A 144,179-nucleotide genomic window follows, 5' to 3' on the forward strand; every position below is an offset into this window, starting at 1 on the left:
TGACCGCAGACGGAGTGACATCTTCAACTGTGAAAGGTCTGTTGAACCTTGGCTTGTCCCACTTTTTTCTTGTGTGATTCTTCACCAGGATCGTGTCTCCAGGGAAAATTGATGGTACACATAAACTCTGAACAGAGTTTGTAGCAGTATCTCCTTCTGTGTTCTGTGCTGCCCTACACCCTTTTTGTCATCGCTGCAGCTGTCCTGAAATTACAGTAAAACAAGATGTCATGCAATTCAAGTAATATAGCATTTTAGACCCGAAGATTTCTCTTGTTAGCTGGGCATCATATCTAGCTCTGTCTCGGGGTGTCAGTGGAGTATGCATCCTTCTGCCTGTTGCTATCTTGTGCGGCGTAAGATGATGGTTAGAACCTGGCTGGTTTCTGAGTGCATACAGTGCCAATGGAAGGCAGTGTAACCATCCCTTCTCTAGAGTAAGTTTCAACTTGGCTATCCTTTCCTTTAACAAGCTGTTGAGCTTCTTACATATCCTATTACCTTGCAGATGATACGCCGACGAGAACTTGTGCTTCATACTAAGCAGCAAGCTAATCTGTTCGAAGATTGCATTAACAAAGTGAGGCCCATTATCTGACCTCATGACCTCACATACTCCCCACCTGGGAAATACTTCTCTCACCAGAAATTTGGCCACACAGGTAGAGTCTGGGTGTTTACATTGACCTTCTTCTATCCATCTAGGCAGTGGACACAACACAACAATTATATACCTGTACCCGTTAAATACTTGAAGAATATAAACATAATTGACATGCAAGTGCTGAAAAGGTCCATTTGGCCTTGGGATGACGCCTCTAATTACTTTTAGTGTATGCCCAGCCGTGAACTGTTGTCAGATCATACAGTTCATCATAAAAAATGCAACGTGTTCCGCTAAATTCGGTTCAAACCAGTCTTCAGCAATCATTGCTGCTAGATTCTCTTTTGACATGTTTGCTGGATAATGCAATTGTTCCAATGATAATTTTAACAGGGCTATAGGCATTACTGGTTTACCAGTGTTGTCTTGTCATCACAAGCTTTCAGAGGGGTTTAAAGAACATCCTCGCTGCTTTCAGAGATTCATTTCCTCCTGTGGTGCTTCCCCTTGGACTTCCATTAACTGGGTTTGCCCCATGTTACTATAATTCAACAAAGGTAGCAGGCGCCCCTCTCTCGGAAGAACAAGGCATGATAACCTGTTAAGTGGTTGTTAACCACATTGAGAGTTTGCCGCCATCTGCTTTTTGCTCACTGTACCTTTCACAGATGGGAAATATACATTTGCATATCAGTCTTTGTCCCACCCACATTGGCAGTCCAGCACCGAAATGCTATGGCAATTCCTCTCTGAACAAGAGTACCAACAGCAACCCCATACACGCGTTTCAGCCTTGTTGGGCATCATCAGTGAGGTGAAGCTGAGCCTCTCTAAGCACAGTGAGCAGGGCGTCCACATCTGGTTGCCCCCAGGTAACCTACGGTCACCAACCCCAAGTTCCTTCAAAGAATTCAACAAAGGTAGCAGGCACCACTCTCTCGGAAGAACAAGGCATAACCTGTTCAGTGGTTGTTAACCACATTGAGAGTTCACAGCCATCTGCTTTTTGCTCACTGTATTTTTCACAGAAGGGAAATATCCATTTGTATATCAGTCTTTGTCTTGCCCAAATGGGCAGTCCAGCAACGAAATGCTATGGCAATTCCTCTCTGAACAAGAGTACCAACAGCAACCCCATACACGTGTTTCAGCCTTGTTGGGCATCATCAGTGAGGTGAAGCTGAGCCTCTCTAAGCACATTGAGCAGGGAGTCCACGTCTGGTTGCCCCAGGTAATATGTTACTATAACCCTCAGGCTCACTTCGTGCAATGATCATTTTTTCATTTACATCAGTTATTTCCACATCAATTATGGGTTCGCCCTTGGATGCCATATGCTTGGCCTCTGTGTCTGCTGCTTGATTTCCTCATGAGATCAAATCTGTTACCTTCATGTGGGCGGCGCATTTCACGACCGCTATGCCCACTGGGAGCTGTAGTGCCTTAATGAGTCTGTCCAATAGGGCTGCGTGCTGCACTGGCGTGCCGTCCGCTCGGCGGTAGCCCCTCCTTTTCCAGTGCGCTAGGCCTGCGTGCACTGTTGATGTCACATAGGCAGAGGCACTGTACACCGTCACTTTCTGGCCTGTGTGAATCTCAATGGTGATTATCAACACCAATAATTCTGCAGGCTGTGCTGAATAATGAGATGGTAATCGTGCACTAATAAGTACACAAAATTCTCTGTTTGCTGTGTGTTTACCATAGCAGTGCCTGTGTACCTCTGCCCATCATTTTGATTGATTCTTGAAGAACCATCAACAAAGACAGTTTCTCCTTCTGCTAATGTGTTTTCTATCACTCTGGGAATCTCATCATATAATTCTTCATAATTTACGCATTCATGGATCGGCTCTCCTTCAGGGACTGGCTCTGCTATGAACATAGCTGGGTTCACTATTTTGCATTGAATTATCTTAATCGATGGATTTGATATGATCACTTCGTATGCAGAAGCTCTCTGAGATGTCAATGTGCCTTTTGGTTCCTGCAAACAGTGCATGCTCGACGAACAACGTCATTGAGCATCCCATCACAATGGTTGTACCTTTCTCTATGGCGAATGATGCGGCAGCTGAACTTTGTTCGCAAGGGAAGTGGCCTCTCATCACTGGGTCCAAATTCCCACTGTAGTATGCCAGGGGCTTGTTCCCTAAGGTGGTTCTCTGTGTGAGTACTGTCGTCATAAAGCTGCCATTCATGTGTGAGAACAGGTACAATTCCTCTGCATAAATGGGAATCCCTAAAACAGGTGCTGTACAAATGGCTTTCTTGCGTTCAGTAAACCCTTCTTCCATGGTCTTAGACCATTCATTTTTTTCTTTCATCACCTGTGCCTTCTTTAGGGCCTGTAACAAGGGCTTGGTATATGAGCTGTAGCCCATGCCCTGACATAATTGCAAAGACCTAGAAAACTCTGCATCTATTTTATCGTGTGTGGCTTGGCTGTGTTCAGTATGGCTTCAGCCATTTAAGGGGCAATCCTTTTCCCCTCATGCGAGGTCAGCTGGCCTATATACAGCACTTCTTGCTGACAATATTGTAACTTTTCTTTGTCAACTTTATATCCTTTCTCAGCTAATATAATCAATAGCTGAATAGAATCGTGTTTGCATCTTTCGTCTGTCGTGCTGCAAATTAAAATGTCATCCACATATTGCAAGACAACACTCTCTAATGGAATGTTGCTTAAGCCCATTTGCAGGACGCTGTTGAAAATTGAAGGAGACTCACAGTACCCCTGGGGTACTCTTGTGCTCTTCAGATGCATCTGTCTGAATGTAAATGACATCATCTTTTGTGAGTCTTTGTGTAATGTGATTGAGAAAAACAAATTTTTCAAGCAAATCACTGTGAAATATTTTGCCTCAACGGGTATATTACATAGGATTGTGGCCGGGTTTGGGACTAGAGGGAACTCAGCCATCAACATCATCGTCGGGTGTAAATCTTGAATTAGTCTCCAAGACCCTCCCTTTGATTTTTTGAGAGGGTACACCGCAATTTTGCATGACGACTCTGACGTCACTAAGATGCCCTGCTCCATTATGTAGAAATTGTCTTGAAAATCCTTTCATCTACTTCCCTAGACATGTGATACTGTGGTGCTCTTGGCAACATTGCTCCTGGCTTCAGTTTAATCCTTACTTATCCGACTCCTTTCAATAAGCCTACATCATAGGGGCCTGTGGTCCATACTGAGACAGGCACCTGGGCCATGTCGTCATCAAAATATACAGGACGTTTTTTCGCTTACATCATTCTCTGGGGCACTTCTCTTTTGATCATCCTCACCCAAAAAATAAGATTTACCTCAACTGTTGTTTCCACAGCGTCTGTTCGTTCATCGAACAGATTGTCATCAGTGACGTCAGTCAGTCTGTACCCTTCTTCAATGGTGATTACTGTGCACCATTGTCTGCCTTTCTCATCATAACCATCGATCAGTGCCTACTATGGCTGTGTGTGTTGCCAAGGGAAATACTTGCCCCTTTTCCTTGTGCATAGGTATTCTTGGCCTAAATAGAAATTCATCTGGGGTTCTCATGGTTTTGTCTGCAAGGCTTGGTAGCCCTGCCATTAGTATGTGCATCCCATACGCAAATATTTCTGGTTCCAATGGAACAGCTCTCATAGCTGATTGTCCTGCATATGATCTAGTAATTTCGCATATGTTCAAATAATGCATTCCTGGAGTCGAACATACTATGCCCTTCTCCGTGAACGAGATTGTCATGTTTAACTTTGTCATTAGGTCTTGTCCCAATATATTTGCTGGGATTTGCCTTGAATATAACAGTGGCATATTCATGTCACATTCTCCTATTTAGACTGGAAGCTCTTTTGTAAAAGTAACACGACTTTTTGCTCCTGTGAAGCCCTGAGTATTAATACTCAGGACTTCACAGGACAAGGAAAACGTGCCTTCTCGTATACACAAACGTGTTGCAACCGTGTCAACTAAGAAGGAATATTCTTTATCCCCAATAAGGACATCACTGATAGGATAGAACACATCAGGTTCCCAGTGAGCTGTCCTAGTCCATATATAACTTTGTCCCATGGTGCGAGAATGGATTGCCTCCATCACCAGTGTTAGGTCTCATTTCTGAGTTCGATGCCTGTCCTAGACTTGTTGTCTGTGACAGTTGCATCGGGGAATGTTGAGACTGTCCTTGTGGATAACTTATCAAGTTCTGAGGTTGCGAGCTTTGCTGTGCTCCTGGCGCTTATTGTTGCACCGTGTGATTCTGTGCAACTCCATTTCCACCCTGCTTTAAAACACAGATGGATTCACCATTCCTAATCTTGTCGCTTGGTCGCTTTGCACCATGCCTTGACTTGAGCATGCTAGATGCCCTGACATCCCTCACGTCCAACATATCAGCGGTGGTCTGATTATTTGCCCATTTGGCATATCCTGATATAATACATTGTGATACAGACTTTTCTAGATTACCAAGCTGTACGTGTTTCTAATGTAGCATACTTCGTACTAAGGGGCCACGTCGGCATATATGGTTGACAAGGGTGCACATTCTAGCAATTAAGACTAGAATTCATATTACACACCTATTTAGGAGAGTGTTTGGAGGGTTTGGTTACATAGTGAGACAGGATGCAGCTAATTGGTTTGACTGTTATACCTTAAATCCTTTTCCTGTTGGGACACACACCTTTATTTACCTTTTGTTCTACGGCATTCAACTTTTTGCCAAAGCATTCAGTCTTGTTCACTCACCATTCGATATGTTTTCCTCTCTGGATCCTCGGGATCACCGCCTTCGGTACCGCCTCTCCTGCTGTTCACTCGATCGGCTTTCCATAGAAGTGGGAAGGGGTTTGTGGATGAAACACAGATTCCTTCAGACCTCACCCTGCAGGTTTTGTAATTTAATCTAGCAACTATCTACGTGTAGCTTCTCGGTCTACTTGTCACGCTCACCTGATTCCCACGGAGGCGCAGGTCTGGCTTCGAGTGCTGATGCTTCTTCAATGGTGAAGTGTAGGACTCTGATGATGGACAGGAAGGGCCCCTCTACTCTGACTTTTCTGGCTCGCAGGAATATTCCCCTTAGGGTCTGGAAGGATGAGTTCTCCATCCTGCTTCTGATGCAGGGGCGCGTTGAAACCCAGTTACTTCACTGGATTGAAGTTTGATGGGAGTTCAAAATAAGCTTGACTATTCAGGTGAGGCGCTGTAAGAGTTCTGTTGCAAGTTCAAAAGTTCAAGCTTAATAATAATGTTCATTTGTCTTATTGCAGCAAGCGCTAATGCTTATGTCTTTTTCCCCTTAGGGGCCGGGGTTCGGAATGCCGGAGATATGGCGCCGACCCGAAGGGAAACGTGCAGTTCCAGTAAATAACAGGTAAGTTCTGGATGAGCGTTCAGGTAATGTCTTTGCATTCGCTCATTCAATGTCTTTGTCTTTTTTCCCCATAGGGGCCGGGGTCCGTAATGCCAGAAAGCGGCAGGACCCGAAATGAAATGGGAATGACCCAACAGGTAAGTCTTAGAAGGAAACTGAGTTTTTCCTATTTCCCTTCCTTCTCTCACCTTGTTTTTCTTGTCTTTTCTCTCTAGTCTCTGGGAAGTGGGTGCGGATCCGGATGATCGCTGCTGAAGATGGAGGTGCCAGGGAAAGGTGAGTGAAATGCAGTGCTGCAGCGATCGAAGCGAAATGCTTTTAAAATGATGTCTTCCCTTTCAGGATCGTCGGTGTGATGTCTCTGTGATGCAGCTTTAGCAGGTAAGGTCTTCTTTCTCCCCAATTCTCTCTTATCTCCCTTTGCAGGCGACCCAGGATGCTGACAGGCGTGGCTGAAGTCCAGATGCAGTAGCTGACACGGTGAGCGTCCAGCTGCGAGGAGCAGAACAACGCGAAGCGTGAGTTGCTGATCGGGCGTGGTTTAAATAGCTTTGGAAGAAGTTCCAGGTATGTATCCTTCCACCGATCAGGTATGTATCCTTCCCCGACCACACCCAGGTGGAAAGTAGTCCCACAGGTAAAGTAGTTCCATTCAGGCCTCAAGAGGGCCTGGATGTAGCAGCATGGTCTGCATCAGGTAAGTGCACATTAAAACACTTGAACACATGTCTAGCTTTATGAGCCTGGTGCCTAAGGCGCCAGGACAGGGGTCCAACATGAGCCTGGCACCTAAGGCGCCAGGACTGTGTCCAAAGGGCCCCAGCTTGGGCCCGCTGGCACTTCCGTGGGGGGAATGATGCCTGCCTCTGGGGTTGCTGGGTCGGACCTGGCTCCTTGGAGGTAGGCATCATGGCATTACTTAGCTGGATGGCAAAGGACTTGTGATATTGCTGAGGACCCAGAGTTACTTTATGTCGACGGCCAATGGGTGTCTTTGTCTAATCGATTAACCATCCTCTCTCTGCTACCAAGTGTGCACTAGGACCCCAACCGGCCCATAAAGCTGGGGGTTGCCTAATAGCACTTTAAGATGAGGCAGCAGCACCTGTGAGATAGATGGGGATGCAGATTAGTACTCTAGCATCGAATCAATAATGACAACTCAATGGTTTGGCGAAGGGAGTCCATTTAATGACAAGTACAAAAAACGGGGAGTTCTTGAACATCAGCTGTTGCTTGTTCCTCCTTCTCGCTTCGACAACTCCAACAAACTTCATAAAAAACACATCTTTTATACTAAAAACTCGTCATCACTGACGTGTAACTCTTAAAATGTTGCATGCAATTCTATTGGTTATAGGAAGGTAACTTTACTATAAGTACTATATCTGTATATGATAGCAGAGTGAAAGGAATGGATAATTAGTGTCGGGTGGGGCATCTTAGCCCTTCCTTCAGAATGGCTATTGTAAACGTCACTAAAAGTAAGATATCCCATTGGTTCTACAAACTATAGGATCCTAGATTACCTGGTCCATTATGATTGGGTTTGCACCAACCTCCCTCATACTTTTTCCACTGGCATAGCACTGTGCAGAACGGTCGGCCGGGGGCAGGGTGCTCGCCCGCTCTCCCAGCCTCCCCCAACCATCACCACCATCAATCACTGCACCAATGGCCATGTGGCAATTATTTCTTGTTGGTTGGCCTCGAGACTGCATCTCTGTCTGGAAGAGTTCAGATATATGTGCCTGGCACAAGGCCGTGCGTAGGTGTGAAGGCCCCAACTCTTCTTGCTTGGCAGGTCACATGTTTCAGACACCATGAAATCGTCTCATTGTCCATGCAAGTCGTGTATTTGATTTAGCTTTCTGCCCACCACCTGCCTTCTGCTGCTTATCTTGTCGTCATTGAACAGGATACTCTGCTCTTTGCTTCATTAATTGTATCTACTGTTCGTCTATGTCAGCCAATATGATCCTGGCTTCTTTGCACGGGTTGCATGCATCTGAGTTTCTTTTTCTGTCCTTAGCTTTTGATTCACGTTTTGAGGGGCTCCTCTCCTGCGGCCTTTAATAACTTTCGGTTGATTCTGCTCTTGTGCCTAGTGGAAGTATACTTATATAAAATGCTCCTTTTTGAGGTAGATATGTATAGGTGGTGCTTGCCGCAATCTATCTTACTACTAAGCATAGCAAGCCGCACGATTTTCTCAGCTTTCTTGCGGTTCCAAGCATATGTACATGTGTAAACTGGTTGCATGTCTTCATCAAGCTTCCTACACTTGACATTATTCATTTCACTTTCAACTAGAGATGTCACTAATCCATGGTGTTTCGTCTCTTTTCGTCATTCGCAGGTCGTCATATTTTCTATACGTGAGTCCGTCCGGATTCTTGTGACGTCAAAATTCGTCTTCCTTTAGGACTTTCTTGGCTTCTTCAGTCATTGTGTTTTGGCAATCGTCAGTTTGTCTCACTTGTCGATATGGTTTTCTCAATGGGTACCTTACTGTCCAAGGTTCTTATGTGCAGGTACGTCAATAGGTGCTGTCAGTCTGATAGGTACCGGGCAGAGCCCCATTGCGGCTCTCTGTTGGTTTATTTGCTCATCATACGTCCCATATTTCGGCGTGTAAGTTCCTGCTACTTCAAGATGGGTGATTGGAGTGCGAATCTTGTTTGTGACCTCCTCTACAACGTGACCAGGGAAAGCTTTGAAAACAGGGAGGTGGACAGAGACCTGCCGAGAATGGCAAGGATACAGAGAGAACTGGCCAGAACATAACTAGGGACACTCCTGAGAGGACATCGGCTAGTAGCCCCCAAGAGTCTCAGGAAAGCCCGGGTCATTATTGTGCATGAAGGACACAGGGGTATATCCAATTTGAAGATGATCCTATGCAACCAGGTGTGGTTCTCGTATATGGACACTATAGTCGAGGACACACTGAGACATTGCCCACCAGGTCAGGTGACAGCAGCGAGAATGCCCCCATGTCCACTCCAAACAGTTCCACTACCCAAAGGACCCTGGCAAAGAGAGGCAATAGACTTTTACGGGCCACTCGAAGAAGGAGGCTATATACTGGTGGCCATCAATGAATATTCTAGGTTTCCCCTGGTGCAGCACATCCCGTCCACAGCATTCTATCAGGTAGTGGCCGTAGCGGATGAACTATGCAGTGAGTGGGGTGTCCCCATCTTCGTGAAGATGGACAACGGTCCACCATTCCGGATCTACATGATTTTTCCAGCGTTGGAAAAGTTTGCATGAGAAATGTATGCATCACAAAAGTTTTGTACATTTCCCATGCAAACATACATTTAAAAACCCTACAAACCCACACCCCCAACACGCCCCCACCCACACCCCCAACACACCCCCACCCACACCCCCAACATATCCCCATGCACACCTTAATTACCTTGTCAGATGCACTTTGTCCCTGCAGCACCAGTTCCCTTTGACTGCCGTGATCAGGAACCGGTGCCACAGTTCCTTTCCGTTTTTTAAATATTGTTTTTCAGGCAACTGCAGGGGTTTCCACCCGCATCCCCTGCTCACTATACTGTGTAATATAGTGAGCAGGGTGTTGCCGGGGAAACCCCCACAGTCCCCATTTTTGTTTCTCAGGTGTGCTGCGGGGGTGTCCCCCGCAACCACCACTCACTAAACTGTGTAGTATATGAGCGGGGTGTTGCGGTGGACAACCCTGCAGCCCCTGCAGTCTTTTTCTTTACCTATCTAAAATGTATGCCACCAAAGGTTCGAACTTTTGGTGTTCAAACCTTTGGTGGCATGCCATTACAAACTTTTTGTATAGGTCGGACCTTTTTTTCGGTCATTTCTACCTATTCCCACCATTCCAGGGACAAGAGTTCAGGAAATTTGCAGCACACTTAGGATTCTACCATCAAAGGATCATCCCACTGTGGCTGCAGTCTAATGACATGGTGGTGCGATTCATGGCAATCATAAAGAGGACACGGCAGAAAGCTGCTGCAGACCTGGCATCCATGCCCCAAGCCATATACCAGATGCTGAGGATCTACAGAAATACCCCGAATGACACCACTGGCCGAACCCCGGCAGAACTCATGATAAAATATAAGCCACGCACACGGCTACCGCAATTGGAAGACTATACCCTGGTCGAAGACACCGAGATCAGGGAACGGGAGGCCAAGAAGAGGAGGAAGGGCAAAAAATGGACGGATCAAAAGCGGAAGGCCAAAGAACACCAAATCCTGGTAGGCGAGGTCGTACTGGTCAGACAGGCGCAACAATAGAAAACCGACTCTCAATACAGATCTGAAACCCTCGTGGTCTCTGAAGTCAAAGGGCCAATGATCACAGCCACCGAAGAGAGCGGAGAGATAACAAGAAACACATCATTCTTCCGCAAGTTATTCCAAGAGGACCCCGATGAAGAGACGCCCGTAATGGAAGAGGAATCATGTGAAGAGGAACCCCAGACGGAACCGCCTGAGGGTCCCCCAACAAAGGCGCCAGATGAGGATGCCGGAGATCTGTGCGGCCGGCTCCAGCGAACCATACGCAGACCCCCGCCTCATCAAACAGATGTAGGCCCACAAACTCCTGTGATAAGTAAGGGGGATGTTACGGGCTAATTGGACACAGTCCCCTTTAAGGGAGGCAGAACAAGAGACTGAGGGAGGGACCTGGGGAGGGAAAGGGAAGGGGAGGGAACGCACGTGGGGAAGGAGTTAGTGTATTGGAAACAAAGGAGATAGACGTGAAGCCCTGTGTCTGTGCCTTGTTGGTTGCATGCCCTGTGCAGAGAATGCAACACGGGGAGAAAGGATGCAGGGCCATCTCCGCCGCCGCAGTGCTCTGATTCGATCCCGCCTGGAGGGAGCGCTGATGTGGCACGGCATGGACTTCCACCTGCAGCCCCCCAAGACCGATGGATCATGCAACGCGGCTCCAAACACCGCTTGACGCTCCATGCCCCGACCTGCTGGAGGAAGAGAAAGTGTTCTGCATTACTGGTCTGGAGCCAGAGACCCCCAAACACTACCTATGAAACCCCCGGCTAAAGACCGAGAGACAATATCCCCACCTGTCATGGGGGAGGGACAGCTACGCTGCAACCATCCAGCAACAACAATATATTTTTGGGGGCCATGACCAGCGCCGTTATTAACTCCCGCCTGGGTGAGAGAAAAGGAAGCGTGGCGCTAAAGCATTGAAGGGGAGGAACTTCCGCCTGCTGGGGGAGCCTGAATTGGGTGTGGACTGAGTCGCTGCCTGCTGCCCTGTTCCTGTTAAGTGTAACCTAGCCACGGCTGACCGACAGCAGAGTGAGAAGGTGTCACAAAGACAGAGCTTTGCGTGAGAGCGCAATGGTGAGTGATGGGCACTTGAACATGCTGTCCTGCGTCTTTTCTGATGCTTAAAGTGGACCCTACGAGAGTCCCTGAATCACTGCCTGCCCACTGCCACCAAGTACTTCAGAAGATGTGGCCCCTGGTGTACCTGGGTTTGGCTTTTTCTGCCAGTGGAAGGCATACCCCCAACCCTCATGAATGGACTAATAAAGTTTTCCTCAGGTGCATTTGTCCACCTGCACCAGTGCTTACCGTGGACTGGTGATTAAATTGTCTGTGCATTATTACAATGCTCCCCATGTGTATTAACTATGATAACGGTGACTCTTGCTTTGCCCACTGCAACAAATGTAGCACTTGCGCAGTGTGAAAGTTAGTGTTGCGCTTTCAGTTAATGGATATTGTCGTTGTTTAATTTTATACCCTTAGCATGGGATGTTTTGACTTCAGCACTTTCCCAAAAGGCGTATGGTGAGTCAAGTGTTTAGGTCATGTTGTGTGCTCAATAAAAGGGGCATCACGGCGGCGAAGACCCTGTGAAACCAGCCCTACTGTGACAAGTCCACACAGACCAAGAAGAATCCTAACCCACAACTACATACTCAACCCGAGAAGAAGGAGTAATGAGGCTCAAGCCTCGGTATCCAAAAATCACACCTGATGGATAAAATCGCGAGAAGAAGACAGGCAGCCGCTCGCCAGTCTACACCTCCAGACTCTGCCTGACGTGTGTTGTGTGTGCGCTGTGCAGGCACCGTCATGCAGCCAAAGGGCCTGCCTGCTACCGCCCTTAGGAACGTGGGCCCGGACTGGCCAGCCCCATAACAGCACGCAGCGCACTGCACAACCAAGGAACGTGTCTGGATGAGCCTGAATTTTAAAGTTATACTAAAGCGCTTGCCACTGACTGTGGTAGACTTTGCGATGGTAAACAACGTCCTTTGTAAGTAAATGCTGAACAAAATTTGCAAAATTCCCGCTGTGAAAACTGCAAGAGGCAAAGATAGCTGCAGAATGCCAGCTATGTGATTGTAAGCGGTCTGACAAGCCTTCTGAGATCATCAAATGCAGGAATCCTTTCCTTCGCTGTGCCTTGTTGATGCGACAGAACCCTTTGGAATGTTGCAGCGTCCATGTGCTTCAAGGTGCATCCGTTGTCCTTTCTTAATACCCATTTGTATTGAATGTTTTGCGACATTGGTGTTTTTAATCTGCATTTCTTAGAATGAGTGAGGTTCTGCATATACGTTTTTGGGTTGCAATCGATTGCCTTAATCGCACCATGGTCAATATTTGTTCTTTGAAGAAATATGGTACTTGTTATAGGATAAACCTCCTGCAAACTGTAGTCAGAATTAGAGCTCACTGAGACTCAATATGGCACAGCCCCATGGGGCATCCTTTCTGGTCAACCATTGAGCAATTGTTCTCCAGGCAGGGATGAATTTAGACATAGCTCTCAACCTTTCATGGCCCATGGGTGGGTGAAAACACCCAAATTTGTATTTGGCAGGTGAAAGCCCATTGATTTATATGTGTATGTAAGGGGATTGGCGGGTGACAGAGCTGGCGATGTGACGGGTGACACCCACCAAAAATGTATGAGTTGAGAGGTATGGCTTAGATAATGCACTCTCCCATTTTGACACAACGCCATCTGTGAGGGTGGGAGGCCTGAGCATTTCTTTTATTTTTTATTATGAAAAAATTTGGGTAATTCTGTTTCTGAAAGTGAAATATGCTAATGGAAACCCGCTTTAATAATTTTCTGTGCCAGAAATCCTTATGCCCAAATGTACCTCTTACTGTGACTGTCTACTGACATCTCCAGCATCAGCCCTGCAGTTGCGACTAAAGCAAAACGAAAAGGTGATGCCTGGAAGGTTTAGAATTAAACTAAATCACGGGCACAGCTCTGGGCAACACTGCAGACCATCATTTTCCAGCCTGCCAAGCAACCACAAAAGGGGAAAGACCATGTGCAAATTAGGCATGGTCCCAGCCCAAAAGCAGCAGTCCAGTCCGAACTGCTAGGTCACATCCCTTGTGCATGAGACCACAGGCAACCCCTGACATGTTTCAGCGTCATCAGTGAGTAGGTACTTGGGTCTTTATGAGCAGACATGGTTCCTGAGCCTGCTGGGCTTACAGCCCGATTTTATGATTCATTTATAAGATTCAGTTCAGGTACCATACATCTAATCACATCCAGAGGTCTGTCTCTTTTGTTATTGAGTTTCTGTACTGCCCTATGTTTCTATTGTGCTAAGCACTGGTTTGGGTATTTTAGGCCATTTCTCCTGGGGTTTGGAACTGTTTGTGTTCATTTGTACATTTTGTGACCCTTTCTGTGAAATATACTTTAAAAAAGTTTACTTTGCCAGTGAAAGCGTGTGCATAAATATCACGTATCTTAACCAGAGCCCCTAATTATTACTCTGCTTCTGCACAGTATTGTGGGTCGATTTGTCCCAGTGGTTTTGGGAGGTGGGAGGCCAGAGCAGGAGTCCTGTAAATTGCACATAAAGTGCCATTTTGGCGGAAAACATCACCCTCGGTTTGTCGCTGCCTTGTATTCCCGGATGATTCAGTGTGCTTGAGTGCTTTCTAAAGCGCCGGGAGTGGGTTTCACTAGCTCCAGGCTTGTCTGGAGCACATAGAGAGCCCAAACAGCAACCGCAGGAGCTAAATGTGTTTGGAAAAAAAGGCAAAAATGTGTGGAAAAAGATAACATTTTTTATTTGTAGGCATACCTATAAAAAGTGCTCATAGTTGAAGACAGAAAGGCAAATATGTTGAACATCTCCCATGCTACCTGGGTACGAAAAAAGAAACCTGAACATTCATTTTTGTTGATATAAAACACAGTAAAAGCGAGAAAACCGCTTGCTGTTTTGTTGCCCTACTGTATACATAGATACAAACCAGTCCAACCTGTTTCAGTGTTGTGCCTGTGCAGTTTTATGCAAATCTGTCACTAAGGTTGTACTGTTTTCTATTTAAGTACCACATTTGTACTTTCTGGAGTCCAGTGGTTATTTTAGTGTTCACATTGATTTTCATGGATGGTGCATTCTGGCCATGTTCCTGCCATTCGGTATCTGCTTCCCCATTCTCCCTGTCTGTCTATGCCAGGCTGGCCTTACCCTATCTTGGCACAAAGTCAGGTAAGGGATCGCATGTATCCCATATACCACTTTCTCCAACAATAAGTTTGTGAAGGCACGTCATCATCATTATACCCAAGACCTTTAGCTCTTAAACCAAGATGGTGGGATCTCTCTGTGGACTGAAACACTCTCCTGGACTACTTTAGCTCCACCTCTACCTCTGTCTGCTTAGATCAAACCACTCCAGTAAACAGCACCCTGCTGAGAGGTGGCCATTGTAATGCCAGGACTGTTGTTGAACACCAGTTCCTAGCTGAAATCCCAGGGCGCATTCCTGTTCCCTAGAGAATGTAACAGGCCTTCTCAGGGGTGTATCGACGAGAGGGCTTCATGCATGGAACCCATGTGGTTGTTGCGAGTACAGTCACTACAGACAGCTTAATAGACACCAGACTGTTATGAATGAGTCACTGTCCATCAAGCTGACAATACAATGACATTAATTGCTTATCGCTGTATGATTATGTAATCCTAATAGCCACCATGTCAAAACCAGGCATGGCTTATATTTAACCATGTGGCTTCTAGGATGCACAATTATTATATTTTGAACCAACGGAGCTTACAGTTAACAATCTACCACTGTCTGCTGAAACTTTGTGTCTCAAAATGTGTGTTCAGGAATGCATGTTACCTTTGTATCTGTCCTGTTGCACTTTCAAGGCAGCTGTTGAGGCATATTAGTCGAACGACCCAGTAAGGTACATGTGTGCACTATGCTTTTTGGCATGGAGCATTCTGACCATGGGGTCTGATTGGCAGAGCCCACTTTCAGTAACAGAATGACCATGATGATTTTATTGCTAAAAATCCCAAAAAGCTCAGGCTCTCTCACCCTTGCAAATGCCCACTGTCTCTCCAATGCTGTTGTCGTTTTGAAAACAGCTAATTTATTGGCATAGTAATCGCTGTCCTCCTCCAATATTCATCAGTCCAGCTTATATAAAAATGAATAACCTCCAGGCCTATCCCCCTCAGCTGATTTCTTATTTGTAATCACCATATGGTCCTTAACGTCTGGCTACATTATTGAATAATTCTGTAACCACCTACCACTTGCCTATTGTTGGCCCCATCCAACAATTTGAGGTGGCTGTGTATCTTTTGTTTCTCTTGTGAATTTAAGTTGAACCCATCCAACTGTCACATGTTCTACTGTTAAACAGTTGTTTTATAAATCCATTGAATGTGTCATTGTGTTGCTTTATCACAACATTTCATAACTGTGTATACTTCCTGTTTCAGTTGCTTCATACTGTACAATGACATGGCTATTATTAGTGGCTTCTGCTACTTTTTGTTGTACTGTGGTGTTATTGTATGCACAATGTCCACGAGTATTATCCATACGCATCTGGTACAATATCTGCATCCTGCCAAGGCATAGGCCAACCCATTTTAGGGACATAATCTCCCCCACTGTAGGCATGTTTTCACCAATGAGTGAAGCACAACAGGTGACACCATTTTTATGTTACTCTTCCCCTCTGCTGGGTCTGTTGCAGTGCCTCCCTCAGAGAGATTCATTCCTGAAGCCCAGTCCTGTTTAACCAGGGACAATAATAATGAGGTTGAAAGAAGTTTGCTAGACAGAGAACATTCTTACCTTTCCATCACAGTTACCTTGCATCTCTTTGGTGGGTGATCTTCATCACATTTGAGCTATGGACCTGGCTACTCTTATAAATAAGGTCTGATGAAACTGTCTTTCCTCAGATGCAGTTGTCACCCTATAGCAGACGTAACTCTTCTTCTGGTCCCTGGCACCCCATTGCCATTATGGGCTAAGCTCCTCTTAGAATGCTTTGCTGTTCCCACACTATTTATTTAATATTTTTCTGGCTCCATCTGTCCCTCTCCTCTTCACTGAAAATTCAGATCCCACTACTGGCACCATATGATAAGAACAGGGCTGCAGACATCTAGCAATCTGCTTAGTGGCTTTTACCAGGGAGAAGGAATGCACAGCCGTACACTGACCCTTTGGTTTCTGCACCTTGTTCCATGGACTGGATCTCTTTGGATCTGCTCTGATGTCTTCCACTGGAGCCAGGTGGACAAGACCTCTTTGGGTCTGTTCTAGTGTCTTCCACCTGTGGTGGGAGCCATGCACTGGTCCTCTGTTCTCTCACCCCACTCTGTGAACCTGACCTTTCCATTCTACCTCAACTTGGATTACCTGTCCGTTCTGGAGTTCTCGATCTGCACAGGGATGGACTGACTGGCAGACAGTCCCTTGTTTCTCAAGGTTCTGCAACATTGATTGCTCAGTCGTTTCAAACTCACACCTGTACCTGAGAAGAGAAACTAGAATTACAGACTGATGCAGCAAGCAAAGTCTGTTAAGAAAATACTAAAGAAGCACAGGTGTCTGCTTCCTCGTGTAGAGGAGCAGCCAAATGGAATGCCTATACAGGAAGTCCCGCCTCTATTCTGCCTATATACTGCAAACCAGAAATTGCATCATGTGCAACGCCAGTAATGGTACCTATACCACGAAGAATCTTTGAGACAAGGTATCCGTTGAGAAGACTCCATGAAAAGCACCCCCAAAAGACTGATGGTCTCCTAAAGGGAACACCTGAAGAAGTGTGAAGATATAAAAGGATAAGCTGGTGATGTCACAAGAAGTGAGTGTGACACACTGAAAAAGGATGACTAGAAAAGAGAATGTTTAGTGATATAGAATCTGATGACAAAGTGAATAATCAAGAAGACTTTCATGTGCGGAAAGGAGTTTGCATGTGTGAAGAGCACTGCAGAAAACACAAACCATGTTTACAAGTGTACGGACACTACAACGCAAGTAGACTAAGTATTTATAAGGCTGGCTATACGTAGAATATAGTCTGCAGGCGGTGCCGCCAACATACATGTATATAGAGTTGTGAACATTCGATGATACATTTTAGTAAGCTAGTCTCCATGAAGAAAGACGGATTGGATGCTATGTATCTCACAGGAAAGAATAAGCTTGAATTTGAATGCTTATGCATAGGAAATGTCTGTGACTCTGACTGAGTTGTGGACTACCAGTACAGTGTGTTGGCTTGCAGTCTCAATGCAGCTGCAAAGGTAATCACCAAATTAAGGTTGGTCATTGAGGCCTATATAAGGTGACACAGCATACATATTTACCAATACCTGGACTATTGGATTCTCTGTGCCATCTCGGCCGAGGAGGCTTCAACAGCTCTTCACCTATTGCCCGATCTGCTGTTCAACTTGGGCTAGAGAAAACTCAGATGACTCTGTCCGAAATAATCCATGTAATCAATTTACTGAGGGATTCCAGCAAGGCTATTGTGTTCCCCACAGCGGAGAGGGCGAAAGACATCAGACAGACTGCTCAGCACTTCCTTTCCAGGACCTATCTTGTGGCGTGGTGGTTTCACTGCCTCCCGCGGCTTATGGCTTAGAGTGTTTTAGCAGTACCCCCAGCCAGGTTTAGGATTACTCACAATTACACCCGTTGGGCTCCTGGGTCCAGCCTCAGGATGACCAATCAAGCCACATCTGTATTCCACAAGACCTGCTGCAGGATTTCATTTGGTGGAACTACCTAGACAATATAATGAGGGGAAGTCCTTTTCAGTTCACTCTCACGATATGATGATCATGATAGACTACATCAATATGGGTTGTGGTGCATGTTATGTGTGTACAGCTTAGACCAGTTGGATCGTACCAACATGCTGGAGCTCAAGACTCTTATTCTAGTGCTGAAAACATAAGGCAGGGTAGTTCTCATCCAAATGGGAAACCAACCTACCTGTCTAACAACAACAATCAGGTAAATCCCAGCCCTTTACAGTGGGCATTTGGGAGTTGGCATTTAGTCATGAAGTGTCCCTCAGAGTGGTCTGTCTTCTGAGGGAACAGAATATGGAGGCAGACAGGCTCAGACCTCTACTTCAGACTAATTGTGAATGGAAGCATCCACATTCTCTTTTAGGGCAACTGTTCGGTACATGGGTCCCCCCTCTAGTGAACCTTTTCGCCACAATGATCAACATGAAGTGTACGAAGTTTGTCTGTTTGGGGAATGGGGCAGGTGGTGCGTGGTCCAGGTTCTCTGGGCAACAGCCTGTTCATTTAATGGGAGGGACAATCTGATGATATATGTCTGTGGTCCCAAATGTCTGATACGCAAAGTTGTGTCCAAATGGTGTACCACCACAAACCCATCCATAATCCTGATAAACCTGGACAGGCCGGACAGAAAATGGTGCTCCAATCTGATGACACTGTAATTGTAATTGGTTATTTATAACATGCTTAATACCCAGAGGTTTCTAAGCGCAGACCCGGGGATTGAACTTGTGTCACTCCACACTGTCTTGCTTCCAAGACAAGCGTGTTGCCCTTGAGCTTTCTTCCCCACTGTCTGTAGCAGGGTTCTGTTTCCTGCTAGACTTTCTGGAGATACTCTCCCAACAGGCAGGAAGTGACATGCATCCCTCCCCTCAATCCTGGAAGTAGATCAGTATGTTCAGTGGAGAAATGCTACCCCTGAGGATATTTATAAGCATGTAATCAGTGCTAAGGCAGACTCTGTAGCATTCTGGAAAAGAGGCCCCTGAGATGCCATTGCAAAGGGGGCAACATGGTCAGCCCTGTCTGCCTTCTGCAGGCATTATCCTATGGATTCCAATTCCAGGGCAGATGCTAGTTTTGTGCAGGCATACATGCAAAATCTATTTGCTTGAACAGTTTCCTTCCTCCGTTAGGGGATGTATGCTTGGCAATCTTCCATAAGTATGGAGGAAAGGGGATGAGACATTGGAGCAATTAATAGTTACTCAGCGTAGTGACTACTTTATTCCTAGTCTTTTGTCCCCTTGCGTCCTTACAATCGACCCTCCACCCCCCTAGAAATTATGTAACCAGGATAGCCATCTGAAATGGGAAAAAGGGTACTGACGCCCACCGCCAGTGCTAGCTAGCGTGCATCGAGGCTACGCCCCACAAGTGTGCTGGTACCTCCCCCAACAGTCACATTTTCGAGGATAACTTACATTGCTTAGGTAAAATGTGCTGGTCCTGTCCCAATGAGAAGGACACCAATGGAGGAAAGGGGCCTCTACTCTAAGAGTATACTACAGTTAGTAACTTTTACTGACCCTAAGGTCAGGGTCATCTCAGACCTCATGAAATCTCCAACTATCCGCAAACATTTCTGTCCCAAATGAGAATATTTTATGCAGATGTGCAGAATGACATATAGGTAAGCATGACAGTCTGAACCTTTTTAGGATGAGCTGGTGAAAGAGTTGTTTAGCTCTAAATGCAGCACATAGTATGTGCATCTCAAAAAAGCAGATGCAGCTCGGACATGTGTGCCATACTCCTCACAGCCAACCCATTTCTTCATCCTTCCACAGTGATAATAAATTCAGCACCACAAGTTTAGTAAATAAGGATGGTAATTAGTCAATCTTGACATCTGCCAATCTGAAACAGGAATGCTCAGTATGAGGCACTACAAAAAACACCAAAAAATATTTATTTATATCCTCCCTTTTATTCCCATTGTTTGTAATATTAATTCAATGATTTATTTATCTCTGTTTTAATTCATTGTCTACTTTCCTCTGTCCCCACCCTGTCACCCTGTGGTACAAGCGCCTAACAAATGACCAATACATACGTAAATAAATGGAAATATTATTATTATAACAGAAAAAGCTATTTGTTGATACAGACTTGCATACATACATACCTACAGATTTTGTATAGACAGATGTGTGCCATGCCAGTGATGTAAACAGGCTCTCACATGAGAGGAAAGCCTGGTATAATTTTACCTAGGGCTGCCCCTGCCACATACAATGCAGGGGAGTGGATAACTGTGGAGGGGCCAGCTTCTGCTCCTTATAAGTCACAGAAAGGCCCCTTGAGGAGCACAGATACATTAACACACTTAAAAGTATCAGACTGAATTTCACATCGAGCAGCAGACAATGCCCCTTCAAGTCTGAGGGCTCTGCCTGCAGATCTGTCTCCTCATTTGACAGGTTGAATGATTTCACCTATTTCTGCACCTTCTGTGAATAGAATTGTGGGTAACATTTCTCTTTTCTGATGTCAGGATGTTGTATGTTCATTCTACAATGTACAAGTACGCACTCGATCTTCACTCCCATATCAAGAGCTCTTGCCCACATGAAGCCCACAGCAATAATAGGGGCCTCTGCTGAAAAACTCTGCGGCTAAAATCAAACCAGGATGAAAGGCCGCAATAACCTTGAACAGTCCCTGCGTGGCCCCCAGCAGGAGGATTTAACTGGCCATCTGTTGAAAGGGCTTCTCATTACTTTATTTGCAGATGTACACATTGTATGCACATGATGCATACTAAAAAGATACTTTTGCATGTGTCAAACAATTTCTAAAAGTGAATAACTATTGCACAGGCTTTTCTGGGTTGTGTGCAAATCGAAAAAGGTAATCTGCTGAGTTCTCAAATTGTAGCATGTCAAGTGTGAAGTAATACACATGTCCTGGCGGCTAAAATCAAGTGTAGTACCCGTTTGGGAATTTTTAAGGGATCTGACCAACGACTAGGTCCCTTTCTCACCAGTCAACTTCAAAACACTCAATGTGACCAACGACTAGGTCCATTTTCTTCCACCAGTCAACTTTAAACATTCAATGTTAGAAAGAATGGTCCTTTGGATTTTGATTTTGATGTTGAATATCTTGTATTATGCAAGTGGTTACCTTATGAAAGAACTCAAGATTATTCCTTTGTATATGTTGTACACTGAGGCCAACCACTAAGGAGTTCCCGGCTCTGAAACTGCTCAGCTCGTGATTGTACATGTGTGTTTGTAAATGTTTCCCAATGTATTTGTTGATTTAATTAATGTTCTTTCTTTTACAACTTTGAATACAATTGAAATACTAAATTGTACATGTGAACACAATGTGGATTTGAATCTGCACCTCTAAACACTGGCTAAATAAATAAGCCTAAATGGTTTCTTTAAGAGGTTGTCTGCTCACGTTTTCTGTATGAGAGTCAGCTTAGTAACACAGCTCTCCTTATACTAAGCATGGCAAGTAGTTAAGGCTTTACAAAAAATACATATGTAAAGTGACTAAATATATGTGGTAGGATGCCACCGTTCCGTTTCCAGTACTATTAGCTCATAAGTCCTCCCACAGTTTCTGAGCTGTCCCTCCAGTCAACTATTGTAAAACAATGGGGCTCATTATACGTTTGCGGGTATCCTGGCAGTAAATCCGCCAGAATACTGGCAAACTGAAATACTGATACGAGCACTCGGTCCGGTGGAATGTCCACTGGATTACAAGTGCCGGTATGCAGCGTTCGTCCCCATTGCATGGAGTCGCATAGGACTCCAGGGTGTCTTTACTGGTATTACAGATGCCTGTAATACCGGTGATGTTAGCCAGTAGGGTGGCGGAATGACCTGCAGATCTTAGCCGGAGCTAAGTCCTCGACCCCACTTGGCTGGTGCAGAAACATACCGGTGTACGCTAATACTGGCACGTTAATTCCACACTGCACAACTTGTAATGAAGCCCAATGACTACAAGCATGTGACTTTAAAGCACACATTCTTGTGTTGAGTGTCTTTAAAGTACAGCAGCACACATCAGAGCAGATTTTAGTTAAACATATTTGGGATGTTTTAACCCACGAGGCTCTGCCCTGCAGCATCACTGTGTGCTGGTGGCACCAGAATCAGCAAAATGGGCGCGCCAAAACCTATGAAAATTGTGCTTTGAAACTGAAAAAGATGGCTGCCAAATCTACTTTGCCTGTTGTCAGTGGTGGAAGGAGTCCTCACTGCTGAAACCTGTCACTGGGCTGCCTACCGAGTAGAAATGGAACACTGCAAGAAAGGCAGTGCTTTATTGCAAGAAACCCAGAAATTGCTCTTAAAATCTCTTTTTCTTGGTTGCTGAAAATACAGAATGCCAGTCCAAAGCACCACAAAGAATCCAATATCTTTGCTGGGTGTTACCCGCCACTTCATTTAAGGAATCATTATGAACACACAATGTCATGAAAAGCGGAATCTATCATCAAAGTATCCACAGCAAAAAGTGTGCTTGCCTGGGAAAATCTGTCAAAATATGGGCGCAGTACCAGCGGCCGCCTGTGACTGTTTCAAAAGCCTGCATTTAAACTGTAAATTTGTACCATTAAGATCTAATGTCTTAAATCTAAGTGACCTGTCATTAAGAGGAATATAGGTTGTAACTATTTAATCTCCATGATTTAGAGCCATCTTTTTCAATTTCTAGCTGCTTGATTAAAAATTGCAAGTTTTATTTTAAACTAAGAAAAATGTTATAAAGTGACAGTGAATTTAGCTGAACTCAGAGTCACCAAACAAGTTTTCCCCAGCGTTCCCCAACAAAAGGCATCTCTCCTTCTTCCCACAAAAGGCCACGAACTCACATTCAGGTGTTGATTATGTTGGGTGTCCTGACCCACGTTTAAGCTATCATGCCACAACATTTGGTGCTGTGGGCTTAGAAAATTCAAGATGGCGGAAAACCCACATGTGCGCCGAAATCCAGGAAAGCTGCGCAGTTTGTGCGCACAATAAAATGGTTGCCTCACTTGCCACCCACCAGTGCGAGAATGAAAGGCCGGGTTGCCATGAGGGAAATGGGTTGCCAAAGGAAAAACAGTAGCGCCGGTTAGCTTCAAAGCGCTTTAAGACCACCATTGGACTACCCGCACAGTAGTCTGAAACCATTGGGAATGGAAATGCTGATTGCCAAATGCAACCTAGAATTGTGGGGAATTCATTTCTTAAATCCCAAAAATGGGTGCAGTACCAGTACTCACCACTATCCAAAAGCCGGCGTTTTAAAACCACTCTGTTTCCCTGAAGGCAAGTCAAAATGCCTATTTTCAAACATTGCAATATGTGCAAAATATTTACTGAACACCAGCAGACATTTGGCAGAATGGAATTTTGTGTGCCTACAAAATCTGGGAAATGAAGATCATAAGACAAGGTTTATAACAAGACTGGCTGAGCTGTGGATTGCAGCAGTTTAAGTTGCACTGGATTTAAAGACACTAAAATCGAAAATGTTTAGATTAAATGAGTGACCTATGTTTGGTATCACATGCCTTTGTAACTGTTGAAATGTCATAGTTTTGCACTTAGACTCAGCATCCTAGCTGCATGTGTAAAATTGCAAGTTAAGTTAAAAAGCAACAAAAAAACCTGCCAGTTAGCTGAAGGTCTGGCTTAAGGAACTTGATTTTGCTTGGCAGCTACCCCCATCAGGAGTGAAACTTGAGTCACCACTGTGTTCCCAGGCCAACCTTCCTTTTGCTGCCCACACTAAGGATATGCCATCTATCTGATAATTGAATTACCTGTGCTCTGCAGGAGAGTGAACAAAGCCCTCTTCACTCAGGCAAAGGTTTTATTACGCAGTCGTAAAATGTAGCTTCCTCTTGGCAGGAGCTGGGAGGGGCACTGCCTGTGAGAGCAAGCTGGCTTGGCAGAACTGGATTAACCAGTATTTCTACCTTGTGCTGAGAGAAAACCACACCCCTTTGTAGCCAGAATATTGTTTAGAAAAAGATTAATAACTCATGGTGCGGACATGTGAAAATTTTATAATTGATACCATAATTCTTGTGATTTTTCTGCCCACAGTTTAAGAGGTTTTTAGAACCGGTGGTATGTACAGGGGGGTGTCAGCGGAAAAGTGGATATTACTCTAAATGTGTGCATGTTAAAAATCTGAAACTTCATCAGTTAATGTCCCTACTCCCTGCGCACATGTATGTAAAGTTGGGTCCATGTCAGAAATTGAAAAATCAGTTAAAAAGTCCATTATGTGCCATCTCTGAATGCAAGCTCCTAGAAAGAGCAGATTTGGACAGAGACATGGCTAAATTCAGCCACACCATGTATATGTAATTTCAAGCAACTGTGTAACTGTGAAATATGTCTTTTATTATCAAATATAGAATGTGTGCAATCTGACAAGGGAGTGCCCTCTTGGCAAGCCATAAAATGGCATCACTCTGACTCACAGTTCATTCCCCAATCAAGGGGAGGAATGAAAGCTGGACCAATGACAAGTGAGAGGGGCAAGTCTAGTGATGCAACACACACACCCACTCTCAAAAACACATAAAAGCAGAGAGTCAGGACAGATAGGGACCTTCAATTCCATTTGCTGCAACGCACTCTGCCGGACCATACAACATCCAGAGATCCAGACTTTACCTCCATCAAACCTCCAGAGAGCCAAACTAGAGACTTCAATCTATCCAGAACTAGAGACCAGACCAGAGGGAGAAAGCAGTGCTGTACCCAGAGAGAAAGCAGTGCTGTGCCCAAAGAGAGACCAGAGCCCAGTCTAAAACCCTGACCAGATCCGTGGCGAGGCCCATTTCACTCAAGAATATAGTGTGAGTACATAGTAAAACTGTGTAGAACCCATCTCTTAGTTAAAATAATATAATTCAATCCATTTTAACCTAAGTAGAACTGCAGCTTAGCAATTGTGTTATCCTGCCATCATTTTTAAAGCTGAAAAAGTGTGCGTTTAAAATTTCAAATCTGAAAAACGACCTTTATTCAATCGTTCATATCTCCGCAACCGCTTGTGCTAGAGACTTGCAGTAACTTTTATTTGGAAGCTGAGATCCTAGGCTTTCCTAGGACCCCAAAATGATAGAGACAGTCCTTGTGGTTCCTCTGTAATAGCGCTCGGCGCATCCGCGAATTTTGCCGCGATTTGCAAATTTCTTCACGTGTAAAAAGCTGCTGCTGCTTGCCTTCCATTGCCAGAAATTCGTTTAACCTGCTAACTATCCCTGCATCATTGCTAGTGTGAGCCTGGACTAATATTAACTAGATACCACTCACCCTGAACCTCTGAAAGGGAATTAAAAGCATTTCCAGCATATTTCTCATCCATTGCTAGCACATATCAAAGCATTTGGGCCTGTGTTTTCAAACTTATGTAGTCTAAGTTTGCTGGATTGAACTGAATTACAGTTGATTGCATTTCTGAGAACTGTGTGCTTCCTTCCATTTCCTTGCCTTGCATCAAGGGGGGAAGGGGATTGCCAGAGAAAAGTGATTACATTGTATTATTGAAATCATATTGAGTATTTTCTATACTGCATTTCATTCATTCAACATTCCATCCATTTGAACTCTATAAAGCATTCTCTATCACATTATTCTTCTTTTGTTCCTATTTACCAGTGTGCTACCTTATCCATTTCATGTCAACTCATTAGTGATTATAAGAAGTGTGCTAGTGCCAGATTCTCCGTTGTTGATCTTTATCATATCAGATTAAGTGTGCTATTCAATTATTAATTTATTATAAAGTGTCATATATATATCTATTGTTTAGATTATCAAATAAACCCTTTTAACTTGCAAAACAGAACTACTTCTTGGCTCAGTGGGGTCAGGGGGATTCCAAGAGAGGGGTGTTATATAGGGGTAGTCATCCAGAACGCATGAACTGGACCTAAAGATATATCAATAAGGGTTTTCATTCAGTATTCTAGACTAGGCGTTAACTTAGCTGTAGTGCTGAATTGAATCCTCTTACAAATTGGGGGCTCGAGCCGAGACGTTGGGTTAGATTTACCATTTGTGCAGCTTAATACAGTGTGCTAACTGACGGGATACATACATCCGGTCGGATCACCACGCTGCATTACGCTGTGAAGCATTCCTCAAAAGGGACACTCCAAGAAAAGTTCTGTTCTGCAAAAATAAAATACTAACTTCTGTAAGTCAGGACAGAGACCAATCTCTAGAATGACGACCTTAGTAGACATGAAAATAGCCAGAGAGCACCTCTTGCATAAGCTATTTGTGAGAGGTGAATGGACCGAACAGGGCCAGGATGCGTGGTTGCAGGCCATCACACAACAGGTCACTGAAACAGGGTCAGATATATATAGAGATCAGGGTCCCTTACATGTGGCCCTGAGTGAGCTATATATGGCTCCTAAAGCCAAAGAGGAACACAATAAGATTGCCAGGATAGCAGCATACCTGTACCTATATATGGGAGACATGCAGGATAGATGTGCTGAAAGCCAAAATCTGGCAAATAGGCAACAGATGGTGTTAGAGAAGGCCCAATCTGACCTGGTCTCTTCTGAGCAGAGGCTGCAGAGGAGCCAGGAGTCAGAAGATGATAGTAGGCAGCACATCATTAAAATAAAGAAGGATATGGATGTGCTGCAACAGGAAAAGGTAGAACAGGATACTAGATTTCTGGCCCTGCAGAAGGAGCACCAAGACAGTTTGGACTCCTTACTGCAGAGCCAGAAAAAGCTGGAGCAACAATTAGTCTTTAACAGGGCATGCACGGAGCAGGTAGCCACCCTGCAAAGTCATCTAGATAGAGTGAAGGTAGAGAGCAACAAGCTGAGTTTGAAAGACCTGGATACCCAGGCAGAGTTTGATGAAGAACGGCAGAAAGCTGGTGCCCTTCAAAGGCAGAGGGACGACCTGGCGGCACAAATGCAGGCTCTTAGTCAGGAAAGAGACGCCTTAGGCCAGGAAGTCTGCCATTTAAAAAGAAAAATGGAAGAAAATCACCTGGCCCACCAGGGACTGGGTGATCTCCAAAAAGAACACCAGAACTTGTTAGAGCACACCAGGAGGGTGGAGGATGCTCTAGCAAGAAAGGAGCAGGCCAATAGGGACACAGCTCAGGAGGTAACCCTCCTGCAGCAAAGACTGGCCCAGTTCTCCAGGACCAACCAGGAAGCACAGAGGGAAAACGAGGCCCTCTGTGAACACAATGATAGGCTCCAACAACAGGTAGCGATGCAGGAGAGACTGATAGAGTCCAGTAAGGCCTTAACTGAAGAACTGAAGGCACAAATGCAGGCTCTTGCATTGCAACAGGGAGCAGGGGCGGATAGAGATGAGGTTCGCTGGGAAAGGGAAACTCCGGAGCATAACCTCAGGAGCACTAGTACCAGAGGCCCTCATACCTCTCAGTCCCTGGACTCTGCCACCCCCATGTTCCCTGGCGCACATGAGCACAGGGCTGCAGGGATGGCAGATTACTATGCAGCTAAGAGTATGGGGCTCATAGGCCAGTACCACTCAGGAATGGAGGGGTGGGCATCCGGGTATGGGCACCCAAGTACAGTACAGTTCAATGGGGAACCCCAGGAGAGCAGGCCCATTAAGGGCATCCTGAAAACCTCTGCCCAGTTAGGTCAGTGGAGGGGGTACCCATCAAATCCTGGCAGCAAGGAGGAATCTGAAGACTCCTCTGAACTGCGCAGGACACAGGAGACCAGGTCCCCACATTCTGCCAGCCATTCCCAGGCTCGCAGAATCCGGGAAAACCTGGAAGAACAGACGGGAACCTCTGGGAGCAGTGCCTCTGAGTCCGAGGAAGAATGGACAAGGGTTACCCGAACCAAAAAGGCCAATAAGGCAAAAAGGGCCTTGCTTAAGGACCCCTTAAAGCAGATTAAGGCGATCAGGAGCGTCATCACGCCTTACCATAAGAACGCTAAGTATTCTGTTTGGGAGCACTTAGAGTTGTTTGAACAAATGATGGAGACTTTCCATTTGAAGGACAGCCAAAGCTGTATCCAATATGTAAAGTGGACCTTCTCCCCGGAATACTCCAGTTTCTTTGCGGGGCTGGAGGACCAAAATCATTTAAGATGGTCCACCTATAAGGCGGCCATCTTGAAACATTTTTCTGTTCACAGAAATCCTCAAGAGGCTCGCAAGGCAGCCTACAATTTGCAATGTGGGGAGGATCAGGCCCCACAAGAATTTGTGCAGGAGTTAAAGCGTGCTTTTGCACAGACCACAAGAAGGGTGCGCACAGATAGTAGAGAGTTCATAAATACGTTTTTCCATGCCTTGCCCAAATACATCATGACCCACCTCGTGAGGGATTTTCACGAGAAAAGATCCTTAGATTGGGTCATTGAACAGGCTACCCGGATCTATGAGGTGCAGAAACCGGTAGATAGCAAAAGTAATGCCCAGAAAAACCCCAAAGCCAACAGCACCCCTGCTGCTGCCAAGGTGGCAGAGGTAAAGGTCACCCCCGTTTTGGATTTGGAGATGGGGGGGCCTAAAAACCTACCTGCACCTAATAATGCTAGGCCCAGAAGGTCCTCGGGCCAGTCACAGACAGGGAGCCAAGGAGGCAGCCCCACAAATGGGGTCCCTCGCTCTCCTGATTATGTAAGTCCCCGTTACAAGGGAAATCGACCCATCCTGGGTTATGTGTGGACTCCTCCAGCCCAAGGGGGGGGATCCAGCCAAGCACCTAACCCAGGGAACTTCCCTCCAAACTTCCCACAGGAGGGCAGAAATTTACCAAACCCTGGGCAGAACTTTTTCCCCAGATATCCACCCGACTTTCAGCCCCAAAACCATCCATCCTTCTTTCCCCAATTCCCTGAGCCCAGACCACTGAATCCGGGAGAGGGGAGGCCAAGGGTGGAGGGGTACCCAAATCTTCCCAACCAGGGGTACTACCAAAGAAGGGACAGCTACCCTTCCCGGGATCAGCCCAGGGGAGAAAACAGGGCCCCGTATCAGCCTGAGCGGGTTTCCCAGTTAGAGCGCCAGGTTCAAAACATGGCGCGGGATCTGGGTCACATACTGAGGGCTCAGCAGAACCCTCAGATGGGCGTGCCGGCGCAGAACGCACCCAACTCTGGACCTGGTGCTCCAGAACAATGACGGGGGCAGCACCCCGATAACTCACCGGTTCCCAGGGAGGAGGCACAAGGGGAAGGGGGGTGTAAAGCCTTGGAGGAAGCTTCCTTCCTCACTTGTAAACAGCCCATGGAAACCCAGGAACCGGAAACAAAATCTCTTGCCCCTGAAAGTCTGCCTCCTAAGGAGCAGAGGGGGGGTAGGAGAAACAAAAGACCCAAACAGACTCAGTTTGAGGAGGAGGTACAGATCTTCCAATTTGAGGGAGAGGGATCCTCAGAGGATCCTGGGAAAAGGATCTTCTCCTTCAGAGAGGGGGGAACTCCCCCCAAAGAAAAATGGGTCCCTAGGGATGCAAATCCAGACTGGGGAGATGTGGAGACTGAGCTACCGCCGCCCACCATCTCATCCCAGAACCAACCGCAAGAAAATCCCCTGGTTCAAACCCATCCTGGTGAATGCCTCCAAAAAGGGGGGGGCGGCCCAGAACCGGAGCCAGGGGAACCCACAATGGCTCTGATCTCCAGTTGCCAAATTTTTCTTTCAGATTCCCAAGGCTCTCCACAGAATTCTGCCCAAATCTCTTCGCTAGCGATGTCCAAAACCAGAAAATTAGCCCACCAGTTGTCCAAAAATGTACATTATCTGTGCCCCCTTGAGGAGAAGGAGGGAAGATATTATGCCCCGGTACAAGTACAGGGGCAGGGTACAATCTCGGCACTGGTGGACACTGGATCTCAAGCTACCCTTCTGTCCAGAAGGGCCTTTGACGAACTGAATGCAGGAAGGGGAGAGAATTACCAAATTCCTCTCACCTCTCTTCCGGGACAACTACAGAACTTTGACGGGAAGGAAATTCCCGTTGAGGGGACTGCGGACTTGGACATTAAGATCGGGCGACACAAGTTGAAACACCCGGTCATAGTTGTGACCCCCGAGGGCACCCCTTGTTTACTAGGGAATGACCTCCTGAGAAGGTTGTCACCCCTAATAGATTGCGTAAACAAGGTCCTCTGGACCCAGACTAGCCGACCCATAAAATTAAAACAGAGTGTCAACCATGTTAGTTTAAACGGCACCTGCCACATGGTTGAACAAAAATCTGACCAAGTAGAATTTCACTTCCAGAACAACCAAATTCCAGACGTGACAGTAATAGCAGTAGGACAACAGACTGGTGATGGGGGGTCCTCTCTATTTCTGAAAATCAACCTTCCTTCCAGTCTAAAGTGGTATTCCACGCTGGAAGGAAACACTCTGAAATTCTATACCAATCCACAATCTGAAACTCCCACTCCTCTAGTCCAGAAAGATGTGAAATCAGCTCAGAGCCTGGCTGAGATTCAGCAAATTGGAGAGCAGTTGTTCATCCCTGTTCAGTTAAATGATGGGAAGGACTCTGTTCTCGCTCGAGTGTGTGTTAACAACGGTAAGAGCTTCATCAGCGAAGCCATGTTCCGCCAACTCCCAAAAGATCCAGCCATTCCCACCTTCAAGCTGATAGACAAATGGGAGATGGACCTGGAAGCACCTAATTCCAAACATCTCCTGCCAAGCAGGTGTATGCTCAAAATCTCCATTGGCAACAAGAGCATAGTCCACAATTGTTGGGTCGTGCGAGACGTCCCTGCCGCCTTTTACTTAGGCAGTGACATTCTCAATCGCTTTGCCATTAGTTTGGACCTAATAAACTTCAAAGCTTGGTCCCGATTAGCGGATAATCCCATGGGCTTTGATGATCCAGAAAAAGCATTTAGGTCAACTCAATTGCTACCTTATGCAGTTGAAATTCAGATCAAAGAGGAAGTCACCATCCCAGAAAGGACCCGACAATTCTCCCTGGAAGTGAAAGTTAAAAGAGGACAATATTTGAAAAACCCTGATGCTTACATACATCTAAATGCTTCTCTCCAACAGCAAGGGTTGGGGGTAAACCCAACACCATTAGTCAACATAGAACATGACACCATTCCAATAGAGGTGGATAACAGCGACTTAAAGAGTATTACTCTAGCCGCAGGCACCATTATTGGAATGGCGGTTGATGACCGACATTTCTCCATTGATCTTAGAAATGAACTGTTAGGACCAATCCCCAAGGACTGTTTTGACAGTGACAGTGAGGACAATACAACACCAGACAGGATTTTTACCCGGCATGGGGGGAACTTCCTGGTGTACACTTCCTGCCCTTATGGTAAGGAAGATGTGACTTGTGAATTCAGGAGGGATGAGGTGATTTTCCAGGTTCATGAAGGCTGCCTTGCCCACCTGAAGCCTCCGGTCCAAATCAGCACTCTGACCAGGGACTTCTCCACCCAGCTGGAGGAGGCCGCGGAGATAGCCAAACCAGAAGTCTTTCCAGGCTTCAGGCAGATGGTGGAAGAGAGAGTCAACCTAGCTGATGCCTGTGTGACTCTGGAACAAAAGCAAAAGTTGAAACAAGTTTTCTTGGATTTCCAAGATCTCTTTGCGGTAGACTCATATGACTGTGGTCGCACTGACATCCACACAACAACAATCCCCACGGACCCTGGCATGACTCCTGTGTTTGTGAAGCAATATCGCTTGCCTCTCGCATCAATGGAGTCCCTTACTGAAATAATTAAGAACCTTGAGTCCCGGGGAATAATCCGTCCAGTCCACAGCACCTTCAATAATCCGGTGCTGGGGATATTAAAGCCAAACGGCCAGTGGAGACTCTGCGCCGACCTTAGGGAGCTCAACAAACGGGTCCATACTTCCCGATGGCCTCTGCCCTACATTGACCAAGGGCTGGCCCAGATTCAGGGGTCACAGGTATTCACTGCAATAGACCTGACCAATGGATACTGGACCGTGCCTGTCAGTAGGGAGGACCAATACAAACTGGCTTTTACCTTTGGGGGCCAGCAGTACACATGGACCCGGACTCCCTTCGGATACCTCAACTCCGGCAATGAATTCAACATTTTCCTACATAAGGCCATGCCCGACCTGGGTGCGAGGGGTAACCTGGCTTATGTAGATGATGTCCTCATCAAAAGTTCATCTGTGGAGGAACACATAGCGGAGATCCGTTATGTTCTGACACAGTTGAGGGCCGCCGGAGCAAAACTTTCCTTTCAGAAAGCACAGTGGTGTAGAACCCGTGTTAATTTCTTGGGGCATGAGATTACTCCTCAGGGCCTCTGTCCCCAGGAAAAGAAAGTGGAAGCACTTCAGAAACTGAAAGACCCCACAACTCTGCGGGAACTAAGGAGCCTCCTTGGACTGACTAATTACAGCAGAAAGTTCATTGAGGGCTACGCAGAGATCACCAGACCCCTGATTCATCTCCTAAAGGGGGGGGTCAAGTGGGAATGGGGTCCAGAACAAGCCGAGGCAGTAAGACAACTCAAAAGAAGCCTCTCACAAGCGCCTTGCCTAGCTTACCCTGTCAGAAACAAGGAGTTCTTCCTGGAGACGGGGTTCTCTAATACGTGCTTGACGGCAGTATTATACCAAAAGCATGACAAGGTCAATAAAGTAATCTCATATGCGAGCAAAACTTTATCCTCTGTGGAGGAGAAATTCAACGATTGTGAGAAGGCACTCCTGGCGACGGTGTGGGCATTGAAGAATTACCGCCCGTTTATCCAGGGGGAACACATCATAGTGGAGACTCCACACCAGCCTCTGCAATATCTCCAAAGTGATAGAATCCGGGCCGGAAATGTGAGTAATTCCCGAATTACTTCCTGGATTCTGTCAATGCAAGGCTTTCCTGTGGAGGTCAGATATGGCCAAAACAAGAAGAGTCCCCTCGCGCAAGGTCTGGCTGACTTGCATGATTGGGCCAGAGAAAACTGTCTCGAGGACGAAAGTCTGAAAATCAAATACAACATGGAGGCATACCTTAATTCCCCACACAAAGTCTTTGAAGAAGACAAGTGTGAGGGAATGCCCACTGTGTACGTGGATGGATGCTCTTACCATGTTGACAACAACGGGGAAAAAGAACTGGTGGCTGGCGTAGGGAATGCATGGGTGAATGAGTCCCCAGAACCCTCCGCTGGATACAAAATTGGTCCCCGAAGTAGTCAGGTGGCAGAATTGATGGCTGTGCATCAGGCCATCCTCACTGCTGTCCAGCATCAACTCCACGAACTGGTCATAATCACAGATTCGGATTATGTACGGAACGGGTTCGTGGAGCACCTGGTTAATTGGAAAACCAGAGGCATGTTATGTGCTAACAACAAACCCTTGAAACATGGGAAGTTGATCCAAAACATTGATGATCTGGTCACATCGAATGGGATGACCATCTACTGGAAAAAGATCAAGGGTCATTCCAAAGTAGAGGGACCAGACAAAACTGGAAACGACTTAGCTGATCAGCTGGCCAAAACCGGGGCCATCCAAGGGGATCTAATTGAGATTGAGTCCCTGTTGGGGGAAATCCAGGTCACTGCTATCACTAGGTCCCAGACAAATGCTCACAACGACCTTTCAATTGCACAATGGAGTAAGGAGACCCCTGATGCTGATTTGATTACAGCTCAAAAGGGGGATCCAATTATTGGTAAATTTTACCAGCACCTTGAGGACCCTGAGAACTTTCCCCTGACGGATACCGATTACATTGGGAAAGAGGACCTAAGAGTGTTGATGAAATGTCCAAAAATGTTCTGAATCCAAGACGGTTTGTTGGTAAGGAAATCCAAAGCTGGCCACGATCAGTGGGTGGTTCCAACCTCATTCCGAAGCCTGATGTTAAGTCACGCCCATGATGCGGCCACTGCCGGTCATAGGGGGTTTCACACAACATTGGAAATCTTAAGAGAGGTTGCATACTGGCCACACATGGGGCAGGACCTCGACCAATACTTGAAGGGGTGTCTTGTGTGTGCACAATTTCAGCCATCATCCCTCACGCACCGGGCGCCTTTACAGAAGAGGGGAATGACACTGCCATGGTCAGATTTACAAAACGACTTTGTAGGCCCTGTGATTCGCTCGGCTAGGGGGAATAAGTACATGTTGACTGTGACATGCTTGTTTACCAAGTGGGTGGAATGTCTCCCAGCCCCAAATTGCAAGGCAGAAACTGCAGCTGCCTTGATGATTAACCACATCTTTTCCCGTTTTGGTCTACCTCAAAGGATTGAGTCAGACAGAGGTAGCCACTTCACCAGTGAAGTAATGACAAAGATGTGGGAGATACTGGGGGTCAAAAGGAAGTTGCATATTGCTTATCGGCCAGCTTCTTCTGGGGCAGTAGAGAGATATAACCGAACCATTGTGAGCATATTAAAGAAGTTTGTGGCAGATTCTGGGCCAAGTTGGGATATCCGATTACCTCTGGTCCTAATGGCCATCAGATCTACCCCTTCATCTGCAACCAAAATGTCACCATTTGAGTTGATGACTGGGCGCAAGATGGTGCTTCCTCAGCATTTGCTCTACAGGACCCAAGAGCAGACACTGATAAATGCCTCCACTACTCATGAGTATGTGGAGAATTTAAGGAAACACCTCCAACATGCTTTTGCTTATGCTCAGCGGAATCTAGAAAGATCAGCTGATAGCATGAAGACCCACTATGACCTGAAAACTTCCAGGAAGGAATATCAGGTGGGGGACCGGGTCTATCTATACAACTTCCAAAGGAACCAGGCCAAGCAGCGCAAATTTTTGCCTACATGGAAAGGACCCTTCGAGATCGTCGATAAGATCTCCCCTGTGGCCTACAAGATCCGCATCCCCAAAGGCGGTTCTGCAGAGGGGGAAGACAAGTGGGTCCACATAAACCAGTTGAAATGTTGCCATCCCAGGCACACTCTGCAACAACTGGAGGAATCCTCTGGAATCCTAGCGGGTACTGTATCAGACTAATTCAGTTCCAATCATAAAACATACCACATCTAGTCTCTAACATACTGTGATTTGTATGAAACTGTCTCTTAGTCATACTGTTTTTATTAAAATAAGAATGTAATGTTTCGTTATGATAAAATGCATATGCTGCCCCACTATCTCAACAGTGGTGGAAAAAAAAAAAACGTCTATGAGTAGGTATTGCCGCTCTTCCTTTGTCGTCCTAGGAGAAAGAAAACCTGAAGACGGGCCGAGGAGGGCGATCCGGAGACCGGGAACGAAGATTCAATGGGCCCAGTGGACCGCCCAATATTCCCATCAGGACCGGCGAGGAGAACCATCGATCAGTACCGGATGGAGAAGAAGATGCTGAACTGTGCCATCTACAGAAGAGGAGGAAGATTATGCGGACAGACCGGTGCATGGGTCAAAACCCTTGTGCACGCGACTCCCCATCGACTCAAATTCAAGGGGCAGTCACGTGGGGGGGGCTTGTTGGGTGTCCTGACCCACGTTTAAGCTATCATGCCACAACATTTGGTGCTGTGGGCTTAGAAAATTCAAGATGGCGGAAAACCCACATGTGCGCCGAAATCCAGGAAAGCTGCGCAGTTTGTGCGCACACTAAAATGGTTGCCTCACTTGCCACCCACCAGTGCGAGAATGAAAGGCCGGGTTGCCATGAGGGAAATGGGTTGCCAAAGGAAAAACAGTAGCGCCGGTTAGCTTCAAAGCGCTTTAAAACCACCATTGGACTACCCGCACAGTAGTCTGAAACCATTGGAAATGGAAATGCTGATTGCCAAATGCAACCTAGAATTGTGGGGAATTCATTTCTTAAATCCCAAAAATGGGTGCAGTACCAGTACTCACCACTATCCAAAAGCCGGCGTTTTAAAACCACTCTGTTTCCCTGAAGGCAAGTCAAAATGCCTATTTTCAAACATTGCAATATGTGCAAAATATTTACTGAACACCAGCAGACATTTGGCAGAATGGAATTTTGTGTGCCTACAAAATCTGGGAAATGAAGATCATAAGACAAGGTTTATAACAAGACTGGCTGAGCTGTGGATTGCAGCAGTTTAAGTTGCACTGGATTTAAAGACACTAAAATCGAAAATGTTTAGATTAAATGAGTGACCTATGTTTGGTATCACATGCCTTTGTAACTGTTGAAATGTCATAGTTTTGCACTTAGACTCAGCATCCTAGCTGCATGTGTAAAATTGCAAGTTAAGTTAAAAAGCAACAAAAAAACCTGCCAGTTAGCTGAAGGTCTGGCTTAAGGAACTTGATTTTGCTTGGCAGCTACCCCCATCAGGAGTGAAACTTGAGTCACCACTGTGTTCCCAGGCCAACCTTCCTTTTGCTGCCCACACTAAGGATATGCCATCTATCTGATAATTGAATTACCTGTGCTCTGCAGGAGAGTGAACAAAGCCCTCTTCACTCAGGCAAAGGTTTTATTACGCAGTCGTAAAATGTAGCTTCCTCTTGGCAGGAGCTGGGAGGGGCACTGCCTGTGAGAGCAAGCTGGCTTGGCAGAACTGGATTAACCAGTATTTCTACCTTGTGCTGAGAGAAAACCACACCCCTTTGTAGCCAGAATATTGTTTAGAAAAAGATTAATAACTCATGGTGCGGACATGTGAAAATTTTATAAATGATACCATAATTCTTGTGATTTTTCTGCCCACAGTTTAAGAGGTTTTTAGAACCGGTGGTATGTACAGGGGGGTGTCAGCGGAAAAGTGGATATTACTCTAAATGTGTGCATGTTAAAAATCTGAAACTTCATCAGTTAATGTCCCTACTCCCTGCGCACATGTATGTAAAGTTGGGTCCATGTCAGAAATTGAAAAATCAGTTAAAAAGTCCATTATGTGCCATCTCTGAATGCAAGCTCCTAGAAAGAGCAGATTTGGACAGAGACATGGCTAAATTCAGCCACACCATGTATATGTAATTTCAAGCAACTGTGTAACTGTGAAATATGTCTTTTATTATCAAATATAGAATGTGTGCAATCTGACAAGGGAGTGCCCTCTTGGCAAGCCATAAAATGACATCACTCTGACTCACAGTTCATTCCCCAATCAAGGGGAGGAATGAAAGCTGGACCAATGACAAGTGAGAGGGGCAAGTCTAGTGATGCAACACACACACCCACTCTCAAAAACACATAAAAGCAGAGAGTCAGGACAGATAGGGACCTTCAATTCCATTTGCTGCAACGCACTCTGCCGGACCATACAACATCCAGAGATCCAGACTTTACCTCCATCAAACCTCCAGAGAGCCAAACTAGAGACTTCAATCTATCCAGAACTAGAGACCAGACCAGAGGGAGAAAGCAGTGCTGTACCCAGAGAGAAAGCAGTGCTGTGCCCAAAGAGAGACCAGAGCCCAGTCTAAAACCCTGACCAGATCCGTGGCGAGGCCCATTTCACTCAAGAATATAGTGTGAGTACATAGTAAAACTGTGTAGAACCCATCTCTTAGTTAAAATAATATAATTCAATCCATTTTAACCTAAGTAGAACTGCAGCTTAGCAATTGTGTTATCCTGCCATCATTTTTAAAGCTGAAAAAGTGTGCGTTTAAAATTTCAAATCTGAAAAACGACCTTTATTCAATCGTTCATATCTCCGCAACCGCTTGTGCTAGAGACTTGCAGTAACTTTTATTTGGAAGCTGAGATCCTAGGCTTTCCTAGGACCCCAAAACGATAGAGATAGTCCTTGTGGTTCCTCTGTAATAGCGCTCGGCGCATCCGCGAATTTTGCCGCGATTTGCAAATTTCTTCACGTGTAAAAAGCTGCTGCTGCTTGCCTTCCATTGCCAGAAATTCGTTTAACCTGCTAACTATCCCTGCATCATTGCTAGTGTGAGCCTTTCCAGCATATTTCTCATCCATTGCTAGCACATATCAAAGCATTTGGGCCTGTGTTTTCAAACTTATGTAGTCTAAGTTTGCTGGATTGAACTGAATTACAGTTGATTGCATTTCTGAGAACTGTGTGCTTCCTTCCATTTCCTTGCCTTGCATCAAGGGGGGAAGGGGATTGCCAGAGAAAAGTGATTACATTGTATTATTGAAATCATATTGAGTATTTTCTATACTGCATTTCATTCATTCAACATTCCATCCATTTGAACTCTATAAAGCATTCTCTATCACATTATTCTTCTTTTGTTCCTATTTACCAGTGTGCTACCTTATCCATTTCATGTCAACTCATTAGTGATTATAAGAAGTGTGCTAGTGCCAGATTCTCCGTTGTTGATCTTTATCATATCAGATTAAGTGTGCTATTCAATTATTAATTTATTATAAAGTGTCATATATATATCTATTGTTTAGATTATCAAATAAACCCTTTTAACTTGCAAAACAGAACTACTTCTTGGCTCAGTGGGGTCAGGGGGATTCCAAGAGAGGGGTGTTATATAGGGGTAGTCATCCAGAACGCATGAACTGGACCTAAAGATATATCAATAAGGGTTTTCATTCAGTATTCTAGACTAGGCGTTAACTTAGCTGTAGTGCTGAATTGAATCCTCTTACAATTAAGAGGGGAGGAGATTTTGGGCTGGTGCTCCTGGGAGAGACAATGAACCTTCCTTGGCTGAAAGGATATGCAGATTGTAAGTGTCAACAGTGGCCTATGCCAGAGGAAGAAGGCAGAGATTGCTCTTGAGCTACAAAATAGGAATGGAGGTGGGGATAGACATTTTTTTTGATTCTCAATGGACGGAAAGCATATTTTTGGAAAAGACTGATAAAGGACTGTGCGAATTTGTAAAAATTAGAGAACTAACAGCATTGTGAATGTGATTTTTCTGTGCACATTTTAAGAGGTGCTAGAAATCTGTGCGATGTTCTGAGAAGGCACAGTGAAAATACTGTTTTTTTAGCAATTGTATTTATGTCAGAAGCATGAAACTTCATATGATTATGTTCAGATATCATGTGCAGATATTTACAAAATTGTGGACAAATCAGATATTGTGTCCCGGACAAAAAGTGTGAAAAATTGTCAAATCCAGACCCAAGACCTCACAGCTAAGGGGCTTGGAAGAATATTTGCTCCACAAAATATGTGATCTATGTATGTCATTGGTATAAAGATTGTACACATGTAAAGATGTATTATATCAAACATAGATTTTATGTGCAAAAAGTCAAGGGGAGGTTTTCACTGCATCATAAACTTTGTCATCATGGTGATATACTGTTTTCTCCTCCAATCAAGGGAGAGAGCAGGCTTTAGCCAATAGACTACCTAGGGGGTGCGCCTAGGATAATTCAGCATAGCCACCTCTTTATAAAACACATAAATAGAGACAGCTGAGGACCTAGAAAAAGACACTGATCCACCCACCATCCCGATATTGGCAAAGCACTCTGGCGGAGATCCATCCATATTCCTTGTTCCAGACTCCAAAAACTTTGCAAGCAGAAAGGCTTAGAGCATAGCTGAACCACTTTCAGCGGGCCTAACTTCCAGAACCCATCCCTCAACTTAAAGGGGAAACCAAAAGAAGCAGCCAGGCTGTGCTGTAACTGCTTGCCTGCCAAAGAATTATCTTCATAACCAGAAGGGCATATTAACTCCCAATCTGGTGCCATGCTGTGCTGTACAGACCAGAGAGCCTTTGCAGATCCAGTCCAGTCGTGCTGTGCAGTGTAGACCAGAGCGCCTTGCTGTCCAGTCCTGCCGTGCGGTATCCAGAGCGCCTTGCTGATCGCTGACCAGACCAGTCCGGTGTGCCCAGCAGTCTGTTCCAGAAAGTATCCCTGACCAGAATCGCTGACGGTTCCATTCAAAACATTGGTAGTGAGTATCCATAGTATAGGATTGTCGCTAGCCTATGTACTGTCCATAGCCATCCCTATCCAAATCAAATCTATTTTACATCCAGAACTGTATTGTTAGAAACCTTTTTGTCTTGCCTGAACTCTCTCTCTTATCCTATAGTCCTTCTGTAATAATATTGTTAAAATCATCTTTGTGCTGATATAGTTCATCTGAAGAAGGCAAGCGTCTCGGCCGGCAACAACCTGATCGGAGGCGTCCTGATCTGGTGGTTGTGCTGTCGTGTAGTTTGTATCTTCATAGTCCATCACTGGTGCAAAGAAACCTTGTTTGAACTTTTAAAAGCGAATCCTTGTTTTACATTTTTCCTCTGTCTGAAAAAATTACCTCCATGAAAACTTTCATAACTTCTTCATATTTCATGCTATCATGCTAGAAACAAAATTCACGTGTCTACTTGAAGCTAACATCCTAAGCTTTGTTAAGAACCCAAAACCGCATCTCAATATATATATAAATATATATAAAATATAAAATATATATTTATATTTATATATAAATTATATATATATATAAAAAACATTTTTTTCGTGTTTTGCCAATTCATTCAAAGCCAACTTTAAAACCATTTTGACAGTTTGCCAATCAATTCTGTTTTTCTCTGGTGTTTGCTGAGGGGAAATTGGGATTGTTATTATTTGCTCGAATTCTGCATTTCTGAAACCTGTTTTATCTCCTTCTATCTCTTTATATTACATAATGGGGGGATTGAGCGGTGTGCAGGGGAAAATAATAACCACATTGCCATTTGATTGAACATACACAAAAGTATTATTTCTGTGCTGCATCATGTTTTCCCATCATTACTCATTCTGATTAAAGAGATTGCTTAGTGTGACATCACCCCATTGGTGATCATTATATACCCATTAAAATAGTGTGATATATATATTGTGAAATCCATAAATAGATATTTTTTACTTTGCAAACCAGCCTGCTTCCTGGTTCAGTCTGACCGGGAGAGAGGGGGTTAAAAAAGAGGGCCGTGATATAAGTGGTACATCGTTCAGAATAAAAGAACTTATAGACACAAATAAATAATTAAGGGTTTCAGTTGTGCATCCCACGCTAGGCATTGACTTAGGTGAAGTGCCTGATTGAAATCACATACACATATACAATAGTCTACAGCAATTCATACACACGTCTAGTCATTGGTTGCATGCTAAAAAAACTAAAAAAGTAATATTGTATGACCTTTACTTGCATGATCCCTGGCATAAACCCACATGCATGCTGTGGGGGAAATCCTGGCTATGCTACTGGACAGCACAGTAAAAGTGAATTTCTCCATTTAACAAACGCCATTCAGTGACTTTTCCCACTACTTGAAATATGCCAATGAAAGCTCATTGACATTCATCAACCTAGAGTGTAGCTAAACAGTTTAGGCTTTTGAACTAATTTGTATGCCCACAATCCAGTACTGAGAGGCTTTGGACTGTGTGTGAACTTTCAGGGGTTGTGTGTCGCTGTGGCTGTCGTGGCTTAGCTGAAATTGTCTATTCTGCTCATTCATTTCAAGTAGAATGTCTTTTCTTTGTTTTTGTGAACCCACCATAGAACAGACAGAGTTTGATAAACATACCCAAACGCTGCAATGGCAAGGATGTCAGATTATATTATATGGGTGATTCCTAATGAAATGTGTATGGGGTGGTCTTTGTGCTAGAGAGTTGTCTTTGATGTGTTGGTTAAGTTGCATACAAAATTCTGTAGTTGTATAAAATGGAGACAAACATCTAAGGTAAAAAGCTTTTTGCGTTAATTAGAATATCCAAAAAATGCATTGCTTATAGGCTTATAACTAAAGGCGAACTTTAAGGGGTGGAAATTGGTTGGGTTGAAAGATCAAAGAAATATCGAGGCTTAGTACCACAAAATGAAATATGCCAATCACGGGTCGAAAATATACAAGTATCTTTCATTTCTGTACAGAATTCAAAGCAAATAAATAGCTATGTGGCGCCCAACACCTCGCCCAGTGTGTACCAGCAGACACAGTGAGGGGTGAGAGTCCTGGACATCTAAACACAGGCTTTTTTTATACAGTTTCCAATCATTGTCCAGCCCCTCTCCAAACTAATCATTTACATGCTAGGGTTTGTGCCCAGTTCACATGACAAATATTACAATATTGTACAACGGATTTAACAAGTTTGCATGTCCATGAAGTAACAATAGTGACATTTGTTCTCTGATCCACAGTAAGCCTTGTTTCAAGAATCACTACAATGCAGTTCAGCAAAAAACACACAATCTGAGTTTGTTCTATATTGTCTCATTTATATGAGGATGAGGCTTGTGAGCACAGACAACTCTTGGATAGTTCATACGAGTCACAAGGTTTCTTTGCATAGAACAAACAGTCTGCTTTCGGTCAGCCTAAATGTTGACAGAACTCAAAGGTTGTTCGACTCGGCTGCAAGTTGAAAACACTGTGCACCATTTTAGGACACAAGTAAGAGTTAAAATCAAAATGGTGGATGATGCTTAAAATGGTGGCAAAGTTGACCAAAAATTGAAACATTTCAGGCGCGGGTTTCTGTGCAATGCGAATGGGTTTAGGCCAATATTCATAACAATGCGGAATTATACGAATACAGTTTAACAAACCCTCCTTTTGGCCTAAGCCAAGAGCATTAGTCAAACATTTGCTTTACTCAAAACCCCATGCCTCAATGTCCATACATCCTGAATCACATTCTTCAGAAATATCGATCGCCATAAATTCCTTGATAGTAATATCCTTCATTACAAAAGCGTTAGCAGTTTTCTTGGGCACATGTACTTTTGGTCCTAATGTACCTATCAATTGTGCAGAACATCCTCCTAACATCGAACATATGACAGGAAGACATTGTACACAACAACAAAAGAGTAGAACACCAAGAACTATCATTAGGACTGCAAAGAGTTTCCAACCCCATGAACGCAACAAGTCCCAGAACTAAGATCCCAGTTTCCCTCGGGGACATGTACTTCAGTACTCAAGGTATGCAGATTTTCTATTGCCTTGAATATGGTAGGGGAGGATTCAGGTACGAAAACACAGCATGCAGATCCCACCAATTTACAATACCCCACCATATTGCCTTTTGCTCTAGCGTCATGTTGTACAGAATATCGGTGGTTCTGTTAATGGTTTTCTCCAGTGCCCTTCCTAGTCTTCTGATATCTTCAGAGTTCATTATTTGTCCCCAAAATGGCACAAAGGATTTTGCTACATCACCCAAGACTTGTAAAGGAGTATCACCATTCACATCCCGCCTTGGACAAGCTTGAGACTTCAAAGGTGCTGGCTACATATACCCTGGTAAGAAGATACCCAAATAACAAGTACTCTGCCAATCTCTAGGTACCCAAGGATAAGCTGCATTTCCACAAACATAGTAAACAGGGTCTACTACATGCAAAGGTCTGTCCTCACTGGTTAGATTTGCAATGTTAGTACAACCCTCGAATGTACCCATTGGCTGAGAACCATCCCTTTGTATACAGAAGGAAACAGAGTTGGGGCTATGATTGATAGTATACGAAGGAGGCATGGCATCCCGGTTGCCTACGGGAGCCATCTTAAAAGAAATCAGTGATTTGAAAGGTCTAGAAAATCTATCAGAATGCCTAATAGAAGCAACATTTAGTTTGCTTCTATTTGCAAAGAGGGAACATCCCAAAGATGTTAGGACTCGTTTTTTGAATTCATTCAGATTTCTTCCATCAAAGTTCTCAGAAATACTATCATTCCAATGACCAAAGAATAGTGCCCATAGTGAGGCGTAGCATGCAGTACTTAAAGGAAGAGGATGAATATACCAGCCCAACCCCTTTGCCCCGTGTTGTGGCAAGTGTGAACACGCCCAGCAATTTGTTTTGTTCAGAATCGCATGGGTTGCATTCATGATCAGTAGGAGAGTGTTATTGTGATAACCCTGTCTATGTTGGGAGTCTCGAGAAGGAAAAGTGTGCAGATTCACGAAAGGTGGAGACACAGTGGAGATAATTTCAGTGGGTAACAAAGTCTCAAGGAGACGCACCCCTTCCATACACCAAAACCCAAGCGCAAATACAATTATTAAACAGACCAGTACTGTGATTAAAAAACAATGGATCCTCAGGGACCATGATCTTTGATTTACAGATTCTTTGACAGCCACAAGACCAATAGCTTGTTCCACACGAGTAAATTTAGGAATGGACATTGTTTCTCAGAATCCGTTTAGAAGCCTCTCTGTTAGGCTCTTTTAGTTCATCCGTCGGTGGCTCCTGACCACATGGCCTATCTTGCTTGAAGGTAACTTTGCCGGTCCCTGCCTCTTATTTATTTTTTCCCCAGTGAAAGAGTGACAAGGGACTGGCTCAACGATGATTCCTTGTATGCACAGCCGATGCTGTGCTGTACGTTTGGTGCCTCGGATGCACATCGTGCCTCAAGACTCCAGGTACGGTGTGAACTGCGAACAGAGTGTCTTTGCTTCATGAAGGAAGTGATTGAGCAGAAAACAAGATTGCTTAATGGTGCAGAAAGATCCGAAGAAGAACTTGAAGGCAAAGCAGCCATCTCCCCAGGCCCCACGAGCTCAGGAAGGATTTCCTGGACATCCTCGGTGTCAATTAGAACAGACTTGTGATGAGGAACAGAGTGAACAATCTCCTTCTCTTCCCCTTCGTCATGGGGCAGAGGAAAAGGTATCTTCTTGATGTGCGTTGCGTGGATCCAGAGTTGTTTCCCTTCTACTCGTACAGCGGTCTTTGTTGCCAATAGGACTTGAACTGGTCCTTTCCAGTGAGGTACGAGACAGGAGGATCTTTTGAAAGCTTTAATGAGCACCCAGTCTCCAGGTCGGCGTCGATGACCTGGACCCTTGTATATTACTGGGAGGGCTTCTCGCACCTGTTGATTAAATCAAATACAAGTTTTGAGTTAAATGGTCACAGTACTCAGAAAGGAGCAACTGCTCTACATCTTTTAGCTGCTTAGGTTTAGGTATATTCCAAATATTGGCTGGTCTCCCCATGATCATCAGGGGAGAGAGCCCCGTTCTCGACTATGTGGTCGTCCTCATGGACAATAGAGCTAAGGCATCTGGCCATTTCAAATTGCTACCTGCATAGATCTTCGCCATTTTGTTCTTAAATATACCGTTATGGCATTCTACAATTCTGGCACTCTGAGCGTGTCTGGCCGAATGGAACCGTTTAATGATCTGTAATCCTGCGCGTACTTGCAGGATAACAGCAGTGATAAAATGTGGACCATTGTCTGATCAAATGATTCTCGGCAAACCAAATCTACGAAAATATTCCTTCACCATGGTTTCCGCCGTCGTCATTGCTGTGGCATCTTTTAAAGGAAAAGTTTTTACCCATTTGCTGAAAGCACAAAAACTCCCAGAACATATTTGTAATTCTGACTATGCTCCATTTCAATAAAATCGAAGTGTATAACCTCAAAAGGCACAGGGGGGGGCAAAACTACCCCTCGGTGTCGATGTACCCTTTCCCACATTATGCTGTAAGCATACCATGCAATTTTGGACCAAACGTTCAGCAGTTTTTGAGATATTAACATTCACCCAGACAGGGTCTAGCAATTTACAAATCTTTTTAGCACATATATGAGTTGGACCATGAGCCATCGTAACCATAGCAGTGACATAAGCATTGGGCAGCATCCATCTTTGCTTTGCATTATCTACCCAACACCCCTCATCGTCTAAACTTGCTAAACCCTCAGTCCATTGCTTAAGCTCTTCTGAAGTGGCATCAGCCTGAATGTCTTTTATGCTCCTAATTCCTGCATCTATCACACAAGTTTTAGTGACTTCTTTCGTCATATACATTTCGGAATGCAAATCGGTGGCAGTCTGTTTGGCTATTCTGTCAGCAAGAACATTCCTATCCCCACATCATCTGTTACTTTCTGGTGTGCTGCACACTTCATTATTGCTAACTGAGTAGGAAGCTCAAGTGCTGAAAGAAGCCGAACTATGAAAGTGCCATGTTGTATCTTAGTTCCATGTGAGGTCATGAAACCTCTTTCTGCCCATAATCGACCGAAGTTGTGAACCACCCCAAATGCATACGGACTGTTTGTAAATATATTCACACTAAGCCCTTTGGAAAGTTCACAAGCTCGAGTCAATGCAATAATCTCTGCAGCCTGCGCGCATTTAGGCGGAATTCTTTCGGTTTCCACAATAGTGCTTAATGTAGTGATGGCATAAGCAGCAGTGGATGTACCATCCGGAAGTTTGAAGCAGGAGCCATCGCAAAACAGCTCCCCTTGTGGATTGTTTAACGGTCTATCACTTAAATCAATTCTGCCTTTAGTCTCTTGTTCTGTGGTATAGAGGCAGTCATGTGACATCTCGTCACTGCAAGCAATTTCTTGCGGAAGAGGCAATAGTTCGCTGGATTTAATGCGCAACATCTCTTCATTTGGATATGCGGTGCAAATAGAATCAGCTTGTATCTTGCTAATCATGCTGATGTGAGATGTTGCGTTTGTGTTCTGTTTAATAGAACGTCTACAGCGTGAGGTACCATCACGGTTAAGGAGTGACCCAGAACCATACCCTCACTTTGTTTTATAGATCTAATGGCAGCAGCAACAGCTCTCAAACATCTCGGCAAAGCGCATGCAACAGGGTCAAGCGTGGGGTCTGTTCTTCCCTCCATGCTCCTGCGTTCACACAGCCAAAGCCCATCCATCACATTCATGCACATACAATACAAAGACCTAGTTGTAAATTGGTGTGCCCAAAGCAGGTGCTGAACACAACACAGTCTTGATCAGATCAAATGCTTTCTGGCAATCCATGTTCCACGGTAAAGGCAAAGAAATGCCCTTCTTTGTCAATGCCAACATTGGTTTTATCATTAATGAAAAATTAGGTATCCACTGTCTACAGTATGAAGCCATGCCTATCAAGGCTCTGACCACTTTCTGTGTATTTGGGACAGACATGCTAGAGATGCTTCGTATCCGTTCAGGTGTCAGTCTTCTCCCCTCCGTTGAGAGGAGATAGCCTAAATAGGTGACCTCCTTTTGACAATATTGAAACTTTTTTAATGAAGTCTTATGCCCATGCTCCCCTAGATGAATAAGCAGTTAGACACTGCCCTGCTTGCAAGCAACTTCTGAGTCTGCAGCTAAAAGAAGATTGTCAACATACTGCAACAATGTACAAGTGGAAGGCAACTCAAGTGTATTAAGCTGTTCCTTCAAAGCTCTACTATAAATGCTTGGACTCTCATCGTACCCTTATGGCACACAAGTACATGTAAACGAGCATCCCCCTAGGGTGAACGCGAACAAGTATCTGCTGTCAAGATGTACAGGAATACTAAAGAAAGTATTCTTTAGATCCACAATACTAAAATGAGTAGCTGAAGCTGGAATCATTGTTAATATTGTAGTCACATCAGGCACAATTGGAAATAGTGGAGCAACAATCTTATTGATAGCATGTAAATCAAAAATAAAACGGAAAGGAATTGCATTATCCCATTTTTTATACACCGGTAGAATCGGGCTATTACACAAGCTTCCTGCAATTTCCTCAATTACTCCTCGATGTACAGAATCAGAGACTATACTCTTCAAAGCTTGCTCACTGCCAACTGAAATCTTAACCTGTGGAATATGTGGCAATTTAACACCTGGTTTCAACACAATTTTAACAGGTTTCATTTGTAAAATACCACGTCATTATCATCAACCCCCCATAAACATGCCGGAAATGTATCCAATTCAGTCGGTAAAGACCTAGTCAAGAATTGTGAGACAGAAGTTTGTTGAGGTGAAATCGTCAAATGCACTCCATCCGGCGAACAATGCATTACTGCATTCAATTCTTTCAACAGATTCAACCCCAACACATTTTCGCCACAATACATTGTCAAAATAAATGGACATGAATCGGTGAATGTCCCCAGGAAAATCGGTACCGGCTGAGAGATGAGACTAACCACTGGCGTTACAGAGAACCCTAAAGAAATGTTATTCTGCCCTGACAGTGGAATATCTGGAACCCGTGAATAGTCAACGGAACACTTCTGTGCTCCTGTATCTATCAAAAATAGATGCTTCCTGTTCCCCACCTTCATTTCTATGTAGGGCCCTTTCTGATCGACAGGAATAGGTACTGGTCCCAGACTCTGCTTTGGGCTGTCTTAACGGAACAGTACATCCTCAAATGCAAGGTCCTCAGAAAGATAGACAGTCGAGGATTATCAAAAATGTTCCTATTATCAACACTATGCTGCTGACTATCTTGTGAAAATGGCTGTTGATTCTGAGTGAACTGACTTCTACCAAGGCCCCCTATCCCAGGGCGGCCTCTGGACCGTCTACCAATGGTACCATATCTGTTATTCGATCGCTGTTGAATGATCGGGCATTGTGCTCGCCAATTACCTTCTTGTCTGCAATAAGCACATTGGTTCATGTGTACACTATGTGGGGCAAACTGTCCTCTAAACTGTGTATTCCCACCTCTAGTTCATCTTACTATTTGCTGCAACAATACTTTTGTTTTCAAGTCTCCCTTCTTCTTTTCTATCCTCTCTTTTTCAGTATTGACTCTATTTTCATAATACTGTGACATGTGCAATACTTCGGACTGCAATTTGACTTGCGATGTGCTTTCGGAAGTCATCATTTGTGATTGGATATCAGTCAACAATCCACGCACAAATGTATCTACAAAAAGCCTTTTTCCTGACTTGGTACCCAAATCCTGACCGCTAAAATCTGAAAACACTTGTTCGAACCGATAAAAAAATTTGGTAGTGACCTCAGATTTCCCCTGGATGCAAGGTGTAAGCTTGTCCCAAACTATGCTTCTCTCTGGAACCAAAGTCTTCAATTTAGTTACTATTCTTTCTGGCAGTGTCAATATCACCTGTGGCGGTTTCTCACCAGCATTCCTTTCTTCATCTATCCATACCAAGTTAACCCATGTGTCACCCAGCCCTGCCAGATCATCTATAGTTCTAATCTGTTTCCATAAATCAGCAGGTAGGATCACAGGGAATAACAAGTCGATATCACCCAGCGTGAAACTGATGAATGCAAGACAGATTCCATTTCTTTATAAAATCCTGTTGGATTTTTCCTAATATCTGGAATTGTCTGTCTAATGGTATTCACTTCCTGTCTGGAAAATGGGACATGAACATACTGTGAAACATAATGAGCTTCAATCGTAGTGGCTGCTGCATCTGTTGCAGCATTAGCTGGAATTTCTACTTTAGGAACAAATGTCGGAGGAACTTCACTCATTGGCAATTGAGAAGTATGCAATTTTGAACATTCATTAAGAAACAAAGCTTAATCAAGTGACACAATAGCCAAAGCAGTATCGGGCAAAAATGCTCTCTTATAAATGACCATCAAATCTGCCGGACAACAAACCTTTTTCTTCATAAACTCAACCTATAGGTACTCTACCATTACCTATAACAGTTTCCTTTGCATTGCCGGAGAATACTGACTAAACGTGTCATATACGTCAATGGAATAAATTGAAACATCCGAAATCCATCTAAGTGCGTCTCTTGTGCAAATACGTGTCTCTTCACTCATTGGTTTACAAGAAGGAAGAAATCGTTTCTGCACATGCGAAGCATCCAATCTATCGTCATCCATATCATCATTCTGTAACCGATCTAACGCCCTCTTAAACTCAAATACCCTCTCAACATGCTCATGTACTTTCTCTGCACTGTCCCTTGAGTAAGCTAAGACATTCAAATCCCTCAACCCTTGTGGGACATCCATGTCCGTCAAATCAGTCCACATTTCAGCCAAATGCATTTCCATCCCTTCTATCAAAATATTTTGTTTGGGAATACTTTCTTGGTCACAAATTGCAGTTAAGACAGCTGATATTTCACCTTCTTCTATACATTTCTTAGCCCATGCATACAATTCTCTTTTTCTAGCTTTGGGTACTGTACTACGAGTCACCACTTTTGAATCAGCAGTCGCCCCTTCAATCGCTACAAGTGGAACAGAACCACTTGCAAAAGAAAGTTCAGACAGGTCTTCAGTCGGCAGTGGAGACACTACAGCTGGCAGTAAAGACAGAATTAAGGGAACAGCAACTGTCGGTAAGGGCGGAGATGCAGAAGGTGGAACAACAACAGGAAGAGGAGAAACATCTGGAGGAAGAGCGACAACGGGAGGAACAGGAACAACAAGGGGAGGAGGTGCAACAGCGGGAAGAGGTAAACAACAGGGTGAGTCACATAAGGAGGTGGTACAGAGGCAACAGTCCTACGCTCATTCAGAAGTTTATCGATTAGTTAGTCTGAGGTATGAAAATCCTGAGACGGATATATTTTCTGTACCACAAGTTGAAAAGCCCTATCCATGTTTCTAATAAATTTTGACTGTTTCTCTTGATCATACAATAATGCTTTTTCAGAGTTAGACATATGTCGAAGTACGTGTTTCTCTTTACTCTTAAGTTGCTGCATAGCTTCCTTTCTCCATTTCTTAATTACATCAAATGCTGCAGGCCTAGCCTTTTTCTTTAACATTAAAGACTCTAAATACTGTATATGGGAAATTTCAAAACTACCATGAACTGCCCACTGAAATTCAGAAGCATGTCTAGTTTGTCTGTGCCAAATATCGTTGAATACTACACTTCCTAGGCTGTACTTACAGTACATAGTACATGCCGGTCGAACCCTCAGGTGGCGCCGGTCGCCAATATTCCAAAGATTGTCTGTCTCTGCAGAATAAATCCCTGAAACAGGCAGACAATTTCCCAGGCATGTCAGATCATTGGTGTTACCTGGCGTTGTTTGAACTCACCAGTGCATATCTACAACCATATATCAGGATACTTAGGAATCGGGGCACGACTCACATGATTACAAAATACAAAAGAGGCCTGATTGGATTACAAAGGGTCTAGGTGGTTGGCAATTTCGGCAAAGGGGCCATCTCGATATGGGGACCCTCGTCAAGATGTCCTCTCGAACCGCATGCTCACCATTCAGGGATCAGATCATGCAGTACTGTCAAGGTGGCGCATCTCAGACAAAGGGGCCACCTTTTTCTCACTCTCCGATCCTGGTCCGATAGCCGCGTCTTCTTTTCAGCGAGGAGACATCAATCTTGAGGGTCCCTATTCGGGCACCATCTGAAAGATCAAAGAAATATCGAGGCTTAGTACCACAAAATTAAATACGCCAATCACGGGTCAAAAAGATACAAGTATCTTTTATTTCTGTACAGAATTCAAAACAAACAGATAGCTATCTGGCTCCCAATACCTCGCAGTTTGTACCAGCAGACACAGTGAGGGGTGAGAGTCCTGGACATCTTAACACAGGCTTTTTCATACAGTTTTCAATCATTGTCCAGCCCCTCTCCAAACTAATAAATTACATGCTAGGGTTTTGTGCCCATTTCACATGACAAATATTACTATTGTACATCGGATTTAAAAAGTTTGCATGTGCATGAAGTTACAATGCTGACATTGGTTCTCTGATCCACAGCAAGCCGTGTTTCAAGAATCACAACAATGCAGTTCAGCAAAAACACATGATCTGAGTTTGTTCTACATTGTCTCGTTGTTTATATGAGGATGAGGCTTGTGAGCGCAGACAACTCTTGGATTGCAGTTTCATACGAGTCACAAGGTTTCTTTGCATAGAACGAACAGTCTGCTCTCGGTCAGCCTAAATGTTGACACAACTCAATGGTCGTTTCGCTCGGCTGAAATTTGAAAACACAGTCCACCATTTTAGGACACAAGCAAGAGTCAAAATCAAATCGGCGGATGATTCTTAAAATGGCGGCTAAGTTGACCAAAAATGTCAGACTCGGTTTTCTGTGCAACGCGAATGGGCTTAGGCCAATATTCATAACTGTCATGATCACTGCTTCCAAGGAGTCAGGAACAGCCCAACATCCTTGGAAGCAGGCCCCTAACCGTTATCTTAGGCACCAGCCGGTCCCCACTGGGACCTTTTGGACCTTGTCCTGGCGCCGGTGGCACCAGGCTCATCAAAGTCATCGGTCCCGGCACTGGAAGCGCCGGGCTCATATTATGTATGAAGATGCTTGGGTGGACTTACCTGCAGCAGACCATGCTGCTTACTTACCAGCCACTTAGAAGTCCTTTATGAACAGGAACTACTTTCTTACCTGGGTGGGGCAAGCTCCACTCCCTGGATACAGCACTGGAACTCTTCTGGAACTGGAACTCTTTTCTTACCTAGGCGGGGCCGTGGAGGAAGACGCCTCATCACTCCAAGGCTATTTAAACCACACCCGATAGATGAAACGTGCTTCGCGTTATTCTGCATCTGCGGCAGAACGCTCACCGAGTCTGTTCCAGCCTTTCTTCTTTCGATCCTGAACCCGCAAGAATTATACTTACCATTCCTGTATCCAGTCAACAACAGCACCTGCAAAGACAAGAAACAACAGGTTAGCAAGGCAACCTTTACACGCAGTGCTTACTCACCTGATCCATCGGCTGCGGCCATTTCTTCACGCTGCACCTCCGCCTGTGAAGACAAAAGCATTGTTATTACTTACCGGCACTCCGCGAATTCCGGATTTCTTCACGCTGCATCGCCGCCTGTGAAGACAAAAGAAGAGACATTAGACAGGTATTTACTTACGCCCATCGCACTCGTCACAATAGAACGCCTGCAAATACTCCGGCGTCTCTTCAGCACGAATTAAGCAGCAAGGGAAAAAGACAGTTTGAGCGCTTGCATTTACTTACTCATTTCCAGGCGCTTCACTCCATCTTCCATCTCCAGAGTCCTGCAAGACAAAAAGGGAAAAGCATTATACAGAGTCCTGTTCAATATTAACGTGCCACGCACCTAAAGACTATAAAGACTAAAGAGGTGTCCGGAAACTCACCGCTCGTGCAGTTAACGACGGTAACGATCCTCTGAGTTCAAGAGGCCTATGTTTCACTAGTGAAGGAAGTGGCAACGGCACCCTGCACCAGACGCAGATGGAGAGTCCAGCATTCACCTATCTAAGGTGAGCACGTTGACCTGGGGGTTCTTCGGAGAAGCTAGGAAGAGAGGGAGAGAGAGAGGGACATTCAACAACCCAGACCCTTAACCCCCATATTCTTTCACCTGCAGAAACCTCACCCTTCGAGTTCGACACACAGTGAGAAGAGGTTCGCCCCCAGAAGCCAATCGAGTCCTGCACATCACTTTTCGAGTCGGAGACACCTTCCTGCCAAGACCAGCGCCTCCGTGGGAATCAGGTGAGCGTTACAATAACAAGGCGATTATATGAATACAGTTTAACAGGGTGCTGTAGCAGATGTGGGTTAGCTAGAATGACTTGTTTTACTGTTATGCTTCAGGGAAAGTATTTTTTTTTCTCCATGTGTTTCAAAAAGTCACCATAACATTAATGTTCTTTGTTACCCATAGCCCAATGCTCCAACCAAAAAGCGGGCAGAGTGTATTGTACTGATGCTAACTAATGAGGGTGAAATGTGTATGATGTTGTTTGTATTCTTGACAGGTGTCTGTTTTGGGTTGATTATGTATAACACAGTGCTGTATTATTAGACATAGACATGTCTCTGAAACAGAAATCATCTTTATGAGTTAGTTCACATGCCTATGCTACGTTACTTGGTGCTCTGAAATGGAGCTGAACTTCCAGGGATGGCATTTAGTGGTGCTGCTGCATGTGTGCAATAGCTGAAATTGAGTATTCTACTCTCACATTTGATGCGCAATTGTTTTTTCATCTTTTTAACCCACCATAACATATAGGTTTTATGCAAAAATTAAATTTCTGTTGCAAAGAGCTCCCAGCTTCCGAGGTGTGCATCGGTCTTAGGTGCAATGTCAGGCTCATGCTGCCTCAGTGCTTTGAAGCTATGTCAACAGAAATGAAGCGCTTCAGAACTGCTGCATGACCTAACGTGTAAGGCATGTTTCAGTTCCCTGGGCTGACCCCTAAATGTTGAACATACAATTGGGGCAATGACTCAGACTATTTGGCTGAGTCATGGATAGTGCAGTGTTTACCTGTGCCCTATTTAGGTCAAGATAGACTAGTGGTCTGTAACCTTCGGACCTACGGATCCCCGGTTAACTACCACACTGCCTCGCCATTGGCCATGCTGGCTAGGGCTGATGAGAGCTGTAATCCCAAAAATATGGAGAGACAAATTTTGCAGACCCCGGGGATAGACAGTAACAGACTTCGTGTTTATGAACATGTTTGTATTTATTTATTTTAATAGTGGATATTTTACAAATTTCAGATTTGTTTGCATATTGTTATGATCATGTGCTTGTGGTATGCAGAAACACAGCGCAAAGTGTAACACTTGTACAATATGCTTAGTAACAGACAGTAGACTGCAAAGCCTCCACTAGTTGTATCACAGGCTCACTGTTCACCGCGAGAAGTGCAGCTTGGCGAGCAGACTGCAGTTCTTTGTGCAGGTTCTATTCCTTGCATCAGCACTTGATCAGAAGTGTGGGATTCTGGGCCAATCGCTTGTCATGTTAACTATGCACCGTGTAAAAACAGTTGTACCATGTGCCGTGTGGCTCACTTGTCAATTACATGTTCCCATCCACTCATCTCACATGGTAGGATTCTCCCGATACATACAGTACATTTCCTAATACTCCTCTCGGCATGGTACAAGCATCATCCCTCCCAGGCATACCCAAGAAAATATCCTGCTGGGGGTGAAGCATGTGCTAAACTGCTGACACGGTCTCCAGTCCTCCAAATTGCGACCCCCATGCTTAGCATTTCTTCTAACACCATTCAACTTGATTATAAATCTTAGCTTCCTATCGGCAACAAACTACCTGCGTCCAGTCTCCGCCCAAATAGTCACCTTAGCAACTCCTTTTTCCACTTGTTATGCCTGAAGGAAATGTCTTAATTACCTGATGTAGTCCGACCAAATGACTGTTATTAATAGCTGTCTCTTCTTCAGGGTAGAATAGCGCAACAGTCTCTGCCTCAGACTTCCCCTTCCCCAAATTTTAAACAGTGCAAGCGTCGAGGGGAGACAGAGCAAATTTAGCCACATGATATCTACCCTGCCTTTGCTTAAAGAATCTAGATTATCTTCTGGTCAGGAGCAGCAGCCTTTCCTTCTCTATTTAGGCTCCATGTCTCTGGAGCTCTCTGTTTAACTATCAAGACTATTCAAAACCTCCTCACCTTCAATAAGTCACTCAAAAATTAGAGTGGTGTTTCATCTGCGGATGCCTTGTTCTCTCATCAGGAAAGCACATTGACTGTGTACGCTGCGTTGTGCACAGATATATAAATGGGGTATTGTACAAAATTACCTACTCCCAAAGGTTCGACCCCCAAAAGTTTAACCCCCAATTTTCCGCATTTTTATATGTGGGGGGGGTAAAGTAAATAAAAAATGTATAGGGGTAAGGTGGGTGGGGGTGCTGTGAGAGGTCTCCCCCCACATATATATTTCCGGAAAATTGGAAGAAAAAAAACGGACTTTTGGGAGTCAAACTTTTCAGTTCGGTAAAATCACGTAGATCCTATAAACGGTTCCATGTCATTTCATTGTGGGATGCAATTTCGCTGGGATTATCTTTACGGATATTTCAACAAGAAAACTCTTTGAATTTTGTTTTTTATTATTTTTGGGGGGTTCCCCCCCAACCACCACATCCCCTTTAATTTTTTTATCTATTCCCAAACACACACACCCCACATACATATATTTGTAACATCAATTCTAACAGCTCTAATACATTCTTAGCTCCACCCCCCCCTATAAGGGGAGGCACTTACCCATGATCCTCTTGTTTGTTTAACTATCCTGCTGCAGTTCTTCTTGGGGGTCTGCTGGTCTTGCTGCGGTCTATGCTGGAGTTATGGACGCCCCCACAACATGGCTCTTAGGGGCATGACCTAAGACAACAACTCCTTCTAGTAAAGAGGCAGCAGGGGCAGTAGAGTACGAGGATCCCCAGTTGAGTTGGGCCTCCTTCTGGATCCTAAGCTGAACCAGGAACCGAAGAAGGTCCGGCCCTGCTCTCTTGAGGACAGCTGATGGCAGATGGGCACCATTCCATCCTTTGAAGATTGTGTGAGGGTTCTTTGGGCTGTATGGACCGGCACTGATGTGTACATGGAGGAGAGTAATCTACGGGTTCAGCATGGACTGCAGGGATGAGCGGCTCTAAGGCTCTTTGCCAGGAGTGCTGCACGTTCTTCGGCACCATTCACATTGTTTATGGAAGGCAGCGCTGGCCAAGGGAGTGTTCTTTTCGCACATGCAAAGACTGTTCCCAAGGTGCTAGGCCTACTGGAAGCAGGTTGGGCTTTCCCTCCCAATAAGGTTTCCCGGGTTCCAAGCCTTCAGATTAGTAGAAGTGTGTTTACACTGAGAGTGCTGACAGCTAGTGCGTGTGGTCTCTGCTGTGGTGGTTGGGATATTATAATGGGTAAATACATGCTTCCTTTTCTTCTAAAGATACTTAGGATCCCCATTCCTGGAATAAACATGGAAGGGATTGATCCAGGTGTAAGGAGCGAATTGAAAGACTAACCAGCCACCCTGCAGGAACAAAGGGCAGCGATATCAGACAGATGGGACATAGACACAAGCTGGATATTCCATCTTCCTCCTCCTCTTTGTCTTCCTCATCACAGTCCTCGAGCAGGAAGCGGGTAAGACCAGGGAGAATCACCTGGACTGGAAAACTGAGGTCCTGAGGCACTTGTCAGAATATATGAAGTTTAAGGATCATGTGCCTCTGGGAACTGGGAAGACCCCACAATTTACTGTATTTAATTAATTGTTTTTTTTATCATGCCTAATACCGTACTCTAAGTGAGGATCTGGGCTTCAAACCTCTGTTGTTTTGTGTGGTCTTGCTTCCAAGACCACGCGTTGTCCCTGAGCTGTTGGAGATAGACACTAGGAAAGGACGAGCATTATTGCTTCATTAATAAGTTGCACCTTTTGGGAGGAGGCCAAGTTGCCCACATCTGTGTAGGTGGACTTGCTCTTGTCCCGTCTAATGTGAAAGCCCATTATTTCTGCAGAGGAGGCTGTTGTGTGGATCCCACTGATTGTAGGATAGATGTGTCCCTTAAGAAAAATAAATCGGTGCTCTCTTATCTCTGCACACAGGAACTTACGCTTCCTATACGTCAATCACTTCTTGAGGACTTCCAGTCACCCTGACTATGGGTAACTCCATCACATCCAGGCAACATGTGCATATTACAAGACGGATACTGCATTCAGTAACTTCTTGGATTGAATGCAGGTATTAATACAATTCTGGTAATTTGTTTTTAGCAGACGTCATCTGCGCCATTATCAGTTTGGTCTGTTTCGAGCGTGTTACAAATTCATCAAATCAAAATCAACAAACCTCCCCTTTCAAGGGATGAAGTTATTTGGGGATGAGCTCGATGGCAAGATGGACTGTGAACATGAACATGATATGCACATGGGATGCTATATTGCAAGAAACACTATCATCCAAAGAAAACAATGTGAGAGCAATCCATGTTGTCGTTCTTACACGTTCTGTGCAGGATGTGGTTGACCTATGTTCAAGGGCAAATGGCAAGGTCTAAGTGAAAGGTATCTTTCGGCAAGACTCAGTAGTAGAATCTCCTCACGTGGAAGCCATTCTCCATGTATTGGATTCCAGGCTTTCAGACCTTTGATTTCTGGACATAATACAACATGGGTACAAAGGGGAATTTGTGGACCAACCCACTGAGTACAGAAAGGAGGGCTGCCCTGCTTTCAGAAATCCAGATGGTTCTGCTGAAGGGTGCTGTCATGAGGGTTCCCCTGAGGCAGGAGGGCCTGGGCAGTTACTCCATCATGTTCTTAGTGCCCAGGTCATCCAGGATTACCAGTCTGAATGGGGTCAACTGCATCATCAGAAAATTCTTGTTGATGATGGAGATCCTCTGGGAGATTATACCTCTCAGGTTCTAGGGGACAGGTCGACATCTCTGGATCTCCTTTAATCGTATCGCCATGCCCCAATCACCCCTCCTTCTTCCAGCATCCAAGTTTTGCAGCGAGTCTGGATCAGTTCAGTTTCTGGTGTTGCCCTTCAGCCTCCAATCTGCTCTGCGAGTCTTCACAAAAGTCGTGATGGAGAATCTGCATGAAGAAAGGGCTGTGACCTGGACATTTGGCTGGGGCAGGGTTCCTTTCAATTGGAGGTAGAGTGGACTGTGCGCAGGCCTTGTATGATATGATATGTTATTTATAACGTGCTTAATACCCAGAGGTTTCTAAGTGCGGACCTGGGGATCGAACCTGTGTTGCTCCGTGTCGTCTTGCTTCCAAGGCAAGCACGTTGCCCCTGAGCTATCCTCCGGAGACTAGCTCCCTTGTGACCAATTGACGATGCATGGATTTCTCCTCAACTACAAGAAGTCTTGATTGAATCCAAAGCAGAGACTTCAGTTGATTGGTGCTCTCTTCCACACAAACACAAAAGGGAAACTGGCTCTTTGATCAGGATAGATATGGGCTTATCATGAAACAGACAGATATCTCCTCTGCTTCACAGAAATGTATTATTCAATTTACATAAAACACACCATGCATATAATGCAAAACACATAGGGCCTCATCACGAGTTGGGAGGTAACGCCGGCGCTATTAGCGCCGGTGCTAATAGCCTTACCGTCAAACCCCCCGGTGCTATTAGCGCCGGATCATGGGTTTGGCGGAACGGTTCTTGCCCATTCCCCATTGGGCCCATTCGGGAATTCCTCATTCCCCATTGGCCCAATGGGGAAAATGTGCGCTATTACCCCCGACGGATTTCCCGCCGGCGGTAAACGTGCCGAGAATCAGCAAATTTGCCACAGATTTACCCCCAGCTCAGAGCTGGGGGGAAATCCGCCAAGGTCATGATCTGGCAAACCCTTAAATGTGGCAGTAATAGCGCTACCGCCGGAATTAAGGGTTACCGCCAAACTCGTGATGAGACCCATAGTGTCTGTCGGTAAGAAAAAACAAATATTTTTCATTTGAGTCCTCATTTGTGAGTCATTTAAATAATAACACAAATGAATTACTGCGTCCTGTTAATGTACAAGGAAACCCAGTGAACATATAAGTACATAAAAAACATTACAGATATAACATTATATAGAAATACAAAAGACAGTTCATGGATACCTACGTTATTAGCAACATAGATCCCTTGATAAATCAGCTTTTTACAAAAAACGAATTACTGGATAATAGGGAAGTGCATACATTTAAAGGTCCCAGTGAACAAGGTGACACCTCGTTAGATGGCAGCCGTGATATGTGTAATCACAAAAACACAGTGAATAGAAACCAAGCTCATCTGGCAAAACGATCAAACATATCGGTCAACGACTTAGCTTTCTGGGTAGCAAACTGTAGATTTAGCTTCCTGGGTAGCAAGCTTAAATACTGGGAACCTAGTTTCCTGGGCAGCAAGCTTAAATACAGTGGATTTAGCTTCCTGGGTAGCAAGCTTAAATAGTGTGAACTTAGCTTCCTGGGTAGAAAGCTTCAATACTGTGAACGTAGCTTCCTGGGTAGTGTTAGGTTGTGGGTTGGGGTTATAAATAACCACTCAGGAGCCTTGTTAGGTTTAGGTATCTTTAGTAAGTCCACAGGAACACAGGTAAGTACATTAGGTATAATACAGGACAAGTTCATAGGTTAGAAGCATCCACCGGTCCCCCTGTGCCAAGCTTAAGTTTCCAACTGGCAATCCAGGAACACAGGCACTCACATCCAAACATTCCAACCAGAACACTCCATACCAAACATCCCAGACTCAGGCACACATACATACAGGGAATAGCCACATAGTCAGTATAGGTAAAACACAACACATCTCCCCCCATACATAACCATGCAATCAAAGGAAGACACAGAAGGAACAGTGTTACTAACATGTATGTATATAAAAAAAGATCCTTCTAAACATCCATCCAGCAAACTGCTCCTAGCATAAAGCTATCCCCTACCAAATCCTTAGAGTATCTGCCAATTAGCTAACACACTTCCAAAACAATCACTAGAACCATAACAGGCCTTTTATGGAACTCGCTACAAGGGAACCAGCCCGCAATCTCATACACAACCATTACCACCTACATCACACAATAACCCTGCATCATCATTCACCAACTACAAATTGTGCTAACACAATCTACAGGGTTAAACCCCACTATCTGCCTAAAGCGTACTCATCTCCACTCCACTGTGAGTGTCCTCAAAACACCCTCTAAGGAAACCAAATGCTCGCAACTGAGCACAATACCATTTCCTCCACTCCACCACTCCAGGCACCATGCCTGAGCTACTGAATGCTCACCATTGAGCATCCCATGCTCACCATAGAGCAACCAAAACTCACACTGCTCCACCACTCCAGGCACCATGCCTGAGCTAATAAATGCTCACATTTGAGCATTCCATGCTCACCATTGAGCAACCAATACTCACACTAACAACCGCTCCGGGCACTATGCCTGAGCTACTACATGCTCACCATTGAGCAACATATTCTCACAACTGTCCTTACATCACTGCCCAGACACATTCCCTCAAACACACCAGTCAGGAAAATTGAGCATTTAAATATGATAAACAAGGGTTAAGCACTACACTTGAGTCCAATAATAAAGCTTTCAAAGTCCTTCATGGTTGTTTTCCTGTGGAAGAATAATTGGTTAATACCGTGCAAAACATAAACACAACTCACATTAGGTTTTGAATTTCAGTACATAGCTTTTGAATTACAGTGCATAGCCAAGACATCAGAAATTCCCATAGACGCACCCAATAGCGCCACACAACGCCAGCAATATTGGCAAAACACACCACCTCTTTAAGTACCTCAACACCGGGAACTGCATCCCCAAACACAATATGCCCTTAGAATGCCATATAGCATAATAACCAACACCACAACTGCCACAATATACATTTGAAGTCAACACATCTTTTCACTGCAAGATCTGTAATGTTGAAATCATTTGTCATTGAACCACCAATAGCCAGCATAACAATACAGAAATCATGACTTTTTTTCTTTTCTTTTTATAATGGCCTTTGCATTACCGATATAAATTCCATGAGCTCGAGACATGCTGCTTTCAACCAAATAAAAATAACAGGCCATGTACAATAGTAATGTCAATGCAACTAGATGAAAAAACAAATCCGCCGTATCCTGCGAAATAAACGTTAGCACAGTACCTCATGTCTCCGATGGCTTAATATGCATTAAGTGCAGAAAAAAAAAAAACTCGTTAGCTGCTGGCCTTTCGATCCTGAAAAATAAACGTTAGCACAGTACCTCATGTTACCGATGGCCTAATATGCATTAAGTGCAGAAAAAAAAAACTCCTCTGCTTCGGCAGCTAACACAGCTGATCCACTTGTAAACTAGCACAATCTCCCTTTCCTTTTCTTTTTTTTTTTTTTTTTTTTACTGGTGCCATTAAAACGAGCGCTTTGATCCAAATGTTGTTTCTACTCCATAGAAGTGTAATACACTCTGGACAGCATCTAGCTTTTCCTCGACGAATCATCCATGCTACACAGAAGAACAGATGCAGCAGACCCGGAAGTAAAACATGTTACTAGCACGTTGAAAGGTGCGCTTTTCAAAACTCCCATGAGTTTCTTGTTACGAAATGCTCTGCGTTGTGAGCACTCGGAACGCTGGAATACACATTCTGTGTTCGCAATGGTCACCAATCCCTCCAGCCACTGAGTGACGTCACCAGAACAAAAATGAGTGGAGCCACGAACGGAGCTCTCCAGGCCAACCGTCGCACACAGGACTGATGCTCAACTTGAAGAGTCACAGCATTAAAATGCCAGCGCTGCTGCACCTCAGCTAACTATCATGACGGTAATCATTTCAGGGCACAGTTCATATGTTTGGTGTCTGCAGGAGCGCTAACAAAGCTGCTAATACGAGGTGCAAATATATCTTCCTTATCTAGTTACCCAGCCCCTTTAGCACGCTGTAAATGATGATTAACTACAGTTCCAAAACCATCACAGCCGTGCAGCGCAGCCCCTGGCAGAACTGATGAGCCTGCCTCTTTTCAAGCAGGTAACTGGGCGCGCTTACCTTAGGGGCCGGGGGGGCCGGTGGATGCCTCTGTGGTAATTGTTTCTCTCTGATGGGCAACCTCCTTGCCACTTTCTGCTTCCTGGTAACAGTCCTTGTTTGTACTGCTCCTTTCCTTGTTCCTTTTCTGTTCCCGCTCCCTTCAGTGTCCAACCATCCTCGTCGCCAATGTTAGGTTGTGGGTTGGGGTTATAAATAACCACTCAGGAGCCTTGTTAGGTTTAGGTATCTTTAGTAAGTCCACAGGAACACAGGTAAGTACATTAGGTATAATACAGGACAAGTTCATAGGTTAGAAGCATCCACCGGTCCCCCTGTGCCAAGCTTAAGTTTCCAACTGGCAATCCAGGAACACAGGCACTCACATCCAAACATTCCAACCAGAACACTCCATACCAAACATTCCAGACTCAGGCACACATACATACAGGGAATAGCCACATAGTCAGTATAGGTAAAACACAACAGGTAGCAAGCTTAAATACTGTGGATTTAGCTTCCTGGGGAGCAAGCTTAAATAATGGAACTGATCTTCCTGGGTAGCAAGCTTAAATACAGTGACTTAGTTTCCTGGGTAGCAAGCTTACATACTGTGAACTTGGCTTCCTATGTAGCAAGCTTAAATACTGTGGATTTAGCTCCCTGGGTAGCAAGCTTAAATACTGTGAACTTAGCTTTCTGATTAAGAAGCTTAGAAGCATGATGAAAATCATCTAATGATATAACTCGGCAAGTGGACCTTTCGGCCTTCTTCAGAACCTGGGATAAAAGGTGTCACCCACTGTATGTTGGTGCCTATATAATTAATATGCGGCCAGTGTGAAAATCTGCTGGTCACGTCACTGTTTGTGTTTATCAAGGTTAGGTCCACCAAGGATAAATGCCTCTGAAAGGTAATGTACAAAAATCGAATTGAAAGCAAATGGAGCAATATACATATGTGTTCATGTATGTTAGGCTACATTAATTAGCTATTCACTATACCTTGACTGGAATAAATTTACTACTGATCAGTCTATGTGAATTATGAGTCAGAAGTCTTAATTACAAGATGTGGTATCTGTTGAAAAACTACAAAGAGAACCATTATGTAAATAATAATACATCTACCCGGTTGAAGTATATTCATAAGTGTGATAATATAAAAATGAAATTTAAAAAAAACAAAAAAAAGTGTACTTGAGTTTGGGTCTGTAATGGTCGATACTTTTCTGAAACACACATTACTACTACTCAATTCGGGAAGTTCTGAGTATAGACCTATTTTGTAATGTCAAAACACGGGGGTCAATAAATGGGTCAAAGAATAACTACAGTATAGAAATACTCCTACAGAGTCTGAACATGTGTTTCCTTCGTTTCCTCTGCATTTTCCAGCGTATCTGTTTACACTTGTGTGTGTTTTACATACAGAAGCTAAACACCACCAAGGGACGAGGCACGGCTCTAGATCTGATGTCTGCACATGGCGGCTATCTTGAGACCATTGGATTGACCTTTTCTAAGAAAGTGTTTGGTGCATACTATAACCAGTACATGTTCTAACATAGTCTAATGTAAAATAAAAGAAGTGGATATGTACATGATTTAAAAGAAGGGTATGTGTACATACACGTTTTAAGTCATCTATTCCAGACAAGTGAGCAACATTAATATGTTGGCATTAAGTTTCTAACTTGTACACCCAAGGAAGGCCAATAATTAATTGTTTTAAATTAATTGTGTCTAACTGATAATCACATTTAGACCCTCTATCTGGGTCCTGAGATGGCGTATCCCCATGTGTTCTTTGAACCGAAATCTGCTCTTCACATTTTCAAGTGTTGATTCAATTCTCACAATTTCAATTACCCACCACTTCAGTTCACTATCCCTTTTCCACATAGTGTGGAACTACTGGAGAGTTACTGTGGCATTTTCTCTTTCTGGATCTATGTTCTGAAATTATTTTATTCACAGGACAGATTGTGTAGCCTTCATATCTCTACATACATGGACATGTGATGCAGTATGTTAACATGTTGGTGTTACAGTTCGTAAAACCATGAAGTTCCCATCTTTTGAGGCCTATCATGACCTTAGTCATTTGTGTGGTCAAATGGCATCCCATACGAGTGGTGACCAGGCATGGGGTCCATAATGAATATGCATGGCTGGTGCAGGGTATTGTGTGACTTTGTATACTTAACATGAACCAGTTTGTCGCGTAGGTTCCGGCCTCTCTTATATGCAAAAAGTTGATCTGCATATGGTATCACAAACTTAACTAGCGTCCACTATTTTTGAATAACCTTTCTTATTTTTGTTGGTTTCAGTGTTAAAGGTAGTGACGCATACCAGTTGGGTGGAAGAGGCTTGTGTTGGATGGTTCACGTGTTCACTGTATCACAGTGGTTATGTTTGGCTATCTTGTTACACATTTTTCGCTAGTTTGTTTGGGTATCCTCTCTCAAAGAGACAAAGATCTAGCTCCTGTGAATGGTGAACATATACTTGCAACTCTATACAGTTCCTCCTAATACTGAGGAATTGACCAAATATTAAATGATCTCACATGGATCTGGGATGATATCTCTCTCTCTCGCTCCTCCACACAGACATAGGCATGGCACACCTCTGAGAGGACCATTCTGGCAATTGTCTGGTCTTGGCTTCAGGTCTATGGCCTGATGACAGCAGTAGTTTCTGTTACCCCTTAGGCTTGTCTTCGGCTCTGGCCCATGCTGCAATATATGCATAGATGCTGGAACCATAGTTTCCAGAATTTTGAGACATTGATCCGGATGCCAGAAATCTCTTGGCTCAGCTGCAATGTTGTCTCTCCTTTGTACTCCATATAAGTTACTGCTCTCTAAAAGTGCTGTTGTCCTGGTCCCAGTGCCTTAAGTGGCACTGCAAAATGAGCTGGGGCTCATCAAGGGGGCGTGGCCTAACAGCGGGGGGGTGACCTGCTGGTTCCTTAGGCAACGCCTCTTGAAAGCCCTGGCTCAATGGTCTACAGGCACCCCCTGCAGGCAACCTTTTGTCGAGATCAGCACCCTCTCCTCATTTGGGAGAGGGTGCTGATCTCTGCATTTATTTTCTATAGGCTTGCCTGGCAGGGGACAGCCCCTCACTTATTCAGACTTAATGGTAGCACTGCCCCGCGCCAGCTGGGGTGGGGCAGCATCATCAATAAGGCTGAAAGGGTGAGGCCACTGGGAGCTGAGGCCATTTGCCTAAAGTCTGAAACTCGCGCAAATGCGCAGGAGCTTCAGGATTTAGAAAACAAGGCCTCTGCTTCCAGCGGGCGTACTTTTCTCTCCATGAAAGTAGCGCCGGCCTAAGGGCATCTCTTGCTTGAAGGGATGCCTCGCAGATGCAGCTCCACCATTATGGATGAAAGGCATTTTGTTCTGAAGCTTGAAGCTCTCGCACAAGAACAAGAGCTTCAGGCTTTGGAAAAAAATCTTTGTCATGTAGTGGTCAGGGCTGCCAGGGGAGAACAGTGAGCCACAGAAGGGGCCCGCCGCAAATTGTGACTTTTGTGCCTGCTGGGGCTCGGCCCCGGTCAGCCGCGGCCCTCTTAAAGCCCTAAATTAACAAGGGGGGTCCTGGGAGTCACTCTGCCAGACATTAGTCCTGGTTACGAGAGACTTACCCAGAGTCTTTAGCTCACTATCTTTCACAGAGAAGAAATATCCCGAACATATCAGTCTTTGTCCTGCCCTGGGGCAGTCCAGCACCGAAATGCTAGGCAATTCTCCTCTGAACAAGAGTACCAACAGAAACCCCAGACACGTGTTTCGGTCTGGTTGGACCTCATCAGTAGGGTGGATCTGTGCCTCTCTAAGAATAGTGAGCAAGGGGTCCACGTCTGGATTCCCCTAGTAACTCAGGGTGAGACCCAAAGTTACTTAAATATGCAAATTAACAAGGGCTGGACAAAGACTGATATGTTTGGGATATTTCTTCTCTGTGAAAGATAGTGAGCTAAAGACTCTGGGTAAGTCTCTCGTAACCAGGACTAATGTCTGGCAGAGGGACTCCCAGGACCCCCCTTGTTAATTTGCATATTTAAGTAACTTTGGGTCTCACCCTGAGTTACTAGGGGAATCCAGACGTGGAGCCCTTGCTCACTATTCTTAGAGAGGCACAGATCCACCCTACTGATGAGGTCCAACCAGACCGAAACACGTGTCTGGGGTTTCTGTTGGTACTCTTGTTCAGAGGAGAATTGCCTAGCATTTCGGTGCTGGACTGCCCCAGGGCAGGACAAAGACTGATATGTTTGGCATATTTCTTCTCTGTGAAAGATAGTGAGCTAAAGACTCTGGGTAAGTCTCTCGTAACCAGGACTAATGTCTGGCAGAGGGACTCCCAGGTCCCCCCTTGTTAATTTGCATATTTAAGTAACTTTGGGTCTCACCCTGAGTTACTAGGGGAATCCAGACGTGGAGCCCTTGCTCACTATTCTTAGAGAGGCAGAGATCCACCCTACTGATGAGGTCCAACCAGACCGAAACACGTGTCTGGGGTTTCTGTTGGTACTCTTGTTCAGAGGAGAATTGCCTAGCATTTCGGTGCTGGACTGCCCCAGGGCATGACAAAGCCTGATATGTTTGGGATATTTCTTCTCTGTGAAAGATAGTGAGCTAAAGACTCTGGGTAAGTCTCTCCTAACCAGGACTAATGTCTGGCAGAGGGACTCCCAGGACCCCCCTTGTTAATTTGCCTCTTAAAGCCCTGCCTGGACATAAAGTTGCCCCTCCTCAACTATTTGGAGGGGATGATGCTTTTTCTGGCCCCAGGGATTGGAGCTGTCATTTAGGGTTTGCCAGAGCTAACCCCTGCTACTCCTGGTGACTCCCCGGTGACCTCTGGTACTGCCTCTGTGACCCCAAGCTTAGGGATTGCAGAGACAGTGCAAAACTGAAAGCAAAGAGGTCTCTGATGAGATGCTCTCTTTACTTTCAGCTGCAGCACCCCATCGTCCATCCCTTAGAGCCTCAGAAATCTTCCATTTGCAGCAATAGGACAGAGGGAGAGACATGGGATGAGAACTTGCTTGTCCTGCTGACACGCTGCTCTGGGGAATAAGCATGTCACCAGAAACCAGATAAGTGTACCCAAATATTATATAACTTTATCAAGCACAAACGCCCCCAATGTGTGAGAAACTGTTGATTTTCTTGAGTGATGGCAATTACAGGATGGAATTTAATTTGTTTAGGAACTAGTAATATGATCTTAGTTGGAAAACCAGGCAGTGGCTCCAGGGATGGACTAGGAACTAAAAGGGACCCTACAAATCCTTTTCACAGTGGCCCCATATTACACATTTCAACCACTTTCTCATAAGAAAATGTGAAAAAAAATAGGTAACCACAGAAAAGAGTCCCATGAAGCAGAAGCACACAGTGAAATGTTCAGAGTTCCCAGGGCCGTGAGGATAGCTCAGGGGCAGTGCATTTGTCTTGGAAGCAAGACAACGCAGAGCAACACCAGATAACATCTCCCGCACTTAGAGACTGGTCTCCGGTATTAAGCGCGTTATAAAAGATGAATTACTTATTTAGACCAGTCCACCCACGAGTGTCTGTGGTGCAGCAAAGGGACAGGTGAGTGCATATGCGATGGGGACAGCAGAGCACCAACTAGACTGGTAATCTAACCCAGAACATCAGAAAGACCCAGTAAACTGAGTCGAATAGATACCAGGCAAGGAGCAAAACTATGTACATCCGGAAAGATCCAATGTATGAAGAGGACAGGTCCCTGCACGCTGGTTGGCAAAAATGCAACCTGACATGGTATTCCCCAAACCTCTGCAAGGTACATAGAGTTGAACTGACGGATCAGGGAATGACAGATGGGAACAGTACCACTGGCGCCCAGAAAGTGCCAAGGCCCCTCTCTGTGCAATGCAGAAGAGGACAGCCTGCTCTGAAATTGTTTTCTTGTGTGTTCATGTATTTGCATATATTATGTAAGTATGTTGGGGCTCATTTTCTATGACCCGTACCATAAAGAAAATGGGTTAAAGACTAACAGCCTCATCACGAGTTTGGCAGTAACTCTTAAATGCAGCGGTAACGCTATTACTGCCCACATTTAAGGGTCTGCCAAATCATGGGTTTGGCTGCATATACCCCCAGCTCTTAGCTGGGGGTAAATGCACTGGGAATTTTGGGATTTTTTGGCTCAATTACTGTGTGGTAATACCGCCGAGGGGAATTCCTGAATGGGACCAATAGGGAATGGGGAATTACCGTTCTGCCAAACCTGTGATCCGGCGCTAATAGCACCGGGGAGTTTTGCAGTAATGCTATTAGCCCTGGGAGAATTCCAAGAGTAATACCGCTGGGATACCGCCCAACTCGTGATGAGGCCCAAAGCCTTTTAAATAATTTCTTTATGCAAAGCTCTGGTGCCTGGATGCAACTCTATGGCCAATACTCTGTTCGGCCAGGTGGATGTCTAAGAGGCATACAGCTCATTTTCCTCAATTTGTATGGCAGAGAGGAAGTGCAGAAAGCAACTTGCGTTTCCGCCGCTTCCCTTCCTCTATGCCATAAAAATACGCCAGCATAAAGCAGGTGGACTCCATAGGGATCCATAATACATGCTGCCTGCCATTCTTGCATGGCAGGCAGCATGTACAACTAAACGCTGCCTAACATAGTGCATGACAGGCAGCATTTAATTGTAATTGTAAACGTGGCCTGACATGCAAGCATGATAGGCAGTTTACTCATTTGATATTCGCTTCACATTTGAGTTTCACAATTCTTTACCCTCCCTGAACCATTTTCTTCCTAGTAAGACACTGGCCCAATTGAGAAGGAAAGAGATGTTTCTATAGACCAGCCTAAGTGAAATGAAGTATATAAGTAAGTTAGCCTTTACCCATTTGCAAAACAGACAGGGGTAAACCACCCTTACTTGTGACACGGGCACCCTCAGTCACCCAAAAAAGACCATGCACACAGTATTGTGTAACACCTGCACACAGCCTTTGTTATGAGGTGTGTGTCGGGATAATAAGATGTCTTTTTATTGCAGGAATTTGCCCTTGTGCCCAGATTCTGCCAGTTAGTGACTACGCATCAGCCCCTCGTACCAATGTGTTGTGGGAATGTTTATTTTAATTAGAGCCTATCTGAAGACCTTAGTGAGTGTCCACTTCTACTCATGTTCTGACTAGCCTTTGTGTGCCAGGACAGACAGAGGTCATCCCCCTAACCCCTTGTCATGAATTTTACACGGCGATGGGACCCCGTGTGGACGAGCTACCAGTGGGTTCCCCTAGTCCGCAGCAGGAGTGGCAACATTCAACCATGACCGTCTGCTCATGGGATTGCCATGCTGATGACGTGGCTGGATATCCCGAATGAACCCTCTGGTGTCCCTATGTCTTGCTGTAATTCTGAAGTCTTTACGCTCCGCCAACCCCTTTAAGGAAATGAAGGGAAGGTCGCCCATCCTCCTCCCAGCCCTGTCAGTTTCAGATGACATGAACTGTGTGGAACCTGAACCATTGAACGCCTTTGCCAGTATCAAGAAAGCAGTGCGAAGGGAACGCTGAACTTCCATTTTTTCCAGTTTTACCCAATATTTTTCTGAGATTTCATGAAATTGTCATAGATAGGCCATTTCTGTGCATTGCAAGCACATGTCGCCTATAGGTGTGCACAGACAACAATCCCTTTTCTTAATATTGAAATCCTGTAGGGTGTACTATTAATGTGGCCTGGGGCAAAGTGCCATTTTAGGATTTTAGGGCAACCTGTTTCCTTGCTATGGTCCACATGTGATGTTTTTATAGTCAAATCGGAACCCTCTATTGTCCTCTTTCAATGAGCCACACAGAAACACCTTGTTATAATGCCAATAAACCACATCTATCAGCTGATAGAAAATAATCGTTTTCAGGCACAGCTTAGCCCCCAAATAACCTCCTGTTAGTATCTTCGGGGACCATCACAGGCATCAGAACAATGAACCAATGCGACAAATATTTTAATTTGGACTTTCTATTGTTCTTACACTCCTTACGAGTTCCCAACATTGGAGCAGCAGATGTTCAAGCATTGAGACCACTAGAAGCATCTCGATTAAAAACCAATTAAATTGGAATTTTTTTTATCATGCTTCATGTCAGACTCCAATCTTTAAGCGCAAGACCAGGTTTTGAACCCGTGTTGCTCGGCGTTGTCTTGCTTCCAACACTAGCACATTGCCCCTTAGACATCCACCTGGCCGAACAGAGTATTGTCCATAGAGTTGCATCCAGGCACCAGAGCTTTGACAAGCGAAGAGTAGTGACGCAGTAAACTACGCCAGGAGTAGTGCGCAGGAAGCACATCACTTCTGGAAGAAGGCAAACTCACAAGATGATAAAGCAGGACTGTTGCAGGTAACCAGTTTTAGCCCAGTGTTACAGGATGAAGATGAAAAGGAGTATTTCTGGAGCTCAGGTCAGAGCTAGAAGGTAAGCACGGGCAGTAGGAGGCAGCCAGAAGGTGGGCAGATATCTGTGTTTCCATTGGTTTTCATTTTGGGAATTTAAAAGGCACACCAAACAGATTTAATTGTATTTGGGCGCAGGTGACAACTATCAAAAAAGAGTTAAACATATATGAACAATGTGTGCAGTCTGTGATAGAGGTGGCCTATCTAAACAATAGCGTTTTCAGCATCTTTCTGAAAAGTCCAAATGACTGGCATGCTCTGATTTCAAGTGGGATCTGGTTCCACAATTTGGGGCCAGACACGCCAGATTTCCTGTCTCCCCTGGATACCAATTTGGAGCGTGGCACACAGACCAGTAACTTGTCTCCAGAGCGTAAGTCTCTGCTCGGATGGTACAGACAAATCCTAGCTGTAAGATAGTCCGGTGCTCGCCCATTGAGGCATGTGTACATCAGGCAAGCCACTTTGAATGTAATCCCATCCTCTACCATTAACCAATGAAGGGATCTATGTAAAGCAGAGTCATGGTCCCTCTTCCCCAGATGTCCAATCAACCTGGTTGCCGCATTCTGGGCCTTCTATAGCCTGATAACTTGTTTTGCTGGAATCCCTGCCATCAGGCTATTACAGTAATTAAGATGTGTGTTGGTCATTGCATGATCTTCCACGGGGATAAACGGGAGGATGTTCCTCAGCAGGCACAGTAAATTAATTATTGCCTTCAGCTTAGCCCCTACCTGCTTCACTGCCCAGGTTCTCTTGCCATACTCAACCAAGGTTTTTGATTTTCTTAGCGTGCTGGAGTTCCTCGCCCAAAATCAAAGGGGGTGGCTTCTGTTTCTCTGCTGACATTTTCCCCTTTGGGCCAAACAGTACTAGCTCGGTTTTAGCTGCCTTCAGCTGGAGCTGATTAGATGCCACCCGTCTGTTGATGTCAACGATACATTGATTCATTTTCTTAAAGGTGTCCTCAAAGTCTTTTGTCTCAATATAAATTTGTGTACCATTGCCATAGGAGTGAAACATCAAACCATGCCTCCTCAATATATTGAGCATGGGACAAATGTACAGGTTGAAAATCATGAGTGATAGGGATTAGCCATGTGGCACACCATAATCTAAGGTCAGCATCTCAGAGGTAAAACCCCAGGGCCACCCGTTGAGTCCTATCCTTCAAGAAGAATCCGAACCATTAAACCACTTGTTTCAGATGCTTTCCCAACCTTTCTGATATGTTGCAGCATAGTCCGGTGGACCACTGTATCAATGTCCGTGGACAGGCCCAACATCAAGAGTAATGTAGAACCCCCACCATCCGCGGCCTCCAGCAGATCGTCATGGACTGCTAACAGTGCTGTCTCTGTCCCATGTATGGGTCGAACTCCAGACCGTAGTACATCCAGCAGTCCCTCGCTGTCCACAAGTGCCTGAAATTGGGCACATACCACCTTTTCCAAAATCCTGGTTGGCCAGATCAATTTGGCCACCGGACAGTAGTTCTTTAGGACTACGTGTAAAACATGTATATGTTGTAAAGCATGTAGATGTTGGATGACATTATCGGGGCACTTATGACTGGGCTTGTCCTATATGGTAGGAAGTGAGCATAATAATAATAATAATAATAATAATGATTATTATTATTATTATTATTATTATTATTATTGTAATTATGCGGGTGTACATCACATCTGGCGACATGCACTTGTATGCAGTATTAACTGGCATTGCTGAGGCATTTGAGGCTGCAATTTGCATATGTTGAGAGCAACTAGTTGTATGAGAGTTCACCTTCCAAGGGGTGACTCTTCAATGAATATGAGGTAGTAACCGGGGTTGAACAGCCCTAGTGGGACATATGAAGCTGGATTTGGAATTGTATTCAGGCAACGGGACATGTAGGACTGTACCTTACATATGATGACTATCAGTGTTCTGTGAGGCTACAAAAAGCCTACGATAGCAGCATCTGCATGTAGGAGGCTGGGTCTACTCCTGTGAAATCAAGATTCCACTCAGGCCTATCAAGCCAGTCATGTTATCTTTGGCAACTAAAACAGGCACATGCATATTCAAGTGAGGATTTGTTATTTTATAAATCATGAACTAATACCAATGTGTCATCAAAGGCAAAGTTCCATGGTGTGACTTGCTCAACAGCGCAACTGCCACTTGACAGCTCGTCCTGTGATGGCAACAGGTGTGTGATTTCAATTCTGCTCCCTCTGGCATTTTGTTCAGTTGACGTCACTGAGTTGTGCACAATAAAAAAAACTGCATTATTTGCATGATATGCTCTGCGCAGCTAGACAGACTGAAAACTCACTATCTGAATCACTTGATTAGCCCAACCAGTCCTTCAGTCAGAAAATATTCTCTGTGTATTTGTATTCTATACGACAGGAACACAAAATGTAAACACCAAACTAGTTTTATTATTGTATTGTAGTCGTCATTTATATAGCACCTTTTCCCATCACTATGGCCTCAATGCGGTTGTGGTGGGAGCGCCCTCAGGGACCACAGTCCAGAGTATGAAAAAGTTTTCACGAAGGCTTAGCCTGCGTGTGTGCATTTTGGACAAGATAAGGAATTAGGTGGGCTGGCCCGTGCTCCAGTAAGCAACCCTAGAGATCAGGCATGTGGGCGGGTGCTGAGGGAGGTCAGGAGAGTGTCTGAGTGCAAGAGACTCTTTATGTGTCCACCTGGATCGAATTTCGTCATATGTCATCACTGTATTATAATGGCAGCGGTGTTGAGGCCTAGTCTGGTGTATGCAGTTGAAAACATTTTGTGCCCAGCTAGACCGAATATTTGTCTTAGATCGTCGCTGCATGAACACATCGTCTATGTATCTCTGCTACTCGTCCCATGTTTCTGTGTCCGGTTAGCACTCACAGAGAATTATTTCCTTGTCAATGGCTCCTTCTATAACCAGTAACATGGGACGAGTGTGAGCTCCATGTTCGCCCCGGATATAGCTAATCTGTACATGGATCATTTTGAATCTATGACAATATTCCGCAATGACAATCCCTTTACCACACAGATCAGATCATGGCACAGATACATAGATGATGTGTTCATTATCTGGTCGGGTAGTGAAGCAAGCCTGAATGTTTTCTTCGGTTGGCTGAACATACAAGATCCCAGCATTAAATTCACTATGAATAGTGACAAACAACAAATGGCTTTCCTTGACTTGCTGATCATGAAATCCCCCACTGGAACTCTGGAGACTTTGCTGTTCCGAAAAGTGACTGACAAGAACACTGTGCTTCAATTTGATAGCTTTCACGCACAGAGCCTAAAAAACAACCTTCCGGTAGGCCAGTTCCTGCAAGTCAGAAGAAATTGCAGCTCTAACAAGGATTTCGAGAAACATAACACAGAGCTGGGCTGTTGATTGAAACAAAGGGGTTATGCACCAAAAGTAATTTGCATGGCCCGGAAACGTGCCAAGCATAAAGCCAGGGGAGGCTGTTTGATTCTCCGTTAGAAGAACACATTAGACAAGAAAATGACATGTATTACAACCCCTTAAGCAACAACTTGCAGAGAACCATTCTGAAGAACTCGAAAATGATACACACAGAAAATGTCTCACCAATCAAACGCAGGTTTGGATACAAAAGACAGAGGAATTTAAGAGACATCCTAGTACATACAAGGATGCAAAGAGAAACATAATTGAACAACAGAACCTATGGTCTCTGCCGCCAGTAGTGGGACACTATAGGTGTGGCGGTTGCTCTGTATGACCACTTACACATAATATGAAAGAAGTGGACCTGAACGGATACATGTGGCAATTGAAAACCTTCACGAACTGTAAGAGCGAATGGGCTATCTATGGAATATGATGTCCATGCAACCTTCTATATATCGGAAAAACAAAACGAGAAATGAGACAGAGGATATGTGAGCACCGATCTTGCCTTAAGGACAGCGAAACCGACAAACCCATGCTAGCACACTTTAACCAGAAAAAACATAAACATACAGACATGCTCATTATTATAGTTCATTATTCAGGTTGGTGAGCCAAAACCAAGAGGTGGCGACAGAGATGCCCAAATCAGGAGAGCTGAACAAAAATGTATTTTGAAGTTGGAGACAGTGACCCACAGTTTAAACACCAGTGTAACGTGAGCACTGTTCATGCACAAGAGGTAGGCTACCACTGCACCAAACAGTTTAGTCTGCAGCCTTACCCACTAAGCCATTTGACCGACTCTGATCGATAAAAATAAGGACCTAAGGCTGGGGTGTGCACATTTCTTTTTTTTTTTTTTAATTTTGGGATAGTCCTTTCACCTATTTTTTGGATAGTGCTTTCACCAGACTTTACAATTTGTGCAAATGTTGTGTTATTCATTATTGCTTTAATTGTTTCCTCAATTGTTAATCATCTTCTATCACTGCATCTCATATTGAGATATGAACTGTGGTGGTCCATCATCCATGCATTAAATGATGGTGTTTTTCATGATCCATACACTTACAATTCATTATGAGTTTTGCAATGTACAGAAAGGCACTGTATTGAGTCATAAAACCGTAATTACATCCCCTTGGCAACATCCATAATCATGATGCGTTCCGCTTTCCAAGCCTCATTCTCATAACAAGGCTTGGCTATGCTTTTGCCATAGTTACGTTTACAAGGAGACACAATCCCCTGCCACGTCCTCAGTTTACGGCTGTCACGGTGGGACGACGATTGTGATGCGCACAGAAAGATAATACGGTAAGCGCTTCCCAGTGTTTTTCCCCAGTGTAAGTGGAACAGTGCCATTGCAGCACGAGACACGGCGCACCGCGGGGTGACCCGTTGTCTGCACAGCATGCTCCAAAAAAAGCGAGAGAATGGATAATTATCCACGTGCAGTGATTTAGACTTTTCAAACATCCTTAAACTAATACTATGAATCAACGGGTATGTTTTTATTATATTTTATTATATTATGTAATAGCTGTCCCTGGCCACGCGTTGCTGTGGCTCAGTCTGATTAAATGGAAAAGAAAGAAATGAGAAAGTGCAGGTTCCTAATGTAAGTGACTTCTATCAAGCACTCCAACTAAGTCGATGCCTAGTCTGGGATGCCCAATGGAAGCCCTTATTCATATATTTTTATGTCAAGTTCTTAAATCTGGATGATAAACCCTTACATAATGCCCCTCTCTCTGAATCCCCCTGACCAGAAGTAGGTTTGTTTTGCAAATTAAAAGGTTTATTGGAAAAATTAAACAATATATATATATCACACTTTTATGAATACATTAATATTTGATAGCGCACTTATGAATATGAACAGTGATCAGTATTGGGTAATATTACAATAGTGACAACTCTTTAATCAGAAAGGAGTAGGAATAGGAAGGATAAAGTAGAAGAGGATACTTTTACGGTTCAAGGAAATGCAAGATGGAAAAAATGCAGACACAGAAATAAAACTCGGTATGGATTCAACAAGAGATAATATGATCACTTTTTCCCTTGTGACGACTCACTCCCCCCCTATGCAATATGAAGAGATGGAAATGAGGGCACACAGGTTTTCAGGAATACAATCGGAAGCAGTTCAGTTCCCATTCCCCCCAGCAAGCTTAGAGAAACAGGGATGATTTTAAACAGGCACAAATACTTTTAAATGTGATTGCAATGAAGTGAAAAATATGCTAAAAATGATTTTAATTCCCTATAGGAGATTCGGGGTAGGTATAGCTACATTGAATTAGTTCAGGTCAACACTAGCAATGATTCAGGCGTGATTATCAGAGTGAAAACGAATTTCAGCAGTGGAAAGCAAGAAGCAGCTATTTTTACAAGTGGTGAAATTGAGCCAAATTGCAATTCACAGCACTTTTTCCGAGTGTGTAAACCGCGATTCAGGAAAAACTATAAGGAGTTGGACGGTTAAATCTCGCTTCTAGGACATACGGTTCAAAAGATACAGACATTTTTTTGTGGAGGTAGATTTTCAGAAATGAAGTCAAGATTTCAGAATGACAGATGACACTTTTTCAGCTTTGAAATCACAGAATGGACACACGATTTATATGCAGTTCAGGACAGGTTGAAATGGTTTCAATAAGATTACTTTAAACTAAGAGATGGGTTCTGGACAGTTTTAGATACTCACTCCTAGTTTTGGAAGGGAATGGACCTCATCACAGATCTGGTCAGGTTTGGGCTGCGGTTCTCTCACCACGGGATGGTCTCTAGCACTGGTTCTGCTCACAGCGGGGTCTCTGGTCTGCTATCGGCACTGCACAGTGGTCTGGTCTGGGTCTGCCGGGTTCTGGGTACAGCTCTGCTTTCTGGGTCTGGATATGGTTCTGGCACAGGGTTCTAGCCAGAATCAAACAGCTCGCCCGGCTGTTGAATAGTTTAGTCAGGTTGCTGGATTCTGGGGCCCCTGAAAAGAGTTCAGCTTTTGGGTTTGGCCCCTGCTTAAGGTTCTAGAGTTTAGTTCTAGAGTTTGATTCTGGAGTCTATCTGGAGTCTAAGTTCTGGAGCCTCAGAAGTCTGGAGTTTTTGTCTGGATATGGTCGGGCAGCGTGCTGCACAGGAATCGATGGGTAGTGGAAAAATGAGTGTGCCCATTTGGGTCTCAGCAGTCTCTTTTTATGTGTTCTCAAAGGGGGTGTGGAGGCTGAATTAGGTTAAAGGATTTTCTGTCCTCTGACTGGAGAACGGAATTGTGAGTCAGAATGAGTCATCATGTATCATCTTTATGGCTTAAGGAAAGGACACTCCCCTTTGTGTCCGTAAAGCATATCTTCTTTTTCATAAAACACATATTTACAATATACCCCACTTGTTAATATTACCTAAATTGCATGACAGATTGCTTAAGGTACAGTTCGGTTCAAGTCCCATGTTTTTACGAGCTTGGGTTTAGAAATGACAACATTTTGTGCTTTTGATGGGTTTTACAATATTAATTTTGCATCAAATCTTACATGGAGGTACACACCCTCTCTGAGCATATTACTGTAAGTTCTTAGGTTTCTAGCATAAACACTGCACCCATAATATTAATAATTACGGGGCTTGGCCTCAGAACATCCCACAGCATCCAGCTTAGTCTCAAATTGTGAGTGAATTTTTCATATTAAGAATCCGCAAATTGTACATTTTTGTCAGCTTGATACAATATTTTATAAGAAAGTTAATAAAACATACATTTGCCTCCACTGCAGTACACCCATTGGTGTGTCCCCGTCCCCAGAAACTTGGTGAGTCAGTATGGTCACATGTCTTATTTCTCCCAGAGCAGTTGTCCCTCAGACACACCCAAATCAGCATATTCTGTTCAGCTGAAAGAATCCTTTGTCTTGTTTCTCCAGGCTGCAGGGAATTTCTCCTCCCTCTTAATCAACAGGACCATGTGATTTCCTGTGATGTTGCTGAGAAGGTTAGGTGTGAAGGCTTCCCATGAACAGCCAGCCTTTTGAAGTCTCAGCTAACTCAGGTTCCTGTCTAGCTTCAGAAATACAGGTCTCCTGTCAGAATTTAGATTGCTAGCGCCGGTCAGTGTCAAGCACTGGTACTGCACCCATTTTTGACAGCTGCCTTACCAGTAAGCAATCCTCAAAATATACTTTGTTCAAATATAGATGCACTTCTGTGGACCTCAGATTCATGTAGATTCTTGCGGGAGAATGATGTTGACCCCCCAACACGGAGGTGGGATCTGTTTAGTGGTTTTGTGAGCCGTGATTTTAGCCATTTTTGACACAAAATAAAAGCGGATTTTTTAACAGATCTATATTCCTTTGCACTGATTTTGCTCTGTGTGCAGCCAAAGGATAGGGTCTGACAATGGTCTCCTGTATTAACACTGACAGAGGCAAAAGTGGATGGTGGCCTGTCAGTCATTTCTGGCCAGCAGAGTTTTTTCTGGCGGCTATTATGATGTTTCCGCTGCCAGTAATGCACAATGATGTTGCAGGGCTTGGATGCGTGGGTTCAAACATCCCACAAGTCCCCCTCTTGCGATGGCCATTCTTATCTTTCATTGATGGAACTTGCAAGACTGGGATGTTCGCCTCATCTTCTTCCGATTCTGCAGATGGCAAAGTTCAGCATCTTTTCCTCCATCAGGGTGGATCAATCGGTTCTCCTCGCTGATCCTGATGGGAGTATTGGGCAGTACTCCAGGCCACTTGGATGTTTGCTCCCGGTCCCCCGGTCATCCTCCTTGGGCAGTCTCCATGGTTTCATCTCTCCTAGGATGACAAAGCAAAAGCGGCAGAAACATATTCATAGACATTTCCCCACCACTATTAATGTAGTGGGGTGAACATATACATTTTTTTTTATCAGGAGACATTTGCATTCTTATTATGGTATTTCACATTTTAATCAGGAGACATTTGCTTTCTTATTATGGTATTTCATGGCTATTTTAGGGTTGGACATTTATTAATCTGGAGCGGCCCCCTCTGGGATTGCAGAGGACTCCTCCAGTTGCTGCAGAGTATGCCTGGGATGGCAACACTTTAGCTGATTAATATGGACCCACTTGTCTTCCCCTTCATCCAAACTGCCTTTGGGGATGTGGATCTTGTAGGCGACTGGTGAGCTCTTGTCCACAATTTCAAAATGACCCTTCCAGGTAGGCAGACATTTCCGCTGTTTGGCCTGGTTCCTTTTGAAATTGTACAGATAAACCCAGTCTCCTACATTGTATTCTTTCCTAGTAGTCTTCAAGTCATAGTGGGTCTTCATGCTATCGGCTGATCTTCTAGATTTCGCTGAGCATAGGCAAAAGCATGTTGAAGGTGTTTCCTTAAATTCTCAACATACTCATGAGTTGTGGAGGCATTGATCAATGTCTGCTCTTGGGTCCTGTAAAGCAGATGCTGGGGAAGCACCGTCCTGCATCCAGTCATCAGCTCAAATGGTGACATTTTAGTTGCAGATGAAGGGGTAGATCTGATGGCCATTAGGACGAGAGGTAATCGGATATCCCATTTTGGCCCAGAATATGCCACAAACTTTTTTAAGATGCTCACAATGGTTTTGTTGTAACATTCTACTGCACCAGAAGTAGCTGGCCGGTAAGCAATGTGTAGCTTCCTTTTAACCCCCAGTATCTCCCACATCTTAGTCATTACTTCGCTGGTGAAATGGCTACCTCTGTCTGACTCAATCCTTTGGGGTAGTCCAAAACGCGAAAAGATGTGGTTGATCATCAGGGCAGCTGCTGTTTCTGCCTTGCAGTTTGGGGCCTGGAGACATTCCACCCATTTAGTAAATAAGCATGTCACTGTCAACATGTACTTATTCCCCCTAGAGGAGCGAATCACGGGCCCTATGTAGTCGACTTGCAAATCTGACCATGGCAGTGTCATCCTCCTCTTTTGGAGGGGCGCACGGTGTGTGAGGGATGTTGGCTGAAATTGTGCACACACAAGACACCCCTTCAAGTATTGGTCGAGGTCCTGCCCCATGTGTGGCCAGTATGCAACCTCTCTTAAGATTTCAAGTGTTGTATGAAACCCCCTATGACCGGCGGTGGCCGCATCATGGGCGTGACTTAACATCAGGCTTCAGAATGAGGTAGGAACCACCCACTGATCATGACCATCTTGGGATTTCCTTACCATTGACCCGTCTTGGATTCGGAACATTTTTGGACATTTCATCAACACTCTGAGGTCCTCTTTCCCAATGTAATTGGTATCTGTCAGGGGAAAGTTCTCAGGGTCCTCAAAGTGTTGGTAAAACTTACCAATTATTGGATCCCCCTTCTGAGCCGTAATCAAATCAGCATCAGGGGTCTCCTTACTCCATTGTGCAGTTGAAAGATCATTGTGAGCATTTGTCTGGGAACTAGTGATAGCAGTGACCTGGATTTCCCCCAAAAGGGACTCAATTTCTATTAGATCCCCTTGGATGGCCCCGGTTTTGGCCAGCTTATCAGCTAAGTCATTTCCAGTTTTGTCTGGTCCCTCTACTTTGGAATGACCCTTGATCTTCTTCCAGTAGATGGTCATCCCATTCACGGTGACCAGATCATCAATGTTTTGAATTAACTTCCCATGTTTCAAGGGCTTGTTATTAGCACATATCATGCCTCTGGTTTTCCAATTAACCAGGTGCTCCACAAACCCGTTCCGTACATAATCTGAATCTGTGATTATGACCAGTTTGTGGAGTTGATGTTGGACAGCAGTGAGGATGGCTTGATGCACAGCCATCAACTCTGCCACTTGACTACTTCGGGACCAATCTTGTACCCAGCGGAGGGTTCTGGGGACTCATTCACCCATGCATTCCCTACGCCGGCCACAAGTTCTTTTTCCCCGTTGTTGTCAACATGGTAAGAGCATCCATCCACATATACGGTGGGCATTCCCTCACACTTGTCTTCTTCAAAGACTTTGTGTGAGGAATTAAGGTATGCCTCCATGTTGTCCTTGATTTTTAGACTTTTGTCCTCGAGACAGGTTTCTCTGGCACAATCATGCAAGTCAGCCAGACCTTGCGCGAGGGGACTCTTCTTGTTTTGGCCATATCTGACCTCCACAGGAAAGCCTTGCATTGACAGAATCCAGGAAGTAATTTGGGAATTACTCACATTTTCGGGCCAGATTCTGTCACTTTGAAGATATTGCAGAGGCTGGTGTGGAGTCTCCACTATGATGTGTTCCCCCTGGATAAACGGGCGGTAATTCTTCAATGCCCACACCATTGCCAGGAGTGCCTTCTCACAATCGTTGAATTTTTCCTCCGCAGAGGATAAAGTTTTACTTGCATAGGAGATTACTTTATTGACCTTGTCATGCTTTTGATATAATACTGCAGTCAAGCATGTATTAGAGAACCCTGTCTCCAAGAAAAACTCCTTGTTTCTGACAGGGTAAGCTAGGCACAGCGCTTGTGAGAGGCTTCTTTTGAGCTGTGGTACTGCCTCGGATTGTTCTGGACCCCATTCCCACTTGACCCCACCCTTCAAGAGATGAATCAGGGGTCTGGTGATCTCTGCATAGCCCTCAATGAACTTTCTGCTGTAATTAGTCAGTCCAAGGAGACTCCTTAGTTCCCGCAGAGTTGTGGGGTCCTTCAGTTTCTGAAGTGCTTCCACTTTCTTTTCCTGTGGACAGAGACCCTGAGGAGTAATCTCATGACCCAAGAAATTAACACGGGTTCTACACCACTGTGTTTTCTGAAAGGAAAGTTTTGCTCCGGCGGCCCTCAACTGTGTCAGAACATAACAGATCTCTGCTATGTGTTCCTCCACAGATTAACTTTTGATGAGGAGATCATTTACATAAGCCAGGTTACCCCTCACACCCAGGTCGGGCATGGCCTTGTGTAGGAAAATGTGGAATTCATTGCCGGAATTGAGGTATCCGAAGGGAGTCCAGGTCCATGTGTACTGCTGGCCCCCAAAGGTAAAAGCCAGTTTGTATTGGTCCTCCTTACTGACAGGCACAGTCCAGTATCCATTGGTCAGGTCTATTGCAGTGAATACCTGTGACACCTGGATCTGGGCCAGCCCTTGGTCAATGTAGGGAAGAGGCCATTGGGAAGTATGGACCCGTTTGTTGAGCTCCTTAAGGTCGGCTCAGAGTCTCCACTGGCCCTATGGCTTCAATATTCCCAGCACCGGATTATTGAAGGTGCTGTCTACTGGATGGATGATCCCCCGGGACTCAAGGTTCTTAATTATTTCAGTAAGGGACTCCATGGATGTGAGAGGCAAGCGATATTGCTTCACAAACACTGGAGTCATTCCAGGGTCCGTGGGAATTGTTGTTGTGTGGATGTCGGTGGAACCACAGTCATATGAGTCTACCACAAAGAGATCTTGTAAATCCAAGAAAACGTGTTTCAACTTTTGCTTCTGCTCCAGAGTCACACAGGCATCAGCTAGGTTGACTTTCTCTTCAACCATCTGCCTGAAGCCTGGAAAGACTTCTGGTTTTGCTATCTCAGCTACCTCCTCCCGCTGGGTGGAGAAGTCCCTGGTCAAAGTGTTGATTCAGACTGGAGGCTTCAGGTGGGAAAGGCAGCTCTCATGGACCTGGAAAATCACCTCATCACTCCTGAAGTCACAAGTCACATCTTCCTTGCCATAAGGGCAGGAAGTGTACACCAGGAAGTTCCCCCCATGCCGGGTAAAGATCCTGTCTGGTGTTGTATTGTCATCACTGTCACTGTCAAAACAGTCCTTGGGGATTGGTCCTAACAGTTAATTTCCTAAATCAATGGAAAAATGTTGGTCATCAACCGCCATTCCAATAATGGTGCCTGCGGCTAGAGTAATACTCTTTAAGTCGCTGTTATCCACCTCTATTGGAATGGTGTCATGTTCTATGTTGACTAATGGTGTTGGGTTTACCCCCAACCCTTGCTTTTGGAGAGAAGTATTTAGATGAATATAAGCATCAGGGTTTTTCAATTTTTGTCCTCTTTTAACTTTCACTCCCAGCGAGAATTGTCGGGCCCTTTCTGGGATGGTGACTTCCTCTCCAATCTGAATTTCATCTGCATAAGGTAGCAATTGAGCCGACCTAAATGCTTTTTCTGGCTCATCAAAGCCCATGGGATTATTCGCTAATCGGGACCAAGCTTTGAAGTTTATTAGGTCCAAACTAATGGCAAAGCGATTGAGAATATCACTGCCTAAGTAAAAGGCGGCAGTGACGTCTCGCACGACCCAACAATTATGGACTATGCTCTTGTTGCCAATGGAGATTTTGAGCATACACCTGCTTCGAAGGAGATGTTTAGAATTGGGTGTTTCCAGATCCATTTCCCATTTGTCTATCAGTTTGAATGTGGCAATGGCTGGATCTTTTTGGAGTTGGCGTAACATGGCTTCGCTGATGAAGCTCTTACCGTTGTTCACACACACTCGGGCGAGAACAGAATCCTTCCCACCATTTAACTGAACTGGGATGAACAACTGCTCCCCAATTTGCTGAATATCAGCCAGGCTCTTAGCTGATTTCACATTTTTCTGGACTATAGGAGTGGGAATGTCTGATTGTGGATTGGTAAAGAATTTCAGAGTGTTTCCTTCCAGTATGGAATACCACCTTAAACTGGAAGGAAGGTTGATTTTCAGAAATAGAGAGGACCCCCCATCACCAGTCTGTTGTCCTACTGCCATTACTGTCACGTCTGGAATTTGGTTGTTCTGGAAGTGAAATTCTACTTGGTCAGATTTTTGTTCAACCATGTGGCATGTGCCGTTTAAACTAACATGATTGACACTCTGTTTTAACTTCATTGGTCGGCTAGTCTGGATCCAGAGGACCTTGTTTACGCAATCTATTAGGGGTGACAACCTTCTCAGGAGGTCATTCCATAGTAAACAAGGGGTGCCCTCTGGAGTCCCTACTATGACTGGGTGTTTCACCTTGTGTCGCCCAATTTTAATGTCCAAATCTGCAGTCCCCTCAACGGGAATTTCCTTCCCGTCAAAGTTCTGAAGTTGTCCAGGAAGAGAGGTGAGAGGAATTTGGTAATTCTCCCCTCTCCCTGAATTCAGTTCATCAAAGGCCTTTTTGGACAGAAGGGTAGGTTGGGATTCAGTGTCCACCAGTGCCAAAATTGTACCCTGCCCCTGTACTTGTACCGGGGCATAGTATCTTCCCTCCATCTCCTCAAGGGGGCACAGATAATGCACATTTTTGGACAACTGGTGGGCCAATTTTCTGGTTTTGGACATGCAAAGAAAAGAGATTTGGGCAGAATTCTGTGGAGAGTCTTGGGAATCTGAAAGAAAAAGTTGGCAATTGGATATTGATGTGGTTTTGGGTTCCCCTGGTTCCAGTTCTGGGCCACCCCCCTTTTTGGGGGCAGTCACCAGGATGGCTTTGAACCAGGGGATTTGGATGCTGTTGGTTCTGGAATGAGATGATGGGCGGCGCTAGCTCAGTCCTCACATCTACCCAGTCTGGATGTGAATTCCTTGGGACCTATTTTTCTTTGGGAGGAGTTCCCCCATCTCTGAAGGGGAAGATCCTTTCCCCAGGATCCTCTGAGGATCCCTCTCCCTCAAATTGGTAGATCTGTACCTCCTCCTCAAAGTGGGTCTTTTTGGGTCCTTTGTTTCTCCTACCTCCTCTCTGCTCCTTGGGTGGCAGACTTTCAGGGGTAGGAGACTTTGTTTCCCGTTCCTGGGTTTCCAGGGGCTGTTTACAAGTGGGGAAGGAAGCTTCCTCCAAGGCTTTACACCCCCCTTCCCCTTGTGCCTCCTCCCTGGGAACCGATGAGTTATCGGGGTGCTGCCCCCGTCATTGTTCTGGAGCACCAGGCCCAGAGTTTGGTGCATACTGCGCCGGCATGCCCATCTGAGGGTTCTGCTGAGCCCTTAGCACACAACCCAGCTCCTGTGCCATATTTTGGACCTGGCACTCTAACTGTGAAACCCGCTCAGGCTGATACGGGGTTCTGTTTTCTCCCCTGGGCTGATCCCGGGAAGGGTAGCTATCCCTTCTCTGGTACTACCCCGGGTTGGGAAGATTTGGGTACCCCTCCTCCCTTGGCCTCCCCTCTCCTGGATTAGGTGGTCTGGGCTCAGGGAAGTGGGGAAAGAAGGATGGATGATTTTGGGGTTTGAAATTGGGTGGATACCTGGGGAAAAAGTTCTGCCCATGATTTGGTGAATTTCTGCCCTCCTGGGGGAAGTTAGGAGGGAAATTCCCTGGGTTAGGTGCTTGGCCGGATCCCCCTCCTTGTGCTGGAGGAGTCCACACATAACCCAGGATGGGTCGGTTTCCCTTGTAGCGGGGACTTCAATAGTCAGGGGAGTGAGGGACCCCATTTGTGGGACTACCTCCTTGGTTCCCTGTCTGTGACTGGCCCGAGGGTCTTCTGGGCTTGGAAATATTCTGTGCAGGCAAGTTTTTAGGCCCCTCCATCTCCAAATCCAAAATGGGGGCAAACTTTACCTCTGCCACCTTAGCAGCAGCAGGGGTGCTGGTCCGTTTGGGTTTTTTCTGAGCGTTACTTTTATTTTCTATGGGCTTCTGAACCTCATAGATTCGGGTGGCCTGTTCGATGACCCAGTCCAGTGACCTTTTCTCATGAAAATCTCTCACTAGCTGGGTCATGATGTATTTGGGCAAGGCATGAAAAACGTATTTACAAACTCTTTACTGTCCGTGCGCACCCTTTTGGTAGTCTGCGCAAAAGCATGCTTCAACTCCTGCACACATTCTTGTGGGGCCTGATCCTCCCCACATTGCAAATTGTAGGCTGCCTTGCGAGCCTCTTGGGGATTTCGGTGAACAGAAAAGTGTCTCAAGATGGCCGCCCTATATGTGGACCATCTTGAATGATTCTGGTCCTCCAGCCCCACAAAGAAACTGGAGTATTCTGGGGAGTATGTCCATTTTACGTACTGAATGCAGATACTGCTGTCTTTCAAATGGAAAGCCTCCATCATTTGCTCAAAGAGCTCCAAGTGTTCCCAAACAGAATACTTGGAGTTCTTATGATAAGGAGTGATGACGCTCCTTATTGCTTTGATCTGTTTTAAGGGGTCCTTAAGCAAGGCCCTATTTGCCTTATTGGCCTTCTTGGTCTGGGTAACCCTGGTCCATTCATCCTCTGACTCAGAAGCACTGCTCCCAGAGGTGCCCGTCTGATATTCCAGGTTTTCCCGGATTCTGCAAGCCTGGGAATGGCTGGAAGAATGTAGGGACATAGTCTCTTGTGTTCTGGGACGTGCAGAGGAGTCTTCTGATTCCTCCTTGCTGCCCGGATTAGATGGGTACCTCCCCCCACTGACCTAACTGGGCACAGGTTTTCAGAATGCCCTTTAGAGGGCCTACTCTCCCGGGGTTCCCCAGTAAATTGCACTGTGCTTGGGTGCCCATACCCGGATGCCCACCCATCCATTCCTGGGAGGTACTGGCCTATGTGCCTCATACTTCTGACTGGATAGTAATATGCCATCCCCGTGGCCCTGGGCTCATGTGCGCCAGGGGACATGGGGGTGGCAGAGTGCAGGGACTGGGAGAGGTGGAGGCCTCTGATACTAGGGCTCGGGAGGTTATGCTCAGGTGTTTCCCTTTCCCAGCGAACTTCATCTCTATCAGCCCCTGCTCCCTGTCACCCTGCCAGAGCCTGCGCTTTCAGTTGCTCAATCAAGGCCTTACTAGACTCTATCAGTCTCTCCTGCATGGCTACCTGTTGCTGGAGCCTATCATTGTGCTGGCAGAGGGCTTCATTCTCTCTCTGTGCTTCCTGGTTAGTCTTGGAGTACTGGGCCAGTCTTTGCTGCTGGAGGGTTGCCCCCCGAGTACCGCCCCTACTGGCCTGCTCCTTTCTTGCCAGAGCATCTTCCACCCTCCTGATGTGCTCTAACAAGTTCTGATGCTCTTTTTGGAGGTCACCCAGTCCCTGGAAGGCCAGGTGATTTTCTTCTATTTTCTTTTTTAACTGCCAGACTTCCTGGCCTAAGGTATCCCTTTCCTGAGTAAGAGCCTGCATCTGTGCTGCAAGGTCGCCCCTCTGCCTTTGAAAGGCACCAGCTCTCTGGCGCTCCTCATCAAACTCTGGCTGGGTATCCAGGTCTTTCAAAATCAGTGTGTTCCTCTCCTCTTTTTCTCTATCCAATTGGCTTTGCAGGGTGGCTACCTGCTTTGTGCATGCCCTGTTAAAATCTATCTGCTGCTCCAGCTTTTTCTGGCTCTGCAGTAGGGAATCCAAACCTTCTTGATGCTCCTTCTGCAAGGCCAGAATTCTGGCATAATAGTCTGCCTTTTCCTGTTGCAGGATACCCATGCCCTCTTTGATTTTAATGATATATTGCCTACTATCATTTTCGGACTCCTGGCTCTTCTGCAGCCTCTGCTCAGAAGAGTCCAGGTCAGATTGGGCCTTCTCTAATGCCATCAGTTGCCTATTTGCCAGATCTTGGCCTTCAGCACATTTGTCCTGTATGGCTCCCATATATAAATATAAATATGCCGCTACCCTGGCAATCTTGTTGTGCTCATCCTTGGCCTTAGGGGCCATGTATAGCTCACTCAGGGCCACATGTAAGGGACCCTGATCTCTCCATATATCTGACCCTGTTGCAGTGATCTGGGGTGTGGTTGCCTGCAACCACACTGTCTGGTCCTGCTGAGTCCACTCACCACTCACAAATAGCTTATGTATGAGGTGCTCTCTCGCTATTTTGATGTCTACCAGTGTTGTCATTCTGGAAATTGATTTCCTTCCTGACTTACAGAAGTTAGTATTTTATTTTGCAAAACAGACTGTTTCTTTAGAGCGTTCCTTTGAGGAGTGCTTTTACAGCGTAACACAGCATGGTGATCCAACAGGATTTATGTATCCTGTCAGTTAGCACACTGTATTAAGCTGCACAAGTGGTAGGTCTAATCCAGACGCCCCGTTACAAGCCCCCACTTTGTAAGTGACTTCAATCAAGCACTCCAACTAAGTCAATGCCTAGTCTGGGATGCCCAATGGAAGCCCTTATTCATATATTTTTATGTCAAGTTCTTAAATCTGGATGATAAACCCTTATATAATGCCCCTCTCTTTGAATCCCCCTAACCTCACTGAGCCAAGAAGTAGGTTTGTTTTGCAAATTAAAAGGTTTATTGGAAAAATTAAACAATACATATATATATCACACTTTTATGAATAAATTAATATTTGATAGCACACTTATGAATATGAACAGTGATCAGTATTGGGTAATATTACAATAGCGACAACTCTTGAATCAGAAAGGAGTAGGAATAGGAAGGATAAAATAGCAGAGAATACTTTTACGGTTCAAGGAAATGCAAGATGGAAAGAATTCAGGCACATAAATAAAACTTGATATGGATTCAACAAGAGATAATATGATCACTTTTTCCCTTGTGACAACTCACTCCCCCCATGCAATATGAAGATATGGAAATGAGGACAGACAGGTTTTCAGGAATACATTCAGAAGCAGTTCAGTTCCCATTCCCCCCAGCAAGCTTAGAGAAACAGGGATGATTTTAAACAGGCACAAATACTTTTAAATGTGATTGCAATGAAGTGAAAAATATGCTAAAAATGATTTTAATTCCCTATAGGAGATTCAGGCTAGGTGAAAGCTGCTTTGAATTAGTTCAGGTCAACACTAGCAATGATTAAGGAGTGATTATCAGAGTGAAAACGAATTTCAGCAGTGGAAAGCAAGAAGCAGCTATTTTTACAAGTGGTGAAATTCAGCCAAATTGCAATTCGCAGCACTTTTTCCGAGAGTGTAAACCGCGATTACGGAAAAACTATAAGGAGTTGGAAGGTCATTTTAGGTTGAGGATCTTAGCTTTAAAATGACAGTTAAATCTCGCTTCTAGGACATACGGTTCAAAAGATACGGAAGTTTTTGTGGAGGTAGAAATGAAGTCAAGATTTCAGAATAACAGATGACACTTTTGCAGCTTTGAAATCACAGAATGGACACACGATTTCTATGCAGTTCTGGACAGGTTGAAATGGTTTTAATAAGATTACTTTAAACTAAGAGATGGGTTCTGGACAGTTTTAGATACTCACTCCTAGTTTTGGAAGGGAATGGACCTCGTCACAGATCTGGTCAGGTTTGGACTGCGGTTCTCTCACCACGGGACGGTCTCTGGCACTGGTTCTGCTCACAGCGGGGCCTCTGGTCTGCTATCAGCACTGCAAAGTGGTCTGGTCTGGGTCTGCCGGGTTCTGGGTACAGCTCTGCTTTCTGGGTCTGGATATGGTTCTGGCACAGGGTTCTAGCCAGAATCAAACAGCTCGCCCGGCTGTTGAATAGTTTAGTCAGGTTGCTGGATTCTGGGGCCCCTGAAAAGAGTTCAGCTTTTGGGTTTGGCCCCTGCTTAAGCTTCTAGAGTTTAGTTCTAGAGTTTGGTTCTGGAGTCTATCTGGAGTCTAAGTTCTGGAGCCTCAGGAGTCTGGAGTTTTTATCTGGATATGGTCGGGCAGCGTGCTGCGCAGGAATCGATGAGTAGTGGAAAAATGAGTGTGTCCATCTGGGTCTCAGCAGTCTCTTTTTATGTGTTCTCAAAGGGGGTGTGGAGGCTGACTTCCCATGCCCAACCCACTGAGGATTTGATAGGTTAAAGGATTTTCTGTCCTCTGACTGGAGAACGGAGTTGTGGGTCAGAATGAGTCATCAGGTATCATCTTTATGGCTCAAGGAAAGGACACTCCCCTTTGTGTCCGTACAGCATATCTTCTTTTTCATAAAACACATATTTACAATATAGCCCACTTGTTAATATTACCTAAATTGCATGACAGATTGCTTAAGGTACAGTTCGGTTCAAGTCACATGTTTCTACAAACTTGGGTTCAGAAATGACAACATTTTGCGCTTTTGATGAGTTTCGCAATATTAATTTTGCATCAAATCTTACACGGAGGTACACACCCTCTCTGAGCATGTCACTGGAAGTTCTTAGGTTTCTAGCATAAACACTGCACCCACAATATTAATAATTACGGGGCTTGGCCTCAGAACATCCCACAGCATCCAGCTTAGTCTCAAATGTGAGTGAATTTTTCATATTAAGAATCCCCAAATTGTACATTTTTGTCAGCTTGATACAATATTCTATAAGCAATTTAATAAAACATACATTTGCCTCCACTGCACTACACCCATTGGTTTGTCCCAGCCCCCAGAAACTTGGTGAGTCAGAATGGTCATATCTCTTATTTCTCCCAGAGCAGTTGTTGCTCAGGCACACCCAAATCAGCATATTCTGTTCAGCTGAAAGAATCCTTTGTCTTGTTTCTCCAGGCTGCAGGGAAATTCTCCTCCCTCTTAACCAACAGGACCATGTGATTTCCTGTGCTGTTGCTGAGAAGGCTAGGTCTGAAGCTTTCCCATGAACAGCCAGCCTTTTGAAGTCTCAGCTAACTCAGGTTCCTGTTTAGCTTCAGAAATACAGGTCTCCTGTCAGAATTTAGATCGCTAGCGCCGGTCAGTGTCAAGCACCGGTATTGCACCCATTTTTGACAGCTGCCTTACCAGTAAGCAATCCTCAAAATATACTTTGTTCAAATATAGATGCACTTCTGTGGACCTCGGATTCATGTAGATTCTTGCGGGAGAATGATGTTGACCCCCCAACACGGAGGTGGGATCTTTTTAGTGGTTTTGTGAGCCGTGATTTTAGCCATTTTTGACACAAAATAAAAGCAGATTTTTTAACAGATCTGTATTCCTTTGCACTGATTTTGCTCTGTGTGCAGCCAAAGGATAGGGTGACAATGGTCTCCTGTATTAACACTGACAGAGGCAAAAGTGGATGGTGGCCTGTCAGTCAGGTTTTAACTGCGCACCTTCTGGTGATTTCTGACCAGCAGCATGCTTTCCGGCGGCCATTATGATGTTTCCGCTGCCAGTAATGCACAATGATGTTGCAGGGCTTGGATGCGTGGGTTCAAACATCCCACACTAATATGTTTAATTTCACAATGTTTGTGGGTATACAATATTTTTTGTTGTTCCATTGTCTGTGCAGATATGCTGACTGTAGAACACGCAAAATATAATTGTCCATGTGAGAAGCAATCCATGTCTAGATCTAAAAAGCACAATTCTAACAATTGGCCTTGAGTTTTGTTGATGGTGACTGCAAACGCAAGTTGGCATGAATTGAGCTGTTACAATTTCTGCGACGAACGACTTTATTTGGAAGCATGAGTTCTATTTCCTGATGTTAGATGGGAAATGCTTTGATTCAGCGGTATATCCGGCAAGCAAAGTTTTTAATGGCTCTGGTGACTCTCCAAATTGAGGCAATTTAATTTTCCCGGTGGCGCAACACATTCCTTCCGTTTCTCCATTAAATTTCAGAGCCTTGCAATAAGGACATACTTCAGTCATGGTGCCGATGAGAACATGCCGGCTCAAGCTATAATCATCAGCTGGGTTGTACCGGAATGCAAGGCGATTGTAATCACGTGATTGCTGAGCACGGAGCCATGTTTGATGCTGATCTGCTGTTTCTATTTGACGTCTTTCAGCCACTCTCAGCCTGTCGCGTTCATTCTGTTGAGAACGAAGGAGATCTGAAGCTGCTTTTACATCCATCAGATGGCGCTATTTTTCATTAAAATAGTTAGTATAGCGTGTGTTGCTTTTACGTCCAACAGATGGCGCTGATTTTCAGAAAAAGCATGTTTTTACCTGTCAAAGGTGTGACATCTATGTATAGTAGGTATATAAAAACATGCGCCTATTCAAAGGCAACGTTGTGTCAAAATTTCAAAGCAATCAGTGAGGAACTTTCGGAGATTTAAGATTTTGAACAAACATTTACATTTTTATTCATATAGATAAACAGATTAGATTACCTGGATAAGACATTAAGCACGGTTCTCTATCTGTCTATTCAATGCAGATTGGAATCGGAACCGATTTCAATAAGCACATGAACACGGCACATTAACTGTAACGGGTAGGGTTATTAATACATTTTTCCTAATCTAATGTAATACAGTAGACAATTCATTTTATCTGTCAAACATTGTAAGGTATTTCAATCAGGCACACACCCAGGTCTCGCCTAGCATGTAGCGCGCAATGAAACCCTTATTTAAATTTGTCTATAAGTTCAATATTCTGAGTGATATACTACTCATGTCACACCCATCTCAAAATACCCCCAAGGTCACACTGAACCAGGAATCAGGCTAGTTTGTAAAGGTAAATATTTATTTATTGATTTAATATTCAAATCACACATAAATTCTCTCTCTCTCTCTCTCTCTATATATATATATATATATATATATATATATATATATATATATATATATATATATATATATATATATATATATATGGGACAGCAATCACCTAACAGTGACAATACAATTCAGAAACTAAGCAAAGCAATTGAATTCACTTATACTGATGCAGAATAGAAAACACAGGAAAAAGAACAGTTTTGTTTTGTGAACAGATATCGTTTAGGTTAATATTCCCCCTGCAATGTTTTGTTTAAATACACATGAGTAAACCTACACACATTTGAGTAACCAGCAGGTATTCAGGTAGGAAATACAAGGTCTAGAGTTTATAGGCAATCTTCCCTACCCAAACAAGAGAGAAAACCGTTTTTAGAAAGTGATACTTTTAAACTGACAGGTAAAAATTGCTTTATAAAATAATGCAAAAGGGTGCAAAAATGCTTAAATGGATAGAATTTCTGAGGAAAGCTACACTAAACAGGTCCTAACACACATGAGCTGTAATATAAACAACAGTACACACTTTAGATCAGAATGGGAGGGAAGAAGCACTTTGAAATGGGACAAAGACATGTGTAAACTTTTGAACTTTGCAAATTTGCGGCAAACTTTTACTATGCGATAGTGTAGAATAATGGGTCAAATTCACTGTTGTGGATGTAGCTAAGGGTCTTAGGTATCAGTGAGAGTTTCTATCTTTAAAATTGAAGAAGTTATAGAGGTTTAAATGAGAGGCGTTTTTTGCAAAAAAGGCGCGAAAATGGAAACAGGAATTCAATTTTTAAAATTTAGAAAAGTGTGAGCATTTGTGCTTACTGTAGAGTAAGGGAGGGGTAACTAGTCTCCCACTGATAGATAATGCATCCATGCAGACACATCTGCTGAGAGTGACACATGTGCCTTGATGCATACGTCAAGTTGATGCAACTTGACGTCTCTGGGACAGGGATGTGATGTCTCATCCACTGCATTTGTGACACAAGTGTCTGTATGTGTAGATCCAATATGTGTATGTTTGCCCACCTGCCATGTGCAATTTGTTCCCATATATGTGTGCCAGTACATGTTGCTTGCTTGCAGGTCATGCTGTCACTTGTGGACATAGGTAACTGTCTTTGTGTGGGCAGGTGCCCTAGTGATGTTCCCATGGCCATGGCTTCATGTCATTCTTGTGTTGGTTGGTATGGTGGCGTTGCCTGTTATTGGTGATGTGCTGTTGGCCACTGTACAATGTGATTTGTTCACATTTGCATGTGTCATGACTGTGATTTAGCCTTCACACTGCAATCATGTAGCATTTGTGATACAGTTTGCCTGGTTCACATACATGTTTGTGCATTGTGTGTGTGTCAGTTCATGGTTGAAACATGTTGCATGATTTGTTATGTTTATGTTGTGTATGCCACACATCCATTGATGATGATTATTGATGTTAATGTTTTTTGTCCCAATTTTCCGCAGTTGTTGCAACTCATGACAAGGGTGGAGGCATTGCTGTGCAGCACCAGGACAGGGACAGAACCAACAGACCAAAGCGCACACCTCGGCCATCCAGACTTGATTCCATATCATCTATGGGTGAGTTGGCTGGGTGAGCGCAAGCTCCATCAGGTGCAGCTACTGGGGTTACGTCCCAGGAGGTTGTTGTGGTGGGGGACTCCTCAGTGGTTGTGGGCCAGTGTGTGGAAACAGAGGGGCCATCCATGGAGGAAGGCTCTCTGGAGTCATCCAGGGAGATGGAGGGGTTGGTGGAGGAGGAGTCAGATGAAGACCAGTGCACAGGGTCTAGAGAGGGCATTCAGGAGGGTGTTCAGGCAGCACCCCTGTGCCAGGATGTGCAGTGCACCGTGGAGGGAGCTGCCCAACTTCCTATCCCTGCCCCATCTGAAGCCGCTATGACCACCGTTATAGATGCCTCCATCCAGACCATGAAGCCCCTTGAGCTAGGGAGATCACCCCTGAGATTACGAAGTCTCTGCTGACTGGGATTGCAAGGCAGACAGGCTTGATTTGTGATGATGTGAGAGAGATTTGTGCAATGCTCTCAAAGCATCACAAATTGATGACCCTCCACCTGGCCCAGCTGGCACGTGCATAGTCTCTGTGCACTGGCACATTCAGTTGCCTCCTCCTCCACTGCCTCCATCATGCCACTGTCATCCTCCGGGGGGCCTGCCTTGTCAGTTTCCATCTCAGCCCCCTCTACTCCAATCCCACCACACTGCCCATCCCGGTGATCAGCACATCCCTGCCTCAAGTGGAAGTCCCAGCAAATACAATAGAGGGGGTCTCTGTGCCTGCCCAGACACCTACACAGGAACAGGTATCAGTGGGGTATCTGGCACATCAGGACAGTGCTGGTACTGTACCCCCGTCCTGCAACAACCAGATGGTGAGGTGAAAGCACAGGGTACGCTTGGCCAGGCAGCAGCAGTATAGGAGTGGCCAGAGGCAATGATCGCAGGGCCCTACAATATCGGTGAGACATGAGAGGCAGCAACATTCGGACACCATGCTGAAGAGCACCGGTGCTTTGGCCAATTGGTGTGTGTCCGGATGGACTTTAGGATGCACCTGATGGAGGAGAGGCAGCTGGCTAGGATGACATATGTTGCTAGGGCCAGGGCAGAGGTGGTGGAGGGAAAGACACTGAGGTGGGTTGCCATACTGGATGGAGGATAAGGGAGAGCCTGCAAGCAATCCAGGACTGAACAGTGGCCTGCCTCCAAGTGGAGGACAAGGGATGTGACTCTTCCCTGGAGGATGTCATGAGAAACTATTGAGCACGCTGCCTATGTTTATAGTTCATTGTGTGGTTTTTATTTTGTGACTTTTGTTCATTTTTTCCCTTGGACATTTTCCCCTTCCGCATAGTAGTTTTTCATAGTGTAAATATTGTTAATACAGTTTCTCTTTATTCAACACACAGTCATTGTTGTCTCTTTGTTCATGTGCTGCATTTGGTTTACTTTGATTTTGTTATTCATTTGTTATGTGACTGTCACATGGGTTGGCGACTTAAATGTTGATGCCTGGCATTCGCTCATCAATTGTGCAGTGGGGGCGGTGCCTCACAATGCATGGCCACTCACCTGCACACAACAGCTTCCAGCCAGTGGGTGCTCACACATGTCATGCTGCACATCTGCCACTGGAATGCTTCATCATCACATGTGAGTTTGTTTATATGTGGTTGTACACCTCATCCATCTGCTTGGATCACACACTCTCAGACTTCCTTCGCATTTCCCCAACACATGCATGTTCCACTTGTATTGGTTGCAGGGGCTTGGAATTCTATGCTTTCATACCCGAGACCCTTCATTCATTGATTGTTGGTTGCTACCATGCACTCACATTACATCTGGCTCTGTGTGATGCTCGAAATGCATTGGAGGGACAGGGCCTCCCTGTCCTTATCCTCTACTCCCTTATCATCAGTTTTCTGTGTTATTTTCTGCACGAGCATCAGTTGGGACCCCTGGCAGTGCAGCTCTTCCTCTTTTTGTTTGTGGTGAACATAGACCCTTGGGATACCCTCATGGCACCCATGGGTAGGGGTACAACACTGTACCCCTAGTGTATGTTTTTGGGAACCTGTGTGTTGCCCACAGAGCAGGTTAAGGGCGAGTGGCAGCTTCATGCTGATGTGACAGGAGTTCTGAGTAACCTCCATTTTGGGATACCCATGCACTGCCATAGGAACCAGTGGATTCCTCACAGAATGCAAGATGGCCTCTGGAGCCTCTTGGCTTCTATTGCCTGTTACCATGTTTTCACAAAGTCCTGGGAAGCCCTGACTCTGTCCCTTCACCTGACTGGCTGTTGAGAGGAATAACCATATATGATATTGTGGAGAAGTCCATGCCAGACTGGCTGGAGCTTTCCCAGTGACTGTATGTTGTCGGTACACCCTTGGGGTGGGACCTGTGTGAATAGAGTGTGTGACTAACATGCATTCTTTGTTATGGGTGTCTAGTTTCTGTGTGTGTGTGACACAATGAATGAGACAGCCTTGCCTGAAACTGGCATGAATGCAGTATAGAATGCTGAAAGGCTGGGTACTTGCTCCAATCCACATTACTTGTTATGGGTGTCTGGGTTGAAGTGAATGGACTCAATGCCTGAGAGCCTGTTTGGCTACCTTCCTGCATGAATGCCCTTCTGTGTGATTGGGTGAATGAGTAAATGAGCGACAGATGTGTATATCTGGGAACCTCTCACTTTCCAAAAGGTTTTCAGAAGCTGAAGTCGAAACTTGAAATGATCCTTGAAGCCCAGCTGGAGGAGAAGATTGCTGCTGCATTTTCTTTGACCTAATCCAAGAGCTGTTGAGTCTGTTGAGGACTGATCCAAGAGAGGGCCTGGCTGGGAGACCTGTTCCTGAGCTACGAGGGACCATCGTGCAAAAACTGCTGCTCTTCATCAAAGCACCATGCAAGTCAGTTCTGTGAGTCTGACATCAGGAAAAGGGGTCTGCTGAGAATCTTGAAGAGAGCGCCTGAACATCGAAGGTCATCGAAGAACCATGGCATCGACCGGGGTCAGAAGATTTCCATGACTGCTGGAAGCCAAGTCGAATCGTGTCGTCCAGAAGCGGGGACACCTTGATGCTGTGCTGCTTGACACCCAGAGCCATGAAAGCTCCACCTTGCCTAAGAATATTTGACGGGATCCCTTGCCATCACTGCCGACCACTTTATCCCGCCGGAGAAAGCGAAGATCGTTGTCTGCTGAGGAAAGTCCACTGGTGGGTTTCCCGCCATGAGAAGGCGACAAAGATGTCCCGAGGAAGCTAACGGAGTGAAGATCCAAGGTCCAGCAATTGGTCGAGTCCCAATCACCAAAGCTAACTTGAGGGTTTGTATACTAATTGACCTTTTCACAATTGACCTCAGGAGAATTGACCTCAGGAAAATTGACCTAATTTAGAAGGTCAATTAGGTATATATGCGCGCAGAAACCCCCCATTATCCCCACCCAATCCAAAACCTCCCGCAACACCTCACCCAATCCCCTTATATTATTTATAATCCAAAACCAACCCAATACATATATAAAATCACTAAAATAATATAAAAATATATTGTGCAGAAGGTCAATTAGGACCACTATATTTAGGTCAATTGTAAAAGGTCAGTTTGGGTAATACCATCCCGAAGTACATTTAAAAGATGTTCAACCATTACCCAGTTAAATTTTTCTTCTATCACATGAGTTGTCATTTATAGTGAATCCACAAAAAAACACTAGCTGCAGAGGTGACCCCTGCCCTGTCATGTTAATTAAAAAGCGCCCTCCCACCTTATTGGTAGCGGTTTGCCAGTTCGTGAATGCCTCCCTCACCGAAGGACATGTACCGGCGGACATAAAACAAGCTTGGGTTACCTCTGTTCTCAAAAAAATCAGGTTTACTTATGAAGGTGCCCCTCAATTACAAGCCCATTACAAACACGCCATTCTTGTTGAAAATGTTGGATCGTGTTGATTATGGGCAAATAGCACAACACCTAAATAATGTACCCATTCTAAACTGTCATGGATACAGAACGCAGACTGCTCTATTGGAATTGGAGTCTAGGCTCCTGGAACGTGTGGACAGGGGTCTCTCATCCATGTTGATGGTGCTGGATTTGTCGGCTGCCTTCGACCTGGTTGACCATTCTATTATGGTCGCCAGGTCGGAGGAGGTAGCCAACTTCTTCCCAACAGCAGCTCGCTGGATTGCTTCATTTCTGGACAATAGAGAGAGCAGAGTCTTTATGATGAGGCCCCTCTGGTTTCTGTTAAATTGGGGTCCTGCAGGGTGCCTGCATCTCACCTTGCTTATATAATATATTCATGGCACCTTTCTTTGCTCTTCTGGATCAGGAAGGGATTGTGTTTACCAACTATGCAGACAACACGCAGTGTGTCATCCCCATGGTTGGTACTCACACTCAGGGTGAGGCTGAACTGAATAGAGTGTGTACCCCCATTGAGAACTGGATGGTATTGAATAACCTAGCCCTGAACAGGGCAAAGACAGAGTTGCTGATCATTGGTAGTCAGCCCATGCTATCCAAGCTTTGCCCGGTTTATAATGCTTTTCAATTGGGTGATGTTAAGATTACTCCCCAAAAATATGTCAAAACCTTGAGTGTTATTTTTCACCAGCAGCTTACAATGAAGGCCCATGTTGGGAGCCATGTTTCAGCAGCGGCCTATTATATGAAGATTTGAGCTCATCTTAGGCCATTTATTTCACTGGCCAATCCGGAGACAATTGCAAGAGCTATTGTTGGATCAAACATTGATTATTGTTGGTGTCTTCTAGTAGGGCTTAGCAAAAAAGAAGTGAATAGACTTCAATAATCCAAAATGGGTCAGTGAGGGTGGTCATGGGACTATCCCGCCGAGACCATGTCTTGGATGCCAGATGAACACTGCATTGGCTTCCGGTAGAGGCTCGCATTCGGTGCTGCTTACTAGTGATTACCTTTAAATGTAGACAGGGCAATATGCCCTTCTACTTGCAGGATCTAATTTTGGAAAAAGTTCAGAGTAGATCCCTCCGATCCAGCAATCAGAAATTCTTAATGCTCCTTAGGTGCAGAACCGCTAAGGCCGAAAAAGGAGCTTTCTACATTGCTGCTCCAAAAGCCTGGAACAATCTTCCGCTAGATCTCAAATGTCAGATTAATATACATTCTTTCAAGAAAAAAACTGAAAACATGGATGTTTGTATGACTTCCCTTTTTGGTCTTTTTTGAATGAGCCTGCTTCGCCTGTTTCTGCTGTGCTTTGCTTCTAGGTTTGTTAGCACCCTAATTCCCATGGGTCCAAAGCCTGTGCTCTATAAATGTATTAAAGTAAAAAAGTAAAAGTAAAGTACGTATTGCGGCTGCAGCACTGACAGGTCACAGGAACGCCGACTGCGACACCCGATATCCGACGGGCCTACATCCGCCGCCAAAGGCCTTTCAAGTCCACAGAGACTTATTTGCGGCACTGAACATTTTGCATTGAGGCCTTGCACAATCGAGGAAATGATCGATCGTCGAAGAGCACCACAATGGTCGAAGCTGCTGTATCACTGTAAGTGTTCTACTTTTCATCCAGGATCTCAACGCCCAGTGGCTCCTTCTTCAAAGGGGGTCCATCCTTGAAGGATGCCGTTGAAGAACTGTTGAAGAAACTATTCCACTTCAATAACATTGGTGTGGTTGAATCTTTTGACCAAGAAGCAAGGCTTATTGAGCATTTATGGCCTAGGCTTGTTAATTCTTTTATTACAGGTTTCCCAGGTTAGGAGATCCTCATTCAGAATTGTGCATCTATCTCCAAAGAAAGCATTCTGCCATTGCTTGACCTCAACCTACCTTCCTTCCCTATTGTATATGGTGATATGCCTTACTGAATGATTTGTGTGCTCTTGTATAACTGCCAGCAGTTGATACCTTTTAAAGGAATCTAAAGTCTAAGTGTGGTACCACATAGAATTGTATAGATCTGTCATTATAGTATTACTGGAGTACAAAGTGTGTTATTGAAATGTGTATATATATCCGACCTTATTTTTTTATATGAAGAACTGTGTTAGCACATAACATAGTGTGTGGACATTCCTTTGTGGGAGCATGCGGTTGTTCTGCTGATTTGTGGCATTAAGGTGAAGGATTTAACTCCAGCATGACCCTATAGGTAAATCCTCCACTTCAATGTCAAACTCGGGATTTGGCGGTGAGGTAAGAACAGCAGGAATTCTGTTGCTGCCCCAAAAAAAGTGGTGGTAGCGGAATTACCGCTACTTTCTTACCACTCCGCCACAGAGTATAATTCAAGTAATGGAAATCTGAGAGAGAGGACTGAAAGTGGTCACCTGCTATAAGTGCAAGAAATTTAGATGCCCCTGTTACAGAGACACGATCGTGTGCTGATAGGCTCCCCCAGAAGTGTTCGTTAAGAGAAAGTGGCTCAGAGAGGCGGAAAGCTAAAAGCAGCAAAAGATTAAGAAAAAGCAATAGGATTTGAGAGGGATTAAAAATGGAAACAGAAGAAGAGAGAACATTGAGATGGGTACTTGAACAATAAGCGATTAATGAGTACAGGTGATAGACCGTTATAGGCAGTGATAAGAAGACAACGCTCATTTGAGAGGGTGACAAGAATGGACTTTAAAACCTCATTTCTAAGATCAAATAAAGTGCACGTACAGTGGCAAATCCACCATTTAAGCAAACCGCCCTATTATGTATTTCATTAATTAAATAAAAGGTCTCGCGCAATACGTGCAAAAGAGCTCATTTGTGACTTTTGCAGATAATGCTTTTTGAACACCGTATCCACTGGAAGATTTCCAAGTCATTACCCTTTAAAGAAAACGATACTCTTATGTAATTCTGGATCAATTAAATACAAAGTAAACGTACAATCAGTATTGCAAGCACTGCATGCCCTAACACATAATTTACTAAAGAAATGTTTTTGTTATCCTGGCACGCATATTGAATCCCTCGTTTAAACCAGATGCGTGTAAACTTGAGTAGATTAAAAATCTCTTTCAGCTCAGCACAAATGAAGGCTTATATTTGTACTGGGATTCTAACTCAATGTCATGGAATGTGCAGGTACTTTCCACCTTTGGGCCTGTGTGATCAGTAGTAGAACCTGCAGTGATGCCGCTACAGGGCGGTCTGCCTGGATGATTCAGCTGACACTCAGAACCAGTAGCGTATATCCCTTCAATTCTACTGTGGGGGAACGTTCAGTGGACTACTTAGGAATGGTTTCTACAGGTACGTTTGTGCCATGTGGGGTTCTCAGCTTTCGGCTATGCTCAGCAGGAAATTGACCAATGGTATTCTCAAATAAAACCTTTGGCCACTGCAGACACTGATAACTTATTCAAAGATGTTATGACTGGGCTCAAGTGAGAGTTCCGGTCTAGCAGTTCAGTGTATGTTCAAATTAGTACATATGCTGGTTGTGTAACTGATCAATTTATTTATTTTTTATTTATTGTTCATTTATAACGTGCTTATACCAACCAGCGGTTCCTAAGAGCAGGATCTGGATTTGCATTGCCCCTGAGCTATCCTTCCTCCCTGAAATTCTGTGGCAACCTCGAACTCGACATACCACATTTTCCACCTACAAAGGGATGATTCTGCTCAGTTTTGCAACTTGGGCTTGTGTGTGCTCAGTAACTCAAAGGGCAACTAAATTTGTAGCTCAAATTTCCCAGACAGTTCTACTTTGGCTGAAAATAAAACAATATTTGAATTTTTGGATAAACATTTGATTTTTTCGCTTAACATTTTTATTCTGTGTTATTATGCATGGGCTGAGAAACAACAGAATCCTTGACTGTGGCTGGCCTTTGCTGGGGTGTAGCTGACTCTAAAGGTTGTTCAATCATTTTGATATAGAGAGTGTTTAAAATAATTTCCAACCTGGACTCAGAGACTGATTCATGGATTATTTGCGCCAAAAAAACAGGATTTGTGCGCCATTTGCCTGCAAATCCCTGTTTAACTAATGGGGATTTGCGGGCAGAATGGCTCACAAATCCAGTTTTTTTCAGCTCAAATAATCCATGAATCAGGGCCATTGTCTACCCAGTGAATGTAGGTATTGTATTCTGTAATTTTCACTTTTTGACCAATTCCCTAAAAATGACCACTTTTGATGACTACATGTTTTGAATGACTTGGAATTGGTTTGGTTGAAATTGGGGTTGCATCCATTGTATCACTCCCCCTTTATATTGTGTATCCTATAACCTTACTCTTGTTCATTAAAGCGTCTCTATTTTTATTACATTTTTCATATTTTTAAATTCTGTGTACTGTGACAAAGTCTCCTGCATGACCAATGGGGTAGAGGGTAGGGTGGCTCGGGGACCTATGTCAGCTACATGAACTGGGCCTGGGGGTGGTTATGGGAAAATTACCCGGCCTACCCCATTATTCCCTGATAGGTTGGCAGGGGCTTGTCACCCCCCAACCCACTGACCTTTTTAGAGAAGCTTCAAGGATGCGTAGCACATCAAGATCCCAGGCAGCCTTATGAGGAATATATTTCCAAAGTGCTTATATCAGACTAAGCCTCCAGGCGCAATGCAGGGCTAAGCAGTCGAGAATAAGGGTAAAATGTTAGACATTCAAGAGTCCTTCTGCTGCGGGTTTCATCAAAAGTTTCTTTTTTTTTACTTGTACTTGTTGTATTAGTTTGAAACCAATAAAACTTTTTTTTAAAAACATGTAACACTCAGGCACCCTAACAATGCGACTTTGCCCAAAACACAGTCTGCTATTTCCCCTACTCATATCATGCCTCCCGTGTAGTGGGTCTATGCCCAGTGGCCAAAGGTCGTAGTTATGAAAGTGCTCTGGGATAAAGACCTCCTGTACATGCAGTCTGTTACACGGCACACAGCATGGAAGCAAGAACCAAAGATGGTGGACAATCCTAACTTGGGCCTGTCCCGTCTATACACATTATGGTGACCAATCACTAAGCCCAGGTGATTCCTCTCAGCACAACACAGAGTCTCTGCCCTCAAGAGTATAACTATGCTCTGCAGTGGTTCCTACTACAGATAGGGATGTCCTAGGCAGCTGGGTTAAACTGGTATAAAAAGGTTATGTATTTCAGGCTGATAGTGTTGGAGGTGAGAGCAGAAGAATTTGAAGCAAAAGAGGCTGGAGTTGTAGGTGTGTAAGAAGGTGGTGAGGAGGAACAACAAGAGGAGTGAAGAGGGGTGGAGAAGAATAAAGAGGTGCTGGGTAGAAACATCAGGTGGAGTGAGGAGGAGGAGGAGAAGAGTCAGGACGAGGTCAGAGGAGATACAAAGGGAGGAGAGTCAGAGTATATTTAACAGAAGGTTGGTTGCAATATTGAGACAGAGCAAAGGAGGGGACTCGAGGTGAAGACGAAAGTGTAGTAATGAAGGAACAGACAAACCCTATCTTTTAGGAGTATAAGTGGAGAGGGCGCAGTTACAAGCACCTGATGAGGCATTGTGAAGGTGGAGAGAGAGAGAGATTAGAGTCAACGGGTGCAGGAAAGGCCCATGTTGCGACTTACCGAGGAGATAGATGGGGGGAGCTTCTCACTAGACCCTGGACTGCAAGACATGAAGGTGGAGAAGGTGCTACATCTGACCTGTAGAGACGCTCAAGTAGTCTAACTCTTGGTGGAAACACTGGGACTCATTTTAACCCCACAAAGCCCTAACTAGCAGCACTGTCAGGGCCTAATGTGCAGTTGCATGCAGGACTCTGAGACCTATACAGAAGGGATTATCCAAAGGTTGATGTCGGAAGGGAAGGGAAGATTTGACCCCACTGCTAGGCTTGGATTTCAGGCGGGGATAGAAGGGAAGAGATGATTTGACCCCACTGTTGGCTTGGACTTCAAGAGGAGAGGGAAGCCCCAGGCCTGGTCAGTATTTAGCATCCCTGGAGTTTCAGCCGAGTGCCAGGGCTGCCCAGGCTTTTGGGTGGTTGTTGATGGCTCCTATTGGGCCTGCAGAGGGCAGGGCACTGGGACTGAGCAACAGAAGTCAACAGTGCCAAGAGTCTCTGGGCCCGACTTTGGATTACATTGGAATGGGAGGGACATTTCCATGCAAGTCACTATTCAGCTACTGTTTTGATTGAACCTGCATAATGGTTCAAATATTGGACAATGAGCACAAAGCTGGGAGTTCAGTTCCCACACAGAGCTGAATCTTTGAATTGTGCATCCTATTTCTTTAGATTTGAAAAAGGGCGCAGTTTTCTATTTAAGTGGGGATTTCTGCTATGCATTTGGATTAATACATGATTACTGAAGTCTGTTGAAGGAAAGAGGCTATCTAATAGCGGCTGGAATCCCAGTAAATAATACAAGTTATGTAAATGCCCTACTAGAATCATTAATGTTTCCCAAAGAAATCTCAGTCATAAAATGTGCAGCACATTAAGCCCCCAGAGATGACATCAGTCAAGGGAATGCATTTGCAGATGAAACCTTGAGAAAGACTACCCTTTCCCTTCAGACCATGGCAGAGAAAATTATACCACAAAACAGCTGCAGTCTAAAAATCCACCATGTGAGTAAGCAGTCAAACAGTAGAAAACAAGCAGAAACAAACACATGGAGCAAAGAAGTATGTTCCTTCCACAGCAATAACCAAAAAGCTTTGACAGTCATGTGAAAGACATTTAGTGTGCACAAGGCATTCCAGAAACACTTTGCTGAATGCTACATGTGGCAAAAGGATAAATGATATCACAGATAAGGAAGGAATGGTATGCTCCAGGTTTCTTACGTAGCAGAACAATTAGTCTGCCAGTGTCTGATCTGCCAAAAAAACAAGCTAGGTTAATCTCTGTACATTGAGCAGGGGCCACAAATAGCTCCAGGTGCCCCCTTTACATAGCTCCAGGTCCATTTAATTATTAATCCATATGTGGCAGGCCTGAATTTAGGTTGGCAATTGTAGAGATGTTTTCTAAATATGTAGAAGCGTATTCGACTCATAAGGCAAATAATCAAACTGTTGAGGAGGTTTTTATATGTGATTGTAGCCCTCGGTTCGACTTACCAGTGAACATATATAGCTGTAGCGGTATGTACTTCATGGGTAAAGCAATACATAAGCTGTGCAATGCGCCCAATATACAGAAGAAGCTCCATTGCCTTTGTCACACAAATTCAGCGCAGCTTGTTGAAAGACACAATGGCATCCTCAAAAATAAAACTGCACCAATGTGAGCTGGAACTGGTTTGAAGTGGCCAGATAAACTGCAGCTAGCTGTAATGAGAATGAGTGGCACTGTTAATATGCTCACAGGTTTGTGTCCACATGAGACACTCACTGGCCGGGCAGTGCATCTGCCAGAGGCTCCACCGGTGCCCTTGAGCTGAGACAATGTGCCATTGATGGATGATGCAGTAGTCAACTATTGTAAAAAGCTAGTAAAGGTTGTCAAATGTGTTTCACAGCAGGTGCCAGAGGTGTTCCTGAAAGACTCAGAAACTCTGTGTCATTCATTTCAACCCAGTCACTGGGTGTTGATTAAAAGGCACTAAAGCAAGAACTGCCTAGCTGCGAGATGGACTAGGCCCCATGAGGACTTTTTGACTACTGACACCACCATACATTGCAGAAATGTCCCTGTCTGGATACATGGCAGCCAGTGTGAACTAGCAGTGCCTACAATTGATATGACAATTATGATCCAGATGCCTTTGGTTGGCTTTGGGTTTTCCTGTTTAGTTTTTACTTTAATTGGAACTCAATCACTGAAATGTTTTAAAGGGTTTAATATTTGCAAACCTGTCAGTGCAGTATGTACTACGGAGTGTGCAAGAAATACAACAGTTGGGATAAAGCAATGGCCATGATGGAAATAATGTCTGTTGTAATCTGGCATGGTTGTAGTCTGGCAAGGTGACAATTGTGGGACTGCCTCTTGGATGTATGGGATAACCTACTATGTGGGGTTTATTCTTGGTCTAAATGAGTGCACCTATAGTAGATACGCTGTGGGTATAGAGCTTTAAGAGCATATTGGTAGTGCAGGGAACTTAAATAGGCAGCACCTAATTCAGAGAAATATATTCAGAACAATATACTGAAACTTAACAAGGGGATTCAAAAAGTGCAGGAAATGGGCCTAAATCAACACAGTAAACGAATCTAACTGAATATTGCTATAAATATGTCTACCTTTTATACATGGCAAGATTACAGTCAGCAAGGATAACGTGTGGGTATGTGAAAGTATTAAAGATGCACTGTATTATTTCATGTATTTTCTGAAATAATAGTTGAACACAATTTTAGCACCAGGCATCTGTGTGCCTTTCAGTAAAGGGGAGTTGGCAGAAGGACAATGTTATCAATACCTCTGGGAAAACCACACTGCATTGGCAATTCAATGTTATTGCATAGGGTACAATGAGGTTCACTGCCGGTATAGACTGCCATTCAATAGGACAAATATTGGTATGGTTATCCAACAAGGACTTTTTCGCTTCACCAAGTCCTAAAGAAATGTATCATTATACAGCTGCATATGCCTCGCTATGAAAATATGCAAAATGAAACTGATCCAGAGAAAAGGATATTGGTAGAAAAAAAAACACCCTTGTTTCAGCGCATTTGCTTTTACCTATATTGAGCTTTCAAGTAATGTCTCACTTTCCAAATTGTTCAACATGAGCCATGATCAGACTGGCTGAAGAAGGACATGCTCATTGACAGGAAAAAGTGAAGTCACAAAATCTTAGAGGAAATGATTTGGAATTGGGATGGAATTACCTCAGTAGACTTAGGCTAGAAAGCATACCGGGAATGTGTATGTGAGGAGAAATTACGAGAGATACAGAAAATAATGGGATTTTATGACACGGTTGCAGTGGATGAACGTTGATGCAAGCTTAGGGGTATGTGCATGTTATAAAAGGCTTAAGCAGTATAACAAAAATGATCTAATATATCTGATTTCCAACATCACAGATGCAGGCCTGAAGACTGAATGGGATTTTGTGTTCTAAGAAACATAAAATGACCTGACCAACAGCTGAGATGAACATGTGAGGATGTCGTGCACCAGTCCTAGGTGAGCATTCTAGAGGAAGATGCAGGGGTACTAGCGTGGTTATGACTGTGAAGGCACTTGTGGAAGCTTCCGGGCTGGCAGTGTGCTGTTGAAGCAGCAGGATGTTCATATAGCACCAACAGGCCCATCTGAGGAACGTGGACCCTGGTGCATCACCTGACTCTGGGAATCTTTGTGAGTTGTTAATGAGACTGGGGGGCCGACAAAGATGTCTGGGAGGTTCAAATTCCAGGACCGCTATATACGAAGTGCATCGGTGGTGAAACCAGACTTGTGCATTGTATAGGCACCGAGTGGGCTTTGTTGTTGAGAGAACCTCCACAAGTGCAATGTAAGGAGAAAATAAAAACTGGCCACATATTGGCTGTTGTGGGCAAGTCTGCTGGGAAGAAACAGCCAAGAGGCTTACGCTGAATGGTAACCAAATGTTTCTTTTGAATTATAGTTTTGTGCACTCCAGAGATACGCTCACATTTCAGCTAAAAGGTTCCTTGATCACTATGACTGAGAGTCACAGGATATACTGGCCTGAAGTAATAAATTATGAAGTTTTCCACTAGTGCAGGGTGGATTTTGATTGGACTGTCATGGTCTCCTATCGATAAGAAAATGTAGAGTAATTGCTGCCAGACGTGCAAAAACGGTCTGATGTCAAGAAATATGTCCTTTCTTCCTTCAGGTACCTTGAACAATGCGTGTTGCTCTTTAATTACAGTGAAGATATGTTTTTTGTCTCAATCTATAGTTAAAGTGAAACCAAATGGCTGTAATGGGATTGTCTGGCACCAATCTGCAAATGCCCCACTAGATTATCATCAAACCTCAACAATATCTCTGTTGCACTCCATTATTACAAATACCTCAATAGCAACACGTAAAAATAACTAGTATTCCTTTTCAGAAATAACCAATGCCTCTATTCAGACATAGGGCCTCATTACAACCCAGGCGGTAGGTTCCCTACTTTACCACCATGGTGTAAACTCTGTTTTCACCATGGTGGATGGCGGATTTACCGCCCCATTCCAAGGTGAGTGGGGCGGTAAATCCCCATTCCCCATTTACCCTTCCCCATTCCCATTTTTGCCCCATAGGGCATAATGGGAGTGGGGAAGGCGCTAATTACGGCACCGTAAAATACGGTGCCGTAATTAGCACCAAGGCGGGTTAGCGCCTTGCATTTTAACGGCTGCTAAAAGCAGGCGTTAAAATGGTAATCAGGCGTTAAGGGTTAATGGCGCCGACGGCGCCGTTAAACCCTTAACGCCTGGGTTGTAATGAGGCCCATAGTCAATGCTAACACCAATACAATGTCACAACGTCTTACATTTTTATATAGTTTTTAGAAATGTGCCATCCAAGAATATTCCAATTTGTGTTTTTTTGTTTTTAAAATTATACAAAAATAGAAATCCAAAATTCTTGGTAAGGAACACAATTATACAGCTCGATTGCGAACATCATTCGACCATTCCATTGCCGACACGGGTTTCACTAGGTGCTCACATATATATAATGTGGCCCTTAGTGAGCTTATTCAAGGCTGATCACTGATGTTGCAAACAACACGTTATGCTATTATTAACAGTTCACCACTTAACACATTTCATCATATATGTCATCAAAAAGGAAAGGAAAGAAACAATAAAAATCCCATTATACTCAGTCCAATTATATCTGAAAATTCCATCTAATCTAACAATATGATAAAAGGGCAGATGTAGGTTTGTCCCTGTATGTTTGTCTGATGCATTAGCTTTGTCTGTTGTCATCGCTAGAGGGAGCTGTTGCCTTAGGATATATAGAGAGCATGCCAATTCGCCCAACTTTGCCCATTGTCACCGCTAGAGGGATCTGTTGCCTTAGGATATATAGTGGTCTTACTGTGTTAACGTAAACCTGCACTTTGGCCCGTGTACATGGGCTTATACACTATAATTCCACATTTCATATTGCACTGAACTAGCTCCTTATCACACTCATTAATACACATATTACATCAAGTGTGGAGTCCAATTGCAGACACCTGACAGTCCTTCACCACAAATAATTATATTACATAAAATTCACCTTACATCACTGCTTCAATTCATTATGTCATGCTATCAAAGTTACTCTTTTCATTGTCTGTCTCTAGTAGTAATACTATAGACTACCTAGCTGCCTTTTCACATTTGTATGTGCTTTACATTCTGTATAAGATCATAAGGAGCTAGTTGAGTGGAATATGAAATATGGACTATGGATTTCTCAGATATAATTGAATGATGATGGACTAATGTAATGGGATTTGTATTGTTTATTTCCTTTTCTTTTCCTTTTTGATGACTTATCTATGACTTTACTAGTCAAATCCTATGAACTAAACCAGTACAACCCATCTTACTATGGAGGTACTGGAAGGGGTTAATAGTTTTTCCCCTATGTTCATTTTCGAGAGGGTACCCTACAGTCCCTCTCTCAAAGGTTTCTGGCTTGTGGCAGTGGTTACTACCATAAATATTCGACCGCAAATATTTCCCTATGGGATTTTCCAATTGTTCGAGGCTACCACATTTTCTGACAGCCTCTAACATACCGCTGGTGCATTTTAATATTAACTTTGCTCCGGTAGGTTTTATTTGCCAGAACTTTAATATAACTTCTTTCTCGTGTCTTTCTCTAAACTCCTAACCCAGGTCGGGGATCCTTTGTTCGTCCTTTTGGCGGACTTGTACCTTGAAGCCCTCGTTTCGGCGCCACTGAGTCTGGGGTGGGTCCATTGTGTGGGATGGGAATAGGACCCCTGGACATGGTTGCCTCAGCAACCCATGTTGCACTCTATCCTGATAGGCTGGAGGGTCTCCTGCCAAGATGACCACTCCACTGTGTGAGTGACAGCTAGGCTGTATGAATGGGGATCTTTTTGCATAAAAGCAGGGTCCTGAGGACTGGAAGAGCAAGACGTCACCACTGGAACTAAGAAGCCGAAGAGGAGAGAAGCCAGACATCTGCAACAACTGAACCACCGGTGAAGCCCTGCTGCAGCATCTCACCACTTTTCTCCACACGACGAGAAAAGATCTTCACCTGCAAGAGCCTTCTTCCCTTGAGCTGGTGGGGCCAACCAGTTTGCCAATCGCCTTCCCGGACCTGCCTTGGTCGAATCTCCCGTACCCTGTACTCGGAGGCCGGATAGCCAGGCACCAGTCCACCCGGACCGCGATTTAAAGGAGCGTACCTTTTATTCGTCTGGCAGCACCGCAGCTGGTTTCATCCCTGGGTAGTGCAGTAACTCGATCCTTCCTCCACGACGAGAGCATCTCTTCCTCTGCTGGACCACCCGAACTGCAGGAACTACCAAGAACAACCTCCACCGCAGGAACCACTTCTTCATTTAAGGTAGATTGTTCCGTCAGAACGCCCTTTCGTCGCGGTAGTGCTAAAGGTGTTTTAAATCCTTTACCTACCTGTTGGGTTGGCCGCCCCCTCTCTCTTGACATTGTCTTTTCAACTTTTGCAACCACCTTTTCATATCGTTAACCAAAGACTTGACTGCAGCTACAAAAACATTTTGATCCTGGGCTCTTGCCCTCTACCACTAACTCTGGCACAGGCCCATTGACTCTGGTCAGATTTGTTAGATCTGCCTTCTCGAGATTGATTCTCCTTTTCGAACTGTGTTGTGCACCCCTTTCTTATAACTACTCTTTCTTCCCACTTCATAATCATTGTGAAATGCCATTTTGCTCAGTTTTCATTTTAAGTATAGCTTATACTGATGCACTGTCTTGCTGAACTGGTTCACAACTGATGGGAAGTGGTGCTAGGGTGTATACAAATCTATTTCTGAATAACTTGTGCTTTCCCTCCCTTGTCAGGAATTGTAGAGGATCCCTTGTGTGTAGTTTTCACTGTGCCGTTTTGCTCAGTTTTCACTCTGGTTCACTTGGCTTACAATTCATATAGGGAGTGTGTATATTTTTCCTTGACTTAACTTGCTTGATACTTGTGATACATGTGTTTTGACTAGAGGTGTAAAATAAATATATATCTACTTTTTAACTACAAAGCTTTGGTCAGTGTTTCCTTGTTCCATAGTCTAATGGGCCTAATGTGTAAACCCTGAATACTGCTCATCTCCTTCTAGAGATAAGTCTGACTGCTCAGCCACAGCTACCAACTAAATCTTTGTGGTACAGACTGATACCAAATGGGATTTATTGCTCTCACCTGTAGTCCTAATCTGGTGTAGTGCTCCCTAAGGGAACTGCACTGGATTCTGCCTAAGAGTGGGCTGGCATGACAAAACATACTTCCTGTAGCATGAACCCTAATATCCCCAACACATGGTCCTTCACTTGCCTGCGTGTGTCCCATTGTTGGTATAATAATGTTTAAGAGCATGCCGTCAAGCAGTGTGAGAATGGGGTGACACTGTACAAGCTATATGTCTGCTCCCTGGCCGTTGCTTGCTCTGTAATTGCATGCATGCATATCACATCTCACCAATCTGCCACAAGCCTGAAGTGGTAGCGCATGCCACTGATGCAATCTTTGTCTTGTCTCTCATATGTATATGTAGTAATGGATGCAGAAGGTCGATGGCCCACTTTTAGATTGGATGGCCAATGGAGACAGAAGGTTTCTTGTAGACACATCAGCCTCTAGCACAGAGGGAGGGTATGGAATGGTCAGGCACGGGTATGCATGCTTTCAACGCACAATGAACTGGCCATTCCAAGTCTCCCTTGATAATTGGTGTGGGGCGTGGCATTGGGTCCCAAAACATTGCACTCATTGGTTAGACACATGGGGACTCATTTTGGAGGTTCCATGAGTGTTGTGGCATCTGTGTGTACTTGCACGTAAGGGTGGGAACGATTAGATGCTATGGTGCAGCACTGGGGATGGTGATATGTTGGTCATTTGGAGCTGTGGCGCACATGAGGGTGTTGGCTTGAGCCTCCTCCATACACGAGCTCCATAGATCAATTTACAGCAGCACAGGGTGTTCATCCTGACATTCAGGTATGTCATTGCTTTGGATTAGAAACACTTCTTGCGGATGCTACCCCCAGTTGATTGGCTCTCGGCCTTCCTGTGTGACACTGGTTTGCATTATGAGGTGCAAATGATGGACATCAAACCTTTTTCTCCTTTACTTACATCCATTGGTTACAGGTCGTCATGATAACACGTACAGTTGCACAGAGAATCGTGCACTGCATGACAGTGCAGACATTGCCTGTGTTCTCCCTGACTTCTGCGAGTTTGTTCCCAAGACCTTCAATGGTTGTATACATGTAGCTGACCACCCACTGGGTACAGAGTCATCACAAGCAACACACTGTGCAGGTGGAGTCATGTGCACAGTCACTGACCTTCGTGAAGCACAGTTTGGCGTTGGCTTCATGTCCCTGGGGACGCTGTCCAGTGGCTTCAGGTAGTGGGTTTTGGGGGCAGAAGTGGTTCTCCCATCCCTGGAATACCTATGCCCCAAATGAAAGTACTCTGATGAAACAGACACTTCCGTGAGTAACGGGATTGGTGTGGGCTTTGCCAATTGACCTGTTAAGGGAGCTGGATTTGTCATCTGGTCATTTGCTCTAGTCATGTGTCAGTACTAGTGTCAAATCAAATGCAGGCCAAAAAGGGGACATGTTTGCAGATTGGTGATATGACATGTGCCTGCCAGCTGGTGCTTCAGAGGGTGGTTGTTCACTTCCGCATTTGTCACACAGTTTGCAATACTTATCATGTTTTTTTTTTCTTTTGCATGCATGCTGTTTAGCCACCTTCAATCCGGGTTGCGACTGCTCTGATTGCCTCTAGGCCACCGAGGTCTGTCACAGATATGGATGACCTGCTCCTCCTATGACTGCAGCACCTGCTCTGGAGGGGTTTCACTGCCTCCTGTGGCCAAACGTCCCTTGTGCTGAGCTGAGTTGAGACCAACTTGCACACACATCTCTGTAGCTCCTGGCAGCACCTCCGTATCTAGGACGGGGTGATTGTGGCCCAGAGTGCATTTTTGTTGTTGCAACATCGGATCATAGCTATACAAAAGACAATCGTCCCATTCCTCAGTCGAGAGATGATTTCAGCTTGGTGGTTTCAGTACATCCTGCATCATCACAGTTCTGCATGCTCGGCTTTGGATGAGGAGAATACAATTACAGTTGGCAGTCTCTGTAACCAGGCCTCCGACCCTCATTCAGCGCTCATTCTGATCCTAATGGTTATACATCCGGATCTGTTCCATAGAGGTGTGATTGATAGCTCTGATTGTTGGTCATGTGTTCATGATATGGGTACATTTGAACATATGCTTTGGACGTGCAACAGAGTACAAGGCCTTTTGTTTGAATTTGATAGGATTTGCGATGCAGTGTTAGATGAAAAAATAGCCTTTGATTTTAAGACTTTAATACTTGGTTGTGACGTTCTTTTAGAGGATATTTCAATGAGTCAGAAAAAATTGATCTACCGGGGTACAATGGTGGGTAAAAGGATTATCTTGAGAAGTTGGAAGACGGCAAACCCAGTCCTAGTTGATATGTGGATTGATGAAATGCATGGTTTAGCGGAGATGAAAAGGGTTATTTTTCAGAGAAACAGGAAGCTTTCTTTATTTGAGAAGATTTGGGGGAAATTCCTCAGTATGTATTGATTACTAATCAGTGTTTGATGTGAACTCTGGTTGTGGGTTGTGGGTGGGGGCGGTTTTGTAAATATGTACAGGTTGCGCACTATGAACAAATTGATTTGGAATTTGTTGTTTCTTCTGGATGATTATAATTGTATATACAGAAATCATAAAATAAAGTTTTCCAAAAAAAATAATTCATCCGGATCTTAAATGGTAGTCCTGGAAGGGGATCTCCTGGCTTGTAGCCCTCTTCTGGGACCCAATTATTAGGTCGTAGTGACCATGGATTCAACCCTGATGAGGACGGGGAGGTGACTTTGGTCTACCTGTCCATCCATGGTCTTTCGTCTTTACAAGAGAAACAGGACCATTTCAATGTCCTGGAACTCAGAGCTATATCGTTTGCATTTGGTGATGTTTCTTAAATCTCTAAAGCGGAAAACAGTTCTAATTCAAACGGACAAAATTACTTCCCTGTAAACCAAATGTTTCAAAGTCTCCCGCTCTCTGCAAGCTGGTAGGACATATTTGGGAATGGGATCTTGAACAATCTAGCTCCTTGGCTCCTTGAAAGCCATTCATTTGCTTTGTCTCAGAATGCGCAAGCTGACTTGTTGAGCAGGGTATCATTTCGTAACCATGCGAGGAAACTTAATTCTTTCCTAATGCACATGATTTTCCAGAGATGGGGGCTCCTTGTCTGGATTTGTTAGCATTCAAGAGGAAAGTGAAACATGAGTGGTTTACATTGAGAATGGGATTGCTCACCTCTTGTGCGGACATACTTTTTAGATCCTGTGGGGAGAGATGTGACTTTACGCCAGGATTGGCCAACTCCGGGCCTCGAGGCCTGGAATCCTGATGGGTTTTCAGGATATACCTCATTACAATTCATGAGGAAAAATGTGCAACCATTTAGAATCGGTGTATGCAAATGTATGTCATGAATATTAATGATGGGTATCTTGAAAACCCGGCATGTATCTGGCCGTCGAGGCCTGGAGTTGGACAAGCCTGCTTTACGCCTTTCCCCCAGTATCACTCATCCCAAAAACGATCAACAATTGGCAACTGACTTCTCGATCGTCCATGGTCTTTGTAACCCCTCACTGGCCAGTAAGGATATTATTCTCAGATCAGATAGAAGAGGTGAGGCAAGGACTGTTTTTTTTTCTTCAGCTGGAGGGGAAGTTTCTTCACTGATCTCCTCAATCAATGAGCTTCGTGAGGTGATTGCTCTGGTCTGAACACTGGGCCATTTGGGTCTTTCAGAGTAGAACTTGAAAGTCATTCAGGTGGCCAGGAAACATTTCACGCAGTCTCAGTATAAATGTAAGTGTGCCAGGTTCCATGACTGGGCCACAGAGAAGAACATTAACCCTCTAAGGTGCTCGATGGATCATGTGCTTTTGTTTATGTTGCACCTAGTGAGCAGAGGACTGCAGGCCGAGTCGTGCCATACTTATCTAACAGCAATAGTTTTGAACAGGAGCGGTGGGGAGCAGTCTTGCCTATGTCCAATCCAAATATTTGGTGCCACTTTGAAGGTCTGTTTATGATGTACACTCTGGTTAAAACACTACTCCCCGAGAGAGATTTGAACTTGGTCCCACTGCTCAAGCCTATAGCATTGACAGACTTAACGTTCATTACATGGAAAAAAGCTTTCCTTGTGGCAGTGACTAGGGGTGGGTGAAAATTGCTAATTCCATTCCGCAGGAAAATTGGTGGATTCCGGGCAAATTTAGCCCAATTTGCCAAGTTTGTCCCCTGGTTCAGAATTGGTCATTTGGGGCCTTTTTTCACCTGAAGTTCTATCCCTAAAATGTGGTTTACCAAAAAATAAATTGGGGTGGTAACTGAGTGTTTCACCCCTTAAAATTGTGTTTGTCCCTGAAATTTCGTTTTTTGGGTGTTTCTGACAACACAAAAACGAAATGTCAGCAAAAAACGAAATGTTCACGGCCCCCAAAAAAGCGAGTGTAGCAGAAAAAGTGAAATATCGCCTAGCCAGCATAATGGAATTGTTGGCGGAATTCGTCAATTCTGTTTCACCAGCGGAATTTTCACCTCCTCCCCTAGCGGTGACAACAGCCAGACACATCAGTGAGATACAAACTCTGTCGGCTTTGGAACCACATACACTGCGTTCCACAAAGATAAGGTGGTTTTGAGCATACATCCTAAATTGTTACCTAAAATGGTATAATCTTTTCACGTTAACCAGGAGATCTGTCTATGCATTGGTGAGTATTCTCTTTGTTGTTGAAGCCTGTGGACGCTGGTCTTAAGTCCCTTCTGCTTGCTATGCCTGGCGCTGCCGGCCTTCTCAGGCACGTTTGCCTGATAGCAAGCGTTTACACCAATGCATTCATTTTCCACCACTAATACCGACAGCCCAGGGCTCAAACCTATCGCTGCCGGCAGCTGTAAAACTCTATAAATATCTTGTAAATTGTTAATGCATCACAGAAAGAAAGGGACGTCAAGTCCCATGTCTGAAGCCAAGTGCTCTCCTGCTGTGGTCTCCTTTGTACTCTGGCTGTCATGGGGGATCTAATAGCCAAGGTAAATGTATGCCTGTAGTGTACAAGCCCATTAACAGGAGCAGACTACATAAAATGGCGCTGGCCAGGTGCGCCCGCCACGGTCGAGGTGCATGAGGCCGCGCAGAGCAGTGCAAGTGATAGGAGATGCTGTGTGACTCGATATCAATAAGCAATATGAAGCACCTGTGACAGCAAGGCCATCAGTGTGGGCGGCATAGCCTCAGCTTTATTTGATGAAATGATGTGGATAGCTCTTTTTCTGGTGGGGAGGACTTCTATTCAGACCTCATCTCCATAATGCTCCATGCCAGCAAAATCTTACTGCATCTGGGTGACTTTGCTGGGGCTGTCACCTGGCAGCCCCTGCTACTGCTTTGCAGTGGCGGCAGCGCAGGTGGAGAGGTCACCTGTGCCTTCCTGAGTGCAGCCTGCTTGAGCCCAAAGCTCCAAGAAGTGAGGGGAATACCTTCACAGCCAAAGACACTCCTTTTAGAAAGTCATAAGCATGTGCCTTAAAGGCCTGGTGGCACAATAATTCCGGGCTAGTTTGACAGGGTGGCTCATCAGATTTTACAGTTATACAGACAAAATCGATTTGATGCCATATACTTGTCTCAATCTGATGACCCGTGACTTGTCTACAGCAGGGCTGTGTGCACTCAGTTTGTCTGTCCTTGTTCCCATCCAGGCACCACCTGGGTGGAGGCAAGAAAGATTCCTCTGTTTTTGTTGAGAATTGGTTGACACTCCCTCTGCCGTCGTACAGGAAACCCTTCTAAGGGATGGGCTGGAGATTGGCTTTCAAAGACATGACTTCCAGGATACAATAACAAGTCCACACTAGGGTGCTTATTACTGCGGTGTTTTTGAAGTAGGCACACATGGGAAGAGGGCAGAGTTGGAGTAGTCTGGGACAGAGATGCAGTGCGCTGAGGGGTTCCACCATCTTGGGTCCAGCTGAATTTCACAAACGTCCTGCCACCTCCCCACTTTCTGCAAACAAAGCTCTCTGGGTATGACATCACAGGGCAAAGGAAATGTGTTGCAGCAGACCTAATTGGAGCCCATACAGAAGGATAGAAGGGTATGCATCAGCCCCCACCTCCCTCCCCTTGTGTATTCATCATTGGACTATTGAAGAAGAATTCATGTTCCTATATCCTCCATAGTGGTTCTTCTCAGGCCAGATTTCTGCCCCCCTGGCATTTCAATACCTTCCTTTACTTTGGAGCAGGTCAAAATGGCATCTGCTATTGCAACTTTTCTGGTAGCTCCCGAGGCTGATATTATTCTAGTATTGGCTTGGTACTTGTCATACAGTACTGGCACTAGATACAAGTTGATGCAGTCATGTATGCCTATGTATTATCAGGAGAATGGGAGCCCCAGTTCAAAAGTCACCTTCATGGCACTACTTTCCACCAAACGATGTCTGGAAGATGCTCCTACGGGAACAATGTTAGTGCTTCTACCCATTTTTTAATTCAGTTTGGAAGATGACGACCACCAGTTCTTCAGAGAGATGGCAGATCACTCAGTCACCACACTGTGTGTGTTTTAGTTCTTCAAGTTGGTGAGCATCACAGACTTTCACATTCAGCACATCAATGCTACTTACTGCCCTTTCGTTCGCCCGGCTGATATTACCAAAAGGGTGCACTTGGTCCATGGTCACCAGTGTTGGTGATTTGTGCAGACTTTGAGAGTAACCAGGTGGCTAGTTAAAGGAATGGTTCGGTCAGAAATATTATTGTCCCTATGGTTCAGCCATGTGGTTTTAACCATAATTTGATCGATCGTACAAACATTTCCTATGCACCTTACCCGAGTTTTCGTCTGTTGAACACAAGCAAAATCAGGCAGCAGGGCGCGCCCATCTTGTGATAATCTTATCACTTGCTGCATCGCCCTGGGTGACCTGCGTTTGCGGCACTAAATCATATCCCCCACCCCTGAGCCTGACATCACCAAATCATTTATATTCCCTGCCTCTCTCTGTGACGTTGCTGGGCAGCGTGGCCAAACGCGCCCAGTCGTCACCTACGCGACTGGACGCGGAACCCGGAAAACAACACACATCATCTCACAGCGCGACGCGTCACAATTAGGAATATGAAACTGTACTTTAAGAGGAAACAACAAGACTGTACAATTGGTAAAGTACATTTATTTCACATTAAATGTTTCGATAACAATCGGCGTATGACCTAATCAATTAAAATAGAACTTTTTTCTTTGCTCTCGTTTAATAAATCCGCAAATGTTTATTGTGAGTAACGCGCTGTTCCTTTTGGGTACACATGGTGTTCGTTTTGGGTAATCGAAGCACTTCGGTTGCACGGTGAATTGCAAGGCTGGTGCTTCAATTCGGCACTAGAGCACCGTAAAGGTTGTTATGTTGCTCCTAGCCGCCGGTACCGCGTACGGACAGATTGGACCTTGTCTGTCGTCACAAAATACGGCCAAGTAGATCCAGCGATTGACATGTAGCTGCAGCTGGCGGTTGAAGAAGCCCTTGGTCGGGGTCTGGAGTAGATGACAATCGCAGAACGGCACAATGTACCTGTTTGCAATAGATAAAAATCAAAAAGTATCTCAGTAGCCGATCTTTATTACAATTATTAATTTCCTTTATTAGCGCAGAGGTGACACAATGTGAACCGAGAGAATACAATGTGGAATATCAAAGTACTCTGCTATTTGCTTCCGCGGATAGTGCGAATGAGAATGTTGAGCACTAACCGTAATGCGTAAACTGGGGCAAGATTTTGAGGTGCAAAAACAATGTAATGATTTATTAGCGTAGAGCCAGGGAGAAACAAGTGGTGGTCTACATGCATCTCGATGCTAGCCTGCCCCTGTTGCCAGAGGCATGGCCAGGATTGTCTAACAAGTGGGGCCTGAAGTTAATGTAGTTGGGCCCACCACAGTGACATTAACATCTGTAAATTCCTACACAGTGATGCTGAGTGAACATCTAGAAATTTTGGGTTGGCCTTGCCCCTCAGGCCCTACCCTGTCTACACCTCTGCCTATTGCCCGGTAGATAGAAGTACTAGCACTTCATTGCAATATTCCAAACAGAACGAACAAGTACAATGTCACCCATCAGTAACGGTCAGCTATTCGTATTTCAATTAGTTCTGGTATGAAATCGTCTAAAGAGAAACTTACATTATTTTCGCAATTTCCATTCTCTAAGCATAATGCAGACCGTAATGCAGAATCCTCCGTTCGTGTCAACGTTTTCTCAAAAACTGAACTTATATGTAACTAGGTGCAGTTTCGAATGGGCAACTTTATCATATCATACGTTATTACACCCCCCTTAGATTCAATCCCTTTCGGAATGGTTCTTGCCTCTCAAGGTCAAAAAACAATAGAACCTTATACTGTGCGAGGGACGCGTGGGGCCTCACAGCTCCCAAGACGAAATTCAAAGCTGGTGACCTTCACTCAAAATGAACGTACATTCTTGCTTTGCAACATCCTGTGTCAACGCATCCATGAGAAAATGAATTTTGAAACACGGGCTCAGGAAATAGTGTAAGAGGATTCAATTCAGCACTACAGCCAAGTCAACGCCTAGTCTAGAATACTGAATGAAAACCCTTATTGATATATCTTTATGTCCAGTTCATGCGTTCTGGATGACTACCCCTATATAACACCCCTCTCTTGGAATCCTCCTGACCCCACTGAGCCAAGAAGTAGTTCTGTTTTGCAAGTTAAAAGGTTTATTTGAGAATTTAAACAATATAGATATATATATCACACTTTATAATAAATTAATAATTGAATATCACACTTAATCTGATATGATAAAGATTAACAACGGAGAATCTGGCACTAGCACACTTCTTTATAATCACTAAGGAGTTGACATGAAATGGATAAAATAGCACACTGGTAAATAGGGACAGAAGAATAATGTGGAAGAGAATGTTTTATAGGGTTCAAGGAAATGCAAGGTTGAATGAATGAAATGCAGTATAGAAAATACTCAATATGATTTCAACAAAACAATGTAATCACTTTTCTCTGGCAATTCACCCCCCCCTTTTATGCAATGCAAGGAAATGGAAGGAAGCACACAGTTCTCAGAAATGCAATTCAAATGTAATTCAGTTCACCCAGCAACTTAGACTACAGAAGTTGAAAACACAGGCAAAATGCTTTTAAATGTGCTGGAAATGAAGAAAAAAATATGCTAAAATGCTTTTAATTCCCTTTAGAGGTTCAGGGTGAGTGAAATCAAGTTAATATTAGCTCAGGCTCACTCTAGCAGTGATGCAGGGATATTTTTTATGAGGCAAACGATTTTTTTTCAGAGGAAAGCAAAAGCAGCTATCTTTTTGCAAGTGGAGAAATTTTCAAATCGCGGCAAAATTCGCGGATGCGTCTGGCGCGATTACAGAGAAACTACAAAGACTATCACTATCGTTTTGGGGTCCTAGGAAAGCCTAGGATCTCAGCTTCCAGATGAAAGTTACTGCAAGTCTCTAGCACAAACGGTCACGGAGATATGAGCGATTAAATAAAGGTCGTTTTTCAGATTTGAAATTTTAAAGTTCAAAAAGACAAGTGCAGCTTGCAACTAGAAAATGACAGGTGACAGCTATGCAAATGACAGGTGACAGTTAGGAGACAGTTCTACTTAGATAAAGCTAGATTGAATTATATTATTTTTAACTAGGAGATTGGTTCTGCACAGTTTTCTAGGTACTCACACTATATTCTTGAGTGAAATGGGCCTCGCCATGGATCTGGTCAGGTTTTAGACGGGACTCTGGTCTCTGCACTTCACAGTGATCTGGGTCTGCTCTCGCTCTGGATTCTGAAGATTGAGGGATTTAAAGTCTGGATCTTTCTGCACAGCTTTCTCTGGAGATTGATGGAGGTAAAGTATGGATTTTCCCGGCAGAGCTTCCAGCTGCAAATGGATTTCAAAGTCCCTATCTGTCCTGTCTCTCTGCTTTTATGTGTTTTGAAAATGGGTGTGTGTGAGCATCACTGACCCTACCTCTCTCTCAGCTTCTAATTGGTCAAACTTCCATTTCTCACTTGATTGGGGGAGCTAAGTTGTGTCAGAGTGATGTCATTTTATGGCTTGCAGAGAGGACACTCCCCAGTCAAATTGCACACATTCTATATTTGATAACAAAAGACATATTTGCACAGGTAAACATTGGTTTAAAATTACATGCACACATCACATATCACAGGAGATATACCCTGTCCAAACTTTGCTCTTCCTGGGGGCTTGCATTCAGAAATGGCACATATTTCACTTTTTAACTGATTTTGCAATTCCGGACATTGACCCAAATTTACACACATGTGCGCAAGGAGTATGGACATTAGTTGATGAAGTGTCAGATTTTTCACATGCACACATTTTGAGTAATATCCTCTTTTCTGCTAAAACCCCCCTGAACATACCACCGGGTCCTAGCACGTCTTAAAATGTGGGCAGAAAAATCACAAGAATTATGGTGTCATTTATACAATTTTCACATGTCCGCTCTATGAGTTATTCATCTTTTTCTAAAACCATATTCTGGCTATAGAGGTGTGTCTTTTCATGTCACATGGTACAGAAACCAGTCTTTCCAGTTTCTGGCAAGCTCAGAGACCCTGCCCCTCCCAGCTTCTGCCAAGAGGAAGCTCCATTTACGACTCCCGCCAATAAAACATTTGCCTGAGTCAGGACAGGGCTTTGTTCAATTTCCTGCAGAGCCCAGGTAATTCAATCAGGGAAGTGTCATATCCCTTTTGGTGTGAGCAGCAAAAGGGCAGCTAGGCCTGGGAACACAGCTGTGACTCAAGTTTCACTCCTGATGAGGGTAGTTGCCAGGCAGAATTCAGTTCCTTAAGCCAGGTTTCAGATAAAATGTCACTTTTTGTTTCCCAGTTTAAGTCAAGACAATTTTTTTACATATGCAGCTAGAATGCTGATTCTAAGTTCAAAACTATGACATTTAAACAATTGCAACCTATGTGACACTCAAAGTAGGTCACTCATTTCTCTTAAACCTTGAGATTTTTAATGTCTTTCAGTCCAAATTTACTTAAACTGCTGAAATCCCCAGCTCAGCCAGTCTTGTTATAAACCTTCAAGTCACTTCAGAATATAACTTTACATTGGATCCACCTCTCAGTAAGTCTTTCTTTGGCCTGTTTTGGGTTCATTTATTCAGTTTTCTACAAAAAAGTAAAATCTGGTGGTTTTAAAACGCCGGCTTTTGGATAGTGGTGAGTACTGGTACTGCACCCCTTTTTGGGATTTACGAAAATGAATTATCCACAGTTATGGGTTTGCTTTTGGCAATCAGCATTGCCATTCCCAATGGTTTCAGACTACTGTGTGGGTAGTCCAATGGTGGTTTTAGGCAGTGTCCTTCTGTGCCCATAACATCGGCAAAAATGAGTGGCAGCCTATTCTTCATGCATTTCCCTGTGCATTTTCTGGGAAGCTCTGGCCATCATGATGTTTTCCATGTCAGTACTGCACAGTTTTGAGGTATGGCTCGGATGCATGGGTAAATACATCCCACAAGCCCCCCTCTTGCAATGGCCATTCTATTTCACGAATGGGACTCGCAAGACCTGGGATGTTTCCTCATCTTCTTCCAATAGATGGCACAGTTCAGCATCTTTTCCTCCATCCGGTACTGATCGATCGGTTCTCCTCGCCGGTCCTGATGGGAAGATTGGGCGGTACCCCGGGCCCGTTGCGTCTCTGCTCGCGGTCTCCGGATCGTCCTCCTTGGTCATTCTCCATGGTTTCATCTCTCCTAGGATGATAAAGCAAAAGCGGCAATACCTACTCATAGACGTTTTTCCACCACTGTTGAGATAGTGGGGCAGCATATGCATTTCATCATAACGAAACATTACATTCTTATTTTGAAAAAGAACAGTATAACTAAGATACAGTTTCATGCAAATCACAATATTTTAGAGACTAGATGTGGTATGTTTTATGGTTGGAACTGAATTAGTCTGAGACAGTACCCGCTAGGATTCCAGAGGATTCCTCCAGTTGTTGCAGAGTGTGCCTGGGATGGCAACATTTCAACTGGTTCATGTGGACCCACTTGTCTTCCCCCGCTGCCAAAGGACCTTTGGGGATGTGGATTTTGTAGGCCACAGGAGAGATCTTGTCGATGATCTCAAAGGGTCCCTTCCATGTAGGCAAAAATTTGCGCTGCTTGGCCTGGTTCCTTTGGAAGTTGTATAGATAGACCCGGTCTCCCACCTGATATTCCTTCCTGGAAGTTTTCAGGTCATAATGGGTCTTCATGCTATCAGCCGATCTTTCTAGATTCCGCTGAGCATAAGCAAAAGCATGTTGAAGGTGTTTCCTTAAATTCTCCACATACTCATGAGTAGTGGAGGCATTTATCAGTGTCTGCTCTTGGGTCCTGTAGAGCAAATGCTGCGGAAGCACCATCTTGCGCCCAGTCATCAACTCAAATGGTGACATTTTGGTTGCAGATGAAGGGGTAGATCTGATGGTCATTAGGACCAGAGGTAATCGGATATCCCAACTTGGCCCAGAATCTGCCACAAACTTCTTTAATATGCTCACAATTGTCCGGTTATATCTCTCTACTGCCCCAGCAGAAGCTGTCCTGTAAGCAATATGCAGCTTTCTCTTGACCCCCAGTATCTCCCACATCTTTGTCATTACTTCACTGGTGAAGTGGCTACCTCTGTCTGACTCAATCCTTTGAGGTAGACCAAAATGGGAAAAGATGTGGTTAATCATCAAGGCAGCTGCCGTTTCTGCCTTGCAGTTTGGGGCTGGGAGACATTCCACCCACTTGGTGAACAAGCATGTGACAGTCAACATGTACTTATTCCCCCTAGCAGAGCGAATCACGGGGCCTACAAAGTCGAATTGTAAATCTGACCATGGCAGTGTCATCCCCCTCTTTTGGAGAGGCGCGCGGTGCGTGAGGGATGATGGCTGAAATTGTGCACACACAAGACACCCCTTCAAATATTGGTCGAGGTCCTGCCCCATGTGTGGCCAGTATGCAACCTCTCTTAAGATTTCCAGTGTTGTGTGAAACCCCCTATGACCGGCGGTGGCCGTATCATGGGCGTGACTTAACATCAGGCTTCGGAATGAGGTAGGAACCACCCACTGATCGTGGCCAGCTTTGGATTTCCTTACCGGCAAACTGTCTTGGATTCAGAACATTTTTGGACATTTCATCAACACTCTTAGGTCCTCTTTCCCAATGTAATCGGTATCCGTCAGGGGAAAGTTCTCAGGGTCCTCAAGGTGCTGGTAAAACTTACCAATAATTGGATCCCCCTTCTGAGCGGTAATCAAATCAGCATCAGGGGTCTCCTTACTCCATTGTGCAATTGAAAGGTCGTTGTGAGCATTTGTCTGGGACCTAGTGATAGCAGTGACCTGGATTTCCCCCAACAGGGACTCAATCTCAATTAGATCCCCTTGGATGGCCCCGGTTTTGGCCAGCTGATCAGCTAAGTCATTTCCAGTTTTGTCTGGTCCCTCTACTTTGGAATGACCCTTGATCTTTTTCCAATAGATGGTCATCTCATTCGAGGTGACCAGATCATCAATGTTTTGGATCAACTTCCCATGTTTCAAGGGTTTGTTGTTAGCACATAACATGCCTCTGGTTTTCCAATTAACCAGGTGCTCCACGAACCCGTTCCGTACATAATCCGAATCTGTGATTATGACCAGTTCGTGGAGTTGATGCTGGACAGCAGTGAGGATGGACTGATGCACAGCCATCAATTCTGCCACCTGACTACTTCGGGGACCAATTTTGTATCCAGCGGAGGGTTCTGGGGACTCATTCACCCATGCATTTCCTACGCCGGCCACCAGTTCTTTCTCCCCGTTGTTGTCAACATGGTACGAGCATCCATCCACATAGACAGTGGGCATTCCCTCACACTTGTCCTCTTCAAAGACTTTGTGTGGGGAATTAAGGTATGCCTCCAGGTTGTCCTTGATTTTTAGACTTTCGTCCTCGAGACAGTTTTCTCTGGCACAATCGTGCAAGTCAGCCAGACCTTGCGCGAGGGGACTCTTCTTGTTTTGGCCATATCTGACCTCCACAGGAAAGCCTTGCATTGACAGAATCCAGGAAGTAATTCGGGAATTACTCACATTTCCGGCCCGGATTCTGTCACTTTGGAGATATTGCAGAGGCTGGTGTGGAGTCTCCACTATGATGTGTTCTCCATGGATAAACGGGCGGTAATTCTTCAATGCCCACACCGTTGCCAGGAGTGCCTTCTCACAATCGTTGAATTTTTCCTCCACAGAGGATAAAGTTTTGCTCGCATAGGAGATTACTTTATTGACCTTGTCATGCTTTTGGTATAATACTGCCGTCAAGCACGTATTAGAGAACCCCGTCTCCAGGAAGAACTCCTTGTTTCTGACAGGGTAAGCTAGGCAAGGCGCTTGTGAGAGGCTTCTTTTGAGTTGTCTTACTGCCTCGGCTTGTTCTGGACCCCATTCCCACTTGACCACCCCTTCAGGAGATGAATCAGGGGTCTGGTAATCTCTGCGTAGCCCTCAATGAACTTTCTGCTGTAATTAGTCAGTCCAAGGAGGCTCCTTAGTTCCCACAGAGTTGTGGGGTCTTTCAGTTTCTGAAGTGCTTCCACTTTCTTTTCCTGGGGACAGAGACCCTGAGGAGTAATCTCATGCCCCAAGAAATTAACACGGGTTCTACACCACTGTGCTTTCTGAAAGGAAAGTTTTGCTCCGGCGGCCCTCAACTGCGTCAGAACATAACGGATCTCCGCTATGTGTTCCTCCACAGATGAACTTTTAATGAGGACATCATCTACATAAGCCAGGTTACCCCTCGCACCCAGATCGGGCATGGCCTTGTGTAGGAAAATATTGAACTCATTACCGGAGTTGAGGTATCCGAAGGGAGTCCGGGTCCATGTGTACTGCTGGCCCCCACAGGTAAAAGCCAGTTTGTATTGGTCCTCCCTGCTGACAGGCACGGTCCAGTATCCATTGGTCAGGTCTATTGCTGTGAATACCTGTGACCCCTGAATCTGAGCCAGCCCTTGGTCAATGTAGGGCAGAGGCCATCGGGAAGTATGGACCCGTTTGTTGAGCTCCCTGAGGTCGGCGCAGAGTCTCCACTGGCCGTTTGGCTTCAATATTCCCAGCACTGGATTATTGAAGGTGCTGTGGACTGGACGGATTATTCCCCGGGACTCCAGGTTCTTAATTATTTCAGTAAGGGACTCCATTGATGCGAGAGGCAAGCGATATTGCTTCACAAACACAGGAGTCATGCCAGGGTCCGTGGGGATTGTTGTTGTGTGGATGTCAGTGCGACCACAGTCATATGAGTCTACCGCAAAGAGATCTTGGAAATCCAAGAAAACTTGTTTCAACTTTTGCTTTTGTTCCAGAGTCACACAGGCGTCAGCTAGGTTGACTCTCTCTTCCACCATCTGCCTGAAGCCTGGAAAGACTTCTGGTTTGGCTATCTCAGCGGCCTCCTCCAGCTGGGTGGAGAAGTCCCTGGTCAGAGTGCTGATTTGGACTGGAGGCTTCAGGTGGGAAAGGCAGCCCTCATGGACTTGGAAAATCACCTCATCCCTCCTGAAGTCACAAGTCACATCTTCCTTACCATAGGGGCAGGAAGTGTACACCAGAAGTTCCCCCCATGCCGGGTAAAAATCCTGTCTGGTGTTGTATTGTCATCACTGTCACTGTCAAAGCAGTCCTTGGGGATTGGCCCTAACAGTTCATTTCCTAAATCTATGGAAAAATGTTGGTCATCAACCGCCATTCCAATAATGGTGCCTGCGGCTAGAGTAATACTCTTTAAGTCGCTGTTATCCACCTCTATTGGAATGGTGTCATGTTCTATGTTGACTAATGGAGTTGGGTTTACCCCCAACCCTTGCTGTTGGAGAGAAGCATTTAGATGTATGTAAGCATCAGGGTTTTTCAACTCTTGTCCCCTTTTAACTTTCACTTCCAGGGAGAATTGTCGGGTCCTTTCTGGGATGGTGACTTCCTCTTTAACCTGAATTTCAACTGCAAAAGGTAGCAATTGAGCTGACCTAAATGCTTTTTCTGGATCATCAAAGCCCATGGGATTATCCGCTAATCGGGACCAAGCTTTGAAGTTTATTAGGTCCAAACTAATGGCAAAGCGATTGAGAATGTCACTGCCTAAGTAAAAGGCGGCAGTGACGTCTCGCACGACCCAACAATTATGGACTATGCTCTTGTTGCCAATGGAGATTTTGAGCATACACCTGCTTGGCAGGAGATGTTTGGAATTAGGTGCTTCCAGGTCCATTTCCCATTTGTCTATCAGTTTGAAGGTGGGAATGGCTGGATCTTTTGGGAGTTGGCGAAACATGGCTTCGCTGATGAAGCTCTTACCGTTGTTCACACACACTCGAGCGAGAACATAGTCCTTCCCATCATTTAACTGAATAGGGATGAACAACTGCTCTCCAATTTGCTGAATATCAGCCAGGCTTTGAGCTGATTTCACATCTTTCTGGACTATAGGAGTGGGAGTTTCTGATTGTGGATTAGTATAGAATTTCAGAGTGTTTCCTTCCAGCGTGGAGTACCACTTTAGACTGGAAGGAAGGTTGATTTTCAGAAAAAGAGAGGACCCTCCACCACCAGTCTCTTGTCCTACTGCTATTACTGTCACGTCTGGAATTTGGCTATTCTGGAAGTGAAATTCTACTTGGTCAGGTTTTTGTTCAACCATGTGGCAGGTGCCGTTTAAACTAACATGGTTGACACTCTGTTTTAATTTTATTGGTCGGCTAGTCTGGGTCCAGAGGACCTTGTTTACGCAATCTATTAGGGGTGACAACCTTCTCAGGAGGTCATTCCCTAGTAAACAAGGGGTGCCCTCTGGGGTCACAACTATGACCGGGTGTTTCAACTTGTGTCGCCCAATTTTAATGTCCAAGTCTGCAGTCCCCTCAACGGGAATTTCCTTCCCGTCAAAGTTCTGGAGTTGTCCAGGAAGTGAGGTGAGAGGAATTTGGTAATTCTCTCCCCTTCCTGCATTCAGTTCATCAAAGGCCCTTCTGGACAGAAGGGTAGCTTGAGATCCCGTGTCCACCAGCGCTGAAATTGTACCCTGCCCCTGTACTTGTACCGGGGCATAGTATCTTCCCTCCTTCTCCTCAAGGGGGCACAGATAATGCACATTTTTGGACAACTGGTGGGCTAACTTTCTGGTTTTGGACATCGCTAGCGAAGAGATTTGGGCAGAATTCTGTGGAGAGCCTAGGGAATCTGAAAGAAAAAGTTGGCAACTGGAGATCAGAGCCATTTTGGGTTCCCCTGGCTCCGGTTCTGGGCCGCCCCCCCCCCTTTTTGGAGGCAGTCACCAGGATGGGTTTGAACCAGGGGATTTTCTTGCTGTTGGTTCTGGGATGAGATAGTGGGCGGCGGTAGCTCAGTCTCCACATCTCCCCAGTCTGGATTTGCATCCCTAGGGACCCATTTTTCTTTGGGAGGAGTTCCCCCCTCTCTGAAGGAGAAGATCCTTTTCCCAGGATCCTCTGAGGATCCCTCTCCCTCAAATTGGAAGACCTGTACCTCCTCCTCAAACTGAGTCTGTTTGGGTCTTTTGTTTCTCCTACCCCCCCTCTGCTCCTTAGGAGGCAGACTTTCAGGGGCAAGAGATTTTGTTTCCGGTTCCTGGGTTTCCAGGGGCTGTTTACAAGTGAGGAAGGAAGCTTCCTCCAAGGCTTTACACCCCCTTCCCTTTGTGCCTCCTCCCTGGGAACCGGTGAGTTATCGGGGTGCTGCCCCCGTCATTGTTCTGGGGCACCAGGTCCAGAGTTGGGTGCGTTCTGCGCCGGCATGCCGGTCTGAGGGTTCTGCTGAGCCCTCAGTATGTGACCCAGATCCCGCGCCATGTTTTGAACCTGGCGCTCTAACTGGGAAACCCGCTCAGGCTGATACGGGGCCCTGTTTTCTCCCTTGGGCTGATCCCGGGAAGGGTAGCTGTCCCTCCTCTGGTAATACCCCGGGTTGGGAAGATTTGGGTACCCCTCCACCCTTGGCCTCCCCTCTCCCGGATTAGGTTGTCTGGGCTCAGGGAATTGGGGAAAGAAGGATGGATGATTTTGGGGTTGGAAATTGGGTGGATACCTGGGGAAAAAGTTCTGCCCAGGATTTGGAGAATTTCTGCCCTCCTGTGGGAAGTTGGGAGGGAAGTTCCCTGGGTTAGGTGCTTGGCTGGATCCCCCCCCTTGGGCTGGAGGAGTCCACACATAACCCAGGATGGGTCGATTTCCCTTGTAACGGGGACTTACATAATCAGGAGAGCGAGGGACCCCATTTGTGGGGCTGCCTCCCTGGCTCCCTGTCTGTGACTGGCCCGAGGACCTTCTGGGCCTAGCATTATTAGGTGCAGGTAGGTTTTTAGGCCCCCCCATCTCCAACTCTAAAACGGGGGTGACCTTTACCTCTGCCACCTTGTTAGCAGCAGCGGTGCTGTTGGCTTTGGGGTTTTTCTGAGCATTATTTTTGCTATCTACCGGTTTCTGCACCTCATAGATCCGGGTAGCCTGTTCAAGGACCCAGTCTAAAGATCTTTTCTCGTGAAAATCCCTCACGAGCTGGGTCATTATGTATTTGGGCAAGGCATGAAAAAATGTATTGATGAATTCTCTACTGTCTGTGCGCACCTTTCTGGTGGTCTGCGCAAAAGCACGTTTCAGTTCTTGCACAAATTCTTGTGGGGCCTGATCCTCCCCACATTGCAAATTGTAGGCTGCCTTGCGAGCCTCTTGAGGATTTCTATGAATGGAAAAATGTTTCAAGATGGCCGCCTTATAGGTGGACCATCTTAAATGATTTTGGTCCTCCAGCCCCGCAAAGAAACTGGAGTATTCCGGGGAGAAGGTCCACTTTACATATTGAATACAGCTTTGGCTGTCCTTCAAATGGAAAGTCTCCATCATTTGCTCAAACAACTCTAAGTGCTCCCAAACAGAATACTTAGCGTTCTTATGGTAAGGCGTGATGACGCTCCTGATCGCCTTAATCTGCTTTAAGGGGTCCTTAAGCAAGGCCCTTTTTGCCTTATTGGCCTTTTTGGTTCGGGTAACTCTTGTCCATTCATCCTCTGACTCAGAGGCACTGCTCCCAGAGGTTCCCGTCAGATCTTCCAGGTTTTCCCGGATTCTGCAAGCCTGGGAATGGCTGGCAGAATGTGGGGACCTGGTCTCCTGTTTCCTGTACCGCTCAGAGGAGTCTTCAGATCCCTCCTTGCTGCCAGGATTTGCTGGGTACCCCCCCCACTGACCTAACTGGGCAGAGGTTTTCAGGATGCCCTTAATGGGCCTACTCTCCTGGGGTTCCCCACTGAACTGTACTGTACTTGGGTGCCCATATCCGGATGCCCACCCCTCCATTCCTGAGTGGTACTGGCCTATGAGCCCCATACTTTTAGCTGGATAGTAATCTGCCATCCCTGTGGCCCTGTGCTCATGTGCGCCAGGGGACATGGGGGTGGTAGAGTCCAGGGACTGGGAGAGATGAAGGCCCCTGGTGTTAGGGCTCCTGAGGTTATGGTCAGGAGTCTCTCTTTCCCAGCGGACCTCATCTCTATCCGCCCCTGCTCCCTGTTGCAATGCAAGAGCCTGCATTTGTGCTTTCAGTTCCTCAGTCAAGGCCTTACTAGACTCTATCAGTCTCTCCTGCATCGCTACCTGTTGTTGGAGCCTATCATTGTGTTGACAGAGGGCCTCATTTTCCCTCTGTGCTTCCTGGTTGGTCCTGGAGAACTGGGCCAGTCTTTGCTGCAGGAGGTTTACCTCCTGAGTCCCATCCCTACCGGCCTGCTCCTTTCTTGCCAGAGCATCTTCCACCCTTCTGGTGTGCTCTACCAAGTTCTGGTTTTCTTTTTGGAGGTCACCCAGCCCCTGGAGGGCCAGGTGATTTTCTTCAATTTCCTTTTTTAAGTGGCAGACTTCCTGGCCTAAAGTGTCTCTTTCCTGACTGAGAGCCTGCAACTGTGCTGCCAGGTCGTCCCTCTGCCTTTGAAGGGCACCAGCTTTCCGGCGCTCTTCATCAAACTCTGCCTGGGTATCCAGGTCTTTCAGAATCAGTTTATTGCTTTCTGCCTTTTCCCTATCTAGGTGGCCTTGCAGGGTGACTACCTGCTCAGCACATACCCTGTTGAAGTCCAGTTGTTGCTCCAGCTTTTTCTGGCTTTGCAGTAGGGAGTCCAAACCTTCTTGGTGTTCCTTCTGCAAGGCCCGAAATCTGGTATCCTGTTCTGACTTTTCCTTTTGCAGCACATCCATATCCTCCTTTATTTTAGTGATGTACTGTCTGGTCTCATTTTCTGACTCCTGGCTTCTGTGCATCCTTTGCTCAGAAGAGTCCAGATCCGATTGGGCCTTCTCTAACGCCATCTGTTGCCTTTTTGCCAGATCATGGCCTTCAACACATTTATTCTGTATGGCTCCCATATATAAATATAAATATGCCGCTATCCTAACAATCTTGTCGTGTTCATCTTTGGCCTTAGGAGCCATATATAGTTCACTCAGGGCCACATGTAATGGACCCTGATCTCTCCATAGGTCTGACCCTGTTTCAGTGGCCTGTCGCGTGATGGCCTGCAACCAGGCCTCCTGGCCCTGCTCAGCCCATTCACCTCTCACAAATAACTTATGTAAGAAGTGCTCTCTGGCTATTTTCATGTCTACTAAGGTCGTCATTCTAGAGATTGGTCTCTGTCCTGACTTACAGAAGTTTGTATTTTATTTTTGCAGAACAGAACTTTTCTTGGAGTGTCCCTTTTGAGGAATGCTTTACAGCGTAACACAGCGTGGTGATCCGACCGGATATGTGTATCTGGTCAGCTGGCACGCTGTATTAATCTGCACAAATGGTAGATCTAACCCAAACATCCCGGACGAGCCCCCAATTTGTAAGAGGATTCAATTCAGCACTACAGCCAAGTCAACGCCTAGTCTAGAATACTGAATGAAAACCCTTATTGATATATCTTTATGTCCAGTTCATGCGTTCTGGATGACTACCCCTATATAACACCCCTCTCTTGGAATCCTCCTGACCCCACTGAGCCAAGAAGTAGTTCTGGTTTGCAAGTTAAAAGGTTTATTTGAGAATTTAAACAATATAGATATATATATCACACTTTATAATAAATTAATAATTGAATATCACACTTAATCTGATATGATAAAGATTAACAACGGAGAATCTGGCACTAGCACACTTCTTTATAATCACTAAGGAGTTGACATGAAATGGATAAAATAGCACACTGGTAAATAGGGACAGAAGAATAATGTGGAAGAGAATGTTTTATAGGGTTCAAGGAAATGCAAGGTTGAATGAATGAAATGCAGTATAGAAAATACTCAATATGATTTCAACAAAACAATGTAATCACTTTTCTCTGGCAATTCACCCCCCCCCCCTTTTATGCAATGCAAGGAAATGGAAGGAAGCACACAGTTCTCAGAAATGCAATTCAAATGTAATTCAGTTCACCCAGCAACTTAGACTACAGAAGTTGAAAACACAGGCAAAATGCTTTTAAATGTGCTGGAAATGAAGAAAAAAATATGCTAACATGCTTTTAATTCCCTTTAGAGGTTCAGGGTGAGAGAAATCAAGTTAATATTAGCTCAGGCTCACTCTAGCAGTGATGCAGGGATAGTTTTTATGAGGCAAACGATTTTTTTTCAGAGGAAAGCAAAAGCAGCTATCTTTTTGCAAGTGGAGAAATTTTCAAATCGCGGCAAAATTTGCGGATGCGTCTGGCGCGATTACAGAGGAACTACAGGGACTATCACTATCGTTTTGGGGTCCTAGGAAAGCCTAGGATCTCAGCTTCCAGGTGAAAGTTACTGCAAGTTTCTAGCACAAACGGTCACGGAGATATGAGCGATTAAATAAAGGTCGTTTTTCAGATTTGAAATTTTAAAGTTCAAAAAGACAAGTGCAGCTTGCAACTAGAAAATGACAGGTGACAGCTATGCAAATGACAGGTGACAGTTAGGAGACAGTTCTACTTAGATTAAGCTAGATTGAATTATATTATTTTAACTAGGAGATTGGTTCTGCACAGTTTTCTAGGTACTCACACTATATTCTTGAGTGAAATGGGCCTCGCCATGGATCTGGTCAGGTTTTAGACGGGACTCTGGTCTCTGCACTTCACAGTGATCTGGGTCTGCTCTCTCTCTGGATTCTGAAGATTGAGGGATTTAAAGTCTGGATCTTTCTGCACAGCTTTCTCTGGAGATTGATGGAGGTAAAGTATGGATTTTCCCGGCAGAGCTTCCAGCTGCAAATGGATTTGAAAGTCCCTATCTGTCCTGTCTCTCTGCTTTTATTTGTTTTGAAAATGGGTGTGTGTGAGCATCACTGACCCTACCTCTCTCTCAGCTTCTAATTGGTCAAACTTCCATTTCTCACTTGATTGGGGGAGCTAAGTTGTGTCAGAGTGATGTCATTTTATGGCTTGCAGAGAGGACACTCCCCAGTCAAATTGCACACATTCTATATTTGATAACAAAAGACATATTTGCACAGGTAAACATTGGTTTAAAATTACATGCACACATCACATATCACAGGAGATATACCCTGTCCAAACTTTGCTCTTCCTGGGGGCTTGCATTCAGAAATGGCACATATTTCACTTTTTAACTGATTTTGCAATTCCGGACATTGACCCAAATTTACACACATGTGCGCAAGGAGTATGGACATTAGTTGATGAAGTGTCAGATTTTTCACATGCACACATTTTGAGTAATATCCTCTTTTCTGCTAAAACCCCCCTGAACATACCACCGGGTCCTAGCACGTCTTAAAATGTGGGCAGAAAAATCACAAGAATTATGGTGTCATTTATACAATTTTCACATGTCCGCTCTATGAGTTATTCATCTTTTTCTAAAACCATATTCTGGCTATAGAGGTGTGTCTTTTCATGTCACATGGTACAGAAACCAGTCTTTCCAGTTTCTGGCAAGCTCAGAGACCCTGCCCCTCCCAGCTTCTGCCAAGAGGAAGCTCCATTTACGACTCCCGCCAATAAAACATTTGCCTGAGTCAGGACAGGGCTTTGTTCAATTTCCTGCAGAGCCCAGGTAATTCAATCAGGGAAGTGTCATATCCCTTTTGGTGTGAGCAGCAAAAGGGCAGCTAGGCCTCGGAACACAGCTGTGACTCAAGTTTCACTCCTGATGGGGGTAGTTGCCAAGCAGAATTCAGTTCCTTAAGCCAGGTTTCAGATAAAATGTCACTTTTTGTTTCCCAGTTTAAGTCAAGACAATTTTTTTACATATGCAGCTAGAATGCTGATTCTAAGTTCAAAACTATGACATTTAAACAAATGCAACCTATGTGACACTCAAAGTAGGTCACTCATTTCTCTTAAACCTTGAGATTTTTAATGTCTTTCAGTCCAAATTTACTTAAACTGCTGAAATCCCCAGCTCAGCCAGTCTTGTTATAAACCTTCAAGTCACTTCAGAATATAACTTTACATTGGATCCACCTCTCAGTAAGTCTTTCTTTGGCCTGTTTTGGGTTCATTTATTCAGTTTTCTACAAAAAAGTAAAATCTGGTGGTTTTAAAACGCCGGCTTTTGGATAGTGGTGAGTACTGGTACTGCACCCCTTTTTGGGATTTACGAAAATGAATTCTCCACAGTTATGGGTTTGCTTTTGGCAATCAGCATTGCCATTCCCAATGGTTTCAGACTACTGTGTGGGTAGTCCAATGGTGGTTTTAGGCAGTGTCCTTCTGTGCCCATAACATCGGCAAAAATGAGTGGCAGCCTATTCTTCATGCATTTCCCTGTGCATTTTCTGGGAAGCTCTGGCCATCATGATGTTTTCCATGTCAGTACTGCACAGTTTTGAGGTATGGCTCGGATGCATGAGTAAATACATCCCACAATAGGGTACCGCTCATTGTTCTTGGCGCCGCTCAGCTGTAGGTGAAATTTGCCAATAGGGCCACCTCTGCTTATCTCATGGCCTCCTACCCCATGGCATGTTTTCACAGTAAGTATTTCTTGCGTGCATAGAAAGTTTTGTGGCCTAGGTCCAGCAGTTATTCAGCTTTTTGCGGAACTTTATTGCAAGTCAACTGCCAAAACCCAAATATTCTTACATGAAAAATGAAGGTCCCACAGTATCTCAACTAAACTGTGAAATGTGAAAGCAAATCGTAATAATTGTAATATATTTTTAAGACAAGGACTGAGAGGATAGATTTCAAAAGACAAAATGCATACTTTATTTATACAGATTATAGAAAAAAAATTTGCAAAAATAAAAACAGACGGTCATCATTTCAACCGGGATTTGAACGATTTAACAAGCTCTACTTTGGGTGGACATGGGACGCTGGCAATGTTTTGTGGCAATGTATGTGTGCTCTGAACAGATTTGTGCGTGATTCCATGACTATGCATCTCGATGACATTAACAATGAGATCTTTCACAAAATCGAATTCCATTTCATCATTTAGTGGCTTGACCACCCATTTTTTGCTTCTTTTTGTAAAGGCCATATTGTAGCGAAGCATCCCTAAGTTTCCAGCTGTCCTATATTGTTCACAGTCCACATTCTCGTTATGCCCTAATACCGCTAGTAAAATCGTACATTTCTTCCCCTGGATGCCAAAATGCAATCTCTTTGGCCTGTACTTTAGGCACATATTGTGGAACACCTCCAAATCTCATGTGTGACAGAATTCTGTGAGTCCCTTCAGATCTCTTAATAGAGTTTTATCAAACACAATCTTCTTAAGGGCTTTGTGTGGAGCTGAAGATGGTATCAACCACTTCTTCTTCCGTGCCTGCTCTGGGGACAAAGGGCAATGTTCCCATTGGTGGAAATGTTGGTTATCTGTCCAGTGGTGAACTTTGGAACAGTGGTGCATCAGTGAGCGCCATTTCTCCAGCAGAATTTCCACAGACACATCACATGTTTTGGAGCTCCACCAAAGATGGTTGCTGAAAGACTGGGACCATTGAGAAATACTTTCAAAACGTTTTTTTTCCCTGCAGCCAAGATTTTTTTATTAATTGATTTGGCAACATGCCATACATCAAACTGATGTTTAATATTTGGATACTTCTCTCTCATTGTCTTGGCTATTGAAACATGTCTGTCCGTGGCTATGAGTTTGATTTGCATTCCCCTCGATTGTAGATCTTCCAGTGAGTTTATAAAACCAAGTTTCTCCATGGCCAGCGAGGATTTGCATTGGGACACCTGCACGACCACCAAACTCACAATTTTGTTTACTTACCATGTCATGAGATGGTAGGTGCAGTTCTTAGCAGGAAATCTAAGCATCACTGATGGCAGGGTAGATAATCACGTTGGTATTTGTAGTATTGCATTTTGGAAATGAAATGGAGTCCCACAAACTGAAAGAAACTGGATAACTTTGTGAACCTAGAGCCACTGAAAAGTAAAGCTGCTGCACACAGTAGATTGTCAGCTGGCAGTTTCCCCAGCATCGGTTGAGTAGACCATGAAAATGCTTTATGTGACTTTTCACAGGAGGCATGTATTTTCAGGTTACTGCCTTGTGTTAGACGAGTCACGCTCACCAATGGCTTTCCACATACTTCCCCTCCCACTGAATGCACACATTTCAGCATCTTTATAATCTCCATCAAGCTGCTGTCGAATACTATGTATTTGGCCTCTTTTATAATAATGTCATCAGGCAACATTGTTGTTTCGGACTGACCCGTGGTGGACATATCAGCAAAACAGGACATACTATAGTCAATATCTTTGTCGGTTACGTCGGTCAATAGTGTTGATGCTTCAGTTTCTGTCATTTCAACATCTGTTACTTGACGATGGATAGGAGAAAACATCAATTTGGACTGTTTTTTGGGGGGGGGCATTTTTTTGGCGGGTGTCGATTGTGTCAAGTGCTCATAGAGTAATGTAAAACTATCTTCTATAAATTCAATTGCACCTTCCTCTGGCGGAGTGGGCGCATTGTAGCAATGGCCCAAGAACACTTTGCTGGAATCGCCGGTCTTATTAAATTCATTTTCTGGCCATTGGACATAGGCATCTCAAGTGTGAACACGACGCGTCTCAATGAATAGTTCCTCCATGGTGAAAACAGTTTGGCAAGCAGCATCTGTCATTTGTATCGCTGTCTGTGTCTGCATAGTTCGTACTCGATTGGGCAACTACAGGACAAATAGGAAAAGGGATGTTCATTGTAGATCCAACATACAGGCCCTCATTATGAGGTATGCCGGTAAGGGAAAAACGATGCCGGTATGTAAATACCGGCATCATTTACCGTTCCATAGCATTCCGACCTGGAACCCCGGTATTAGCGGCATACCAAACAACCCACGCAAACATGCAAATACCGGCATCGCGAACCCGGTAATAACGGGTTGCATGATGCCGGCAAAACAGGCATCGCGGACCACCCGCAAACAGCAAGCAAGATACAAGGCAGCTGCCACAGGTGCACACAATCCCCACAGGTGGAGTCAAAGGAAGCTGTGCCAGTATGAACTGAGCACACCCACACACCAGAATCCCCACCACAACCCCCACCCCGGTGTAGGCAATGCAGAGTTGCCCAGTACAAAAGGAGCACAATTAAACACCACACCCCTTCCTACACCAAAATGCCACCACTAGCATTTGCAAACATGGCGCAGGAGGACCTGCCTATACTGATACAACTACAGCAACAACTGCAACAACAACAACAACAGCAACAACAGCAGCAAGAACAGGCAGCACAGAGGAGACACAGGAGGAGAAGGAGGTTGAGACAAGCCCATCCATTACCACCAGAGCAGCCACCAGAGCCTCGTAGGCAGCCAGCAATGCCTCGCACCAGACCCAGCCCATTCAACCCTACCCCTGAGCAGATCCACACCCTGCACCGGTTGGACCGTGACACCATCACCACCTTAGTGCACATGATACAGAACGACATTGCCAGCCACATACAAATATGCACTGCCATCCCCCCACTACTAAAGGTGGTGTCTGTGCCACACTTCCTGGCCACAGGCACCTACCAACACACGGTGGGCCAGCTGCATGGCATTTCACAACCACTATTTTCACGCATGCTGAACCGAGTGCTGGATGCCCTCCTGAAGCACGCAAGCACCCACATATCCCTACCACGGACTGCCGAGGAGATAGCCGAAACCAAAGTAGGCTCCCATGCACTGGCAGGCATGCCCAATTGTGTCGGTGCCATCGACTGCACCCATGTGGAATTGATAGTCCCCCATGCCACAGAGGCCGTGTACCGCAATCGCAAACAATACCACTCCATTAATGTGCAAATGATATGTGACTCCAGGAAGATCATCACCCATTGCTGCGCCCGATTTCCTGGATCAACACATGATGCCATGTTACTGGGTAAATCCACGGTACCCCATCAAATGGAGCGACATGCCGCACCTTGTGCCTGGCTGCTTGGTGAGTTGCACAACCGTCCCATGGCAGTGTTTTGGGGTACTGATGTGTGGGGATGCATGGGGGGGGCAATACTGCACCTGGGTGGGAATAGCCGGTGATTGGAGAATGCATGCAGAGCCAAACACTCCTGACCTGAACCAGTCAAACGGTACATGACACTTCACTGGGCCACATATCACAAATAATGCATATCAATGAGAACAAGTAAGAGGCACAACCAGGCCCCCATGGTGATGGCAAGCAATGCATGAATGAACAGGACGGCAAGTGTGGCTATGTGGGCAGTGTGACCATGCATAGTAAATAATGAACAGCATGAATTGAAGTCAAAACATTGTTGCACTACCACAGCATATCTGCCTCAGCATGCATGATTACACCCTGCATTATCTATTGAATGCCAACCAGACTACCACACCTCATGACAGTACAAATTGCACCTAGATAACATTTTTTCATGCTTACAGGGACATCTGCATGGCCACACCAAATAGATGGAGGCATGACTGTGCTCCCTGAATTACGGGAGTTCAGAGTGACACACACCTATTGGAATCTGCTTGCAGGTGATGGAGGATATCCCTGGAGGCCGTGACTACACACCCCTGTGCCTAACCCGCAGAATGGCCATGAGGAGGAGTACAATCGTGTGCACACCCGTTCCCGTGTTGTCATTGAGCAGACTTTTGGCCTGTCGAAGGGGCGGTTCCGCTGCCTCAGCAGGTCTTTTGGGGCACTCCTATATAGGCCTGAGAAGGTGGCAAAGATCACCATGGCCTGTGTCATGCTGCACGACATGTGCGTCCGGAGAAATGTACCATTGTCACCTGACATTGACATGCATGGGCTGGGTGAGGATGATGAGGACGGAGACGGAGGTGAAGTATCCCCACTGCCAGTACATGATGCACGGGATGGCTATGCTGTACGGCAAGCACGAATTCAAGTATACTTCTGAAACACAGGGATTATGAAAGACTTGTGTCAGTCAGACACTGGGCCAATGTGAACATGCACACAGGGAATGTTGGGAGTTGGGCACTGAACACCGTAACACATTAAATGGATGCACACGAAAAATAACAATGTCCAGCCATGGATTTTTCTTCTCACAACTTGTGTATTATTTAAAACTGCAACAATGTGCCCACTCCCCCCTCCCAGACCCCTCCAACAAACTCCCTCACCCACCCCACAAAAACCAGAAAATACCCCAACAAACTCTCTCACCCACCCCACAAACCCCAGAAAATACCCCAACAAACTCCCTCACCCACCCCACAGATCCCAAATGTCCCCATGTGTGCAACAAACAGTGTTCCCTTCACCAATGTAGTTCTTCACATTGTCATTGCCCATACTGTTATTTCTTTGTGACTTTTGGGTTTGGGGGTGCCATGGCCGAGCGCATGCGCTCCTCCGCGTTAACCCCACAGGGCTCGATTGCACCGAGTTGGACGGGCTTGTTGTAGTCGAGGTGTCTGTTGTCAGTCCCATGGCTGGGCCAAGGTGTGGCCGCTGCATTTGCGGGATGTTTACAAGAAGGACCTGTGTCAGTGACTCCATGCACTCCCTGAATGCACACGTAGATGCCTGCACAGCAGCTATATTGGCTGCAATGGCCGTGTCTATGGCCCTCATGGCCTCATTCCCAGCGTCGACCTGTTGATGCATGATTTGCAGCATTGACTCTTGGCGGGCCTCTACCCTTGCCAGGCGAGCCTCGAAGGAGGTGTCGGCCGCAGGTTTACTGGTGGCTGGCAGGGTGGTGGCTGGCAGGGTGGTGGAAGGCACCTACGTTGGGTCCTCGTCCTGGACACTGTCCTCCTGGAAGATCCCGATGTCTGATTCTCCAAGGTCAGAGTCATGGAGACACGGATTGTCCAGGCTTTCAGACTCCGCAGGTGGGTGGGGCTGGCAATGGGGCTTGTGGTAGGTGTTCCAGACATGATTCCAGCCTCATCATCCACCTCTGTGGACACAACGTCCGTGGTGGCTGGCGGAACGGCTCTCACTGTTGTGGGTGCCTGTTGCTGTTCTGTCGCTGCAGGTGCCCCCTGCAGGGTTGATGCCTTGCGTGGCACACTGGGTGTTGCTGCAGGCATTTTCTTGGACGGGGGGTGGCGCTGGCCCTGGTCCCTTTGTGTGCACTGGATGTACTCGCACCCCTGTCCTGTGTTCCACCTTCCTCATCAGTGCCTGGGAGATAGAAGAGATGCAGGTCATCAGTGATGTTGTCAAATGGCAGCTATGATGTATTGCAGTGTGATATGTTCATACATTCAGACATCATTTCATTTCTGGTGTTTGGCATTTGGTGTACTGAGGGGACATGTTGGCAATCAATGCATGGCTGGTGGCATAGCATTGGTTTGGTGTCTGTGTGGTGGGTCCCATGGGCATGGTTGGGTCATGTTGCACCTCTGTTGGGATTGGGATTTTCACTCAGCATGCGTGTGGTGCAGGGTGTGGCACTCATTATGCTATGGATGTGTTGATGTAGCCTTGGAACATGCATTGCCTTTGCTAGTCTAACTTCCACATCACTTGTGCCACATCATGTTTTGGTATACGTGGATGTGATGGTTCACTCACCTCCCTCTGTGGTAGTTGCAGCGCCGAACTCCCGGTCTCCTATTCCCTCTAAGGATTCCGGGTCAATGAATGCACTTGCGGTCTCCTCCCATGCGGTGAGCTTCACTGGGGAGTGTGGGCCACCGCCTGTCGCCATTGCGGCCCTCCTGTTCTCCGCCAGGATCTTCCTGACCCAGAGGCGGAGGTCGTCCCAGCGCTTCCGGCAGTCACGTACACTCCTTGGGGTGCTCCCCACTGCCGACACCCTCTGAGCGACCTCCTACCAGACCTGTTTTTTTTTATTTGGGCCGCATGCTTGAGGTCTGTGCTCCTGATTGTGTCTGCATGCTGTTCAAGGGTGTTAGCAAGCATAGTGAGTTCAGCATCCGAAAAACGCTGCTTCCTCTTCCTTTGGGAGGATTTACTGGTGGCCTTCGACATTCTGCTTCAGTTGTGGCACACAACAACACGAGTGCAGTGGTGGTTATGGAGGATGGCAATGGATTGTGTTTTTAAAGATGGCCGCCGGCTCATTTCCCGTTCCTGCACAATGTCGTAATTTCCTGGTCCTTTTTTGCAACCACGGTAATACCGTGCCGGTATTACCATGCCGGTGTTTAGTGGTTGTTATGACATGGTTACGGAATGGGCGGTACCCACAATGCCGGTATAGGGGGTTGGTGGGCCGTTACCGGCATGGCGGTTTTGCCACTACCGGCATGGGGGAACGCGCGTGCTCGCGCACTCGTAATCACCCGCTGTTAGCGGGTTCATGCAGGCATGGACTCGCACGTTCCGGCATGCCGGTAATGAACACGCTCTTACCGGCCTACTCGTAATGAGGGCCACAGTGTTGTACAAATGACATTAAAAAAAGCAAATAATGAAGGCCTTGGCACACAACTTTTGCCAAAAATAGAAAGTGTTTATAACTAACCTTATTTTTATTTCTTTTCTTTGAAACCTTCTTTACTCTAACATTAGCAAACTGGCGGACCGACTCTGATACACGTTCCTCCGGTTCAATATTCGGATCTTGTATACATCCCTACAAAAATAGTATCCATTTAAAAGAAGTCATTGGCATTACACATCTAATTAGACCGACTTTCTTTTATTCGATGGTACTGTCAGTGCGCATACCTCTGGCTCCAGAGCAACTGTATGGTCTGGTTTCGGAACACCCACAATGGATAATGTAATTGTAGAGGACGCTGCAGCATCTCCCTAAAACACAGTACTTGCATTAGTAAGGTTGAAAAGATTGGAAACAGGCCAAAGACGACAAAGGTACATATCAACAGTAAAGTGGCAAAGAAACATTGTGCAATGTAATGATACGTTGCGAAAATATGATCAGATTATCTCGTCCTATTGAGCTATGATGACCCATACACCTGACACCGGATCTACTACAAGGGGTGTTCGGATTGTAGTGTACGCTTCAGCATCTCCCTGAAACATAGTACTTGCATTAGTAAGGTCGAAAAGATTGGAAACGGGACAAAATGACAAAGGTACATATCAACAGTAAAGTGATCACATTATCTAGAATTCCGTACATAAAATCAGTATATAACAGAATAGCTAGGTAAGATTACCTGATACGCGCTCGAAGTGGTAGATGACTCCAGGCAAGACATGGATGTTGAATCTTGTTCCTTCATATTCGGTGGATAGTCATGGAGTGGTAAAGGGAAAGTATTATTCGATTTAGAAATTCCAACATTACAAAATGGCCTGTAAAGAGACTGAATAAGAGATAATGACACTTATTGAAACGCATAATATAGCATAGTTATCCATCCCCATAAATCATTTTTCTAAGTGGGTTCTACAAAACAAGGACTGATGTTTAGCAAAAAAGTCATTATTTCAATGGCTATTCAATCACATAAATATTGAAAGTACTATAAGTGGCATTTACACCGAAAATACAGGCGTAAAGCTAAATCCAGAAGCATGACTCACCTAAAGTCGGAATAGCTTTTGGGAGCAATTTCCGAGTTGTTTTCGGTTGATTCCTTAATGTGTACAAGGATGTGTCGTACATATCCGGTGAGAAGTGCAGGCTGCAGATGCGGTATCGAAGACCCCTCTTGTCCTCCAAGACTTGGTTGACTCTACTTTCAAGGTCTTCCAGTGGATATCTGCAACGTTTGACCCATTCTCTTATTCGATCAACAGTCTTAGGGAATACATGCATTGTAATGCCTTCGGATTTGTCATGGGTATTCGAAGGGCAACCGAAAATAGAACATTATTAGAAAATTAATTTGCATAAGCATGTGCGAAAGAATGAATTGGACCATACGTTGTTAGATGCATGCTTTCTTTTGGGCACCAAAGCAAAACCAGTGCAGCGTGTGCGGCTGTATTATAGGATACATTTCACAAACGATTCATTGATGTGTTGAAAATCACAACATGTTACACGTCCCTTGAATGTTCTATCATGCACGAAAATGAAACATGCTTATACTATAGGCACGGTCTGCAAATGATGCAATATGATGCCAATTGACAATGATAAAAATTGATATACCGATAACATAACAAAAGAAACTCAAGTCAATAGCAATGATACAAATTAACATAGCACTACGGAGTTAGATACTTCGGAATAGATATAAATTTACATGTTCTCATGGTAAATATCCAGTGGTTTATAAAGAATTACAAAAAGGAGTGTGTTTGTGAATGAATGACGTGTATGTGTCATGGCATTATGTACATTGCAGGGGCGCGGTCTGCTTCAGGGGAGGCCTGCCTGGAGACACGGGTCTGAGGAGGCCATGTGAGCAATGTCCCCTGGGCGTGGGATACCTTTTAAAGTGTACATGTTGTTTTGCACCTTGGCTATTTGCGCCCCTGACAGCCCCCCATGGCAGCGCACATCCACTGGTGCGAACTGCCTTTGATAGTGGGGGGTGGGATGGATGGGCTGGGAGGCGTGCAGACAAGGCACCGGAACACTGCTGAATGTAGACACACTTATGTGGATTGCAGGGGTGCAGTCTTCTTCAGGGGATGCCTGCCTGGAGACACGGGGTCTGAG

The sequence above is a fragment of the Ambystoma mexicanum genome, chromosome 11 (assembly GCF_040938575.1).
Source record: "Ambystoma mexicanum isolate Mex_15411 chromosome 11, UKY_AmexF1_1, whole genome shotgun sequence".
In the NCBI taxonomy this organism is placed as follows: domain Eukaryota; kingdom Metazoa; phylum Chordata; class Amphibia; order Caudata; family Ambystomatidae; genus Ambystoma; species Ambystoma mexicanum.